Source organism: Cupressus sempervirens, chromosome 2 (genome assembly GCF_028749045.1).
Source record: "Cupressus sempervirens isolate cs-2001-9-10 chromosome 2, ASM2874904v1, whole genome shotgun sequence".
NCBI classification, from domain to species: Eukaryota; Viridiplantae; Streptophyta; class Pinopsida; order Cupressales; family Cupressaceae; genus Cupressus; species Cupressus sempervirens.
Genome location: NC_143119.1, coordinates 435,869,784 through 436,013,962, shown reverse-complemented (window position 1 = coordinate 436,013,962; position 144,179 = coordinate 435,869,784). Strand labels below are relative to the sequence as shown.

Genomic DNA, 144,179 nt, shown 5'->3' with positions numbered 1-144,179 from the left:
AACATTGTCAACAAGTCGTCATCAAAGAAAACACCAGGGATGTAATCAAATTTCCAATATCTAATTCCTATACATTACTCAATGGGGTAACATGTTTTCTCTCCAAGAACCATTCTTGAATAGCTCCAAACCACCAATAGATGTCTCAACATCTCTCAACCAATTTCCCTTATCATAGAAACCCTCATTAATCAACAATTTAGGGTTCTTGGGAACCAATTCTTTTCCTTTGACTGCCTCATTAGTAGAAAAGGGCAATTTTTCTAGAAAATTGTCATGCACAGTCCAATGTTGATAATCTATCTTCCCGAAAAAATCTCTTCGAGGAGGCATTTTATCGATTCAACAAATTACGAGACAAGAAATCTTTAGGCAATGACAATTCAGGTACTTACCCACCAATATTTTGACCTCAGCAAGACAATCTATTTGCAATAATTCACTATATACAAAACTGAAGATCCAAGCTTTGATTCACTATGCTTCAAATTTATTTTTCTTTGTGACTATTTTTGAAGTAAATTGCAGGCTTTATGCAGAGCTCCTTTGCATGAATTCGCTTTGATACACCATTAATGCTCCAACAATCAAACTGTGCATGTTATGCCATGAATTTGAAAATTGGTCGTTGATTTGGGTCGAATCTAATGGTCATGATTCAAACTTCACAATTTGCATGACCTTTTACCTAGTGGGATGCATGTCAAAATCTTGTATTCTCACTTTTTTCTAAAACTTGAGCACTTTCATTATGTGAGAATATGACCACCATCAATTTTTTTGTATCTTATGATCACAAAAGATCCTTGTTATTACATTCCCTTTGCACAACCTTGCATTCTCACTTTGCATAAAAACTTTGCATCTTCATTATGCAAAAATACAACACCTATTGATCGTCAAGCAACATATGGTTAAGATTTTTATCCATGACTGTATGCAAAATATGGTCCACATAGACACATGGAAAATCCTCACATTCTCACTTTAGGTAGACTTCGAGCATTTTGGTTTTGCGAGAATGCGACAGTTGTCGATCATATGAAGATCTAACGATTGGGAGAGCTCATTAATCTTTGTTATACTTAGTATTCATAGTGAATCAAAACACGCCACCTAGAAACCTACACTGACATCATCCTTTTGTAACTCATAACAAAATTTGGTCCCACAATTTCTATGTGTCAACACCTCAGATTTTTGCTTTGGCTAAACAGTATACATTTTGGCTTTGCAAAAATATGACTACCGCCAATCTTGATATGAATCTACAGTAGGGAAGATGCTCATTTTCAGACAATTTTGAATGTTGTATGGACCCACAAGGGCACTTGTCAACTTCTCACATTGTCACACCTTTTAAACTGCTTGCATTTTGAATCTACGAGAGCAACATCCATTGATCTTCCTTATGATTAATGATTGGGAAAAGTACATTTTGTTCCATGCTTTGAGGACCCATTAGGACATGTGGCAATCTATTGTATTTTCGTATTCCTTAAACCTTGAACACTTTCATCTTGTGACAATACAACAATCCTCAATCATTGCTTAAATCAATGATCAGGGAAGGAGATTTAGACTGATCTTGAAACCAATCTTGATGTGACAATTGGTATAATATAGTGGAATACTTTGCAGTAAAAAAAATCATGACCCCCACCAGGACACATGTCAACATGTTGCATTCTCACACTTCTTAAACACTAAGCACTTTGAATCTGTGAGGATGTGACATTCATTGATTTGGGAGATCAATGACTATCATAAAATTCATCAGAAGGGTTATAGATGACGAAAAAATAAAACACAGGCTAACCACAACACAACCTTGGGTTAAAACTAAGTTATGAGCTTGGGCAAAATAACAATTTTGTGAAAGATTATAGAAATAATCACATAATAAACCTTAGAACAAGAAATTTAAAAAGTTACTAGGGCCTTTTCCAAATCTCATGCCTTAATTCGAAAGGTGTGGTCAATTAAAAAAATTTTGAAGGAAGCTAGGGCACAAGAGACACTAGGGCATAACAATCAGGGATTTTCTAGGGCACGATTGATCAAGAGAATTGCAACCCTAGTTGCTTATATGGGATAAACTAAATTTTCACAATGAACATAAAGGATTTCAACTAAGTGAAAAACCAAGCCAACAATAAGAATAGTTCAAAATAAGTTCAAGTTTAAATAGGTTCAACATATACCCCAAGGTGATCAAATCAAAGGGTTATAATTTTCAACTATGTCTAGTTTTATAATCATACATATATGATTTCTACAACTCCAATATGTGCACCTAAACACAAGAAGAAAAAAAAGTAATTTTTTTTCTTCAAGGGGATTATCTTGATCAAGCCCCTGTAAAAGAATTAACTTTGTAAAGAAATAAGTAAATCATGTAAAACAAGATAAATGTAGGTATTTACCATGCTTGTCAAACCTTCATGAATGGATATAGATTCTCTATATCCAAAAATATGGATGAATGCTTGCTTGAATGTTGTGTTGTAGGATCAAGGATAACTTCACAAATTCAATGTATATACACTTGTCAAATCATAGGTCATGGATGTATATATGTTTGATAGCTTGGATGGAAAAGGAGATGAAAACATCTGAATGGATGTGAATCTTCTTGTTCAATTGGAAACTCCTCTACTAATCCATCATGGGAGAGAAATTTTCACAATCAATAGAAGATTTACACTTGAATGGATGGATAAGGCCTCAGGGATCTTGAATGGATGATAACTTTCAAATCTTGGAGTGAAATCCTTGCTTACTTGCTAGAAGTCACTCAAAAATTCTCAAATGCACCTTTGACTTGAGTGCTTAAGAGTTGATGAGTGCTTATGTGGATATGATGTGAAAATGAGGGGAAGAGGCCTCCTTCTATAGTAAGTTGTAATGCCCCAACAGGGAACCAAAAATAAATTAACCTAAAGTTTCACTAAGTATCAAAACAACAAGAGATAGCATAGAGGAAGCAACAACTCACGTACATACAAACAAACCATAAATAGGTTACATCTCTTAAGGGTCCCGTAAAGTTGAATAACATACATAAGTTTCATTAATACTAAATTTGATACAAAACAAAAGCCACATCATAGAATAACCTCAAGTATGAATCCAATGAAATAATATACAATTACATAAGATGTTACATGGCATAACCAGAATGCATAATCATCTATTGTACAAGTCACAAGATATGAAAAGCTCAAAGAATATACATCATGACTAAATACATCATCTCGTAAGATCTCCAAATAATCAAGTATAGTACATTTGAAAATAACCATCAAACATAAATACAAGATCAAAATGAAAGGAACAACTACACAAGTACATCCAGCAATGACATCCAGCTATTAAATCTCAATGGTATAAGAAACACTACCACCCAACCTCATGGAACTTAAATGGTCTACTTCCACTATGTTGAGGAGATAATCTCAAGTCCCATATAGATATCAATATAGAAGTTATAACCATCATCTAGGTCAAGGAAATCTTGATAGAAATCTATCTCAAAGGTACCAAGACACAAGTAACATGTAATCCCAAAGGCAACAAAGACACGTAGAAAATCTATTATGTAAGTGGGCAACTATCATCACATGAGTCAACTCTAAGGTTACCTTGGTAGCCTCTTTGGACTATGCCCCCCTAGTGACTCTATGCGACATTAGTATCCTTTTGTATTGACAAGACATACTAATGAGGCAAGGTCACAACCAAGCATATTTTCTACTCCCATCTTAGCCTATATTAGGACTCAAGGCATGGGTGAGGAAATCCATTAACTCTTTTTAATTCATTTCAAACCCATTCAATGAAATGTTATCACTTATTAAAACAACCTACAATGGGTTACCCAGGTACACTCTTTAGGGCTCTGACCTCCATTGCAAGCCACTTCCCAACATACATAAAGACAACCTACCCTAAGCTCAAAATAATAGAAAATCTCATAAGGCCACTATGACCACATCAACTCTATACAAGCAACTGGATTTCACAATATAACCATTGATTCATAACTCAAGGATCAAAACATAAGCCACAACATCTCATATAACATCATAAAATAGTAACTCTCAGGGCTTTGGTAAACATCCAAAACTAGTCAACATACTAAATCAAACCTAATCCCTAGTAAAATAAACTAGACATCACATCAAATAATTTAACAAGTGTTTTCATAGGTCATTTGTTTGAAAACATAAAAGTTTGATTTTCACAAATGGTTTCAAGTTTTTTTTTTTAAAGTGTCATATATGTTCAAGTTTTCAAGTTCACAAAAGTAATAAAATTTACTTAGTAAAGTAATCATTTTCATAAAAAATGAACCATTTCCCAAAATAACATTCTCAAAAATTAAAATTGAGAAGTTCCTCTAAATTAAAAAACTGAAAAAAAAAAATGTCTATTCAAATTTTAAAACAATATACTATTTAACAATGTCTTATCATTAATTAATTTAATATCTTCTATAGCAAATAGTGAGAGTGAAAATGAAGAGTAGAGTAGGCAATTACCGAGCAAAATTTTCAAATCATGCATCAAAAGGAAAACATTCATGCAATCATTAATGGATCACTAATATATTAGGAAACCCTAAAGAAGCTTTATCCTCCAACACATTTGCAAAAACAAATCCTCTGCTAAATCTCTATAACTCTGACAAAAGGAATCAGATATAGAGATCTATAAATTCCACTCTACCCCCACGTCTCAAACTACCATGCAATTTTTTGTTAGAAATCTTGAACCAATTTGAGGTCGTCAATGAGCAAAATGAGCAGAGTGGAAGAGGAGGAAAACTTGATTATACCATGGATGTGCAAAGCAGAAAGAAAGAAAGGGCTCACCTTCTGTGATCCTAGCCCCATGCCATCCAGAAGATCAAGTGTAATTTACAGAGCAACAATCCTAATGCCACCAATTCTTTGCCTAGGTGTACATTCCCCTACCCCATTATTTTCATCGTGGATAACTTGGATGCCCAAATTAGGTTTTTTAATCTCACCAAATACTCAAGCAACTTTAAGCATTATTTGAATCTACAAAAATTAGGGCTTCCACTCAATTATAATGTGGATCTCCCTCTCAAATCCCAATCTTGTCAGCAAAAACCCTTGGTTGTGTTTTGCCCCAGTGGTACCCCTGGATCCTACAGTCTGCCCCATCACTGAGCCTGTGTCGCTAACCCAAAAGGTGCCAAACATATTTCTTTCAGCTTTCCACCTCATAAGCACTCTTCCCACCAAAGTAATAAGACTATCTCCATTAGCAGCCAAGCAAGTGAAGAACGGTGGCGTGAGTGTCAAAAATTAGGCATTTTTGCTTATTGGAACGGTCCAAAATGCAATCTACTCAACCTCAGTAATTGGTTACAAGATTATTGCAAGAACCAGGTAAGTATTTCTCACCATTCTAGTAGATTGATATATTTGCATTGCAAAGATGAGTATGTTAAAAAGGATTTTCTTTACATCTCTAATTGTTTTTTAGAGGGTATGTTGTTAAATTTTTTGATTGGATTCCAGATTGTAGTGAGGAGAGGTTAGAATTTGGGATCCCAACCCAGTTTATCATTCAATCCCTACCTCTGGAACTCATGCATCTAGAAATTATCAAGAAAATAGGATCATCCCTGGGTGAATTAATAGGCTTGTAATCCTCCTTTGAGTTCTGTAACAACATCAAACTACTAATCTAATATAGAGTTAATAATTTAGAATTAGATCAAATTAACGTGTCAACTAACAGAGCATCATATAGACTAAACCTACATAAATATGAAGGCAAAATATCAGAAACCATTAGATTAGACAATGATAGGAAAATCACTTTCAAAACCCTTCAATTAACCACGGATCTCAAAAGTACTTTACCCATGGTTAACATCAGGAATCTAAAAGAGAATCAAAAGGTTTCTTCTCATAAGTAGGAATCATCTTAGGCTCAGCTGGTCACTCCAAAAAATAGGGATCATATCCAAGAACGGGGGACAGTTAGTACTAAAAAACCTACAAAAGGGCAATCATTGTCAAAACACAACCTCCCGACAAAAAGCAAGGAAAAGCAAAAGAAAGAAACAAAGAAAATGCAAAAGAATGATACACTCTATAGAAAACATATAAATAAAAGGAAAACCATAGCATCGGGAGCTAGTATAAGAGTAATGGATGTATCAGTTAATGGGGAGAACAAAGGTGTGATTTCCCATTCAAAACGACAGAAATCAAGCAAGAACCTAAGTACCAAGGATTGCAATTCAAAAGATAGAAATAACCAAGAAGAGAAAGTTGTCATGAAACTACATGATTCTACAACCCATGAAAGTAAAGGTAGGAAACCCTCAGAGGAAACCAAAAAGAATAAGAATAACAGTGCTCCAACCGAAGAGAAAGAATTTCTAGATAAATTGGAGACACATCAAATTAAGAAGCCATTGAATCCTGAAGCTAGCAGTATAGAAGAAACAAAAAATATTTGGCTATTTAGAGGGGTAGAACTAGAAAGTGAGATGGCCAATAAGACAAATGAGGTCCCAGGGTCTTCCCAGGCACAGACAATAAAATTGTTGGATACAATTGTTCAATTGAGTGTTGTCTTTGATGTTACACAAATGTCATATCAGTCATCAGATAGAGTCTACCGAGCTCGGTTGATCAACAAGACAAAAGACAAAATCTACTAAGCTCAAAAGGTTAGCGAAGAAGGTTTATAGTGTCTATCAAGCATTCTTAGGCTTTACCTTGTGCAGTAGTTGTTACCGAGCTTTCAAGGTTAGCAAAGGAAATTTAGTTGTTACCAAGCTCACTCGGTGATCAAAAGAAAATAAGTGTAGGAAACAGTTCTTACCGAGCTCTCATGGACAGTGAAGGAAATTTCGTTCTTATTGAGTTAACTTAGCAGCCAAAGGATTTTGCAGATTTTGTAGTGTTAACCAAGTTAAGATGGTTAACTCAGGAAATTGTTTTTGGAAGTAGTGCTTACCGAGCAGGGTCAGCCAATGTTGGATTTCATTTTTTTGTGAAATAAAGTTTATTTTTTTAATGTAATATTTGTAGCCAACTGATGTATGGTTTATTGGTAAATGTAACATGTGAATGAGTTGACTTGATAGTCTGAATGGTATATATAAGAGGTAAAGTTGTGAATTCCAATTGTGGTGATGAATTTGATGTGATATGAATGTGAAAGAGGACTGATTATTATGGAAGCAAATTTTGAAGAATGATCAGAGATCATTGAGGAGATTGAGGAGGATCTAATGGTGCAGAATAGAGATATGTAATCATAAAATTTAGTTGCATCTTATTCAGGTTAATTCATTGTTACTTTCTAATCATTGTAGCAGTGATTTCAAATCTCTTAACAGAGTTGGTTTAACAACCATTTTGTAAATCCTCTAACAAGGTGACAGTTTAGTTGAATTGTTCTAAAGACCTCTAGCAAGGCCACTCCTAACAGGGTGATTAAATCCTCTAATAGGGTCACACCTAATAGTGTGTACTGTAACCTTTAACAGGGTTGGCTCCTAACAAAGCTTACTTCAGAAGAGTGAAAATTGGTAGCTAGTTACTTAGTGGTTTTTCCCATATTGGGTTTCTACATTAAATCTGGTGTCTCTTGTGCTCATGTTGTTTACTTTTGCATGCATGCTAATAATTATGAATGCTAAAATTTAGTAACAAGTTAATCTACTGAGTTACAGCATTTTTGTGATGTGTTTATTGAGTGACAGTAGTAACTAGTTATTTAAGACATCTAAGGGATCAAGAATTATTTTTGTCGTAATTGATTCACCCCCCCTCTCAATTACTTCACTCATAATTCCAACAATTGGTATCAGAGCTTTTGGTGCTTATAGGAAAAGATTTCAAGGATCTAAGCTAAAGATCAGGATATCTTACAAGAGGTAAATTCCAAGACTTAACAGGGACAACTTCTCAGCATGGCAGGGATCGATGAGACTTCATCTGGCTTCTATTGGTGATTCAGGGCTGAAGTACCTTGATGAAAAATATGTAGAACCTATTGGTCCATTATCTGTCAATGATATTGCTAAAAAAAAGACTCACAACAACATGATGATAGATATTGCATCTGCTCAAAGTTATGAAGAATTTGATGACATCAAAGATTGCAAAACTGCTTTTGAAATGTGGAACAAACTGAAAGAAATCTATGGAGGTGATGATAATGTAAGAAGAGCCAAGGTAGAAAGTTTGAGAGGACAATTTGATCAGATGAGGATGAGAGGGGATGAAAACATAGCAAAATATGTTGAAAGAGCTAAAGCAAGCATTAGTGCAATCAAAGCATCTGGAGGAGATATCAAGGAAGAGACAGTTATAAGTAAAGTTCTTAGAACTCTACTTCCTATTTATGTAATCAGAGTCTCTACAATTCAAGAAAGAACATGTGAAGCAAATCATAAGATAAATCTAGAGGCCATAGTTGGAAGATTGACTGCATTCGAGCTAGACAACTATGATAATTATGTTCCAGCTGCCAAGAACATTTAATCAGCATTTGAAGCCAAGTTTTCACTCAAAGAAAAAGGCAAGAAGATAAAGGATCTTCAATCAAATAGTGATGAAGAATCAAAACAGAGTTCAGACAGTGATCTTGAGGTAGTTGAAGCTCTGCTAGCAAGGAAATATTCAAGAGGCAAAGGGAAATACAAAGGTAAGTTTCCTCTAATCTATTTTTCTTGTGAAGAAATTGGACATATTGCTGCTAGGTGCCAAAATAAGTAGAACAAGGATGAGAAGAAAGGTCACAACTGCAATAGCAAGAAAGACTTCAAATCATTCAAGGATAAAAGTAAGAAAACATATTTCATGGTTAAAGATTCTAATGATTTCGATGATGAAGAAGAAGATGAAATTGTTTACATTGTTGTAAAAGATGAGTCTGATAATGATGAAGAAATGGCACTCATTTCTCATGTGAGAAAAAATGATACATGGATTATAGATAGTGGTTGTTTTCATCACATGACTGGTGATAAAACTAAGTTTGAACATTTTGAAGACTATGATGGTGGCAGTGTAAGATTTGGTAACAATGAACCTTATTGTATAAAAGGAAAAGGAAGAATCTCACTGACCAAGGAACTTGTATGTGATAATGCATATTGGGTAGAAGGACTAAAGAACAATATGTTGAGTGTGGCACAACTACTCAATAATGGATTCAAAGTGGAATTCATGCATGGAAAAGCAAGATTGCTAGATGGTAAAGGTAAGTTGATTGGATCAGGCACTCAAACAAAAGGTAACTTGTTCTATCTTGAACTTGGTGAATGTTCATGTTTTATTGCTCAAGTTGAAGAAAGTTGGTTATGGCATAGGAGGTTATGTCATGTGAACTTTGATAACTTGGTAAAAATAAGCAAATTCAGGAAAGTAAGAGGCATTTCTAACATAAAGAAACCTGAGGTTGGTATATGCAAGAATTGTCAAATTGGCAAGATGGGAAAGACTAGCTTTAAAAGCAAGAACTATCAGTCTGAAGAAATTTTAGAAATTGTGCATATTGATTTGTGTGGACCTATTGGCATTGAAAGTTATACTGGTGAAAAAATCTTCATTCTTTTTGTTGATGATTACTCAAGAATGATGATCGTCATGTACCTAAGAGAGAAATCAGAAGCATTCAAAAAGTTCAAATGGTATTTGGCCGGAGTAGAAAAAGAAACAAGCAAAAGATTGAAATGTTTAAGGTCAAACAAAGGAGGTGAAATCATTTCACATGAGTTCAATAACTTTTGCATCGAAAGGGGAATCAAAAGATAGGTTTCAGCACCTGGAACTCTTGAACAAAAAGGAATAGCTGAAAGAAGGAACAAATCTATCATGGACTGTGCAAGAACCTTAATGATTGAAAAGAGCATTGCTATCAAATACTGGAAGGGAGCTATCAGCATTGCAGTTCATACCTTGAGCCGAGTACAGCTGAAAAAGGACTCGTTCAAAACTCCCTATGAGTTATGGTATGACTACAAACCCAATGTAAGTTACCTAAAAGTATTTGGAAGCAAATGTTACATTTTGAAATAATCTAGAAAAGGTAAATTTGATTTGAAGGGCGATGAAGGAATATTTTTGGGATATTCTTGCAAAAGTAAAACATATAGATGTTTGAATTTGTCTACTCACAAAGTCATAGAAAGTGCACATGTAAAAATTGATAAGTTTGCAGAAAGAACTGAAGAAGAAAGAAAAATGGAACTTGAAGACTACAAGAGATTTGTTTTCATTAAACCTAATACAGTTCCAGGCACACCAATAAATAAAAAATCTTCTACTCCAGAATCTTTTGTAACCGAGTTGCAGGAAGTTCAAACCAGCTAATGCCTATCGAGTTGCAAGGACCCAAGTTGCAAACAGAAGCTACTGAATCAATAGCTACCGAGCCCCAGCAACCAGAACCATAACTAGAAGTTGAAGCATAAAAGGATAACAATACAATTCATTCAAAAAGCAAGGAGACTATGCTAGCCAAGTATGTCAAGAAGCATCATACACCAAATTAGATCATTGGAGATAAATCTGAAGGAACAATGACAAGAAGTAAGTTGAAAGGCACTTGTTTACTTGCTGATTTTGAACTTAGAAATGTCAAAGATACATTAGAAAATGAATGTTGGATTGAAGCTATGAATGAAGAGATAGAACATATAGAGAAAAACAAAACATGGACTCTTGTACCTAGGTCTAAAGACAAAAATGTGATTGGAACTAAGTGGGTATTCAAAAACAAGTTAGATGAAGATGGTAAGGTGTCAAGGAACAAAGCTAGACTGGTATGCAAAGGATACTCTCAAGAAGAAGGTGTAGACTATGGAGAGACTTTTGCTCCTATTGCAAGATTGGAAGGTGTCAGAACCTTACTTGCATATGTTGTATACAAAGGATTCAAAGTTTATCAGATGGATGTCAAGTCAGCATTTCTCAATGGCATATTGGATGAAGAGGTTTACATTGAACAACATGAAGGTTTTGTTGATCCAGACAAGAAGGACATGGTCTGCAAATTGCATAAAGCATTGTATGGTCTGAAACAAGCCCCTAGAGCATGGTATGAAAGATTGCATAACTATCTTATTCAGATTGGTTTTCAAAGAACTAATGATAACAGTAGCTTGTACATAAAGGAAGGAGTAGATAATAAGATTTTTTTAACAGAGATATTTGTAGATGATACTTTGTTCACCGAAAATGATGATCTTTGCAAAAAAAATTCAGAACAAATGAACAAGGAATTTGAAATGTCAATGTTTGGAGAGATCAAATTCTTTGTTGGTCTTAAAATTCATTAGAGTAAGAATGGCATCTACATCACTCAATCTAAATACATCAAGGAGATACTGAAAAAGTTTGGTATGGAAGACTGCAAACTAGTTGAGACTCCTATGTGTACTAGATTGAAACTTACCAAGAATGATGAATCAAAGGAAGTGGATCAAACATTGTATAGATCTTTGATTGGAAAGTTGCAGTATGTAGTACATACAAAACTAGACATTGCCCTTGCAATAGGAATTGTAGCAAGATTCTCAGCAAAACCAAAAGAAAATCACATGATGGCAATCAAAAGAATCATGAGATACTTGAAAGGAATTGAAGATTGCGATTGTGGTATAAACCTAGAGGAAATATGGATTTAAAAGTATTCACTGATGTAGATTAGGTAGGGAACATTGATGATAGAAAGAGTACAAGTGGAGGAGCTTTCTTTCTTGGAAAGAGGTTGGTTTCTTGGACAAGTAAAAAGCATAACTGTACATCCCAGTCCATAGTAGAGGCTGAATATGTTGCAGCAGTAGTAAACTATTCAAACATTGTTTGGTTCAAACAATTATTGGAAGGTATGAAGCAAGAAATCAAAGAACTCATTGTTATGTTTTGTGACAATACCAGTGCAATTAACATATCCAAGAATTCAATGATGCATTCAAAAACTAAGCATATTGCTATAAAGTATCACTTTGTTAGAGAATTGGTGCAGGATAAGGAAATCAGATTGGAATATGTCCATACAAAGGAACAAATTGTTGAAATATTCACAAAACCTTTACCTAAGGATGCATTCTTGTATCTAAGAGGTAAGCTAGGGGTCATTACCCTATCAGAAGCTCATTAAAATACAGTTTTAGTGATGCATCAACGGAAACATAATTGAAGATCTATCAGTTGATGCAGCAAAGTGATGAAGATATTGCATATGAATCAGTACATAAGGTACATTTCTATTCATTTGGTTTATGTTGTCTTTGGCATGTGTTGTCAAAGAGGGAGAGTTTATTGTCATATCTTTTTGAAATTTGCAAGAAAATGAGAGTTTGTGTAAGAGGGAGAGATTATTATGAAAGAGGGAGATTATTGTATTTGAGAAGTTTTGTATAAGAGGGAGAAGTATTTTGTCAGAAAAGACTTATTTTCAAATTTCATTCTACTATGACATGTTGTGTTGCCATCAATGCCAAAGAGTGAGATTGTTGGATATAATTGTTCAATTGAGTGTTGTCTTTGATGTTACACAAATGTCACATCAGTCATCAGACAGAGTCTACCGAGCTCAATTGGTCAGCAAGACAAAAGACATAATCTACCAAGCTCAAAAGGTTTACAGTGTCTGTCGAGTGTTCTCAGGCTTTACCTTGTGCATCAGTTGTTACTGAGCTTTCAAGGTTAGCAAAGGAAATTTAGTTGTTACCGAGCTCACTCAGTCATTAAAAGAAAATAAGTGTAGGAAAAATTTCTTACCGAGCTCTCATGGATAGTGAAGGAAATTTAGTTCTTACCAAACTAACTCAGTAGCCAAAGGATTTTACAAATTTTGCAGTGTTAACCGAGTTAAGATGATTAACTCAGGAAATTGTTTCTGGAAGTAGTGCTTACCAAGTAGGGTCAGCCAATGTTGGATTTCATTGTTTTGTGAAATAAAGTTTATTTGTTTAATATAATATTTGTAGCCGACTAATGTATGGTTTATTGGTAAATGTAACATGTGAATGAGCCGACTTGATAGTCTAAATGGTATATATAAGAGGTCAAGTTGTGAATTCCAACTGTGGTGATGAATTTGATGTGATATGAATGTGAAGGAGGATTGATTATTATGGAAATGAATTTTGAGGAATGATTAGAGATCATTGAGGAGATCAAGGAGGATCTAATGGTGTAGAATAGAGATTCGTAATCAGCAAATTCAGTTGCATCTTATTCAGGTCAATTCATTGTTACTTTCTAATCATTGTAGCAGTGATTTGAAATCTCTTAATAGAGTTTGTTTAACAGCCATTTTGTAAATCCTCTAACAAGGTGATAGTTTAGTTGAATTGTTCTAAAGACCTCTAGTAAGGCCACTCCTAACAAGGTGATTAAATCCTCTAATAGGATCACACCTAACAATGTGTATTGTAACCTTTAACAGGGTTGGCTCATAACAGGGCAATTAAATCCTCTAATAGGGTCACACCTAACAGTGTGTATTGTAACCTTTAAGAGGGTTGGCTCCTAATAGGACTCACTTCAAAAGAGTGAAAATTGGTAGCTAGTTACTTGGTGGTTTTTCCCATATTGGGTTTTCACATTAAATCTGGTGTCTCTTGTGCTCATGTAATTTACTTTTGCATGCATGCTAATAATTATGAATGCTAAAATTCAGTAACAAGTTAATCTACCGAGTTACAACATTTTTGTGATGTGTTTACCAAGTGACAATAGTAACTAGTTATTTAAGAAATCTAAGGGATCAAGAATTATTTTTGTGGTAACTCATAATTCCAACAAAAACATGGAAACAACTTAGGAACCGTCAACAAAGAATCAATCAGCAGGTATTCTAAGTTTTGGCAAACACCACCAACTAAATCAACTCCAACTGATCTCCTTGGTAGCTATCACAAGGACAAGTGGAGTGCGCAACCTAGAATAGAAGGATCACTAACACATCTTTCAAGTATTTCCACATAGAGATTGGGCTAGAGAGAAGATCTAGATGAACTATATCTAGACAAATATGAAGTAGACAATCTAGAATCCTTAACTGAGGAATTAATTGAAGTCTTCAATTTTGAAAACATTGATAAGAGCAGTGAAGCATAAAAAGAGAGTTTGATCCAGAGAGTTTTAAAATTAGGAAGAGATAACTATACCTGTGAAGACCTCAAATGAGACCTTTTAAAGATAGAAGAAGATGACAAAAAGAGGAAACTTCACAGAAAAACAAGGCTCTACTAGAAATAATGCCAAAGAAGGATTTAGAGGATATCGAAATCATGAGGTTATCTGAGACAAGGGACAGAGTTATAAACGACCACCGAAGCATAGCAAAACAGATATTATAAGAGTTGGAAAGCAAAAACATGGATGACGAAGAAGGTAATCAATCTAAGATTGCAATAAGTGCATAGAAAAATATAGAATAGTTGGACATACTAATGAATCAGGAAGGAATTAAATCCCCTAATTATGGTAGGTTAAAATCTAAAAGAGGTAGAAAATCCTTCAAAGAACTTAGAGAACCAAATGGCTAGGCCCGAGAGTAGCAAAAGATCAGCCAGCTTAGGGAAGGGAAGGTCCTTCCCAAGGAATCATGAAGATTGCTATGTGGAATGTTAGGAGCTTAAACGCCCCTAGTAAAAAAAGACTACTAAAACAAAATCTAAAATTATTTGAATATGAGATCATTCTAATATAGGAAACTAAGTTAAATAAGGAAGAAGGAACTAAGCTAGAAAAGAGGAAAGGTAGCTGGAATATCAAACTACAGGAATCTAGAGGGGCGTTTGGTGGTTTAGGTTTCATCTAGAACCCTATAAAAGTTAGTTTAGAATTTTTAATCTCCAATACTAACTAGTTATGTTGCAGAGTCAAAAGTATTAAATTCAAACTTCAGTTTATTATGATAAGCATATATGATCCAACACATAATATTGATAAGAAATGCTTATGGGATGAAATCGTTGTATTTTTAATAGCCATAAGGATGATTTAATCCTTCTAGGAGGAGACTTTAGTACTATTTTACATATTGAGGAGAAAATTGGAGGTATTAAACAAGCCTCCCAAGCTTCTAAAGACTTTAAACAATGGTATGATCTCAATAAGCTAATTGACATCTCGATTAACAACAAAAACTTTACATGGAACAATAAAAGGAAGGACTTATGTTACATAGCAGAGAAATTAGATAGGTTTTTTCTCAAAGGTGAATTAAGCAAAATTAATATAGACATCCACTCTTCAATCTTGCCTATTGCTGGATCAAATCACCTTCTGGTCAGAATGGTTTTATCAAAACCTTCTAAACCAGTAAGAAATCCATTCAAGTGTGAAAATTTGTGGTTTTTAGATTCAAAATTCCTAGAACGCATAAAAGAGTGGTGGAGACAAGGAACTTTCAAAGGATCCAAAATATATATGTTTGTCTCAAAAATGAAAATGTTAAAAGAAAACATTCTAAAATGGAATAAAGAACACTTAAATAACATCTTTAAAGAAAAACTAGAAATCGAGGAGAAATTGAAGGAACAAAATCTGGATGTAATCATAAAGGGTACGAATAACAAGAGTTATCTGTTGGAAAAATAAATACTCACCCAACAAGAAAATATTTGGGCTAACGAAGAAGTTTAATGGAGACAAAAGTCCAAAGAAAAATGGCTAGATGAAGGAGATCGGAACACAAAGTTCTTTCACAACTCTACCCTTCATAATAAAGCCAATAGCAAAATAGTCAAAATCAAAGATCATATGGGCACTATCACTGAGGACCCAGTGAAAATATCCAAAATTTTAGTTAACCACTTTCAGAACATATTAAATAATTATGACTACTCCAACAAGATAGCCCAATCAAAAATGCTAGAAGTCATCCCTAGAGTAGTCGCATCAGATGACAATAAACAATTAAATAAACCAATCACTCTAGAGGAAGTTAAATTGGTTGTTTTTTATTTGAATCCTAAAAAATCCCTAGGTCCAAACGGTTTCCACACCTTTTTTTACCAAAAATGATGGGATATCTTGGGTGAAGACCTCTGGAAAGCTATTGAAGCTTCTAGAAATGGTGGTTCAATATTGTCTGAGATTAACCATATCTTTCTTACTCTAATACCCAAAAAAGAGGACCCTAACAATCGTAGGGATTTCAGACCAATAGCCTTATGCAACACTGTTTATAAAATATTTCCTAAAATTCTAGCAAATAGACTTAAATGTCTCCTTCCAAAAATTATTTCTAAAGAACAAACCAGTTTTGTTCTAGATAAATCAATCCTAGATGGTATTCTTATCATCCAAGAGACTATCCACTTAGCACTTAAGAATAAAAGGGCAAGCATGTTCATGAAACTAGATGTCCAAAAAGCATATGACATGGTGGATTGGAGGTTCCTTTGCAAATCCCTCGAAGCATTTTGGTTTTTCCCACCAATGGATCAACCTCATCTACCAGTGTATATCAACCACCAAGATCCCAGTTCTTGTAAACAATACCCCAAAGGGCTTCTTCAAGATATCAAGAGGGATTAGACAAGGATGAAGCCTTCGGGAGAGCTATCAATGAAGCTTATAACAAAGGGGCTATCATGAGTATCACCATCACAGATAACGTTCCTAATATTACTCACCAACAATTTACAAATGATACGATTCTGCCCAATGAAAGCTCTACTAAAGAGGTACTACTTAAAGTTGATCATTCGAATAAATATGGCAGCCTCAAGTCAGAAATTAAATGTAGTAAAATTTGAGATCTTCTTCATTAATACAAAACCAGAAATAGAAAAGTATCTGGGTATAGATCTAGAAAAGGTAAGCAAATCTAGTAAGGTCTAGCAAAATATCTTGGAGAGAATAGAATCTAGGTTAGGCGATTGGAAGGATAGATGGCTCTCAAAAGCGGGTAAAATTGTCAAAATCAAATTGGTATTGTCTTCCATCCCTTCTTATCCTTTATCATGTCTCCCGCTTCCCAAGTACATCAACAAGAAGCTTGAATCGTTTCTTAGAAACTTCTTTTGGGATAATGGTGAGGTCTCAAAAAGCATTCCACTTATAAGGTGGGATAACATTTGCAAACCGAAGGATTCTAGAGGTTTAGGTGTTAAGAATTTGCTTTGGCAAAACAAAGCATTTGGGGCCAAATTAATATGGCACCTCTTTGTAAATAGAAATAGTAAATGGGCCAAAATCATATATTGTAAGTATCTTAATCCTAGAGACCTATATTGATTATTTAGGATGAAGTCTCTTCTTAAAGGATCAGAGAGTTGGAATTTTATGGTTAAGAGTAGAGCCCTCATCAGTAAATTCCTCTTGTGGGATACAGGTAAAGGAGATGAAGCTTTATTTCTGGAAGACTCATGGGATGGGCTACCTCTTATAGACAACTTGGAGATCCTTGTAGAACTCAACGAAACGTTAAATACTCGATGGGGTCCCAAGGTCAATGACTATAAAACTAAGATCACAACAAATGGCACTGATAGTTGGGTATGGAAATCTATGGATGACCTAGACTTGAAATCCTCAACAAAAGAGAAATTTCAAGAGATCATCAAAAATAGGAAAATCAAGTAATCAGAGAGAGAAGATAGACTGATATGAGCTGCATCTAAAGATAGAAAGTATAGTGTTAAAAGCGGTTATAAAGCCCTCATCAACTCCCAAAAAGGGGTTGAAATGGAACTTCCATACAATCTGTGCTGGGACCTATCATGTCTGCCAAAGGCTAGGCTCATCCTATGGTTGGCATACCAAAACAAGATACAGTGGGTCGATTCTACAAATTGGGTTATGAGGGTCCCTCTAGATGTGTTTTATGTAAACAAAATAGCAAAGATGTCAATCACATCTTATATAGATGCCCAGTGGCTCAAACACATGTTGGGTTGGTATACACCTCTGCCAAATTCCTTAGTTGACCTTCTCAAAAGTTGGCCCATCAATATTTGTAGAGGTGTATACAGCAACATCTAGAATATCAGTCCATCCATCCTCTTGTGGGAGGTATGGAAAGAAAGAAACAGAAGAATATTTAGGGATCAGGAAATGTAGCTAGAGGAGATTGTCAAAAAGGTAGAAGCAAGTATAGTTGAAACACTAAACTCCCATCTTAGGAAGACCTAGAAAGAAGAAGGTTCATTCTTAAGTTGGGATGGCTTCATTAAGAAAAAATGGACTAACCTTATTAATCCTCCACTCACCTACAAAAAGAAGAATCAAGAGGCAAGAGAAAACTACAGACGGAATCCACCTCCTATCAGTTGGTCCAAATTTTGATGGGGCATCCAGAGGCAACTCGGGCTCAATAAGCATTGGTTGCATCATCAACAATGAGTTAGGCAATTGGGTTGCTAAAGGAGTCAAATCTATTGATCCAACCACTAACAACTTAGCTGAGCTCGAAGCTCTACAAGAGGGGCTTCAACTCTATCTAAAATTGGAACTTCCCAAAATCATCATTGAAGGAGACTCCCAGATTGTATTAAATACTATTAAGAAAAGAGTCATGCCCAACTACATTTTGAATTCAAAATTAGAAGAGGTTCTTAATATTTTGGATAGGTTTGAAGATACTCAGATCAATCGCATCTATCGGGAAGGTAATAAGAAGGTAGGCCTATTGGCGAATGAGGAGGCTAATGGAAAAACCTACTAGGTTATTAGAGATAGGTAATTTTATCTTAGTCTTGGTTTTCCTCTCCTCCCCTCATTTACAATATAGTCTCTAACTTCTAAAAGTATTGACGAGGTGGTTTCATCATTTATTTCTTAGGTTTATGTTCTTCTCATTCCCCCACTTATAGGGATCCATGTTTTATTTATTTGGTCATGTCTTTAGCCTTGTTTTCCTCTTTTTATACCCCTTGTATGATCCTTCTTTTTGCCTTGTTTTTATACCAGGTATATTCGTCAATCCCTCCTTGAACTCATGTCTAGTATGTTGTTTTTTTCTCATGATTTTTGGTTGTTTCCTCCCCATCGATTTTCATCATTATTTTGTCATTAGTTTCCCTCGTACCTCTGCCCAAGCTGGTGTCATCCTTAGATGATATCATGACGTCTAGGAATTTCTAGGTCCTTCTAGCCCTTTCTATCTATTCACTAGCTTTTGCTATCTTTCTTTGACATGGTGATTAATCTTAACTTTTAGATGGACACAAATATCAATCTCTTTCACATTTCAAAGGTGAAAACCATGGCTTTTCAAGGAAATGTTGAACCAAAGAGATGAAACAAAATTTTGAAGCCAGTCGAAGATATGACGAGGATAGCAATCAGCAGGGCCATCGGTGAAGGCGACATCAACTACGAATTTACTTGGCAAACCAATAGTGACATCATTGGGGCATTTATCAACTATTTGGCTAGAGCCAGGGTGGAATTGTGGGCCATGATCAGACTCTGTTGTAACATTTTCGACCTAGTCTAGCAAAAGGGGCTGGAAGAAGTAGTTAAAAGTATTGACAAAAAGCTTTGAATTCCCCTCCTAGAAAATTATATGGCTCTCACCCCGGGCAACCTTGACGTGGATGTAGTTTTTCGTCATCCCTTTAGTTATTCGCGAGAACTTGGCCTTCTACCAAGAGTGGCCAAGGATGGAAGCTAGCATATAGTTCCTCCTCCAGTGGAGAGGAATTGTAGAGGATGAGACTAAAGAATGGCATATTAACTACCTCAACATGTTTAAAGCCTACATTCATCTTGGGGTGACTCAAGACAATATAGAGGCTCTAAACTTTTGCACTCTGAACATGGAAAAGTCCAACAAGGATAAATTCAAGTTTGAGTTCCTGCCAAATCTCTAGCTAGAGAAGCCCAACGACATATCAAAAGTCATCATAGTCTATTGGAAGTAGGTGGGCTACTAGATGTTAAGATGGCATCTTATCCTCAGTTTTGTTCCCTATTAAGTTGGGTGTGGGTGTCCCCTATTTGTGTCCCTTGTTCTCAGCTTGGCGGTAGGTATGTTCTTTGTTTTCCTTTCACTATGTATTATGGGGCCCTCATTCAGTTCCCTTATTTTGCCTTCCATTTTGTATTCATTATATATAATATGGAAGATACATTGTGTTTGGTTTTAGTTCATTGTTTGGTTTCCCTCTTTGTATTAGGCTGTATTTTGGGTGTTCTTCTCATTTTGGTCCTTTCTAGATGTAATTATCATACTTAATAGATGAACATGGTTATTATATTTGGGCCTCTTTTTTTGAATTCTTCAGCTGTAATAGTCTTGGATGCTTGTGAGATTCCACACTCTCTTAAATTAATGAGGAATTTTTCTTAGTATTATAGAGATAAAAAGTCTAGTCTACAGAATCGTTTAGCTGAACCAAACAACTCACATCAGTAATTCCTCTCTCTGCATTGGGTTAAATAAAGTAGATTGGTGAGCTAGAAAGCAGAAGACATGATAATTTTTACAACGAGAAGACCACTATTGGTGGTAGTAATCAGGTCTACAATATTTATAAGATTCATAATAATTATGGATTTAGGTTATAAGGTCATAATTTAACAGTTAAATAAATTCAAAAATACAATCAAGTAACCCTATCAGTTAATCAATCCGACATAATTAGATTAGATTCTTTGGGCCTCGGTTAAGGCTCTCTGTATGGTTGCTTCTTTGTGATTCTAATTAGTATTCCTTTCAATCTCACTGCATATAATAAATGTGGAGGTTTTTCTTTTCATTTTTAATAGTATAGAAATAAAGAAATCAGTTTATAGTATCGTGTAGTTGAATCGAACGATGTGTTTCTATTATTTCCCTTTCTCCATTAGGTTAAATTAAGTAGACCAGTGTGATAGAAAATGTTGATTTTTAAGATGGGAAGACCATTGCTAGAGGCAGAAACCAGGCCCATGACCTTTATTAGATTCATAAGAATTTTGGAATTAGTTTACATTAACAAAACTCATAATTAAATAAACTCAAAATTTTCAATCAAGAAACCTTATCAATTTTATCAATCTCACATAAAATGATCAATATTCCATGGCTTTTAGTTGAGAATTAATTCAAGTCTTAAAAGGATTTCAATCACATTAGCATATATCAAATGAATGTCTAGATTATCTGTCAGAACTTAGAGTATTTCTTATCAAATGCAGACATGTACATATTTCTCTATTTAACAAGGTTACAATGCATGGAAATAGCTTATCAGGGATGTTCATATGATCTTGTCTTTTTGAATTCTAACCTTCTCCTTTGAGTAGTCTATTCATTTAGCAGATCAATTAGGCTCTGTGAGTTCCAAATAAATCAACGAAGAAGATATGCTTAGAAAATTTATTTCTTTGGCTAGAGGGAATCTCTTGGCACAGGAGAATAATTAGTTTGTACAATTCAGAACAGTCTTATGCAGATTAGGACTCATGTTTGATCAATTGTAATTATTATAAAGAGTATAAACTGGGGAATGCCCCTTTTATTTTGTAATAATAAAGGACTCGAGTCCCGGGCAAGAATGGAGGTTTTCTTCTCTATTCTTTCCTACTAGTGCCCACTTGAACAAAGGTACTTTGTTGTATTTATTTTATTAGTAATTCTATATATTCAAAGGTTTCAGCCATTTACCGATAAAAAAAAGAGTCTTATCATTAAGTACTATTATTAAAATTTTAATTTTAATTATTAAATTATTAATAAAATAATATATATTTATATATTACTTTAATAATAATAAGCAAATAATATAATAATTAATACTAATATTAATAATAATATTGACATAATAAAAATTTAATTTAATAATCACAAAATCCAATATGTGATATCATATCGCATTCCCCAAGATTGAGGAGGCTGCAAGCGACTTGACTGGTTTAGCAACTCGTTGTCTTAGCAACATCCGCTACTAATGTAACGTGTGTTTCTATTGCAGTCAGAGAGGGGGGGAGGTCATTTCCCCCTCTTCCCTTATTTTTTATAATTTAAAAAATATATATTTTAACAAAATAAAAAAAATCACCCTTTGCAATATATATATATATATATATAGACATAGACCTAGTATTCAACTGCTTCCAGCAAACCCCTTTTTTTTTTTTTTTTTTTAAAAACAAGAATGAATTTCTCAAATTGATTTCCAATCAATTACGGATCTACCTTCTCAAATAAACCCAAGCCCTATCAAAGTTGATAACCAAAGCATAATTTCTCAACATGAGGGTTTCAAATTTGATTTTATGATTAGAAACATTTCCATATTGAAAAACAATAACTACACAAATGACAGTTTCAACCAAATTCATTTCTAAATCAATATTCTCACACAAGCACAAAGAAGACAGAGGAAAGATTTAAAAAAACAATAACTATAGTGATAAATCCAAGCAACATTCCTACCTCAATCTAATGCTAACCAGAGGAACACTCAAAGATTGCGAGAATTCCTGTCTTCTCGAAAACCCTTTTCTCAAAATTTGCTCCTCCAAACCTATCTGTGGAGAAATGAGCTCCAATTTCTTAATAAAGAGCTTTCTCCCTTTAGGGTTTCAGTTTTACAATCACGCAAAATCTTTTCTTTATTATTTTAATTTTATGTACAAACCTTTTACATTTTAATTAAAATAAACTTTATATTAAGTTTATTTTCTCTCTCTTTTATTAAAACACAAGATGTCTTTAATAATATATTTATTAATTTAAATAATAATAATATTTAATGTTCTATAATTGAAATAGAATTACAATTTTTTCTAAGTCACCCAAAATTATAAAAAAATAGCAGTTTACATAGGATTCGATGGCCAGAGCCTGCAAATATCAAACAATATATATTTGAGCCCAATTTTGCATGGTTTAATTGGAACAAGGATTTATCCACCTTGTTTCACCTGCAACAATTAACTAGCGGAGAAGAGGAGGATCCAAATGCAAACTTAAAGCTAGGGTTTTTGGAAATGAGTTTAGCTTTTATTCTTAAACAACAGAGATGTAAGAGTAATTGATAAATCTCTAGAGACACAGACAAGAAAGTCCACAATTTTGTATATCGAGTCCAAAGAGCTGATGACAGGGTTGGTCATTGATAGAGAAAAGCACAACTTGAGCATAGATCAAATTTGAGCTCTGACTGCAATGGAAAAGTGAATGGAAAGGTTTGCAAAAATGGCAGTCAGAGCAGACTTAAAATCATGATGCCCCAGGGAAGCAAACAAGTATGGGAGATAATGCATCGACCCTCCGTTCCTCAAACTCACACATTTTGTAAATTTACGATATGTAGTGAAGACGACAAACCCCTTTTCGGCCCTAATTGAGCACAATGAGTTGGAGCATCCTAATATACCATTGGCAAATCACAAACATAATATCATTAATAAAAAAACCAAGTGCTACCATTCAAGAGATATCAACGAAATCAATAAAGAGGTTAGGGTTTCAACTAGAGGTAAAATACAAAGCAAATAATAAAGCCAGAGCTAAATTGGAAATGAATTAGGTCACTTCGCTCCAAGTCTCCCTAGCTCATAAAAAGGCAAGTAAGCTTCTATCAATTCCTCAAACCATTTAAATAGATGATTTCCCCAAATTAGTCTGCACTTATGTCTGGAAAGGCTTTCAACCTAATATCATCTACTCCACTTCAAGTTTAGACAAAAAAATTCTCTTTTTTAACCATATTAAATATGTAGACCGAGATAGATTACCCTTGTACTCTTAGCAGATAGGATTCCTACATGAACCCCCTATGATTTCCCTCAATACCCGTGAAGCACATCTCTAGAAGAAGGAGAAGTCAAACCTCAAACCACCTCATAACCTTCCTAACACATATACCCCACCTCACCACAGGAATATTATCCCCAAGCTTCTTAAACATTCCTCCCTTAAACCCCCCACAACTACTCACCCCAATATTAAACTTAAAAAAACAAAGGAATAGATCCTGATCATCAGCAATCAAGACAACAAAGATCGCTAGCAGAACTATCAGAATGTCAATGTTTTCACATATTGGAATGGGTGAAAACAAGAGATGATCAATCTCATTAGCTGGCTAAAGGAATTTTGTAAAAAATAGGTAAGTATATCTCACCATTCTTATAGATTAGCATATATACACTACAGTGATGAATATGTAAAAAAAAAAATTCCTCTGTCTCTGATTGTTATTCTAAAGGTTATGCTGTTAAATTCTTTGAATGGACTCCAAATTGTAAGGAAGAATAGTTAAACTTCCCCATACCAACTTGGATTTCTATTCAATCTCTACTTCTTGAACTTATGTATGTAGAGATTCTCAAGAAAATAGGTTTTTCAATTGGAAATTTGATAGAAATAGATGGTTCTTATAAATACTGCAATAATATTAAATTCTTGATCAACTCAGAAATTAAAAATCCGAAATTCAAACCTATTAAGTTAATAACAAACAGATCAATATATAACTTTAACTACTACAGATTTGAAGGTAAAATCTCTGAAACAATCATATTAAATAATGAGAGAAAGATTACATTTAAAACTTATCAGCCAACATTGGATCTTAAAGATACCTTCCCCGTGATGGATATATGAAATAAAAAGGAATATAAGGAGAAATTCTTAAATGAGAAAGACCTTTTGGAGCCTATTCAGGATACAACAAGAAAAATATATTTAGAATTGGAGGATGGTGAAATAAGAAAAGATAAAACAACATTTCTAACTTCAACTACAAAGATTAAAAACATTATCACATTAATCTCCAAGAAAGATCAAAACAAAGAAATAGAGATACTACAAGCTGCAAGGAAAAAAGAAACCCAAAGTAAAGAAAAGGAAAAGTTTCCAATATTAGATAATAGTAAAGAAATTACTCTGTTGTCAGAAATGAAAGAATGTAAAGGTACTAGTTCATAGATGAAAATTGCTCTTATCAGTGAAGATCAAAGTTCCAAAGAAATAAATAGAAGAGAAGAAGAGAAAACATAACATAACATTCCTAGCATAAGGATGTAGAGTGCAGTCAATAGCAGAAGAAGGCTAAACAAGAAACAAAAGAAAAGAAAAGAACTAAGCGGGAAAGAAAAACTGTCAGAGAAGGAATTCAAGTCTCAGGGCAAAAAGCTCTCCATAAATAACAATAGTACTCTTGAAGAAATAGAAAACACACTTCTTTTCTTTGATGAATCTCTAGAGTGAAGAAATGCTAAGTATATAAAGAAACTAATGGAAATTTCACAACAAAAGAAAGAAGAGTCTATGAAGGAGACCATAGAATCCAAAAGGGAGGCAATAAATATGTTCACCAAATTTTGGCAAACACCAACCTCAATACAAAACTCTCCTATTAATAATCTTAGTGAGTACAATGCAAGTGAGAAGGATCAAAGTAAGATGAAAGGAAATTTAACACAAGATTTTCATGATTTTCTAAATAACGACCCAACAAAGAATGAAGATTTGGAAATGCTAAATTAAGATGAGGTAGAGAAAGAGAACTTGGAACTATTAACTGATGAATTGATCCAAGTATTTAACTTTGATAGTATTGATAAAAGCAGTGACTTATAAAAAGAGGAATTAATGTAGTGAGTTCTAAAGCTAGGTAGAGATAACTGCACCGTTGATGATTCAAGAAGAGATATGTTAATCATTGAGGAAGAAGATAAGATAAGTAAAGCTATAGACAACTGAATCAAGAACAATAACAAGACAAGAAGATAGTACATATATGGACACAGTATGGAGAATATCAGATTTAGCAGATAATATACAAACAAAAGCTCAGACAATCCTTGCAGAAAAGATAATGAGAGAATTAGAAAAAGAGAAAAAAGTTGAGAGAGAAGGAAAACTATCTAATAGTGTGATAAATGCATAGGAGAAAATAGAGCAATTGGGTATTTTGATGAATCAAGAAGGGATAAATACCCCTAAATATGGTAGACTAAAAGCTAAAAGAGGAAGGAAGTCTCTTAAAGAACTTAGAGAAGTAGATGGGCAAACAAAAGAACATCAAAAGATCAATCAATCTCTCAAACCAAGGAAGGGGAAGAAACTTCCCAAGGCAGCATGAAGATTACTACCTAGAATAATGCTCCTAGCAAGAAACGCTTACTAAAGAAAAATTTAAAACAATTTGAATCTAAAATTATTATATGACAAGAACAAAACTAAGGAAGAAGGAATTAAGCTAGAAAAGAAATTAGGTAGTTGGAACATTAATCTACAAGAATCTAGAGGAGCTTCAGGGGGATTAGGTATGATTTGGAATCCTAGGAAAGTAACTCTAAATGTATTAAAATCAAATAATTTGTGGATGAGCAATAAAATTAAAAGTATAAAGACTAACATATAGTTAATTTTAATAAACATTTATGGACCTACCCATAACATAGATTAAAAAAAATTATGGGAAGAAATAAGTCTATTTATTAAAAATGATAGCAATGAACACATTCTAATAGGTGGAGATTTTACTTAGATGAAAAAATCGGAGGCATCCAACAAATCTACCAAGCATCTATGGACTTTAAAAAATGGATAGAGCTTAACAACCTATTTGATATTCCTATTACTAATGGTAAGTACACATGGAACAATAGAAGGAAAGATTTTTCATTTATCGCTAAGAAGCTAGACAAATTCTTTCTCAAAGGAGAACTAAGAGAATTAGCTTTAGATATACAATCCTCAATTCTACCTATAGCAAGATCATACCACTAACCTATTATAATTGAATTGATTGAACCTACAAAACCTTTCAGAAATCCTTTTAGATGTGAAAAAATGTGATTCCTAGACAAATTTTTTATGGAGCTTATTAAAGTATGGTGGACTCAAGGAAATTTTAAAGGTTCCAAAATGTACATATTTGTCTCTAAGATGAAAATGATTTAAGAAAATATACTTAAGTGGAATAAAGAACAATTCAACAATATATTTAAAGAAAAAATAGACAATGAAGAAAGCTTAAAAAAATTAAACATAGAAGTAATTAAAAAAGCAATGAATTATGAGAAATTTTCTCTGGAAAAAGAACTACTCGCCAAATAGGAAAACATTCTAGCAAAGGAAGAAGTCTTCTGGAGACAAAAATCAAGAGAAAAATGGCTAGAAGAAGGAGATTGAAATACAATTTTTTTCATAACAACGCTTTGTATAATAGAGCTAAAAGAAAAATTATAAAAATAAAAGACTTGACAAGTACTGACACTAAAAATCTAGACAGCATGGCAAAGATTTTTGTAGGTCATTTCAATAATTTATTAAATAATTTTGGTAGTTCGAATATGATAGCTCAATCAAAAATTTTAGAAGCTATCCCAAAAGTGGTTACTATAGAAGATAATAAAGTACTAATTACACCCATATCTCTAGAAGAAGTTAGGTCTGTGATATTCAATATGAACCCAGACAAATCTCTAGGTCTAGACAAATTCTAGGCTTTCTTCTACCAAAAATGTTGGGATATTATCGGAATTGATCTTTGGAAAGCCATTGAAGCATCAAGAAATGGTGGATCATTATTATCATAAAACAATAATAGCTTTCTTACCTTGATACCCAAAAAAGATGACCCTGAAAATCCAGGGGATTTTAGACCAATAGCTCTTTGCAACACCATTTATAAAATCATATCCAAAATTTTAGCTAACCGATTGAAACCAATTCTCCCTAAGCTCATATTGGAAGGACAAATGGGTTTTCTACAAGGAAGATAAATTCTAGATGGGATTATTATTATTCAAGAAATGTTGCATTTAGCCAATAAGAATAAAATGACAAGCATGGTCATGAAATTGGATATTTAGAAAGCATATGACATGGTTGATTGGAGGTTTCTATGCAAAACCTTAGAAGCCTTTAGATTCTCACACCAATGGATTAATCTTATCTATCAATACATCTCAATAACTAAAATATCAGTTCTTATTAATGGTACTCCCAAAGGCTTCTTTGACACATCAAAAGGTATAAGACAAGGAGATCCTCTATTACCTTTCCTATACATTATCATGGCAAAAGCCTTTGGTAGAGCAATAACCAAAGCTCAAATTGAAGGAAAAATCAAAGGAATTACTGTAACCAAAAATGTCTCTAATATTACTTACTAACAATATGCAGATGATACCATTCTACCAGGAGAAAGTACAATATAAGAGGCCCTAAACCTCAAGTCTATTATTCAACAGTACATGGAAGCATCAGGACAAAGAGTGAACGCTAAAAAAAAAGAATTTTTTTCATTAATACCAAACCTAAAATAGAAAAATAAATCTGTAATATTATGGGATATAAAAGAGGTACATTCCCACATAAATACTTAGGAATAGAGCTAGAAAAAGGTAGTAAAACAAACAAGGGATGACATAAAATCCTTGAAAGAATGAATAAAAATATAGAAGGTTGGAAAGATAAATGGCTCACAAAAGCTGGTAGTCACAAAGATCAAAGCAGTCTTATCTGCCCTCCCAACCTATCCTCTTTCTTACTTACCTCTAACTAAAACTATTAATAAGAAGCAAGAAGAAAAACTCAAAAGTTTCTTATGGAATGACATAGATGAATAGAAAAATTTGGCACTTATAAAATGGGAAAACATATGTAAACCAAAGAAATTAGGGGGTCTAGGTATCAAAAACTTAAGCTAGCAAAATGAAGCCTTAGGGGCCAAATTGACTTGGTGACTAATCCTAGAAAGAGATAAAAAATGGTCAATTTTTTTATATAACAAATAACTAAATGCAACCGACCCTTACTCCTTGTTTAGAATGAGGAACCTACCTAAAGGATCTGAAAGCTGGAATTTTATAGCAAAAAGCAGATCCCTGATTAGTAAATATCTCAATTGGGACATTGGTAAAGGTGGTAAAGCTCTCTTCTAGGAGGAGTCCTAGGATGGCCACACCCCAGTAGATAGCTTAGGTATCCCAATAATCCTTAAAGATCGATTAGTCAAACTTTGGGGGCTTAAGATCAACAATTATAAAATTAATCAAAGATATTCGTGGCAACATAAGTTGGGAATGGAAAAATTTGGATAATATTGACTTGGAACTAGTAGTAAAGGAGGTTTATGAAAATATCATTCATAAGAGAAAAATAAAGCAATTAGTGAGAAAAGAAAAACTTATATGGGCAACATCAAAAGATGGTAGATATAATGTAAAGAATGGAATATAGAATAATCACTCAATCACAAAGGTGGAAAGAAGTTAATCTTCCCCTTAAAATTTGTTGGGACTCTTCTTGCCTACCAAAAGCAAGCTTTTCTCTGTAGATTTCCTCCCCAAGAATGATTCTAACAGTTGATAGACTCAGAAAGATAGGCATTGAGGGCCCATCAAGATGTGTGTTATGTAAGCATGATAGTGAAGATATTGATCATCTCTTATATAATTGCTCATATACAAAATATTGCTAGGAATGACTTCGACAAATGTTGGGTTGGATCACTCCTCTACCAAAATATCTGTATGATCTTCTTAGGAGTTGGCCATCTAGATGATAGTAGTAGTAGTATCTATGACAAACTCTAGAATATTTGTCCATCTATCCTTATATCGGAAGTATGGAAAGAAATAAATAGAAGAATATTTCATGATCAAGACATGCTTATATTTGAGCTTACTAACAAAATTGAGGCTTGTATTGTTGAAACCTTTAGGAAAACCCCAAAAGAAGAAGGATCCTTCTCAAATTGGGATGGTCTAATGAAAAAGAGTTGGAAAAATCTAATTAATCCCCCGCTTTTGTATTAAAAAAAGAATCAAGAAATATGATGCATCATTAATAATGATTCTGGCAATTGGATTTCTAAAAGGGCCAAATCTATAGGCTCTGCCACAAACAACCTAGTAGAATTAGAAGCCCTCCAAGAAGGTCTCCAAATTTTCCTAAACCTAAGAATTACAAAACTTATTATTGAAGGAGTTTCACAGATTGTCCTAAATGCCATTAGAAAAAAAGGAGTCCCCAAACTGGGTTTTAAATTCTAAATTGGAAGAAGTTCTAAAACTTCTAGATCTCTTCAAAGAAATTCAAATTCAACATATTTTCCAGGAATGTAACAAAATAGAAGGTCAGTTAACAAATAAGAGAGCTGATGGTGAAAATATATTAATTTATAATAATAAGTAGACTGGTAGAGTGGATTGATCAAGTAGAGGACACTTCTGAGTAGGTTTTCCACCCTTCTTTCCCCTCTTCTCTTTTACCTCCTTGTTAATTCTTGGTAGTGATTAGGAAACTTATTAATGTTCAGCACACTAATGCTTAATAATGAGTATGGGATTAAAGGATTGTAAGAATCCCACCTACAGAAGAGTTATTAAACTAAATTAGGCCTGAATAATAATCATTTACTATAAGGTGTGTTATTAAGAGTTTTATGGATAATTGTCAATATAAACCCTTCTTTCTTTTCCCTTTCACATGATCCTAATTACTAACCCCTTGTTGGAAGTTCGCGGTTTCTTTTGATGCAGATTCTTGGAAGAGTAATTTTCCTTGACTGGGCTTTAAGCACATATGGGTGGAAACTGCCCTTGCAAGTTCTCAGTAGATCTTTCTCTGTTATAAATAGATTCAAAATTTTGTATAATTTGACAATTTAAGTTTTTATATTCACTAGGGAATTGCCCCTTTTAAATATATATATTATAGGACTATGGTCTTGGGCTAGATTAGAGGTTTTCTTTCTCCATTCTTTCCTACCAATGCTCGTTTGAATGGAGCAATCTGTAATTTCTTATTTATATAATATAAATACAAGGCTTTAGCCATTTACCAATAAAATAATAATAAAAAACTCCTAAATTAATTATTATTAAAGTAAATAAATATTATCATGCCAAATTAGAACTTTAATTAAATCTTTTAAATTTAATTCTTCCATTTAATTAATTTCTCAATTAATTAAATATAATTAAAATTTAATTTTTCTTTATAATTTTTTTGTTAAATTAAATTATTTAATACTCTTTTAATTTGATTTAATTATAACTGAAAATCATAATGGACCCACAAATCTAAATAAGAAAACCCATTTTATAGATAAAGTACTAGATCAAACTCAAGGGTCAAAATCTCAAATTCTCATCATTTGACAAATTCGGAAGTGTAAATAACTGAGACACTTGTCCTATTTTCTAGGACAATTGCCTTAGGGTTAGGATTTAGACTCAAGAAATATCTCCCATCTTTACCATTGAGATACTGTGATATGACACTCTCATCCTAACAATACAAGGAAGTCGATGCCTGGTACCTACAATCTGCATAATAGCCAAGCATGCACATATACATATAAATCTAAACTAAATAGGTAATGATGGGGAGTAGGGCATCGTATAGATCTCGACTAGTAGGTGACAATGATTCCCTCCCTTAACCACATAAAAAATGTCAAACATAAAGTAAAACATTCATGTACACCATAAACATGCAAGTATGAGGTAAATATCCATAGAAACTACATGTAAATAATCTATCTAACTATCACAATGAAATAACTGAAATCATTATATACAAGCATCATCATCAAAAGAATAATCACAAACACATGAAATAACCGAGTATCAAGTAGCTCATCAAATATATCAACTGAGCATGAAATAACATCTAATAAAATTAGGTAACCAAGTACCACTAATCATAAAACATAACCATAAAGCTGGCCCAAAAGAATTCAACAATATAACATGAAAAGTAAACTAGGGGTAAACACTACCTCTAAAATAATTTAGCAATATAACATGAAAAGTAAACTAGGGGTAGGCACTACAGAAGTTCAAATTCGCAAAGGCAAACTTTACTGGGCAGAAAAATGAAAAACCTTTGCATCAAGCTTCCCACCAAAATTCAACCCTCGATACTTGAGAAGTGTAAATTTTGGGGAGTGGTTGTGGGATTTGAGAAGTGTTGGATGATTGTGGGGAAAATAAGAAGACATGAAAGAAAATTAAGCATCAACGATTCCAAAATCTAGGAAATCACTAAAATGGGGCCTAATACATCCTAGAGCTTTGAAATAAATACGTGCTAACTTTTTAGGATTATATAGTAGGTATAATTTGTATTATTATTTAAAGTATTAATCAATCCAATCTTTTCTATAAATTAGAATGATCTCAAACATGATTGAAAAAGTTGTATTCATTAAATAAAGTTGATCTCAATAATATAATAATTGGCCCACAATTCTTAAATAAAACACAATGTCATCTATGAAATAGGACAATGTGTGAAAATAACATTTCACAAAAAAATTGTTGATCACATTACACATAGTATTCATAATTATTAGTCCCTACCTTTTAGGTAGGGAACTAATGTTATTTACCCCCCCCCCACCAATTTTTTTTTTTTTTTTCCGTCATGAGCATTGATCATATTGTAAAGTTTGAGAGACTAGATTTAAAAAATTCTAATTATCATTTGCCAATTTCGATTTTTCTCATTGGCTAGGATTATTTTAGTTGGGGTTTTAGTCATTTTCTCAAAAATTAATATTAGACAGAAAAAATAGGATGCTAAGTGGAGTTATTGTGAACTCTGTGCGAAATATTCACCACGCCATTAGCCGCTGGGAAATAATACACGCGCTCTCCGATTGTGAAATGCCTTGGCATAAGCATTCTACAATTGCTCTACTATGACCATGAACCATCACATTATAGCTGCTCATTAAATTTCTTTTGTTTGACGAATCAAATGCAAAGAGAGAAAATTTAATAATCGATGCATGCATCTATTCCATTTGATAGAAAAATTGAATACAAGATATTTGGGGCACTTTGAGTCCGATGAGTCTTCTCTCGACTTTTGCTAGGTGGTTTTATTTTAGAAATCTTATCTGCATTTGAAGATTTTAATAATATTTATAATTTTATTTATTTTTGAAATCATTTCTATAGTTAAGTTCTAATAGTTTCTAATGATATAATTATAGAAAATTATATTCTACATATAATCTAATTTATATTAAATTTATTAAAAATAAAGTTTTAATGATAAAATATTTAAAATATTCACATTTTAATGATTATTTAAAATATTATCATTCTAATGATTATTTCAATATACAATCTTTTAATAAATTTTTTTTTGTTCTATTCATTTTATTTTTTAATGACATGTAGATTTATGATAGTATTACTCACATATATTGTAATAAAAAAAGGTCTATTTTTTTTACGAGCAAAAATTTTTCATTTTTCACATTTACATTTTACTATATAATTCAATAGATCTAAATAAAAATGTAAATCTAACAAAAATCTTTGATCTTAAGTCCAAATTTTTCATGATAAACTAAATTAATTTACTAGTTTTTTTTCTTTATTGCCCTCTTATAGATGGTGAAAAATAATAAATATACAATCAACATTTAGAAATATTCAATATGAATTATGGATTATATAAAATATAAATAAATATATCTTATACTTTTTAAAATAGTAATTTTATTTTAAAATAGAATGAGACACATTACCATTCGTCTTAGTACTAGCGGCGAGGAACATTAAATAGTACATCCTCACCAAAGCAACTTAGCAAAGGATAAACATATTAATCTATAATACAAAGTGAAAGATATGCACTATTAATATATAATATAAGAAATAGTATCATATATAAGTTTATGTATCTTAAGATTAATAAATTTTATACGCATTAATTATTCAATATAATATTCATTTTTCAATAATGTGATGCAAGAGCATCTTGCATGGGAAAATTATTGAAAAAAAAAATTGGAGTAGAGAGAAAGTGACGAAAATTAGAGGAGAAATAATAAAAAAAAATAAAAAGGGGAAAAAAGGAGAAAAGAAAGAAAAAGGGGATTTCTATTTTCGAGGTGCATAGGTGGCATAATAGAAAAAATAAAAAATAAATGGTTGTCATTCCATTTATCGAGGTGTGTGGGAAGAATTCTAGAAAGTTATGAATATTGTAGAAGGTTATGGAAGTTGTAGAAGGTTGTGGATATTGTGTAGGTGGAATTCTAGAAGGTGGTGGATAAGTCATGCATTGGGTGGTAAGTGCCTATTTAAGCAAGGCATATAAGCATTTCTAATCAAGCTCGAGAAGGAGAAGCTTGAGAAGCTTGAGAAGGAGAAGCTCGAGGAGTAGAAGCTCGAGAAGGAGAAGCTCGAGAAGGAGTAGCTTGGGAAGTAGAAGCTGTGGAAGGTGAAACTTGGAAAGGTGAAAGCTTTGGAAGGAAAAAGCTTCAAGGTGTGAAATCTGGAAGGTGTGAAGGCTTCAAGGTGTGAAAGAGAAGAAGGAAGTGAAGAGTGAGTTTTCCTGAGTCTGTGGACAGAGCGCCGAATGTGAGGCAGTTTACAACAGGATTATGGTAGAGTTGTGAGTGTAGACAGAGCGCTGAATGTGAGGCAGTTTATGCTTGGATCTCAGATAAGGTTGGAGAAGAGCTAGTGACTGTGGTTTAGAAACAAGGAGGTTGCTTGGTGGCTTGCGAGCACAAGTTGAGATCTCAGAGGTTTCTACCAGAGTGTGGATCTGGACTAGCTTGGGTTTGGATTGGATCTTGAGAGATCTTGTAGAAATGTTATTGTAATTGCTAAGGATTTTCAAATTTAATAAAATTTCTTGGGAAGCATTTATTCTCTCTTTATCTTCATATTGTTGCATTCTTGGTTGTGAGTTGGTAAGGGTGGTGTGGCCCTTTGTCAGTGGTATCAGAGCGTACCTTCACCAAGTGGTATCAAAGCAGTACTTCATCATAATGCTGGTAAGTTTTCAATCTATATAAACTTGTTTAAATTATTCATGTATCGATAAAAGAGTGACTATGTTGTCGAGCTAATTTTAGTGAAGGATCTCAAAAGAGTCGAATGTTCATGCCTTTTAGCCCCAAAAGGCAGGGACTCAAGCTCTCTAAGAGCTCTTGTTATTATTAGTTTTGTCAAAGGTATGGTATTATTACTTTCATTTAATTCAAATTTTCAATTCAATTGACCAATCAACTCATAGGATTTAAAATATTAAAAGAAACTTCGAATGTTTATATCTTTTTTCTAATTTTAAATTATTTTATAAATCACAATTTTCATTCACTCTATTTGACCATTCTATTTTTGATAGGGAGAAAATTCAATTTTCTTCAACAAATATTTTCTAACAACTCTATCATGCATTAATAATGAATGCATTAATTACAACTTTATCTTTTCCACATTTGTGACAAGTTTATTAGATTTTCAAAAAAGTAATTTTCTTTGAACAAAAATGAATGTCTAATCATCAATATTAATTATCACAATTTGTTTTTCTTACCAAGTTTAAATATAGAGTTAAATATTTTATATTTCTTATTTTATATATATTTATTAGTTTTACATTGATGTTTATTTTTGCCAATTGTAAAATGCTATTTTTTATAGTCTACACTATGTTTTATTAGCTACTATTTTACAGTGTAATATTTTTTTAAATACCATTTTACAAATTGTCAAACTAATACTACCCCTCAAACTTACTAGATATTTTGATAGTTTGAATTAAGTAATCAACATTTTATTTTTTAAAATTAAATATTTCAACTTATAATTGAATGGGTAGAAACGAGTAGTCCATTCATATAATATGATTTCTATTGTTATTTATATATTTATTAAAATAATATAATTATTAATATTTTTAAAATTCCCTTCGACTTTTTCTATCATTCTACCTTTACTTATCCTTATAATAACATATCATTCTCTCTTTTAGCTCTTTCTTTCTATCCTTCCTTTCTATCTATAAATGTCCATTTTCTTTGTTTTCCAATTATTGGTAGGAACTTTGATGCATTGCGTCTTTTGTCTAATAAAGCAATTCTGATATTTAAAAAATGAGAAAAATATACATTAAAAATTGAGTCAAATTATTTTAATTCTAACATTGATTGTTTGATTTATGCCTACTAGAATAAAAACAATAGTTTCTCACCACTCGAATCGACTATAGCCTGTTACCCATCTTTGAGTAGGAATAAAGGACCAAAACTTAGTGTTCCCTCCAACTCCCTACCATTAGAATTAGAGGAATGGGGTGGAGGCTTGGGCTGAGAAATTATAGGTAGAATGCTAAGGGCCTGTTTGGTTGCAAGCATGGGAATTGAGTATTAGAATTGAAAATAAGAATGGGTATAGAAATGGAGAATGGGAATGGAAAATTTGTATTCCTGTCCTGTTTGGTTCGCCTAGAATTTGTTTGAGGATATGTTAATCCCTTGTTTGGTTATACAAAATCAGAATTGGAATGGGATTAAGTTAATATTTTTTTTCCCTCTAATTTTATTTGTTTTAGTTTTAATATTGTTTTCATTATTTTTTCAAAGAATGTATATTTATTTTTGTTTTATTTGTTGAGAATTCAAATTATTTCAACTATTTTTTAAATAAATAGATAACATCACCCATATATATAATCACAAATAAAATAGTATCCAAAGAATGTATATTTTTTTTTGTTTTATTCGTTGAGCATTTAGATTATTTCAACTATTTTTTAAATAAATAGATAACATCATCCATATATATAAAATCACAAATAAAATAGTATCCACAATCATAATTAAGTTGAAAACAACAAAAATGACATATCATTAATTTGTCTACCATCAGGTATACACAGTCATAATACACTTTACATCTCCAATTACATATCCAATATCTGTCTTTTAACCATATTTACAAATTTGGTCCCCAACCACCAATAACCAATACTGTGATTATAGCAATTAGAACACAAATAATACATCGTTGAAACATGAGTTCAACTTTTTCCATGGAAGCAATCTCCTTGACAGCAGTATCTCGAATGTTGCACAACTTGCAACCATTCCTTTCATCTTCTGTATAGTTAGATGCAGTTGACGTAGATGGGTCATCCTTGACCCACTGAAAGAAATTGCAACCATTACCCTCCTGCATTTCAAAAATACATAAGTGCTCGCCACAACAACTTAATACACAAAAAATACATATTAAAAAAATACTAACAACCTTTCGACTATTTGGACAACAAAAAAATTTATGCCCAGGATTACGCTCTGTGCGTGAGGTCCTCATTACTACAGTGCCAACGCCACAGTCACACAATGGCAAAGTATTCGAAGCCACGGGCCCTATATAAATAATTTAACAAATATAATGAGAGAAAATAAATAACAAACAAATTATAGAAAATATATTCTTACAGATCAATGTAAACATAACTCTAAAAAGTATGTTAAAAGCATACAACAACTGCAAGCAATGTATATCGCAACAAAGACAATCTGAATTGTTGGGTGCACCATATTATTTCATTTGTAATCATAGTGAACAATGATACAATGAAATAACAAGTACTAGCTAAATACAACAATGTGTACAACAACATCATGATTTATTTTATACATACAACAATGCATATAGCAACATCATGATTTATTATGTACATACAGTAGTGCATACAACGACACATTACAATTAGTGGAATACAACTATTGCAAGTAATCCACAAAACATAATTCATTATAACTATAAATATTATTCATATATTCTTGCTCAAGTAGAAAATAACCTCTATCTTGTAGTATGATTTGCACCAAACAACAGTCCATACAGCAATCCATACAGTAGTTCATACAATAGTAGATAATTATAAGTATAAATATTTTTCATATATTCTTGCTCAAGTAGAAAAAAATGTCTATCTAGCATATTTTGCACCAAACAGCAGTCCATACAGCAGTGCATACAACAGTACATACAACATTTATTCATTGGAAGTATAAATAATTATGTTGAACAAATTGAAGGTAAACAAAATGCATTCTTCATCCATTTCAAAAAAAATTGGAACCAAAAGAGTTGAAAATACTTTATATCCATCTGAGTGTGACAAAGATTGTATGTTCCAACATAGTCAAAAAAATAATAATAAGTTCATAAAGATTGTAATTTATCAAAAAACTCCTCCAAACTTATATCTAATGTATTCTTCCCTCTCCTCTATAGTCATCTCTAGGAATGCCCAGGCTTTTGTAGGTTCTGAAGAAAAGAAGTCATATGCAACAATCAAAGTCCCCCTACTAACTCCAGGCATAGCCTTGAGGCCAGCAAATGCACTTGATATATCATGCTTGACTTCCCTCTTATCAACATTGACATTATGAGACTTACTCATGCCCCGGTCAATATTCTGGATACTTTTACATATGATCTCCAAAGAGGAAGCCATGCTTGGCTTCTTCCTCTTTGACTTTCTTGCTGATGGCGGAGATGGATTTTGTCTAACAGATGTTGTGGAATTGTTTGAATGACGGATTTCTTCCTCAAATTGAGGAGTATCATCCATTTGCGTATCAAAACCCTCATCTTCGTCAAGATCAATAGCCTCTTCAAAGATATGTCCATACTGAACCTCTGGACCTGTTGCTGCTCCATTTCCATCAGCTATGTCATTGCCAAAAATGACTGCTAAGTCATTGAAATGGGTGAAGGGCTGCCTCTTGTAGACTCTTGCATTTTTGAAATCTTTTCTCTACATGGTGGAAAATTTTAGGAATTAGATGACTTTCATTTCAATTGATAATTAGAATACTTTACTTAAATAAAAATATTGTGAGAAGATTACCTTCAACAACTCTTCCCATACACTATCATCCGCATCCACACATTGAGTACTCTCATTCCATGCAAAACCGCTCATGTTTCGCAACTCTCTCATTATTCTATAACCTTGTTTCCATGTTTTGTACTTATTCTTAAAGTTATCCTTTCCAAGATTCATTTTCATTTCTTCATTGAACTTTCTTTGTATTGCAGTCCACGCTTCCTTTTTGAAGCCCCCTTCACCTTTTCTTCCTAACTGAATTTGCTCAAGGAGCAAATCTATCAATTTACGTTCCATATCTTTTGACCACACCACTTTGGCATTTTTAGCCGAAGTAGCAACTGTATTCGCATGTGCCTCCTCATCCATGCTTGTTAAGAGATTGGTAAATGGCATTTTCAGCTATCGATGGGTAGCTACAAAACTTGAAAATAATCGTCAGCATGTCATGAAGATATCATAGTTGCATGAACAACAATAACATTTATAGGAGCAGCAAAAACATATGGAATATGTTGATTTTTCTGAGTTACAAGGCATATCCATTTAACAAACATCAGTCACATCCATAGAAGCAAGACAATAAACAATAGATGGTTTTAATAAACATCAGTTCCATTACGAAAAAAGCTAGATTCTATGCTTGGACAACAGTATTTATTCATTAAAGAGTAGTTCACAAAGAGATAATGCATAAAAGTTGATGCTCTACACTACGAATCTCTACAAAAGCAAAACAACACAAGTTTTCATCAGAAGATTGAAGGAGACTGTCTCTCTCATAAATATGGAAGAGTAGTTCTGAAAATAATTCTCTTACAAGGATTAGCCCTACATAAATCCATTTTTGGAAAATATTCAAGCAAAAAGCTATGCTTTTTTTCATCTGGAAACACAAATAAAAGCCCTCTTGGAGCATTTTGGCAACTTATAACTCCTCTCAGCTGTAAGAGGTGTTATAATCTCCTTATTTCTGTCTGTTTGCATGTTTTGGAGTTTGAAACTTGCTGACCTGTTATAAGACATGTAACCTATAATGTTAATGCAGATTTAAATTGACTTGTTATAAGACATGTAAGCTATAATGTTAATGCAGATTTAGTGATTAGGACCCTTTTCTCTACCAGCTGATGCTCCCATTTCTCTATGATAGACACTTCTTAAAACTATTTTGCTGATCTTACAAAGATATGAATAGAAGGAAACAAACTCAACATAGATAACTATAAATCTATAACAAAGCTCTAAAACATAGCTATTGACTAAATGGAAAGACAAGAATTTAGCTTGTGATTAGGCCTGATATGAAAACTTTTGTACAAGTTGACCCAATTAAATTCTATTTGTTTGGACCCATTCCAATGTCTAGCTCCTGTATATTTCTATTTTATCCATGCTAAAAGTGTATATCAGAAACAACATCGATTATAAAGTTGTAAGCATATAAATCAAGATCTAAAACAACAACATAAAACAATCAAGGAAAATAAGATTGAATGGCCAGTCAAATGTAAAGGACAACTTTAAAAATGTCCTCTTGGAGCATTTCAATATATCCTTTCTTGACACATCTCCTGAAAGGATGCATATAGCAGACAGTTTGGAATAGTGAAGTGTAAAATGATCCTTGAAAATACAAAGTGCGATTCCTATTCACTACAAAGTGAAAATAAATGTTCATATTTTGTGGTACAACTAAGTTTGAGAGTTGTAATTATCCCACATCCTTTGGGCTATTTCATCTCTGAATCTTCCCCAATCATCTTTATCTCGTTGATTCATCCCATAAGTCTCAAGAATTGGCACATTTATCCCAACACGATCATCATCCTCTTCAACTTCCACTTCAACTGGAAGACCATCCTCCATCGTAATGAAGTTGTGTAGTATGCCACATGCCAAAACAATCTTTGTTTGGGTAGATATACTATAGGATGTTGCATGTTTCAGGATAGGAAAACGTTGCTTGAAAATATCAAATGTCCGCTCTATCACATTCCTAAGAGAGGAGTGTCGATGGTTGAATAACTCTTGAGGATTGCTGATCGGGTTTGCTCTGCAAAACTCTTTTAAGTGGTAACGTGTACACCGATAAGGAGCAAGAAATCCTGGTACATTTGGGTACCCGTCATCAACTAAATAGAATTTTCCTACACAAATAGAATTAAAGTTATACTCAAAGTAGAGCATTAAAGTTTTGATTTAGTTTAATCAAAATATAATCATATTAAATATGAATTAATATACCAGGGGGAACCACAAGTGGATCTTCTCTAGATAGAGCTGAAGCAAGCACCCGACTATCTGCAGCAGACCCTTCCCAACCAGCAAGAATGTATTGAAACTTGTGGTCAAACGAACATACACCCAAAACATTTTGTGACAAATTACCCTTTCTATCGCGATATTTTGCTTGCATGTCCACATCAATGGTAACCGACATATGAGTTCCATCAATTGCACCAATACAATCCTATAAAAATCAATATTACTATCAAATACAAATTATTATATGTAGTCTCTAGTAATGAAATACATGCCAATAGCATAGTTACCTTGAAATATGGATCAAAACGGTCCTTCCCAGCAATTTCTGTAGGAGTGGTCGCAACAGGGGGTAAAATATAATCATCATGAAGATCTATTATAGCCTTTAAGACCTTGTGGAAGTGTCGACTCACTGTCTCTCCTGAGTGACCAAAGTTATGACCAATCTTTCGATTCCTTAGATTGTGGCCAAGGGTGTGGAGGAACATCACTAGCTGTTCTTCCAGTGATATGTTTGTCGTATCTTGAATGCTCCCTTTTTGTCTTAGAATTTTGACCAAGCAAAAGAAGGCTACTCTACTCATACGTATTTGGTCGTGGCAATCTGTGTTAGTAGAATGGATAATGTGCTTATAAAAAGGACATGTAGCTCTTCTTCGCTTATTCCTATCTCTTCTAGCCTCTTGGGAAGATGCTACTATTAACACTGCAAGACTAGCAAGCAAAACAACGAGTGTGCGCATAACCTTGATCTTCCTAACTATGGCTCCTTAGACTTCTATATCATCAATAAGATCCATCGAATGACCTACAATGGAAACACATCGATCTATTAGGTCACATGAATCATATTATTGTTAAGAGCTATATAAACAATATATAAACACCAATACTTAAAACTACCGAAATGTTGTATAAAGGTACATAGACACATAGATGCATAGATCCATAGATATATAACAAGTACAAAGAACATAACAAGTATCCTAGATTGCAATTCTATGAGGAGAATGTTGCCCATTGTCATAAAGAGTTGGGAATACAGTGAATGCCCCACTTCATATGCATGCTTGTGCTCCTAATAAGAATGCCCCACTTCAAATGTTATCTAATGAACTATGTGGAAAAAAGTTCAAAGGTATTAATCAGAATAGCTCAAGTGAAAGTAAGGCATCACTAGCGTTCTAAACTATCCAATATGTATAGTCTTAATAGAAGAAAAAGAGTTCATTTTTTAACAGGTTTTATCTTTCAATAAACATTAGTGCTCTCATAGCTTCTAGTGTTATTATTTGGATCCAGCTGAATATTGGGTGGGGAGTAGGGTTTGGAATTGCTGCTGCGGCCATGGGAACAACAATCTATACTTTCTTAATAGGCACCCCTTTATATTGACATCAAAAACTAGGAGAAAGTCCCTTGATTCGAATAGCTCAGGTGATAGTTGCATTATTTAGAAAATGGTAGGAGAAGGTTCCAGATGAAAAATCTTTGTCATATGAAGTTCAAGACAAAGAATTGGTCATTCAAGGGAGCAAGAAACTTGCTCATACAGATACATTCTTGCAAGATTGCTAATTTTTCTCAATATCCTTTTGCTGTAAGATGTATATTGGAATATAAATTAACTGACACTAAATTTCTGCAGGGTCTTTGACAAAGCTGCAATAGAAACACCAAGTGATAAAAATCACTCTAGTCCCATCAATCCATGGCATCTTTGCACTGTGACCCAAGTTGAGTAGTTCAAGACAATTATTCACATTTTTCTAATTTGGGCAACTGGGATCATATTTTCTGTTGTCTAATAGGTGCAACTGGGGATGCTTACTTGCATCGTAGTCCCTGTTCCTAGGATGCATTCCATTTTGTAATTCAAAAATAGAAAGACATAAATGGCTCCCATGCCCATTACAAAATTTTATCCACTCTTGATGGAGTACACTAATCCATTTATAGTTCCATCTCAATTACCACAATCATTTTTTTACTTGCAGCTGTGATATTTAAGAGGAAGGAAAGAAGAGAGATCAAGCACACATATTTTTCTAACACATCTCTTACACAAATGAAATTCATGCTCTGAAGTTCAAAGCACATCTTGCTTGATGCGAAATAAGGAAATTCTTTCTCAAAATCTTCATGTGCCTCCAAAGGCATCTCAGGAAAGTTGGATACAATAGGTTGTTTTATTGGTTTGGATGCTTTCCAAACAATGTGCCATCTAGATCATTTTCTTATACACTCTTTTTAAAATTGTGTGCTTAACTTGGAAGCATCATAGTACCATATTCATAAGAGAATGATATTGATTGTTTAGTAGTATTCTTTAGTTGCTTAGTCCTACCGAGTAGCAAACTGGGCACTTTGTATGATCAGTGCCTTTATTATTTCTGATACTAAGCACCAAATATTTTTGTTACAGACTCTTTTTATGTCTTTTTGTAATATTGTTTTAAATATGATTGTGATAGGTTCAATAATTCAAGTTGGGTACATGCTTACATCTTATTTGTGGAATGTGTATTGAGATTAATCATTAAACTGTTCTTTTTTTATATCTGAAATAGAGATCAGTTTGATGAATATGAAGACTGTTGCAAGCCTAGCATATTTTTGTTGTTGTTGTCCTTGTTTAACTATGCACATATTTGGTCATTTTTTGAAGTATACTTTTGGGTGTTTGAATTGTACCATTTGAGATGCTTCTGTTTTCGTTGTCTGTTGAGGTAGGTAGTGTACTATGTTACTAGGCATTAGTTGAAGTTTTAGTATGCTCCCGATTTAAAATTTTAGTTAAAGAGATATCAGTCCCCACCTAACTAATTCTGAGCTTCATTTAACAGATATAGTAAATGGGCATGTGAAACAGTATAGAGTCGATTAAAGGGTATTGTCTTGTGTACTCCAGTGACGTCGTAATGGTGCTCGACAAGGGAAAACGAGGGGGAAGGTAGGTACAAAACATTGGATTTTGCACGTCTTCTAATTGCTTGATTGAAGAACAAGCAAACACATACAAGGATCCCAAATGACAGGACTGTTGTATTTTAATTCTTCCAATTGCGTGGGCAAAAAGGACTAGAACTAGCGTGTCAATTAGCCTTTCCCTCTATTCACATTCAATTTAATGCTTTCAACATGTACAAGTTTGGTTGGGCTTTCAATCATTTGCATAGTCTTCTTTTCCCCCTTTCTTGTAATAAAATTGGGTGAACGAATGAATGAAGCCACAGACCTGATTGGAGAATGTTTGAGAAGCCCAAAATTTTCAACTTGGAAAGATAATGGGGATGGTAAGTAACTCTTCCATAGCTTTCTTCAACACTCTGTTTTCAGTCTGCAGTATATGAAGCTATCTCCTCATAAGAGTAGCAAATGCCCGTGATATGAGCAAGCTCATTTGCTTCCTCCCTTATTACAGGCGACATCAGACTTTCCAAGGTAGGTTGCGAATTGACAAAAGGGCTTCCCTTTCTTGCACTTCTCATGTGTTCAACATTCTCAATACTAACCTTCTCTAAAAAGAGGCAAGGCAATTTAAGTGTTGAAAAGTCAGACTGACTGCCTACATCCCATCTGTTAAGCAAATCAAGAGGTAACTTGACCCTCATCTAACTTGAACAACAACATGCTTTCTCATGAGAAACCTGCTGTGTGCGGTCAGAGACAAACCCTCTAACAATTTTTTGCCGCCCATAGATTTCAGAGTTTCTCCAATCTGATACTTGTGGGACGATTCAGAGTGGTCTACAAAGGAGTTCTGATCAATGGAAAATAGGTGGCAGTGAAAAGCTAGACGTTTCATCCCAGCAAGGGGAAAGGGTATTTCTAAACAGTGATTACAAATAGGGATTACAAATTATACCCCTTTCAAACAAAGGAGCAGATTTGAATAGGAAATAGCGGACTTTTCTTCAGAGCTCATAGGTTCACAGGATTGTTGGCATGCCTCTATGTTGGGATGTTTGAGATTGTAGAAGGCCAATCCTCCACTCTTCCACTAAGTTGATTCTCACACTAGTCTTTATTTGTAGAGAAAAGAAGTCTAATAAACTTGCATTGGAAACAACACATATACAATCTGAAACAATTATAGGATAAATGGAAAGCAAAGACATTATATCATACCCTTTTTACAAACCTAGCACCATAAAACGCAAGATTGCAATCCATAAAACACAGACCATGCAAGAATCATAGACAAAAAAAAACCTAAAAACAATACTGATGAAAACGTTTTACACACCTTTGACAGAGCTGGCCGCAAAGTAGGAGGAAGAGCCTCTGAAGATGAAGACAAACGCACATAAAATCCAGCTAAACACCTCTGAAGATGAACAAATGCAAATGCAGAGGAAAGCCCACATAAACACCGAAACGGCGAGAGTTTTTAGTCGACGAAAAAAAATAACAAGTGGGAGTTTCCAACCACGGACCGGACCTGACAGATTATCAATTTTGGATAAGTTGAATTTGGAATGGAATGGACAAAAGCCAATTACAAGTATTTTTTTGAATGGACAAAAGCTCATTTTGGAGCTCAAACAGGAATACGTAACCCTATTCTCTATTCCTATTCCATGAACCAAACAAAGAAAACAAATTATATTCTAATTATCAATTCCTATTCTAGTTGTATTCTAGCAACCAAACGGGCCCTAAGCGCCTAAACTTGATTCCTACAAACGACCACGTTGTGTGTTCAACTAATAGAAAATTAATACTTCGTGCCAAAAAGACCCTACTCTACAACACACCCACGACACTATAGAACAAAAAGAAAGTTTATGTAAAAGGCTCTCCTTTGTACAATTAATCTCTAAAAATAACCGTATAAAAAAATTGAAAAAACAACATTAACACATTTCTAGATTCCTTTCCATGTGCATTCTTCTATTTAAGTCACATAATACAATCTCTTGGTGATGTGTGCGGAGAAGGGTCCACATCAAGGTGTTGCATAAAGCAGGGCCTTTCCGGTAAAGCTTACTTCAACAGTAGTGCACACAAAACAATTATCCGCAATGACGCGTATTCCACGAAGCTTCCTCCAATTTCTTTGTTTTGAATCACTTTCAAAGATAACAGAAGCGTGAGGCGTGCAATTAAGAATAACACCAATAAACGGGACAACAACACCAGGATGAGAAACTTTCTGGCCCCTGTGCAAGTAAGTACTAGTACGATTACGGACACAAACATCCCGTCAAATCTTTCAAATCCTAGTCAGACCTCTCTACTGATGTTCTCAATTTCTTCCTAAATAGGCGCCCCATCTATTAAAATCGTTCATTTCATTTCATTTCAGCGCATTTTAGATCGGTTCCATCTACCCCCCACGCCGACGCTACACCGCTTTCAGGTATTACTACAGTTGTTCAAAACCTCCATACATTATATCAAAAGTTTCAGTTTTAATGAAATTATTTTGTGCGTTTTAGTCTGACGTCTTCGTTCGGCCTTTGTGGACTATCGTCTCCTCAGATCTCCGACATTGGGATTTATCTCGTGCATCTTTGAGTTGCACACTGTTGATGGGCAAGTGCGAGATTGATGGCCGGCTGTGTTGGGAGTAAACGTGAAAAGGTAGCGGGGCTTCTGAAGTTTTATACTTGCGAAACACTTCTTTGGAGTTATTCTCACTTGGTATAACGCAAGTAAAAAATTATCCAGAAGATATTTGTACAATAAACTAGGATTTTCAATTCAATCTGTGAGTGACTTTAAGGACAGAAGGGCAGAATTTTAGCGGCTGTTCAGTTTTTGTTCTGGCACGACACTCCGTTTTCCCCGACTTTAGGGTTTGATTCCACAAGTTTTTAGCAGTCTTATCATTTTTGTTATGTGCTACAGCAATATTTCGTTAGCAAGAAACGGGTGGAAATACTTAGATTTGAACAGTAATAGAAACTCCTGGCAAGACCTTTTATTTGAAAGCATCAATTTTGAACGGTTCAATATTAACTGTGTAGACGGGCACTTTATAGGCTAACTCTGATTTCTCAATTTTGATTTCAAATTATCCACCTTAATTGGACACTGCTGATTTGGTACATATTATAGGGCACTGATTTAATCTGCAAAAAATGTAACATCATTTATAATAGAAAAAATAATAAGATCCGAGTTTTTCATGTCGACGTCAAATTAAGTTGAATCCAACTCTCCAGTTTAGTGGCCATTTTAACTTTGGGGAGGACAAAATATACTTTCAGAGCCATCAACATCATACTTCAAACTCAAATGTAGTTGTGCTGATTCTAGCTCTTCCTTGAAAAGAAATATATTCTTGACGAGCTTATTGAAATTATTATTAACAGTTGCAAGCATTTTTACTGTAACGGCACGCTAAAAAAAAATGGATGAAATAAATCATAGGAGAGACGCAAAACACAAATTTTTTTAATGTACCTTAGGCTCATTGAATAAGACATTATCTAACCACCTCTGTGAATTGGGATATTTGGTTGATTACCATGTGATTATTGTTGTGAAACTAGTACCATAGAGGGAAGTGGCATTTGTTTCATCGTCTAATGTTAATTATAGGCTGCATCTTTATTTAGAGGCAGTTAGTATGAGCTGGTTAGTATTTGACAACTGGTATGGATGTTTGGCAGTGTGTGTGCCGATAATTGGAATGGGATGCTTGATATTTTTTCCAAAGAAATGGATGTCACCAATTCAACACAGAGAAATTTAGTTCAGAATCATCAGATTGAGGTAAGACTTAGAATTTCTGTAAATTAACGAGGTGCAAAAAGTGAGAAATTATGTTCTAGGAGCTTTTGAATTTGTTCACTCAATGGATTTTCTTCTACGGTGTTAAATGCTCCGGGTGCTTAATTCGATAATTGATTTTGGTCAATAATTATTGAATTATTTATTGGTCATTCCTTCTTGTCTTTTGAATTAATTAGAATTGTTTGTATGACATTTGTAATAGCATCCAGTTTCAAGTTTTTTCTTTGTGGAAATGTTTTTTTGCTGGCAGTGAAATGTCTGTTTGATGTTACTAGTCATGCGTATTTTCTGTGTTGTTCATGCAGATGAGAATGGGATTGACACAGTATGAAAGTGAAAATGAACATGAGGATGAAATCCCTATCAACCTTTCAAATGCTGATAGCAAAGATCTTGAATCGAAATCAGCTATTAATACTAATAGACAGTTGGGGGATATTACAGAGATGTGGACAATTGAAAGACTCAAAAGTCGAATATGGAGGAGTATAAGTATTGTGATAATGCAAAACAAACTTAATTTGCTGCTTCCTTTTGGTCCTGCTGCAGCTATATTGGCTCATTCCTGGGAAGAGAAACGGGTAAGTGAGAACTGGAATTAGTCATTTGATATTTTGCTCGTTAATGGTCAAAACCTAAAACATAAGAAGAACTGCCATGGCTTTTATCCTCCAGATTTTTGAAATTTGTGATTGAATGAGGAATCTTTGGACAATGGTTTACAGCAGAAAAAACACTATTGCATATTCTCTTTAATGTTTTACAGCAAAAAAAAACAAAAAACTTTTGCATATTGATACACTTTCCAAATAAAAAGCATCGTTTTGTTGTGGTCCATGTAATAGAAAACATATGCAATCCAAGCATTTTGCCCCGTTGCCTGAATGTTATAAGCTGCCTGGTCTCTAATCTGAGTATAATATATGCTGCAGGGATGGGTTTTCTTCTTCAGTCTGTTAGGCATAACACCTTTGGCAGAGCGATTGGGTTTTGCAACAGAGTAAGAGACATACTCTTGAGAAGTGCTTTCACACTTTTATATGTCGTCGACATTAATGATTTCATTTGCTGATATGCTTGCCTTTGGTTCTCATGTGCAGGCAGCTTGCATTCTTTACCGGTCCCACAGGTAAAAGTCAATTATTTTATTGCTTGATGAATAGCTTAAGCAGTGTGTAGAATTTTTCTACATGTTTTTTTTTCCCAGTCGCATTCCCATACAATTTAATCAGTAGGCAATGGATATGTGCTACAAGCTTTGCTAGGCAAAGCTTTATCCTATTCAGTCAGTTATTGACTCATGCCTTGCATGCCCTATATGGGGACGTTTCTGAGACTTTGGGACTTGGAGGAAATGCCCCCCACAGACACTTCTGCCACCTCTGACAGGTAGGCCACTGCGTTGCTTGCTATGGCACATGCCACACATACGGATTGCAACCTTTAACTTTGTGAAAATTAATTTGCTTTTCACGGGGTACTCATGAAGATGTTACATTGTAGATTTTGCCTTGAAGGTAGTTCACCTCAATTTGAATATCATTGTGGTCCCCCCAAAGCGGTTCTGCCTCTGTCCCCAAATTTATGCCCATTTTGCACATCTCCCCACTTACTACCATCAGAACTACCATCAGAAAACTATGTAGAACAATGTTTTTTCTTTAATTTTATTTCGTGGCTTGCTTCTGGGAGTTAATCAAATTCATTGTTGGTTGATTTCTTTTAAATAATCAAAATAATAGAGAAGCAAATAATGATAAAGTATTTTAGAAATTGGATGTGGAAAGAATTTTTCTCTTGAAAACTCTTGAATCCTGTGAAAAATGAATATAACATTTACTTAAATAATAAGACAAAAGACTAATAATAAGGTTGGTCAAATTTATCATGGATATTCAGGTTGTTATCCATTGGGAATGATATCAATTGTCCAAACAGATATCTCTATAAAATATTTTGGGAATGATAACAACCTGAATAACTTTACATTTGAGCTACTATATTGGGCCAATGTTTTTGATATCATGGATTTGATCTTGGTTGAGTTAGTTAGACTCAAGAGACTAATACTTAAGAGCATATGATGAAGACTTTGAGATGTTTTGAGATCTATATGAGTTTTACATCATGAGATGATGTATGGGATATATGATAGATTTGAGATCTATTGAAGTTATGTTTTTGGTACCTCTACCAATTGTGAAGATAGAGAAGTTGAGGTCTTTTAGAGACTTGAGATTTATTGGTTGATCTTCTTCTTAAGTCCAAGAGGGTGTGTTAATGTTTGTGGTCTTTATGGAAAAGATCAACAATAAATAATTAAATATGCAAATGTAAGCCAAGAGTGGCTACATATTTAATGGCAATATAATAATAATATGAAATATATTACTTTATTATATGATAATTCAATTAAATGGGAAAGCTTAATTGACCCCATCTGAAGTGTCATGTCTTTTAGAAGACGCACCTTTTCATCTTATACATGTTATAATTGTTGGGTGGTGAATAAGAAACACACCAAAACATAATGTGCAAGTAATTATTCACCACTATTGCACTATACCTCTTCTCTGACCTAAAATCTGAAAACTTAACAATGCTCCTTTGCCCAATTATTTTCTGACAATGCTTCCACCCCTTTGACGTGCTCCTTACAAGGAAATTCTCCTCAATTAAATTATATAACAAGTTATTAATCATAAATAATCATAACGGGCCTTTTCAATTCCATGAATTCATGATAAATAATCAACTAGCATGTTATCTTCATATGAAATTATAACGACTAACCATCTTACCATTCCACAGGATTATAACAAATTTAACTGTCCACTGACTTCATGTGAACCTCAACGACTATATGAACATTTTAAATCAAGTCAAAAATTGGGATGTAACATGTTGCATCTGTCACTATTTCGACCACATTTTGTGGCCCAATCTCCTCAATAGTTGTTTGAAGGATGTCAAAGTGAAAATCAGCATTGTTTCACCTTGAATAATCAACCACTCTAAGAAAAATGGGCCCTTTGAGCATGTAACTATGATATTGATGAGTGGATATTTCCTAATGTTCGTCCATCCATTCATAATAATGTTGCATCTAGACTCCTCCCAACATGCCCTCATGGTCTCCATCAATGAATTGATGTTGGCATACTCTTCATTGAAGATTGTGGTCCTCAATTTGTGCTCACATGGTGGTACAAGTGATGGTCCTACCCCCTTCACCACTATCGACAACATCTTCTTATAATAAGGAGACAAAGCTACATGAAATGGGATATCATCAAGAAAAAAGAATCTACCAATGGAATCCTCTATTTGCTCTCTTAGGTGAAGATTAAAGTTTAAACAAATCAGCTATAGGGTTAATTTCAGTTTGCACTTTGTGTTTTCCCTTGCCTTGTTGTGATTGAGCCATAGCACTAAAGTGGATGAAGATTCTGAGGCTGCCCCTAATAATATTGTCACTCTGATGCGATCTAGGATTAGGAATATGTGGTTGCCCCTGTATTTTCTACTCGTGCATCTGAATACTTTGAATTTGTTGCCTACGAGACAAGGTCAGGCATTGCGATTCCCAAGCCGTTTGAAATACCCCGAAGTTCATTGAACTCTCACCTGAAATGCTGATCTTAGTTGTTCCTCTTTCCTTGTTTGAGGTTTAGTTGTTTTCTTTCGTCTTATTGGTTTTGTTGCTTTTGATGTTTGGTCTTTATTGCTTGTTCCTAATTTTATTTTGTTTTGACCTTGTTTCTATCAATCTCCCCCCACCCCTTTTATGGCTTATTTTGTTCTGACCTTGTTTCTATCAACCTCCCCCCACCTTTTATAGCTAAGTCTGCTATGCGCCATCATTCATGCTCTCTATCTTTCTTCATCCTGATGATGGATCACAGAGTGTGATCCGAAATGTTGATGCAAAAATAGTAACACAATTAAATCCATAAACATTCTTATGTATTGCTCGAAAAAATCACATGTTCCCACACCTTTTCGTGGCCAAAAGAGGAAGTGTGCATTAACTCTAGGGATGCTCCCAAACCATTTTGTACCACAAATGTTGCATTTCCATTTCCTTGTGCCACCACCTGATGACGTTGGGACTGCTATACTTGTTACAAACTGTCTGAGAGGAGATTTGGAATCTTAAGGACCCCTAGCCTGCTCTACCAGAAGTGTGGAGGGGCAATCACTAGCAGGTGGTGCACTACCAATGGAACTAGTTTTCCCTTGCGGATTTGATCCATGCTCACTCCCCTCATTGGTGTCATCATCATGCCTAGGTTCATAATTTGATTGACTTTTGGAGTTCATTTTGACACTTAATTTCCTAAAATGTTTTTTTTTGAAATATAGTTTCAGTCTATGCCCTATTGTAAAATGAAAAAATAAAACTCTAAATTTAACAAATTGAAATTTTAAATTGTAAAAGAAAATAAATGAATGTAGAAAATAAAACAACTAGAATCTAGAAATGAAATAACTAAAAGAAAATGAAACAACAAGAAATGTAAAACTAAAAACTAAGAACTTTAAAACAATGAATATTGATTCGAAAAAAAAAAAAAAAAAAAAATTCAGTTAGAAACCTTACCTTTTGCTTGAAAAATGTTTCTCCTATTCTTCTTGCTACTTGTCGCTCCTTTTTGGCTTGAAAATGTGAGCATAAATAAAGTTTGGAGGCCTTTTGAACGAATACAAGACAATAGATGGGCCCCACATACCCCTAGGGTTCAAAATAGAACCAAAGAATGTAGTAAAAATAGTGTTTTTTGTAAATTACTTTTTCATGCTGATGTGATGAATGCTTGAGGTGCGTTGGTGTTGTCCCTTCAACGTGCCAAGAATGCTGGAACGTCTCTGGGTTTCTTGCAGAAGGCTAAGTTTGTGGTGGGGCCATTGAGGAATTTTTGGGGGAAAGCGTCCATGAGGTTCACTGGTAGGATCACATGCAATATCATAGCATCTTGCAGAATATCATTCCTATAAAATGATTATTAAATACCTAAGGTACAGTATTCTTCATGCACTTAAAATGACACTGCCACCCATCATTTCTTTGGTTGGCATACATGGTAGTTGAACTTTTACTAACCACAATAGATGGTGGTGACCTCGATGTGTATGGAACATGTAGAGAAGACATGCAATCAATGAAGGCGGGGATAACTCTTGGTTTTGATGTCTCTCATTGTTATTATGTTTGGGACTTTCTTTGGCCACATATGTACTTGTTGGGTCTTCTAAAGGTAGTGACAATTTGAAATGGTGGTGATAAAGGGGATTGTGTTAGTGTAAGAGGTCATTGTGATAAAGGGAAGTGTATTAGTGAAGAGGTCATTGTGATAAAGGGAAGTGTATTAGTGAAGAGGTCATTGATTTTATTGAGAAAAGGGTCTAGAGGGAAATCAAGGGAGGAGGAGTTGTGAACAAGGTGATAGAGAATTTTTTGGAGTGTATGGAGAATGACAAATTTTACTTTGAATTGTGTAGTTTGGGTTTTGAGGATGTTGAGTCTAGGGAAGGATATTAATAGGTAGTTGAGAATTGGAATTTGAGAGGCAGTGGGATCATTGCTGGTGGAACAATGGTTGGTTATTGATAGAAGAAATTAGAAGAAATAGCAGAGACAACATGATCTTGGCTGATCCAAGCATTCACTCCAATTAATACAAAGGGGAAGAGCCTGGGTTATTGAATGTAAATGCCCCAAAAATGCATTTTGACAAGTTGGGAAGTCTCACACAAACATGAGTATTAACAAAAATCTCTATTAAGGTGTTGAATTTAGGGTGCCATGGCTTCATGAATTGTAGAATTTCTTGTAGGCTGAGGGCCTCATTGAAGTATTAGCACTTCAGTTATGATTTTAACAATGAATTAATCAAAAGAGAAATTGCTTTGATTGTACGTAGAAGCTTGCATCAATCACTCTTGAGCTGAAGGAAAAACATTTATATTTTATATATGGATGTATTACGTATATTGTCAAGTGTAAACATAATTCATGAATTATGAAATCCATGGAATCAAAACAATATCAAAACTAAAAGTACAGGTTAATGGCTTAGAGCGGCATACATCACTTGTGCGAACATCCATAGCTACATGACAAGCCTTATTTAGGAATTTGGAGATAGGTCCTCAATGATGATGTAGTCATGATATTTGCCTATTACTCGACAACCCCAACTTTTAAGGACTGTAGTTGTGCTCTAATCTTCTCCTATGGTGTGGGCACCACCTCTTCCTCTAGATCTATTTGCTCAACCCATGCATGGATGGTCTTCCTTGTCGAAGATGAGATCCTCAACCTCAGTAAACTAATCTGGGTGTGGAACAATCTCTACTAAAGTAATGGGAGATAATTTCGTTCTCAATATTTTTTTTGTGACAAATGTGAATGTTTAAATGATCATGAACAAGATCATTCAACCTTTGGATTGACATCACGTTGTGCTTTTTTGAGTGAATGTGCTCAAACATACTAGTATTTTGGTGCATTGCGTGGTTGGATGAAGATACCAATTGCAATCCTTAGAAGATTTGGTACCTTAGCACCATATCTTTTCTATACTTGTCCATCCTTGAGTTTCAAGTTCAACAGAAACATAGAAAAGGTGATATTCAAAAATTAATGTTTTGAGCTTAAATTATGCTCTTAATAGACTTGCATGGTTGCAATGTTGTTTAAGTAATCTTGCATATGTCTTGTGCAATTGTATCAATCTGTCTCAAATATTGTTTTTACTTCAAGTTGAGGATTGGGTACCGTCCATTCTATGATCATTTAGATCCCACACAAAACCTCTACTTGACCTTAAAATTTGGATGAAATCAGAATGCCAGATCTAGGAAATAGGCATCTGCATGTGTGGGTTTGTGAAGCTAAAACTGCCATTGTTGATCAATGATGATGTCCCGCACCGAACAATTCTTATCTTCAACCTTATCATAAATGGATATAATTGCCTTTATGGACCTACCCATTCCTTCATATATACAATCCATTGTGGGCTTCTCCTGATCAACATTGTGAAGGAGAACAACTTAAGGCTTTATGAACTACAATTATTATTAAACATTAATATAAATAAGTGTGAACAAAAATAACCTAACAGAATGGAAATACAAACAAAAATATAGTGGATATTATCAAATATGATTTAATTTCTAGTTTCTATTTCGTTGGGAGCTAGAAGCTATGCTCATGAAATTTCCAATGGGGTCTTAACATATGCTGATATAAACCACTTCTTGGTAAAAATCATGCGCTTTAAGCAGCCTCTGACTAAAGCAAAGATTGTAGCATGATAAAGTTTGTTGCAAAGTGGGTTGATCCAAAATGAGTTGACTCCTTCCTATATGCTCTGTTTGAGGGGCAAGCAGCTGGACATGTGCCCTAGTACATGGTGCAGGAGCACCTAACCCTCCATTCTCCATAGCATCTATTATTTTAACTCTACATGAGTTCTACTCAAGGGCATTTGTGCCTAAGAGACAAATGTAATAGGTAGTTATAGTTTCCTAATAAATTGAGCCTATTTGTTAGACCTAGTCCGCATTTGGTGCTTTATAAACCATGGGTTTTGACTATGGTCAAAGGGCACATTCTAGACCTAGCATAGGTTAGGAGTATTTAAAAGATTTTCTTATATGTTTTAGGACCCTAGGGCACAAGACAAAAGTCCTAGATGGGTTAGAATGCACAATTTGTAAAAATTGCCAAAAGTTGCATAATGCAAGAAAAGTGGCTTGATAACTTTTACACTCCCCAATGGTCACAACCTTTGAATATCGGTTGGGATGGTTGGGGAAAGTCTTCAAATAGCCCTTTCAAGCAGGTGGAAGACAGAGAATGCAATTTTGCCATTTGAGTCAATAAAAGATCCCATTTCTCCTTGTAAAATGCTGCATTTTCATAATGTACGGACTGGTACGGATTGGCACATGTGAATAACCGATTGTTTTGGAATTTGGAACATCATAGTAGAAGAATGTAATTGGTTTGAGGGTTTGAAGTGCTTTGTAACTAAAGTTATTTGAAGTTCTTTTTCGGGTGCACCAAAACCCTCCATTTAGTGACTAGTTTTAGGAATGATGCCCTAACTTGCATTCCCACTGTGGAAATTTCATGCCACTTGGTAAAATGCAAGTTAGGAGGTTGTACAATAAGGTCCCTAAAGGATGGGAGATGGAAAGCAAGGCTTCTAATATTGCTAGCAAGCCCTAGGCCAAACATCTCTATGTGTTTGGTGGAGGACAACAGGTGTTGAAGTGCTGCAGGCACTTGGGGGATGGATGTATTCAGTACTTCCTTCACAAACCCAAGCAACTTGGCCTAATAAGGGAAATTGCTGCATTTTTGGTAAGGGGGTCATTTGACCAGTCTGGAATTTGGAAGTTTGGAATCTTACACTTCTTCCAAAAGGGTATCCATATCTAGAGTTTGTTTTCTGGATGCTTTGGAGTAATTTCAAACTAAGACCTAATTACCTCGTTGATAGGGCTAATTGGGGCTCCTAGGCCTAAAAGGGAATTTTGCCATCCATGACGTTTGGGAATAAGATAGGCAGATCAACCCACTAGTTTGAGTTGGATAAGTATTTTGGAACCTTTCCACTCCTCTATAAACTTATAGGTTCCCATTCAAGGCATAAACCTAGTATTTGGAGATTTTGTGCTTAAGACCTAGTTGTGCTCTTTTGGGTTCCTAGGCTATGTTTTTGTGCAACTTTGTTTCAGAGGTCTAGAGCCCTCTCTTGACTCCATTTTGGGGTGTTTGAAGTAGTTCAAGGCCACAACACAGCATTGTTGCTTGTTTAAGGAAGAGCTCTGCAGTCAATACACCTGATGTCCAGGATTTTAATGAAACTCTCCTAGAAATTCCTACATCCTAGGGGTATGTTGAATGCATTCCCTCCACTATTCCCCTCCCAAGGAATGCACAACATGCCAAAATTGGTTGAATTTGTTTAGTGACTCATGTTTGGAATATCTTACAAAAATCTAAATAAATATCAACAATAATGACATTTAGAAAGGAACCCGCAAATGTAAGTCTGTTGAAAAACATATGTGTAACTGTATTATCTGCATTTTCATATGTAAATACTATGTGTTTATAAACATAAGCAAACACAATGCTATTCTATACTCATGTATATTGAAGACTTTACCCCTGCTTTAGGCAGTAGATATATTATTCTAACTCATATGCAACATTGAGTTTACGGTTGATTTTTTGTCGAATTTTAAAGTTTATTTTACAAGAAATTTTCCAGACACAGTCAAACATTGAAAATTTATGGCAGTAGTTGGTGAATATATGAAGGTATTGATGAGTCTATTTTAAAATCATAGAGAATAACTCCTTACCCCGAAGTCTATGCTTTCATTCTTACTTGGAATAATTGTCGAACTAAGTTGCCCTTGGAAACAATTACTTGAGTTCTCCAGAATCATTTTTAAAGGGTGGAATATGTTGAATATTGTTTTTTGTATTTATTTCCATTTCCATCCTCTGCTAAAGCCAGCTGCTACCAACTCTATTGCTTTTGATTTTCTTCTTGGTTGGGTTGAGCATCTTAAAATTTTAATTGAACCTATCTTATTGACATTTTACTATTTTGTAATATTTTTTGTATTGATTGATTACATTATGTGCGGCATAATTCCTGAATATTGACGTGACACGATTTTTTCTCTTTTGTAGTTGGAGGACTTCTGAACGCTACATTTGGAAATGCCACAGAGATGATCATTTCAATTTATGCTTTAAAAAATGGAATGATTCGAGTAGTGCAACAGTCATTACTTGGCTCTATTTTATCAAATATGTTGCTTGTGCTTGGATGTGCCTTCCTCATGGGTGGCATTGTTCATCATAAGAAAGAGCAAAGCTTTAACAAGGTGAACAGAAGGCTATTTTAAAATGCTCAAGTTTAGGAGCTTTGGAACAGTTTTTTTTTTCATGCAGTGGATAAGGGTGATTTACCATATATTCTTTCTACAGGCTGCTGCTGTTGTCAACTCAGGATTGCTATTGATGGCAGTGATGGGCCTACTTTTTCCAGCTGTGCTACACTTTACCCACACAGAACGGCATTTTGGACGATCTGAATTAGCTCTTTCTAGGTTTAGCAGCTGTATAATGCTTGTGGCATATGCATTTTATCTTGTATTCCAGCTGAAGAGTCATAGAAATCTTTATGATCCCATAGACGAGGTCAGTTGTTCATCTATTTTACATATACTTGCTGTAGTTCAATTCAATATCTGTTTAAGCCTGATTGCCTTCGGTTCTCCTATTTATAAAATGTGGAATCCCACACAACCTCATATGCAAAGTAAGGTATTAGTCTAGCATGAGAAAAGAACTCCTATATGCTACTACAGTAACTATCTTATATCACACCATTTTTAACTTTTTGTCTTTGTTGATTATTATCTCAAATAGCTATTTCGAGATAATAGAAGAGAATTGATTTGTCAATTTATGTGGCATTAATTATATTATGTAAATTCCCTTTTAATCTGCAGTGCTGTGTGAATGTTCTGGAGTATTTGTTAGCAGTTAGGTAGGAACTTGGAAGTTGATGTTCTATCAGCGATTAGGTTGTGATTGGTCTATCAACATAGTTTCTTTGAGTGAATTAGAATGGGAATGAGGAGGCAATGCAGTCAGTTATTTTAAGACTGTAGTGAACTGAAATTAAGGTAGATTTGTAACCAGGTAACTGTTTGAAACTGTTTTTATTTTAAGGGCTTATTAGTGACTTAACTGCCTATTTGATTAACTAGATTTGTCAATTAACTTTCCGTTTACTTCCAACTTTTAAGGGATGTCATGCACTGGGCAGGGGAGAAGGGACACATTAATTAATTTGAAAACAAAAATCATTTATTTTCTTTGGCTGGATTTTGTGTTTCAGCAGCTGTGGCTTGTAGACCAAACCCTCTAGGCACAAAGTTAGGCTTCTCAAGGATAAAAACCCTTAAGCAGCAGACCTGCATTTAGACTGACATTGGGAATACGAGTGTTGTCCAGTTCAGCATTTGGGTGTGTTCAGTATGCTGTAGTTTAAAAAACTTCAATCTGCATGTGTACTGTTTTGAAGAAATTTTAATAAAATACAAAAAGGTCTATTGAGTAGAGTAGTTTTGGGTTTGTAATGTGGTTGCAATTGTTTTTATGGGATATTTTCTGCATGCTATTAGTAGATGTTACCATAGTGATATCAGAACTAGCCTGGTAGCATGTGCATTATGTAGGAAATTTTAAGAATTCCTATGAAAGTAAAGGGGGGAGATCTTTTTCAAGACACAATAATGGTGATTTGGAGGAGCTAGGGTACTGGAACAAAGTTGTATCTTCAGAGTAGCATGCTAGATTTAAATCTAGCTAGAACATCATAATGAGATGAAATCTCAATTCCAAATAATAGACCAGCAAGTGCTCCCATTTCAAACCCTACAACGCACATGTTCTTGCAAAAACACAAATAAATTAAACCCTAGATAAAATCTACAGTGGAGACACACACAATGTTTGTGTGGTAACAAAGTAAAGCACTAGATTTCAAGGTACATGTTAATCACTTGGAGATACATGGCAAGAAGCCTCAGAATTGGAAATGCCAGCATAATAGCTAAAAAGACAACAAAGAGAAACAGAAGTAAACAAACTGAGTGACTTGTATTTGAGGTAGTAGCAGTGAATTCTCACACCAGGAAAGGAATTTTCTCTATAAACAGGATCATATGTCAGCATTTGCACTCTGCAATACTTGAAAGAGATATTTTTAGCGGTTTACAAAAGTCTAAGAAACATCATGTCAGATTTCAGACCTTGAGAAGATGGAGCAATTACCATGCAATTTTGGTATGAAGATGATAAATGATGATAATATGATGTAAAGAAAGATTGTGCTGTTTGACTACATATTGTTGAGTATGAGCTATGAGCCTGAGCAGTTTGTAGAGGATTTCTTGGAGTCATGTATCTCACGCATCAAGGGTGCTACCATTCATCAAGATATTGCAAAGATGCTAGTCATACCTTTTACAATAGTTGAGAAAGTAGCAGAGTTTTTGAGTCTCAACTATAAGTAGCAATTGGACTGACTTTACAATATTTAATTGGTAGGGTTAAGGGTGAATTTGTGGAAATGGCGTAGAGCTCCTTCTCTCAAGTCCAAGATAATTGCCCTTGTATAATGGTTTAGGATCTTGCTCCTGTTGTTCGGTTTTCACACCATCACTCCATCTTTTTGTGTGGTAGTAGTAGTTGCCTCAAGTAGCCTTTGTTTAGTGGCAGTGTTAGAATCTCAAGCCAGTGAGATAAGTCCTAGCAACTTTGGGATAAGTCGTGCTCTTTTGAGGGTCAAGTCCTAGGAACGGTTGAGTTAGAAAGGAGTGGAATCATTAACAAGATTTAACACTTATCGAAAGTTATAAAGCTTAGAAACTGATATGATAGTGGCAAGTTGATTTCAAATTCCCTTCATTGGGAAAAAATGAAAGCAAGGGTAGATGTAACCACTTGGAGAAGAAAGTTGAAATCAATCCGAGGGAAAATTTAAGCCCTTGTGCTGTTCTAATCATTTTGAGTCTTAAGAAGAATGTGAATTGAAGAATGTGCACAGATTCCAAAGCAATCAACAAAATAACTATCAGATATAGGCTCCTTTTGCTCAAAATTGATGATTTATTGGATTTCTTAAGTGGGGTAAATATTTTATTAAAATAGACATGAAAAGTGACTACCATCAGATTAGAATTGGAGAAGGCGATGAGTGGAAGACAACCTTTAAAACAAATGATAGACACTATGAATGACTAGTTATGCCATTTGGCTTAACTAATGCTCCAAGCATTTTCATGCAACCTATGAGTGATGTGCTTAAAGATTTCACAGGAAAGTTTGTCATAGTCTACTTGGATGACATCTTGGTACATAGTCAATCAAAGGTAGACCATCTTAGGGATTTAAGAATGGTATTAGACAAATTGCATTAAGAGAAGTTGCTAATCAATCTCAAGAAGTGTACTTTCTTGAAGACAAAATTGGTTTACCTGGGATTTCTCATCTTTGAAGAAGGACTAAAGATGGACAAGGATAAGATAAAGGCAGTGATTGAATGGCCTACACCTAAGAGTATCATTGAGATAAAAATTTTCATGGATTGTCTAGTTTCTATAGAAAATTCATAAGAAATTTATTGGGATCTGTGCACAATTAGTCGATACAATTAAGGGAGATAAAAGGACATTTCATTGGACTGAAGCTGTTGATAAGAGTTTCTAGATTATTCAGAAGAAGATTACAAAAGAATTTATCTCGTCTTTACCTAATATTACTAAGCCTTTTCAAGTTGAGTGTGATGCCAGTGGGACTGCTATAGGTGTTTTCTTGAGTCAAGATGGGGCATGTTTCAGTATTTGTGGTGGTTGACAGATTTTCTAAGATGGCTCATTTCATTCCATGTACAAAAACAAGTGATGCTACAAATATTGGCAATTTTTCTTCAAGGAGATAGACTACATGGACTTCGTAGGAGTATAGTCTCTGATCGAGACACTAAATTTGTAGGACACTTTTGGAGAACTCTATGAAAGAAATTGGGTACTAATTTACGTTTCAGCTCAGCTTACTATCCTCAGACTGATGGTCCAATAATTGTGGTCAACAAAAGCCTTAGAAACATCTAGCGAAGCTTAGCAAGTATGCATCCAAAAGAATGGGATTTGGTGCTGTCATGAGCTGAGCTTGCATATATTGATTCTCCTAATAGATACAGGTATGAGTCCCTTTTAGGTCATGTATGGTATGCACCTAGAAGTGTGTACAAGCTAAGGAATTTGGGTCAAATGGAGACAAAGAGTGCTGATGGCGAAGATTTTGCAAGAGCAATGCATGTTTGCATGAACAGGTGAAAAGGAAATTTGAGGGAAATACCATCAAGTACAATAAGGGAGCTGATATGAAAAGGAAATAAATCAATTTTGATGTTGGAGATCTGGTCCTAGCTCATCTCAGAAAAGAGGATATAATATCTAAGCTTCCTTATTGAATAGAGGATTTAATATTTGGTGTTTTATCTTGGAATACTAAGTGTCTTCATACTGCCCATTGAAGTGGTCACAAAACTCTCATCAACAGGCCAGTTGGAAGAATCTGCTGCAGGGAATGTACATCTGAAAGACCAACGATATTAGGAAATTCAACACTACATTGTTTGTGGGCAGGCAATTTTTGGAACAGCAGATCTGTTGTATCCTATTTAATTCACAACATTGTGGGAGTGCTTTGTCTGTAGTTAAGTAGGAAGCAAATGTTTTGTCAGTAGTTTCTTAGAGATCAGTTTATGAGCATAGGAGTGGCATTACTTCCAGTTAGTTAGGACTGATATGATGAGGGCAAGTGGTCATGGTGGGTTTGACATAAGTCATACGTGTAGCCAAGTAACTACTTGGAACTGCCTTGATTTGAGGATGTCATGCTTGTGATTGAGGCATGCTGGGAAAGGAGAGCTAGAGTTGTACTCTGCTGGGAAGAGAAGGGATATGTTCCAGAAATTTGGAAACATAAATCATTTGTTTTCATTGGTTGGACAACTTTCAGTAGCTGTAATTCAGAGATGAAATCCTTCAGGCAAAAATATTAGGTTTCCTGAGGATGGAAACACTTAAGCAGTAGATATGCATTCAGACCAACTCTGGGAATGCCAGAAGTGTCTAGTTATACATGTGAGTATGTTTAATAAGTTGTATAGTTTTATGAACTCTAAAATGCTTGTTGTGTACTATGTTGGAAAAATATTAAAAATGCAGAAACATTTGCTAATTAGAATAGAATTGGAGTTGTCTTCTGGTTGCATTTGTTCCTTTGGGTCAGTTTTTGTATATTATTAGTAAAGCCATCATGTATTGCATGATTTTTTATTTTTTGGGCTGCTTGACTTGTGTTATGAGAAAATAAATTCATTTTGGGACCAAATTTTTATTTATTGCTTTTTTGTGGAGGCGGGTCTATTCTATCGAGAAAATAAATTCATTTTGGGATCAATTTTTTTTTTCGCGTTTTTGTGGAGGCGGGTCTATTTTATAATAATATTATTAGTGTTTAATAGTTAGGGATGTTAATGGAAGCCATCTAATCAACCATCATCCAAACCAAATCCTTATACGCGCACTGTTTTCTCCATATATTGTCATGCTAAGAATCATTATTTACATTCATTGAATGAGTTTGAACATCAAATGTGTCAATGTAAAACAACATTCTCTCTAGCTAGCAAGATGATGAATATAATTGCTTCATATTGTATGTTATCAATTCTTATGTTGGCACAAATACAAGTTGCAGAAAATAAGTATAATTATGCCATAACCATTGAACAAACACTTAAGTAATGAAATTGGTATCAGATACGAGTACATGGGTATGGTGTTCCAGTGCACAGCCAAACACTATTAGGGGTTAGGTACACCATACAAAAAATATTAAAATTTCATAGCATATAAATATTTGTAGCTTAAAACAAGAATGATATTCAGAGTAGTACGTATCATGCATATGATAAACAAAACCAGCAAGCAAGCAAGAATGAAGTTAATCTCTTAAATAGCATGTTCATTCCTATAATAATAATAATGCATGAACTTTATATGGAATAAATAGTTATTATTATAGTAATTTATAGTACATATTGTTTTTTGTAAAATAAATAATAATTGTTAATACTAAATATTGTTTTTCATATAATACACATTAATTATAATATATTATATATCATTTATATTAGTATCCTTATTATAACCAATATTGACAATTTTAATTAATTATTTGGTATTGTTCCATATAAATATTTCCATCTTTTGTATAACTTGGATATATTAATTGTTCAATTATGTGGAGTGCCCAACATTTGTGTAGATTTACTAATTATCTAAGTCGATATCTTTCATATAACTTTAATATAAATCAAGAGCATATATAAATTGAGAGAATGTTGGGTTGTTGGCTATTGCCATGTGATAGAAAATTCTCCTCTTCATTCCCTATTTGTTTGAGTGACCAAAGAATGGTGAATAGGTTTAAAAAGCCCCTTCTACCATTGTAGTGCTGTTTTGACACTAAAATTGATGAAAAAAATAAAATGTAGTGTTATTGTCTTCTTGGAGGTCAAAATATTTTAGAAACCTCTTCACAATTCAGGCTTCATCTAGAATTTTGTAGAAATGACTTGGAATAGTTTGAGTGTCGAAATCTCTTGGGTTCAATGATAACCATCTCCAGGATTCTAGAGGGAAAATTGGTGCGCTACCTACACAAACCGATAAGCAATTTGACATGGATTCTGAGTTTGGATGTTTAATATGAGATACTGCGCTATTTTTTTGCCAATTTAACAACATGGCAAAATACAAAACAATATAAAAATTAGCTGTTTTATTACATATGTAGTGATAATTGCCTGACACAATAACACCCTGAGCTTGACATTGGACATGTTCTTTGTAGGACCAACAATAGTTAGTCAAGAAACAATCATTTGCCCAATTGTTCATGACTACGATTTGAGTCACAACATCTAAGCCAAACATAACCAACATTAAACCTGTGATATCCACCCATTCATAATAAAGTATATAATAATAGATCGATGTAAGTACATAATTAAATAATATATTAATTGCTTTATAATTAAGTAATATATTAAATGTTTCAATCAAATATGTACTGATCATTAAGCAAACAAGAATTCCTTACAATAGTTTTCAGTGCTTATACAAGTGTTGATCATACAGAGATAACGAATATAAGATATACAGACATGACCTTAAAAACCTCCGACTTGAGATGATGCGTCTGGAACAAAACATTTCAGAATACTTCGTTATGTGTCATCACAATTTACGATATTGTGTCTGCTCGAGTCTGGTAGAGAACAATTCTTGCATTGAATTCTTATCTAATTATCTCTAAAATAAATTCAGTGCTTACCGCTTCCAAGCACGCCTTTATAAATATGCATAAAACAACAAATATATGAGTCTCAAAACCAAAGAAAACCTTGAACCAAGAGATGTGTCTGCTCTTTTTAAATTCATAATTGTTCTTTTTTTAACAGATGTAAGCCTGAGAATCACCGTTCTTTCTCATAGTCGTATGTCTTGAAAATGACATTCGACAATCTTTGTGAAGAATGTACCACCATCTTCAGGAAAAGTATTTCTCAGAATTTTCGGATACATGAGGGACCGTATACACAGCACGTGCCATGTTCAATAATGGAAGCATCTGCTCTAATAACCACAGTCTGAAAATTGAGTACTGGTAAATGCTGAATGATTAGCCATGGATTCTAATCGATCTGTATCAGTCAAAGGATTTATCACTAGAGAGGGTCGAGTAGCATATATCTGATTATAAGATAGTGCGATGATTATATAATTACTTTAGGAGTGATAGTACTTATAAAAGAGTGGCGGATAATTGAAGAGGATTGATATTCCAAAATAACTAATAGACTGGCATTAGTATATTGTTTAGTTTCTTCACCGAAGGTTATGAACCCCACGAGACATGAGACATGTCTCATGTAAGGCGACTCTTTGATCATGAAAAAATGTATTTATAGTTATTCATATCAATCACTCAAGGCATTGAAGGAGAGTATATAATATATTGGAGGAAGAGCTCAGAAAGGAATATACAGACATATGGACTGAATTATGCTTATTGCTAGCAAATATCCAGTGACAGCAAGTTAGCGTGCTGTAACTTATTAATGAGTTAATACTGATCTATATCTACAGTCCATATTATATCTGAATTCCATTGGGAATACATGGCCAGCATATATGAGGATAAATAGCCGTCATATGATCTTATATAATAAAAAAAATAAAATAAAAAATAATAATAATCCGACAGACATATATATATATATATAATATGTGAAATCCATAATAGTAAGCGATCATATTATACAGTCGTGTGTTAATAATTTAATTATAATTACAAATATATGTATGTTTTGTTTTATAAATGAATATACGTATGCTCAAAACTTATTACTATCATGGCCTGAGAAGAAAGGAGCTAAAATGTTTCCAATGAGTTGCTTGTATAAATCTAAGCAATGGATCATGGGGCTTGTATAAATCTAGGTCTTGGATCTTTGTCCCAAGATAGGGTACCTTTGACAGAATCCATTGCGAAGTTGCTACCTAGGCAACCTGGATAACACCTACTCCTTTCTTCATTAAATTGTAGTAATAAGGTAGGTATGAATGATAATAATTTGTACAGATAACTTAAATCTAATAAGATGAATAACTAATTCTATCAAGGCACATTACAATCCAAACCCTAATTGAGAAATTTAGGATAAATTAAGTTATGTTCCAAAAGGGGACATTACAAAACTAGGATGCCATTAAACATGCAATTTATTAATGAAAAGATGTTGTGATTAGGGTTTACATTTATTAACCTTAATTAAGAACTTGCAACCCCCTCTAGAGGCATGGCTGCTCCAATTGATTTTGAACCTAAGGAAGTTGTCCCACTAGATTGCTATTGCTTCACTTGGGCCTGAAGAGTGTTGACAATGCTAGTGCTTTGATATAGAGGGTGCCTTGCTATAAATAGCGTAGTACTCTTCCCTTAAGGTTGTTTCTCTCTGTTTTTTATCTCATACCTGGTCAGATCAGCCTTCAATTCTGTTGACTCTTGCTCATATTTAACACTTCAATGACTTGGGTCTATGTGAGCCAAGTGTGCCACAAAATTTGCTCCTCAAAATAGATCGATCTCTCTTTTGGCTCATCATGCAAAGCCACAATATGAAAAGTCATTTGGCAGTTGGCATTAGTGTGACCTATCACCATGCATTTAGTACATAAAAGGTTCTTCCTTCTTTCTTGAGATCTTGTTTGAGTTCATATTTAGATTTATTGATCCTTCAGTTCATCATGCAAAGCCACATTATGCAATTGGTCTTTAGGAAATTGACATTAGTGTGTGACCCATCCTCTTGAATAGATACCCTATCAGTTGGCAACACCATGAAAACAGTGTTTGGGCAATTGGCATTAGTGTGACCTATCATTGTGCATTTAGGACACAAAGGGTTCTTGCCTTCTTTCTTGATATTTTCTCTGAGTCCATATATAGCATGTACTATATCTTATCTGAGCATGATGCTGTCATGTTTTCACTTTTAATATCCATGTGTCTATTGCACACAATTCTAAGGTGAGGGTGGTACTACCTTCCTACATTTGTCTTCCTCCACAATGAGGATATAATCCCTTTACTAAACCATCAATATTTAAAGCCATCATGTTTCTTTGCAGTATACTTTTTCTGTTACTTTATCTTTACTTGATTGATTATAATTTGTTGTTCTGGTTTTCTCAGCAGTATTTTGAGCCTTTTATTATTGGATTAAGCACTAACACGTTTTTTTTATTATTGGATTAAGCACTAACACGTTTTCCTTGACAAGTGTTAAGTTTTTTGTGGTAATTTCTTGGCAATTTCTGTCCAGTCTTCACTTTTGACTTGTGAGGGGGCATGCAGTTTTGGGATGTTAATTAAGCCCTCCCTTGGATCGGATTCAGCTTTGATCATGGTTGGGTTGGACCTAGGCATTCTCTTGATTTGCATTGCTACTACATTTTATAAGTACTTCCCTTGATGGAATATTATGATCGGTTGACTCTTGGAATTTTTTTATATCATTCCTATTGTTCAACCAGCCTGCTAGACTGTCTGATTCTTGGTCCACTCCTTAACCATCTTGTATCCTTCTACCACATTTGGTTTGTATGGCATTTGCTTCTTTTGTTGCAGTTTTGGTTATAAGATTGCTTATCTTCTTTCTGACAATACATTTTCTTGTAAAATTTATTGTCATTTTAGTCTGCAATCTTTTATATCATTCCTGTTGTTAAACCAGCCTGCTAGACTGTCTGATTCCTGGTCCACTCCTTAACCATCTTGTATCCTTCTACCACCTTTGGTTTGTATGGCATTTGCCTCTTTTGTTGCAGTTTTGGTTAGAAGATTGTTTATCTTTTAGAAGATTGTTTATCTTCTTTCTGACAATACATTTTCTTGTAAAATTTATTTTCATTTTAGTCTGCGATCATGTTTAATGTGGACATCTTGCACAATAATGTAGTGCACTGTGAGAAGTTTTGCTAAATTGTCCCATAGTTGATTGGCAATCTGATTTACACTGCTTAACGTGACAATTTATTAACAATGAACCAAGTTGCATACAGAATATTCAGTTTTTTAATGAGAACATAACATACTAAAGGCATAAAATATGTGATATACGCTATCTAAAGTGAGTGCCCCAGCCATCTTTTGGCTGGATACGAAGTACAAATGCTGTGATCACAACATCAATTAATGTTGAGATTGATTTTCATTCAGTTCTAAACAGATGCTCTTCAACAGATGTTGAGATGCTCTTCAACATGAATATCCCCTCTTTTCATTTATTTATAATTAAATTACCTGGTATATGAATAAATGTATTAGGTGAAGATGAATTTGAATACATGGGAATACATTGTTAAATCCAATACACTTGTTGAATGTTTCATATTGACGAGTACATATATCTTGATTATATTGTAATGCAAGGCTTAATTGGTGTCCTTATTCAATTTTTTTCAATTTTCATATATATCTAACAAAGTGAGGAATTTTTGGGCCCTAACACAGATTGCTTGCATGAAATGCAGACTGAGAGACCAAGTGAAGGTGTTTCAGATGTTGAGGAAGTTCCAGAAATAACTCATTGGGAAGCAATCGTGTGGCTTGCCATCTTGACTGCTTGGATTTCTTTCCTCTCAGGATATCTTGTCAATGCAATAGAGGTGGAAAACCTTTAACTGGACTTTATGTGACAAATACATGTTTTATTGTCTTATTTTGTAGTAGCAAAGGTTTTTAGTGATTACGATAAAAGAGTTCTAGTGTTAATGATGAGTACTGTAATATGTGTATTTTTAAATAATAAAATGATGATACGAAGAAATACTGTAGTTAGTGTATATATCGGCCCTGTCAAATATCAAGGGTATAAAGGGGCTTTCAAATTTCCATTCTGTGATTTTTATCCAGAAAACTTGATTCTGAAGGACATCATTTATGGTCTTCGCTTAGCTATTATTAGTTTTCTCTTCAAATGGTCACTGAGGTGTGTTGCTGCTTGTACAGTCATTCTCAAAATCATCACTTTATCCTAGATATTGACCGTATCAAATTAATACCAGCAATAGTTTCTATCTTGGATTCTTTTGTGCCAGATAACGCCAAGGGACCAATGCCCAAGCATCAGTTTTATTATTATCTTACAGACAGCTAAAATATTTATAAACATACACTTGTGTGGCGCCAACAAAAAGTTGTTTAAAAATCTATGAATCAAGTGCCTAACAATCTCACAGGGATGGAGAAGTTTATAATAGCTCCTTGATTCGCAATGTTAGAAGACAAAAGATCAATTTCCAAGAAAAAGGAAGAAAATTGGTTGGTGATTCAGTTTCTGACTCTTTGACTGCTTAGTTATATCTTTCCCACTTTACTAGTTGCAACTAACCTATGGTGAATGAAAATTTTCCATGGGGTAAATGTAGGTTAGCCACTTCTGCAGATCATTTAATATTGTTCTTTTGGTGGCCATCACTTTTGCATATGGATTCATAATGAGGTGCCTTTTGTATTGAAATGGCACTATTTTTCGAAAGCATATCTCAATATGCAATTAACTGTAACTTTTGATTCAATCTTCATATTCATCTTGCCCTTGATATAATGGTGTTTGCTAGGTTTGGTTGAACAAATATGTCTTATCTGCCAAGGAAGATTTTGATTTGCCCTACACCACCCTGTATCAGTGCATACCAAGTAGTCTTTCTAGAAACATCTCTGTTACATTGGTTTGATGGCAAACTCTTCCATTAGGCTTCTTGACGATACTTTGTGAGCTAGAATGACATGAGCATGACGATACTTAATCTAGTTTCTTGTATCATGCATGTGAGCTTGAGAAAGCTTCCAAAGGAAACTGAGCTTCTGAAATAAAATAACTAGATGCTGTATTCAAAATAGTTTAACAGAAGGTTTATTGTCTACTGCTGAGTTAGTTATTTGATTTTGTGAACATGCATGTGCACATTACACAAGCTGGGAGTTGGGACCTCTTATGTTAAATATCAGAACTCAAATAGGTTGAATGAGTCACAGTGGAAACCCAAACTTACTCACTGACACCGTTATGATCTGTTGCGTTTTTAGCCTGGATAGGAACTTCTGCACAAGCTCAGTGTGAACATGCTAGAAAGTGGTTTGAGCATTTGAGTTATTCTATTTTGCATTTCTCTTTAAGGATTAAAATTAGTGTTTTTTAAAGTTTCTTCACTTAGTCTAATCAAGTGTAGATTAATGACTTGGACTTCTCTTCCAACTCATATCTTGCAAGAGATAAGGATGCTTTTTGGAAGTAGCTGAATGACATAAAGATAGGAGCAAGATAGAAAAATCTAACATTGTAAATGTTTTGAAGGAATGAAAAACTGATTTTAAGGTGTAAGTGATCTGTGTGCTTTTATGCTTCTGCCTTTGGTTTCATTATTCAACACTTGTGTGATTGATGCCATCATAGAAGAATAGTAATGGACAGTAAACATCATGGCTCCAGTCATCTTGCTTGAAACTTTGCAATTAACAAATGAAAGGAAAAAATTTAAAATTATTAACTTCAAAAATGTAACTGCACCATAGGCTAATCTTACACCACTTAAATAAAATGTTCTGAGAGAAACTCAGAAAAACAATCCTCCATTGAAATAGAAAAACACAACACAATAATTCTTCGGGATAAACAATTCTCAAGTGTTGTATTTGGAGTCTTTTTTGGGTCTATTGGGAGTCATTCTCTTCTGTGATCTGATTTTTTTATTGAAACAGAGAATTCTTATTATTTGGGAAGAATTTGGCCCGAAGCAAATTGTAGGTTAGCTGCACAAGAAAGCGAAGAACAAAAGTATATGAAAATCATATTGTAATGTGTATAATCTTAATAAGGGACTAATGCAATAAAACCAGTAAAAGATGCTGAAGGGTTATCCTCCTCTAGCAGTTAGATCGTTTAAGATCATTCTGTTCAAATTTGTCAGAAACAATCTTTGTACTTGGTCACCAGTGTTTCTATATTCCGGAGTGTGTTTTCGGGTCTTATATAAGTTTCAGCCCATGAACCAGGTCGATTAGTTTCCTTTATCTCTTTATGGTCCAAGTGTTTAAAAACAGTCCGAAGGCGCCAATCAACTCTTCATAAATAGTGTAACTGAAAAAGGTCTACTTAAAAGATGCTTTTGATAAGGTTGATTTTAAATTCTGTAAGAGCTTTTCACAACTAGGACATTAAACAGAGTTGTTTGAACTTCAGAACTTTTTAAATTATCAAATATGAAGTATTGCTCAGTTTGAGTAACGGAAATGTTGATTTCTGAAGTAATGTTAGAAGGCAATTCTCCTCCTTGTTTTGAATAAATGATCTTGTTAAAGCTAACAAGGAAAATAATGTCAGTGGGTTGCAATTTTGTTTTATATTTTGACATTTTTGATGAAATTAAAGAGCATAGCTTTGTAGCTCATTTAGTATCACAGAAGCTACCTATTTCTGATTTCTATGCTTTACAGGGGGCTTCAGAGTCATGGAACATGCCAGTTGCTTTCATAAGTGTTATCCTTCTACCCCTAGTTGGCAATGCTGCAGAACATGCTAGTGCTATCATGTTTGCAATGAAAGATAAGCTGGTAAGCTGGAATTTTTATTCATATGCTTGTTTATCTATTTTTTGTTTTCCTCTTTATTAGCTTTTTGTAATATTGCTATTCTTGATGGTTATTTCAGGACATTTCATTAGGGGTTGCTATTGGGTCTTCAACACAAATATCAATGTTTGTGGTATACTGCTTAAACTATTCTAAAGGCTCTTTCCCTATGTGGTGTCACTTTTGCAAGATTCGGATCAGTTACATTGCAGTTTCATCTAATATTCTTAATATTAGAAATATGAAATTTGATTTTTATCTGCAGTTAATTTTTTTGGCTTTGCAAGGTGCTCAGAAAGAAACAGCATTATGATTAGAATAATGAGCAAGATTAGTTGACATGAAGTGTACTGTATATAGAAAAAAATTGTATATTTGCATTGCATGACTGCTATATCAGTCACATGTTTTGTTATGAAATTACAACATATTTAAAGGGGCCTGATATGTTTTACTTTTGGAGGTTAGATAGTGGATAAGATGTGTGCGTGAATTGATCTGATATATTATTTTGGTAGTGTTTATAACTTTATTGTTTTGGTAAACTGGCATCATTAAGAAAAGCAATATGTATCTAAATTATTTTAATGTGGATAAATGACCAAAGTAGGTCATTGTGAGTTGAAACTATATTCAAGAAGAATAAAAATAACCCCAGGATTTGGAAAACAACTACAAAACAGTAAATATTGTAAAAATAACTTGATGCAGCACAGAGAGGGTAAACTTGTACAACATAAATCAAGAACGAGTACGAATATAAATGCATAGAGAAAGCCTAAAAAAATGAGTTGACGAAGATGTGAAAATGGACAGAATGTTGAAAATAAACTTTTCTTAGAGCATAGAAGAAAACTGAGGACAGCACTGCTCACTGACATGATAGGTCTCATACAAGGTTTCATAATGCCATTAGGAAAAAATCTGGTGGACATGTTCCTAGAACCTTTTGTAATACCCAAGACTGACAAACCTAAAAAACCCACTATTGTGTTGTGGCACAAATGATTCAAACTTATATCAATATGAGCTACATGTTCCTCTAAGTTGGGTACTATATTTTCACGTGAACAAAAGAAAATGAGAGTAGAGGTTTGAAAATAAAGAGTTACATGCCAAAAAATAATGTCATATGCTTTTCACTGGCATTGGTATAGCTAACATGGCTAAGGGTGGCACAAGAATTGGACATTTCCAATTAAAATAGCTTATATCAATGGTGAGGCGCCAATGAGCTGAAATTGGTCATGGTTTGTGTAACCTACAAGGGAGAGCCAGTCATTGGTTTAACTGTGCCGAGTTTACATATAAGATATTTAAATTGGTATAAATAATTGGAGGAGAGTAGGTAATGACAAGAAAAGATACTTGCAATGGTGATTAACTGTTTCCTCGTTGTTGTAAGGAATTGTATCCAACTTCTGTCAGATTAAGAAACTTGTTTGCAGAGCTGACATGGAGAACTACCTGCCTTGTGTCTTAAGTTTTTTGGTTTTCAGCAAGGCAAGAAGTAGTTTTCTTTTGACAATTCTTGCAAGTTTGAACATCAAATAAAGCATCCAAGGGAAATCAGGGGCTAAATTATGCAACAGTAGCCTTAGGATGATCACCTCCAAATGCAATGGTTTATTCAGCTGATGGTGGCCTATACTTACAAGAGGATGAAATCAAGTTGTGCTGGGAGATTGAGGTGATATACATTAGATCTGACTGCTTGGAGAATGGTTTAAGCCCATATCTGACAGGTGTCAACATATAATGTTGCTTGATATAAGACCTCTTCATTTCCATGTGAAGTCAAGTCCTGGTAGAAAATTCACAAGTTGAAATTTTTGAATCCATGTAATTCATGTACTATAGTTTATTGGATCCTTAAGGATCTCAACAATGCTACCTGTTGGTTCTCAAAACTGCAGATTGGAATCCTATGAGTCTTGCCAACTCGATGTTGGGATATCCAACTGGTTATGGCCAACTTGACGGAACTGAAGAATGTAATCCAAATTCCCTGCGTTTCTGGGTTTGCAAGGCCAAGGCGGGTGTACTTGATCCTGAACAAATCACTCAACTACAAGAAACTTATAGCAGATCAATTAGAATTTGAATGCAATGAAAAGTTTCCCAAATGGAAAGAATTGAAGAAAACTTTAAACTTGCATGAAAATGCAAAATTGCTTAATTATAAATTGAAAACAAAAGTGAATGATTATATGAATATGATAGTGTTTAAAATAAAAATAATAATAATGGATTAATGCAACAAATGAATATATCAATTCCTCAAAGGAAGGGTATGAAATAATTGCCAGTGCATGAATTATGAATCAAGAGTAATATAAAGACCAGTGCTTAATTAAATGGGCAAACAAAGTCAATATTATAAGTTGAAATGTACAACTTTATAAAGCTCAATGTACTTAAACTATAAACAGATTAATAATCTAGAGGCGACAGATCAATTATACGAACACAATTTTAAACTAGTCTAGAATGCATTTTAACTTAATGGTTGGGAGAGAAATTAGACATAAATACCGAAACAATTAAATATTTCACAATATCTATGTTTTTTAAAATGCAATAATGATCCAATCCACTTGTCTGAATATTAAAATATTTATAGAAATTAATAAAAATATTTATAAAAGACAACTTAATAATAATTTAAAACTCTAAATTTTTTATGCAAATAAGTAAAATAAATATGCTACTGGCTATGCCGTAATTAAAATTGCAATGAAGACGATGATCCATCCAATGCAATTAGATTCCAAAATAGCATAGAAAAATTGTACTCAATGGTCCATACCCACGAGCTTTGTTCAAAAATTCATTCCTTTGCCAATGAAAGAATATAATATATCAAATGCGTTCAATATGCACCAAAATTTGGGAGTAATATGAATTGTGTTCTAAGTATTGTTTTACATCTCATATTTATAACAAGCAAAGAGATGCTAGTCCTTTCTCAAAACAACACGCCCCTTCGTAACAAGTAACTGAATACTTCTTGTACAATGTGAGCCTTAATATGACTTGTAATATAAGTCGAAATTATTTTAAGAAATCAAAACTAATATTTTTGAAGCCATCTCGCATGACATAGATAGTGCTTAAAACATATTGTCTTCAAATTCCTTTCTGAGTTATATGGATTAACGGAGGCTAGTCCAATCATTATGCTGTCAAGAAACGCTCAACTCACACTTCACAGTCTCAATTCTCCTAGTCTGTAGGTAATCTTTCGACTCGGGATGTTAACCATCATCGAGCATTAAATATTGAGAAATTAAACAAATTATCTCTGCATATATAGACTTCATCTCCCAACGTGTATCCTGCCCTCAAGAAACAGTCGTATTGTTCTTGAAGTCTCCATACTCCAGAATCGCATGGGCTCTTCATCATGAGCATGGAAAGGGTTCTCAGCAACATGAGAGGGCTCCTTTGTGTATTGATACGCTTTTCTCATAACACGGCAAATGGAAATCCTCTTGAGCATCTGCAACAAACACAAAAGAGCAGTTAGTATCGCTCTATTGAACCAAAATGAAAGACTTGGCCTGCGTTTGTATCTTGGCATCGAATCCCTGATCTGTGTTATAACAATTTGGTTGTCGTTAACATTGCTGCTGACTGTGTGATCACTGTTGACTTGTCTTTTCCGTTTCTTCAGTGTGAAAAACTTCAATGGCATCAATCTCCTCAGTTTTGGACTGCACAATCCGTTGCTTTTATTTCAATATATGAAGAAGCATTAACTCACACTTGGTATTTGAAAGCCATTATAATCTCCATAGCTTGAACCAGAACAAAGATGGAACAAAAACAGGTCCACAAAGTAAAGGAACCAGATGAAAAGTAGTTTGAACATCTCTATTTCTGAAGATTCTATTGTCATGGTTGAGTCAGAGGAATGAGCATCGTCTGGGCATCTCCACAAAGTGCCAATACACAGTTGAATGTTGACTGTAGAAATTGCCTTCCATCTTTAGTTATGCACTCTGCAAGAGCCATTAACTCTGATTCTCAACTTTGACTCCCCATTGCAGTGATCATCTCTTGAACCTTTCACACAGCCCATCTAATCAAGATCCTTGATTGATATCTTCTTGGAGCAAAGGAAAACACTTCAAAGACCACATCTAACCCTTCATGAGCATCAAAAATTGGTTGGGCTTTTGGAAACTGGTATAATCTTTTTTTTGCATCAATTGTTAATGTGGATCACGTGAGGAGATCTATTATCTGTATATAATGCACCACTTAAACCACTTTTTACTAAATATCTGATAACTCTGTCTGATCTATGTCATGCCCTCCATCATAGCCTTTAGAAGGGTATTCACGTGCAAGATGAGAAATGATCTAAAGAGGATCATTTCAAGATTCTCATCTTCTTTGCATGCTGCACAAACAATGCTCTCTTACTGTAACTGTCTGCTCTCACAATTTCTGCTATATTTGCATGGGTAGAACCATGCTCTGCTTGATACTCATTGTTTCTCTTTTTCAAATCATGTTCTTATTAAATTAGCTGCTGTTCATTATCGTTAACCACTTCCTCTTTCTTGCTTATTGTATTAGTCTCTTTTAAGATAGCATTGTATACTTAACCATTACGTAGGTAGATAACTTAGACTTTCATAGTTGACACTCAGTCACTGTTTGTCTTCCTCGTGCCTTCATCAAGCTGTAACTATATAATCAATTAATGGCATCATTCCTCAACAATTGGTTGGTGTTAATGACATTCTCAATGAATCAATCTTCATAGAGTGCTATAAACATGAGTAACCTTGACATTAATGATAATTTTGCACTCAAAGTCTCCAATATTATTCCTTAAATGGAGGCCCTAATTTTTTAAAATTTGGGCTCCATCATTACCTTCGCTACGTATTGAATAATTAGTAATTACTGTATTGCAAAATTTAGCTCGAGACACCGAACATTCAGGTTCCACGTTTGTCGCTCTTGTTCAATTGCAAATATCTTTCAAACCTAAGTTGCTGGTTTTGATATTGGTTTGGATCTGGGTTTTAGGGTTTCGGCTGAATTCCTTTTGGGGTTTGGTTCAGTTTTTACTTGGAAAAAAAACAGTTTAAAATCACACACATATTTATCAGGCGAACTTTAAAATTCAAAGGATACTTAAGTATGTTGATGTTTAGCGTCAGGAGAAGTAAATTTGAATCTTCTATGATGCTATTATTACATTTAAGAGATATAATCAATTTGTGTTCTGACTCTGATATCTGTCATATATCACAAAGAAGTATTCATGCACCATTGTCTGATATACATGACAGAGGCATATATATACGTACATGTATTCATACTTATGTATGCATACATGTACATATACATACACCCCTGTTATATATATATATATATATATATATATATATATATATATATATATATAAATTGTGATAGTAAATTTGCATTATGATCGACCGACTTAAGTGGTCGAACTTTATTATTATTCATGATAGACCTTGCTGTCGGGTTTCACCTTATTCACAATGGATATCACCATCGGGTTTCACATTACCTGTAACAAAGATTAAATGCCGGGCTTCTTGTTATCCCCAACTGATGGTATTGTCGGGGTGTTAACCCGCGTCCAGTATTCCTTCTTACATTGGGTCTCCAACCCGTGTTTTGATGCTATCGTGATTATACTCAATGTTATCGGTAAACAAAACATGAACAGTTTTGTGTTAAGTTAAACATGCCTCCGAAGAGGTGTCCCTACGTGGCCCTTGGGCCACCTAGAGGCATGACTCTTTGGAGTCATGACTGTTCATCGTATATATAAGTGAGATCATTCAAACTGCAGTGAACATATAACAACAAAATATATACAAGTACCTGCAAAGATATATTTATATCATAATATCATTGCTATTATCATTCAATATTTGTTTTACAGTGATCCAGTATAAGCATTCAGTGCTGAGGCAGGAAGAGTTCAAGAACCCGCTACAAATACAGAGAAGATAAGTAAAGTTATTCTGCTTATTTGATTCTGAATTTATAAGACACATATTTGTAATTGTTTATCTATTTGAGATCCTCTACTTTTAACGTGGTATCAGAGCTGCACTGATAAGAAAACCATTGCAAATATTAAATTCTAAGTCTAATTTAAAAGGAAAATAATTTTTTTAAAAGGCATTAAGATGGTGAACCATGTAAGAATTGAAGATAGATTAGATAGAGTTTCAAATTTCTCATCTTGGAAAACCACCTTTTTAATAATTCTAAGAGAAATAGAATTGGAAAATCACATTGAAACTAATTTACCTATGCCTGAAAATGAATCTGAGAAAGCAACATGGAAAAGGCACAATAATAAGGCAATGAAAATAATTATAGATTCAGTTAAAGATCATATACTTCTTTCTATAGCAAATCTCAAAATTGCATTTGATATGTTCTCTACAATTCAAAGTACATTTGAAATTAATAATACAAGTAGATTGCTCACTTTGAAACAAGATGTACTTTACATAAAAATGAAAAATGGATAATCCATTACATCTTACTTCTTTAGAATTATTGAATTAAAGGATCAACTGGCTACTATGCAAAATCAAATAGATGATAAGGAATTAAGTATGATTGCCCTTAGAGGACTTCCACTATCATGGGAAACTTTCATAAGAGGTTTAAGCTCTCGTCTTGAACTTCCAAAATTTGATCAACTAAAGAATGAATGCACTTAAGAGGAGTCCAGATTAGCATCCGGAGGTTTAATTTCAAATCAAGATAATGACATCCAAGCTTTGTATTCCAAATAAAATAAGGAAAAAAAGTTCAAACATAATAAGAAGGAAAACAATAAAAATCATAAATCTCACAAACATAGAGATTGGTCCAAAGTAAGATGCTTTAAATGCGATAAGCTTGGTTATTCCTACTATGTGTGTCTTGAAAAACAAAAAATTCAAGCAGCGTTGGCAGAAGTTAAAGAAGAAAATAATGAGAAAACAAACAAAGAGAATTATGCATTTATAGTAGCTCTCTCAAGTGAGTTAAGCTCTAATCACAACACCTGGATCATAGACAGTGGAGCTTCTCGTCATATTTCTGGATTTAAAGACAAGTTTGAGACTCTCAAATCATGAATCAGAAGAAGTTATTGTTGGAGACAACTCCTCTCATCCAATTAAAGGCATTGGTACTTGTTCTATTCAGCTGAATTCTGATATCACTCTTCAAGTAAAGAATGTCCTTTATGTGCCAGGGATCAAAAGAAAGCTTGTCTTCATCTCTGGACTTGCTGATCAAGGGTACCACATTGTATTTCAAGGAGATAAAGTTCTATCTTGGACTAAGAACTCATTTATCAAGAAAGCCATAACCATAGGGGTTAGGGATGGAAGCCTTTATAAACTATGTAATTATCAAAACCCAAAGTTAAACTTAACTCTTAGTAAAGATAAAACAAACTCCATTGAAATTTGGCATAGAAGATTAGGTCACTTTAATTTTCGAGCCTTAGCATCTATAAGTAAAATTGTAAAAGGTCTTCCAAATCTTAAATCAGATCACTCAAGTATCTGTAAAGGGTGTGCCTTAGGGAAAAACACTAAACGCTCATTTCCCAATAATGTTCATAAATCTAAAAACATACTTGAGTTGATCCATACAGATATTTGTGGTCCTATGTCAGTGCCCTCTCTAAATGGATGTCAATTCTCTGTAATTTTCATTGATGACTACTCTAGGAGAAGTTGGATTTATTTTCTAAAACAAAAGGAGTCTTCTGAAGTCTTATCCAAGTTTAAAGAGTTTAAAACCCTAGTTGAAAATCAATCAGGACATAATATCAAAACCCTTAGGTTTGATAATGGGGGTGAATTCACTTTTGATATTTTTAAAAACTCTTGTATTTTTGTTGGAATTAAGAGGGAGTATTCTGTACTTTATAATCCTCAACAGAATGGAATAGCTGAAAGAAAAAATAGATCCATTGTTGAGTCAGCCAGGGCCATGCTACATGATCAAAACCTTTATTACTCTTTTTGGGCTGAAGCTTCCAATACAATTGTCTACATTCAAAATCGCTGTCCTCACTCTATATTGGAAAACACTACTTCTAAAGAAGCATTAACCGGAGTTAAACCAGATTTAAGTCATCTAAGAATATTCGGATGTCCAGTCTACATTCACATCCCAAAAGAAAAGAGAACCAAATTAGAGCCTTCTGGGAAAAAGGGGATTTTCATTAGTTATAGTGAAACTTCAAAAGGGTATAGAATCTACATTCCTGGACAAAGAACAATTGAGATTAATAGAGATGTCATATTTGAAAAAGACACTACCTTCAAAATTTCTAGTAATAGTGATGAATCCATTTCAGAAGAAGATCAAGCTACTGAAATTGAGAGGGAGGAAAATTCTGACATCTCTTCTATGTCAAATCATACTGAATCTGAAAACATCAACCATACCAATAAGAAGAGACCTCTTTGGGCCAGAAAGATGTTAGCTGAAAATCAAGTTGAACCAGATGATGTAATTCAGGAAAGCAAAAGAACTAGAAATCAATCTTGTTATGTTGCTCTGTTATCTGAACTCATTAAATCTGAATTTAACAATGTTAAGGAAGCACTCTCACATCAATCTTGGAAGGAAGCGATGATTGAGGAATATAATTCAATATTGAAAAATAATGTTTGGGACATTGTACCAAGACCTAAAAACAAATTTGTTGTTTCTTTAAATGGTTGTTCAAGATTAAACATGCTGCAAATGGAAGTATTGAAAAATACAAGGCAAGGTTCGTAGCCCAAGGTTTCTCTCAAAAGGAAGGCATCGATTATGATGAGACTTTTGCCCCTGTTGCCAGATATACTTTAGTCATAACAATCCTAGCTATAGCTGCATCTAAAGGATGGAAAGTACATCAAATGGATGTCAAAATAGCGTTTCTCAATGGAAAGATTGAAGAAGAAGTTTATGTTGAACAACCAGAAGGGTTTAGTATCTTTGATCGCCAGACTCGTGTTTGTAAATTGAAGAAGGCACTTTATGGTCTTAAACAAGCTCCTAGAGCCTGATATGAAAGAATAGATAATTATTTATTAAAATTAGGATTTGCCAAGAATGAAGCCTATCCTAATCTATACTTCAAAACAAAAGGTGATGATATAGTTATCTTTGTATTATATGTTGACGATTTACTAATCATAGGTGATGAACACATGATAGAAAAATGTAAACAAGATCTCTCTGCTGAATTTGAAATGAAGGATCTAGGGTTACTTCACTATTTTTTGGGATTAGAAATTTGGCAGCTAGACAACTATATTATACTAAATCAAGGAAAATACACGATTGACATATTAACCAAGTTTGGTATGATGGAATGCAAACCAGCTGCTACACCTATGGAGATAAACTTACACAAACTAAAAGATGATATGAATGAATTTGAAGATGTGGATCCTACTTATTAGAGATAGATTATTGGATCCTTAATGTCCTTGGTTAATACTCGTCCTGACATTTGTTATGCAACTCATAGTTTGAGTCAGTTCATGTGCACACCTAAGAAGATACATTTGCAGGCAGCTAAATACATAATGAGGTATCTAAAAGGTACTATTGGAAAGGGAATCAAATATGATAAAGTTAATCTTGAGCTATCTGGATACTCAGATTCTGATTGGGTTGGAAGTTCTATTGAGCACAAGAGTACTTTAGGATACTGTTTCAATCTTGGATCTGGTATGATCTCTTGGACTAGTCGGAAACAAACTTTTGTGGCCTTGAGTTCTACCGAAGCCGAGTACATTGCATCTTCCCTATGTGCCAGAGAAGCGGTATGGCTCCGGAGGTTGCTCTCTGATCTCTTCAAAAGACCGTTGAAGCCCATCGTGATTTATTGTGATAATCAAAGTTGTATCAAGCTTTCTTCTAATCCCGTGTTTCACAATCGTTCTAAACATATTAAAATTCCATTCCATTACATCAGAGATATGGTTAATGGAGGAATTATACAATTGGAATATATATGTACAAATGATCAAACAGCTGATATTCTTACGAAATCTCTTGCTAAAATGAAATTAAAATATTTCAAGGAAAGACTTGGTATGATTATTTGTAATGGAAATTTTTTGAAATAAAAGAATTGATTATTTGTTTCTTCTATTTTATATGTAATGAAAAGTGACGGTCTTTCATGGACATATTTCAGTAATCTAGAATTATTTACAAGGTGACGATCTTGTAAATAGTAGAGATTATTTTTTGGGCTTCTCTAGACATTGCTTAAGTGCAAGTAGAGATTATTTTTGGGCTTCTCTAGACATTGCTTAAGTGCAAGTAGAGATTATTCTTGGCCTACCTCTAGACATTGCTTAAGTGCAAGTAGAGGTTGTGTGTGTTATCTCTAGACATTGCTTAAGTGCAAGTAGAGATTAGTTACTGTTCATGCAATATTGCTTATTAAGATGACTCTGACTAATGTTTTTCTTCTCTCTTGCTAAAGAGGGAGTGTTGATGTTTAGCGTTAGGAGAAGTAAATTTGAATCTTCTATGATGCTATTATTACATTTCAGAGATATAAGCAATTTGTGTTCTGACTCTGATATTTGTCATATATCACAAAGAAGTATTCATGCACGACTATCTGATATACATGACAGAGGCATATTTATACGTACATGTATTCATACTTATGTATGCATACATGTACATATACATACACCCCTGTTATATATATATATATATATATATATATATATATATTGTGACAGTAAATTTGCATTATGATCGACCAACTTAAGTGGTCGAACTTTATTATTATTCATGACAGACCTTGCTGTCGGGTTTCACCTTATTCACAACAGATATAACCGTTGGGTTTCACATTACCCGTAACAAAGATTAAACGTCGAGCTTCTGGTTATCTCCGACTGATGTTATTGTTAGGGTGTTAACCCGCGTCCAGTATTCCTTCTTACACCGGGTCTCCAACCCGTGTTTTGATGCTATAGTGATTATACTCAATGTTATCGGTAAACAAAACATGAATAGTTTTGTGTTAAGTTAAACATGCCTTCAAAGAGGCATGTCCCTACGTGGCCCTTGGGCCACATAGAGGCATGACTCTTCGCAGTCATGATTGTTCATTGTATATATAAGTGAGATCATTCAAACTGCAGTGAACATATAACAACAAAATATATACAAGTACCCGCAGAGATATATTTATATTATAATATCATTGCTATTATCATTCAATATTTGTCTTATAGTGATCCAGTGTAAGCATTTAGTGTTGAGGAAGGAAGAGTTCAAGAACCTGCTACAAATACAGAGAAGATAAGTAAAGTTATTTTGCTTATTTGATTCTGAATTTATAAGACACATATTTGTAATTGTTTATCTATCAGAGATCCTCTACTTTTAACAAAGTATATGGTTGTTTTGTTATTGACACGATGCTACATGATATTCTAATCTTAATTCATGCTTCTAGGTTGCACGTATGTACATTCATACGGATGCACATTCATAATTTGAATACTATTACATACAAACTTAAAGTTCAATAGTAAAATAATAATATCAAGTTGAGCAATTAGTTTAACTTTTCTTCATCAAAAAGATTTTCTAAACCATCAACATCACCATCTTTGACATTAGATGATTTAGGAACATTAGATGAACCACAAGCATTGCTAGTGCCACTTGGTGTTAAAAAGTGTGGTGTCTTTTAGATTCCTCAAAAGCAATTTGCTAGGGAGTGGAGGCATAGAAGTAAATATGCTCTAGCTCTATAAACGACAGTTTCAACTCCCCTTCCTTCTAGTCATGTTGATTGTGTAGGAGGAGACACAAGTGGGAGTGTGTATATATTAAGTTCTCTGCCCATTTTGAGTGCAATTTATTGTACTTTATTGAGTGGAAGGAGGAAGGTGCTCCAACTCCTCTCAGATGTAGATGAACTAGTAACCTATCAAGACAAAGCAAACAATTAGAGTCATGCATAATAAAAAATAAACTAAAATAATTGTAAATGAAATTTTAAAAACTCAAAAACAAGTATAAATTATACTTGTGAAAAAAATTTGATTGCAAGGGAATGCAATGGTTGAAAGAATTGGCCATGGAAGTTGCACCAGGTATTCTTTATGAACCTAACACGAAGAGTCTTAATACTTTGATCATCTAGGAGTAAAAAGTCATTGAACACACTAGTGGCTATATCTTGCAATTCATCTTTAGAGAAGAGTTTGTGGAATGCTTCCTTGCAACCTTCAACTACTTAAATTTCTCTAAATGGCTGAAGCCTTCTTGGCATAGGTTGAATTTGACTATTGATTACATTTTGGAGACAATTAAAAAGAAGAAGATGAAATGGAGTGGTCATTTTGTTCCATCTTTCTTCAACTTACATGCACTTGTTTGAACATAATCTTTTCAAGCATTGCATTGATGCCATCGTATCTCTCTCTCCAATTCAAGGTGTGTGCATTTCAATACAACGAAGAATATTTTTAATGGGTTCAGTAAAACTAAGGATATACTCCACATGATCCCACCACTAGTCTTCAGATATATTTTGCTTTTCCCTCACAATCCTGGACTTTGAAAAGCATTGCCCTTTACTTTGATCAAGGGATTATTTTTGAATCTTTCCACCTATTGAAAACAGTGGAAACACCTGTCTTAATTTCCAACCACCTCCAACTCTTTTAACAAAGGTGCCACACACCTCATAATTTGGGCCCTTGTGCCCTTTTGGAATTTCTTAAATTTTATTATCATCTCTTTCCAATATGGTAAGTGAACAATGTTGAAAGCCAACCCATTTGCATAAATGCAGTTTCGCGATTTTCATTTTGAAATGCAGTTTTCAAAGGTCCCTGAGATCTTTTAACTATAGGGGGTTGTTTACTTTGAAGAAGATGAGTGGCCAAAACACCGGGTGGCTTTCTACCACAATATGAGGATTGAATAGAAGCTGCATTCCCTTTGCTCGTTCTTGAAGTAAGGGGTGACTTGATTCATGGCCTTCCTGTTCATCTGCTTCTTGCTCGATAATATATCTTATCATTGTCAAATGGCATGGATAAACTATTCTTTTCTTGCGAAAGTTATGGTGCCTTATCCAATTGTTCCACAGAAATGGGCTTTCACTCGAAAACATGGACTAAAATATCATTTTCACATGCATTGCATTTTCAAATATACCCCCACCACTTGGAATCAATTGTATCATTTGAACATATTTACACAAAGGAGAATTTGGAAATGTTTTGGAAGTAGGTTGAGTTGTAAAACATTTAAAAAAATTGTTGAACACAAAAATCAGATATAGAAACCATAGCTCTTTTGAATGTTTGAAACATTCATAGAAGAATGGAAAAATAAGCCAAGTAAATAATTTGTTCATGTTTGTAAAACAAAACTCAAGGAATAAAATTGAAAAGGACAAGATTAATGTTTGGAAAAATATCCTTGTGTGATCTTCTTGGTAGCCAATGAAGAGTTGCAAATATGTAGGAATGTCAAAGCAATTGTTGATGAAGCTTCAAAGATCAATTTTCAACTTTCTTTGTTGATCCAATAAGGAAAAATCTATGCTCAACTTCTTCGAATGATATTTGTCGTATTGCAAAAGAAATGATAAAACATGAAGTTGTTTTGGTATTTCAAGTGCATTAGAGGCCACTTTCAAATTCAAATTAAAAAATCTTGTCGTTGGGTGTTGAGGTTTATGTTGGCTTTGAACAAGTTTGTTCTTGGCGAACTCGATTCCTAATACAAGTACCCTGATGGGTCCTGATGGAGCCTAAATTTTAGGCCTCCATGTGTACATTCACTTTTCACTTATATAGTTTTTTATTTCTCATCAAGACCTTGTAGTTAATGGTGATGAAGAACAAGTAATCCATCTTTGAGAGACATATTGGGGAACTTTCAGATTTGAAGGGATTTGTTACAACAAATAAAAGATTTATGAAGGAGACGCTTAAACCAATAATCTGAGAACTCAAACAGCGTGGATGACACTCTTATTAGATTTATATCAAAACTTTTGTCAGAGTCCCTGTCATAGACTACTTTTCTTGTAGATATATGACCCTGCAATTGGTATATATATGGCAAAAACATCACAGAGCACATGATACCCATCTATCCACAGCATGTTGAAAGTAGCAGACAGTGGTTGCTATGTTATTCAAGCAGCAAACTAATCTAAAGTCACAATATCTACTCAAGGACATGAAAGTCATTGTCATTGAAATGTATATGCATCCAGCAAGTAAACAGGAGATTATATTGCATAATGAATAAATTCTGATAGCGAAAATAATACCTAAGAAAAGATAAAACTGAAGTGTCATTGATGCAGCAAATATGTTCCAGGGCTATCGCATAAAGAAGACAACATAAATACGGATAAATCAGAAGGTGACTGCTGGCTTATAAGTATTTGAATATGTCGTTGGGAGTCTTTGTTAAAGATTATATAAAAGACGTCAGCAGCTGCAATAAGCATACAGCCACGATATGAAGAAAACACCGTTTCTCATTGATGCGTTTTAATAAAGGGTCAATATGATATATCAAACCCATAATGGTCATGGCTGAATACAAGGCATCAACAATGGAATCCACTCTGGCAAAGAGCAAGGAATCATCAATCAAGATATTTGCAGTGTTTTCCTAGTCAGATATCTTCAACAGTTTAGATACATGAATGAGAAAGGGGAGAAATGACTGTTCCAAGTAATTGACGACACTATGCATAAATTGGATGCGATTTACTATTATCCAAAAATCATAATGATTGAATTATCATCTGCGATAAATCATGGCATAGAGATCATTGGGATGATTAATAGGCAACAAGTTTTGAAGCATCAATAGCCTATCTCAATCACGCCAACGTATTGAAGGGAAAACAAGTCATTTGACATCTACGACTTGCGGCAGAATAAATATACTCATCACAAGACTAGGTAAAGTAAAATAAGCATCCGATGCGATTCAGGAATTGTGGCCATCTAATCCTTTCACCGACAATTATTAACAAATGAGAAGATATTCGTGAATATGGAACATGGGAAGATCATTCACAAAGAACATTTGAAAATGATGTCTATTATCTGGATGTATATGGATTATTGTCGATAAATGCAAATAATATTAATTAATAAGGTTCTACTATTAATTGGACGAATTAAAGTGTAATTTTTTAAGGAAAGGAATAAATTATGTTTCAAGAAAAGATGTGACTTTTCATTATGAAAAGTAACATTGCTTTATAAAGATATATAAGGTGAAAGAATTAAAAGAGGAGACATATCGAAACATTTTATATTCTCTCACGAGAAAGTATTTCATATTTTTTTATTGTATGGAGGAATAAGGGGCTCATTATGACTTTGTAATACAAATTCTATTATTTTATTTTAATAATAAAATAAAATGCTTTTTTTGTTTATTATTAAAGGCGTGGAGATTTAAACTGCAGGCGAATCGTCCTTTGTAATTATTTTTTGGAATTCTGTCTACGATTTAAATATTGGATAAGTGGACAAAGTCATTGAGCATTTAAATTTGATCATCACAGATACTATGAAATATTTAATTGTTTCCGTATTTGTGTCCAGTTTGTCTCCCAGAGGAGTTAAAATTCAATCTAGACTAATTTAAAGATTGCGTAATAATTGATGTGTCGCATCTTGATTATTTAAGTGTTGGCAGTAAAGTGTGTAAAACATTACGAAGTTGTATGTGAAAATTCACTAAGGTTGACTCTATTGCCCAGATGAGTAGAGGCACTGGTCTTTTAATTATTGAAGTCAGAAAATCTATAATTTCCTTCCCGCAAGCATCAAATTAATTATTATTCAATTATACAAAACATCCAACCATTATTCCTCATCCAGTTTCATTTTGATTGAGTTCGAGGACTTTGCTAGCTGGAGAACTCTCAAGGTTTAAATTCGCTTTAGAAAAGCTTTGAACCAAGTAAATAGGTTCGAGGAGGTCTACCCACCTAGGTGTATTGGAGCCTGAAGTGTAGGGAAATTGAGTAAAATTCCCGTTCATTGGCCATAACTGATTGAGAAGTCCTATCGGAGAAGTGGCAGGGTCTTGGATTTCCAATCTGTGGTTTTGGGAACCAATAGGTCCTACATATTTATTGGTCCAATATGTTTTGTGAACTTGATCCAAATTTGGCTTGGTACGTGGTGAACTTGGCTACCTAGTTTCAAGACATGATGCGAGTTCTTCAAGTGGGTAAATCCCTTGAGTAGCATTTCAACACCTTCAAGTGGCAGAAAATGGAGCTCACATGATGAAGTCAAGCCTAGAGGATTTGTTTAGCAGAAAGGGAAAGGGTGGTTGAATTTATCTCATACTCATATACAATGAATTCACAAATGTCCAAGCATTTATTTTATTATGATAAGATTGCTTTGTCATGGGGGATGACCTCACAATGTAAGTCATGAGCCTTGTTGATTGGGTGATCACAAGCACAGAGCCCACGATGATCATTTGACAAGAAGAAATGACAAGAAAGAAGGGGAGGACTCGGTGCACCCACAATAAGAACACTTGGGCAAGAGGAGGGATGGATATGTTGACTCAATGATGCTGACAGGGTTGGCAGGGTGAAGGTTTTTGTTATGAAGGGTACAGAGAACTGCTAAGAAAGGCGGAGTACAATGAGGATAACCATGGCCTTAGGAACATAAACATAACAACATGATCCAAACCATCTCAACAAAAAGAGACACATGCTCCATATGAACATACTATAACATGTCAAAACTCTTTACGCGTATCAAGAGTATACCGTGGCTTAATAATGAAAACCATTCTAATACCAAGGATAACATGTCAGATGAAAGCATAAACTACACCTCTACCAAGATAACTGTACGAGTCCTCAAGATGCAACCATCTGCACATGCCATGAAGAACCAACTCCACACACTATGAATATAACCATCATTAGCAAGTGCACCATGCAAATGTCAGACACTTCTGCAACAACAGGATCTAAGACATCCTCCAACATTTGCAAACACTCAATAAATATATTAATGCCAACAACTCCCACTCAACTGTGGTACTCATGACATCATAAACTCCATCTCCTGCATGAAAATCCTACATAACCAAAATATTATAATCAAGTGAAATCAAGATCTTCAAACCAAGAAGATACAAACCAAAGCAGTAACCAATCCTGCATTGCCACCTCATCACTGTCATAAGCTTTCACTAAATCCTATATCCAAGGTATCCATGACATCATGATGAAAAACCAACCTCTAATCATGAGAATCAATTAAGGTGTCACCATCGAAGAACTCAAAGTGCACATCATGAGCTCCTCAAAAGAAACCAAATGACCATAATCCTCAACCAAGAATATATATACTTCCATAACCAAATCAAGAATTTGAGACAAATAATCATCAACAAAGTACCTGCATATCCAATCATGTCATGTCGAAATCCATGGCACTATGATCACATCCATGAACCGAGCATCTAACTCTTTAAGTGTCCAACATGTCAGCATAAAATAGTCAACCATAGTCCACTGCGATTGTATTTGGTAACATCTCATCTCTTCTACATGAAGACAAATCAGCAAATCATGTGACTAAGGGCAAAGACAACCCATGTCCAAGCCATAAATGCACTCTGTAAGCATAAAGCGCTTACAACATTGCACAACTTGTAGAGCCTACAAGTCATCACACATCCAAACCAAACACTGATAACTATATCATCATGAGACCAGTTTGAAATATAAGATGAGTATACAATGACATCAAATCTCAAATCTCCAAAACATACAATGTCATAAACTCACAATGTTACCATAGTAATATATATCATAAACCGTTCAAATCAATATAGTACCAAATAAACCATGCTAAACTTGCACCAATTTCGAACCAATATGTAGAGCTTTCCAAGAGCTTTTCGTTGACTATTCAAAGTCAAAAATCTGACTTTGTTTGCCTAAGTTATCCCCAAATTTGTGTTCATAATGAACATCTAACTTTCGAGCTCTTAAAACCTAATAAATTGTCAAAATCATAGACTCAAACATACACCAAGTTGTAGTGCTTTGAAATAGCTTTCCAACAACTGTAAGAAGTCCAAAATTTGATATCATGAGTGAAAGTTATGGCCGTTTTACCAAAACAACCTTTTTACCACTTTCAAAGCAAATTTTTGTTTTGGTGATGAAAATTCCGATAGTATTATATTTGACGACTGTCACGGCCTGAAACTAACATCCTTCGCATTTTTGTCTCAGAATGGCCAAATTAGGGCAAATTATATATCGAAGTTTATGGAAAAACCGAACCGGATCTAGTGGTGGGGTATAGTTTTGCCCAAGAGGTAATTTTTGCAAGCTCCTCCCGAAAACCCTCATTTAATTGAAACACCCATAAAACCCTTTTGACCAACAATTTCATATGCCCAAAATCTGCTAACATCCCATCATAATAGCAAACTCAAAACTCTTAGATCTGCAATAAACAACCTACAAAACCCATTTATCTTGCTCTTTCTTTCATTCTTTCATGCATTACCATGGATTTAATCTAGGGTTACAACAACAAAACCATATCTCTGATATCACTTGTAAAGAAACTTGCAATCAAAAATATTACCATTTCCACATGACCCATAATAAATCTGAAATAAATAAGCACTTAAAATCCACATGCAAGAGAATATACGACATACCCACAAAAAATATGACACAAGGTTTACCCTGGAAACCCCTCATTGAGGATAAAATACCCAGCCTCTAAAAGCATCCGTCACTGTGTATTATTCAACAAAAAGATCTTTGTAATACAACCATGGAAACCTTCAAAGCCATAGGCACAACCATGCAATCTATGTGAATAAGCATGAATCCACACATCCCATGCCATGCTTTCAACCTTCACAAATGTTTCCTTGGTAACCTGTCTTGCCTTGATTTGCTTGACTTTCCTTTTTGCCTTTGCCTTTACAACTACCCTTGTGGTTGCTTATATAGTAGCAATCTCTCACAAAAACCACCAAGTTGTATTACATAAGCCATGTGCTACCTGACCCATTGCCCCCACATTTAATATTGGAATTCTTTTCCCCAATATTAAATAATTACATCTAATATTATTACATTGTTGCAATACAACTCATCAAGGATATTCCATGAGAATCTCTACTTGTTGTACGTCCATCTCGACGCTTCTAGGTGCGACATTACATAATAAAATAAAATATTACAATATAAACAATATTATGCAATGTGTGTAACACGCATAATCTCAACACAATGTGGATAAGTGGACATAATTTTGAAAGTTACATGAATTGCTTCAAAGAAGCATTGGTTACTAAATTTCCTCTCAAAACTCGATTCCAATCACAAGCCTTCCTGCACTAGATATTTATGCCCACTATTGCTGATCTCATCATTTCCTCACTCCTTGCACGCTCTTTTCATTCTAATAAACAAGCAAATGTTCAAAATCCGCTATGTGCTGAAATTAGTTATAATCCTTATTTACAGTAGACAAAAAAATCTAACGAGACATATGATAGAGAATTTATGTATGTGGGAACTGTTGTGACCGAGTGTCACCCAATGCTCACATCGGGGAACCCATCTCTGCGCTGTTCATGTGCTTTCTGTTATGTCAGCTTGTGGTTCAGGTTTCAAACCCCTTGGTTTCCCAATGATGCATTTGGAGGAGAGTGAAATAGTTTTGTGTATGTGAATCTAAGACTAGCTGCAACCATTAGTCGAGCTGAAAACATATCATCCAAATTATGGTACCTTGTGGTGATGGGAAGGAGACACAATATGACTTTGTATTGCATAGGGAGCCTTGTGAGTTGACCCAAGCCTTTGTCACTAAAATGAAGGAGATACACGGCCCCTACAGAGGCGTGAGAGAAGGTTTTTTGATTGAGATATTGGTAGTATTTCCAAGAAAATGATAGGTGGAAGGAAACCCATATCAAATCATTGCACAAGCCTTGATGAATAGAACAAAACTTATGGGAAAAGACCCATTCATATCCACCGTGGAGCCAATGGAATGTAGAGTGCACGTCAACGTTGTCCATGGAAAGAGGTGGTCAACGAATTCCATGACCTCACCAAATGTGCACTCTCCAAAGTTTGTGGAGTGCAGTTCTATCTATGATGAGGAAATCCTCCAACGCATAGAAATTCCATGACCCCTTCTAAGATGCGGTTTCCTACTTTTGTGGAGCGAGATTTTCATATTGTGGTGGATTGATTCTCTGACGGATGAAATCCATGGGACCTCTTAAACTGCGCTTTCTACCTTCTTGTAGCATGTTTTTGCCATGATCAAGGAAATTGCCTCCCTTGGAAATAATCCCTGACCCCATACAAATTGCGCTCACCGCAAATGACAGAGCACATTTTCATATGCGTTGGGGATAGCATCCAAGACAAATAAAATTCTTTAACCTCTTCAAAAAATAAAAGTGTGAAAATCGCAAAATCCGAATGGAAAAATTGGAAAATTAAAAGATTTGGGAAATTTTCGAAAAAATCCGAGTGTTGCGTAGAAAATAATTTCCAAAAAAATTGTAGAATTGCCATGGAAAAGGTCAGGAAAATTTCAAAATCTAGGAAAATTTGAAAAAATTGCGAAAACTTGGAAAACATTAAAATCCAAGCCATCCTAAAAATTCCGAAGGGCAAGAAATTGTGAATCCAAATGAGAAAAGTGTTGGAAAAGGTAAAAATTCAGAAATTTGGAAAATCAAAAAATGCTTAAGGATGAAAATCCAAAATCATGCAAAGAATCTCAATAGTGTGAAAATCATGAAAAGTCAAATTTTAAAGGAAATTTGGAAAATAAATCCCAAAATTGAAGAATTTGTAAAAAAATCCATCGAAATCGAAAAAGGCAAAAAGTTGAAAAATTCCTCAAGGATGAAAAAATTGGAATTTTAAAACGTTTTTTTCAAAAGGGATTGTTGTGCAAATGTTTTTGAATTTACATAAGATAAATTAAATATTAATTTTATTGATATTTGATTTAATTATTTTGAAAAATAATCCAAACAAAATAAAGTATTGGAAGAAATTGAAAGGAAATTTGATTTTTTGTATTAAATCATGAAAGTTGATTAAATATTGATTTTAATTAATATTTAATTAATTAATTCTCAAAAAAAAAAAAAAAACTGGATAAATGAGGACTTGGCTTCATCTTGGAGCTAAAAGCATCAAATTGGAAACTTTTTAGGAAAAACAAGGAGAAAAGCGACAAGTGGCACAAAGAAACTGTAATCTTGGTGGCTAAGTAAAGCAGCTGCCTAATATTATCCTTCAACTTTAAAGGCAGCTTTTGTGAAAGATGGCTTATATAAGAAACTCATTCATTCATTCCTTCTCACACAGAAATTTGAAGAGCAAATTGAGAGAAAGAGCAAAATCACGAGGGTTTGGAAGGAAGATTTTTATAGAAATTTTTGAGATCGTTGAGGAGAGATGTAGTCAATATAATGTGAATCAAATCACAAATCCGTAAAATGTAATATGAAATTTGCTAATATTATAATGTGTTTTGTAATATCTCAAGCACTATCTTATGTAGAATTTGAAAAATCACAGAGCTGCCATCTCCCACCTGAAAATTGATTTAAATGACAGTGTGTTTGTTTGAATGTTGGAGAACTATAGTAGTGTTCTGTTGTAAGAAAAGATAGATGCTAGTTGCAACAAACAATTAGCAATCAAAGACAAACAAAAAATTTGACACAATTTTTTTCTTGGAAACTGAAAGGTGGGGGATTTTTTTGGAAGAGACAAATGCTCGACTTTCCTAGTGTGGGAAAATCAGCTGGAAGAGACAAATGGTCAACTTTCTTAGTGAAGTTATGGCCAAAAATCTTAATATAAAGAACATGAATAACACGATTACCATATCATGTAATTTTTTTTTTACCTCTATTGGCACTTTATGTTAGGCGATACCTTTGTTGAACAATCAATAGCTCATTATAACAACACTCATCTCCCATTTGTCAAATTGTTCTCTTACATGCCTAGAGTGTCTTCGTTTTGTGCATTGAAGGATCCCCAACTTTCATAAATTAAGGAGAGATACTTGTTCTTCCATTATGTAGCCTGTAGAATTCTTGAGTTGATACCACTGCTTCAAGAAGTTTTGTGCACTTTTCTCAACTTTTGTGTTTTGAAATCACTACTAAGTTACAAGTTTTTTTGTCAATACTTAGTATCCATAAATGCTGGTTGCAAAACTAATCTGCTTCAACTGGTAGTTTCACAATGGAATCCTGTATGAACTTATTCCTGTTTAAGTGATGAAACTTTCTTTATTGATATCCCTATGCATGTAGGCCATGTCCATATTCAATACATGTTTAACTTCATAACTTGCTAGGCAGAGGATAATTTTTTCTCTGGCAATGTAGTTTAATTACACAATTTGAGCTTCTTGCTTGATTGAAATGATGCATCTTGTATAAGAAAATAAAGAGAAAAAATTGGTACCTGTAAAACCAAAGGGTTACACTTTTTTTGGTCAGCCTCAATTACAATTTACTATGCATGTTTGGATTTGTCTATAAGCTTTGTGTTTGCAAGAAAGGAAGAATGGACACCTCTTCCATGAAAATAGAAGGTTTGCACTTTTATTAGAACACTCATTTAGCTTCTACCTTTTCACTTGCAGAGATGGTTTCGATGTGATAAAATTACAATGAGAATTGTTTACATTTCTTCATACTAGCAAAAGCTGTGTTTTTTGTTATGGGCTTGCATTTCAAGTTTCAATAATATTTGTATTTTTCAAATTGTCATTTAATTAGTATTACTTAGGAAGAAAACTACATACAACTAATTTTTCTTAAAATAGAAGATTAACGGCGTAAAAATATGTACTAGAAAAATATTTTGGTTCATTTTTTCAGTTACTGTTATATATTACTCTATTTATTCAACATATTTGGATGCAGATTCCTTTTTGTGTGGTTATTGGGTGGATTATGGGAGAGCGAATGGATTTGAACTTTCAACTTTTTGAGACTGCTTCACTATTTATTACAGTCCTTGTGGTAGCATTTATGCTTCAGGTTTGCCTTGACCTAATTAAATAGGTTTTGTGTAATTTTTCAATACTTCTGTTCAAATATTAAATATTGTTGTGCTTCCTTATTTGCAAATATTGAGATACTTTTGGCTTCATTTTGAAACATTCACTTTCCTTTTTTATTTTGACAGAGCATAATATGTTAGCTAATATTATCCTGCTTTGCATGAAATTGAAACAGATATTGTTCTTCATAACTTTGACCCAACCTTGTAACAGGCAGCCTTGTATAATTTTGTTGTTGTTTACGAATCAAAACTTTCAGATTGCATTCAATATAGGAAACTATACATAAAACGTGGTTCTTTGCAACATACCATGGATATTAAAGGCTGGTACCATAAACTCATTCAGATTTTATATAATCTGTTCCAATCATTACAAATTAGCTAAGTTGCAGATTCAGGTGCAGATACAGATACAGATGCGAGAATCCAGTGCACGGTGTTAACAAATTGTAGCTTCGGTCGGATTATTCCTATCGATTAAATCAAATCCATAAGTGGCCTATCAGCCTTGTGCATTTGATTACTAGCCTCCTTCTGTGTACTGCTATGATTATGGTTATCAATCATGTATATACATTTGATATTGCATATGTACATTATTAAATATACTAATATGCTTGATTGGGTTTGATGTAACAATTATTAATCATGCTGTTGATATCAATTATTATATCAATTAGTTAGTGATTGGTCATGAGACATGTCCCTATGAGAGACACTTCTCCACACTATTATATTTATAATGATTGATCCAAGTATCTTGTAAGTACAGAAATCCATAAGTGCAAAGCAAAGATACAACAGTCCACTATAACATATCTCAGCAACATTAAAATCTGATAACAAGTAGCTGTAAGGTGATTGTAAAATTATCTTGTCGCTGGAAGGATCAAACATACTGATGTGTCTTGTTGCTGAAAGAATTTATGCGAATTAAATATTGAAATTGAGCCTCTGCTGTAGTGTGATTTACAGACTTGATCTAGAACATTTTGCCAACAATGAATGCATCAAAAACTTGGGTGGGATCAAATCTGTGTGGCATCAAAGAGCATGTTAAGCTTGGCAAATTTAGTATTTTTCATGCTGTGGCTGTATTTCCTGTCTTTCATCACAGAAATATTTATGTATTATCAGCACTAAGGATATAATACCTTGGGAGATAGACACGACTCTACACCAGAAGACCACGTGGAGACAGACATGGCCCTACACCAGCATACAACTGTCGAATTAGATATTTCTTGGGGGAACGCACACATAAATTACACGAGCAATATATTTTCTATGATTTCGTAATCAGTACGTGATCGGACCTTCTACATCTATCCTGAACATATCGTATATTGGTCTTCTACATCTACGTCTGTCCACAATGTTTATCTTTTCTTAACTGAGTCTAACTGTCTAGTCTGTTAGCAAACTTCTCATTTTGTTGTTGATGGAAAGAAGTTTATATATATGCTAACATCAATGGTAAGAAAGGTAATGTGGTGTATAATATTTACTCTGGGAAGTGTTTGAGAGAAGTGTATATGAAACGAGATTGTTCAACGCAGAATGACTCGTGTATGAAAAAGAAATTCAAGTGTGAAGTGTTGTGAGAACCACCTTCCATTAGAATAAAATATCTTATTTATGAAGTCAGTTTGCAGAGAATGCTAAGACGATTACACTATGTATATAAATGGAGCATGCTGTGTGAAAAGGTGTGAAGGATTGAAGAGAAGAAATCTGAAAAAAAAAGTTAAAATCACCTTACAGCTACTTGACTAATATGCAGAGCATTGAGGAGACATTTTTACATTGTCATGGTAATAACAGATGTTGATATCTCTGTAGGGCTTGAATAAAAACTAAGGAAATATATTTGTGAGGCATTCCATTGAGATATGGCAAACACGCTGGATGTATGTGCCATAAATGTTTAAGACTGGCACGTGATATAAAATCTGCCTTGTAATATTCTATCAAATGGAGGTTTGGTAGTATTTGGCTTTGTTGTCAGTGTCACTACACAGGGAAGTGGAAGTCAGTTGAAATAAATTCTATTAATGGTTGCCATAAATTCTGGAATTAGGTGGGAACTCTAGAATTTGTTTCCAGCATATCTGGAGATAGATTGACTTGGAAACATTCGAGCCTTCTTTCATATTGCAGTTTAGTCTTTCTCAGGGCATATGTATATCTACTAACCGGATATTGTATTGGGTTGTTTCAAGCATTCACAACAAGGCCAAATCGTTTTTGAAGATTTGAAACAAATTATCTCTTGCAAGTGGATTCAGCATCAAGTTAATTAGTACACAGAGATTGGGCAGTCTTTCATGTAGCCACTCATATATTGAATAATCTTCAGCAGGACCTGTTTGTGCTGTTCTAGAGATACTCTGAGATTCATGACTAATTTTGATACTCTGTGGATTCTTATTCCTTATATTACTTTCCATCTACTGAGTGCTATATTGTGTACGGAGTTGAACATGGACTTTTTTGTCTGAGCTCAGAATAGAAGTAAATTAACATTTCTGTTGTTGTTCAGTCCATCTTTGGAGGATACCAGATTGCAATCTGCAGCCTACAGCAATGTTGAGAAATTATGTGCAAGTCAAACTGCGAGTTGGGAAGTGCTGAGATTTATAACAGAGATATATTAAGCTCGAACATTAACAAGTCTATGTGGTAGAAAACAAATATTTGGGAAATTGACATTTCTAACATCCGGCATATGAAGTGAATATATTTGTCAGCACTTTGAAGGGTAGGCAGAGCTGTTTTGAGACCAAGACCTATGCTTGATATCAGTGTTTATCTGGAGGAAGGCTTATACTCGAAGAAGGAAGCAGATTACATAAAGACAGATGTTGATGAGCGCTTGTTCCACAATAGTGAGATATGTGTTCTCCCTTGTACAATTTTCATATTTTGCAGTTAATCTCTTATTTGTATCTGTGTATGTATTATAAAAGTCATTTGCCTTTCTATGCTCTTGTTCTTTGCCTTGGTCTCTGGGGATGTTCTTGTAGGAAAATTAAATGTTGTCGAGGCATTTATGTAGGTCATTGTAGCATTTGGGATTATTATGCAAAAGGGCTCACCTAGTGAGGAGCAGACTGCGAGGGGCCTTTGTTATAAATCTCAGGATGGTCATTGATATTAAGACAACAGGTCCAAAGTGGTCTTGAATCTAGCACTTTTAGCTGTATGTGGGTCATGCCGAATTATGAGAGTCTCTTGGAGAAAGATTCTTCCATGATAGGGATCATGTGAGAAGGGTATGCTTTCATGACAAAGGGAGTAGCTAGAGGATCTGCTTTTTCTGAGGATCTTGGTCATATTGCTCAAGAGGGGGTAGACCATGTCGAGATGGCTTCACTAGCGATCCATTAGAGGACTAGCTCCATTTGTGTAGGCTAGAAGGCCTTTATGCAGATATATAGGTCTTAATATTCCTAGATAGATGGATACTTGTTGGATCAAGGAGGATTCAAGGAAAAGGCTTGATGCAGGCCAAAGAATAAAGACACGACTTGCTGCCATGAAGTAAGGTTGATTACAGATTTAGATGGAGTTTGACAAGTTCATTAGAGGCAACCTTGAACCAAGTTACCGATGCTAGTTCTGATACAAATGTGGATGCAGCTGCGGGGTGCTGATGCGTGGATACGCCAGATGTTTTTGGTTGGGATTTTGGATGTGTTTGGGTGCATCCATATATTAATGTATTATATATATATTTATACTATAATTTATGTATGCAAAGGAATGCAAGAAATATACAAATAAATCATCATTCCATAGCATGATACTTCACCATTGATAGTACAAATTGAAATAAAAGTAATACTAATAACTTAATAACATGTTTTTTAAAGTCATTTAAGTGATTGGGCATTGAAAAAGTCTGGATGCTCTCTAGTTGCTGTTTGGATTCTCTCTGGATGCTTTGAAATGCATCTTGCGCACATTTGCAGGCATTGGACAAGCTTCTTGTGAGCACCAATGCAACATTAAAACGCATCCACACATCCGATAGCACTAGAACCAGCATCTGGTGATTTCCTGGACGCATTGGTATCTAGGCCTTGAACGAGGAGGTCAAAATCTTGATAATTTCTTATTGAGTTCTTCCTTGTGAGAGAGAAGTGTGAAATGAAAGCCCTTATTCCACACTTTGATATGATTCATGGTGGATGACGTGTGCGAGTCCACAAATTCATTGGTTGAATGATTAATGGGCCCTTGTGAACATCATTAAGAGGTGACGATCTCTCAATGATGAACACTTGTACATATTACCATCATCGTGAGGTGACAATCTCACAATAATGGTGGACATCACAGTGAGATGATATCTATGAAAATCTACTATGATTGATATCATGATACTTGATATCTTGTGGACATGTCATGATAGTTGATCTCTCTTAAGTAATGTTAAATGAGTGGTGGATATCACGAGAATTGATATTTATGGATAGCCACAATAAGTTATATTATTGAGATATTTCATGGTGGACATTATGTGACGTAATATCCATGGATAAGCCATGAGCAAATATCTTCTCTGGTAGTTATCATGAGAAGTGTACATACCAGAAAATATATGAGTGTGGTGAATATCATATGATTGATATTCATGAATACACCTTACTCTTGATGTTATTGTGAGGCAACATCTATTATGGTGGATGTCATTTGATATTTGTGGAGATACCATAATTTCAAATATAATATTAAGGTGATATTCTTCTCCACAATACATTAGCATATTGTATTGTTTATCTGGATAGAAATTATCCTCCCTAGCTAAGAGGGAGTGTTAATGAATTGTAGCTTCGGTTGGATTATTCCTATCGAGGAAATCAAATGCATAAGTGGCCTATCGGGCTTGAGCATTTGATCACTACCCTCCTTCTATATACTACTATGATTATGGTTATCAATCATGTATATATATATATATATATGTACATTATTAAATATACATATATAATAATTATTAATCATGCTATTGATATCAATTAATATATTGATTAGTTAGTGATCGGTTATGAGACATGGGGCATCTCTCCACACTATTATATTTATAATGATTGATCCAAGTATCTTGTAAGTACATAAATCAATAAGTGTAAAGAAAAGATACAACAGTCCACTAAAACATATCATAGCAACATTAAAATCTGATAACATATAAATCTGTTCAACCTTAACTCGTGAATGCGTGAATTTCTTTGGGGGGATGTGGATGCCTTTGGACGCGTGTATATATAGAAATATTAAAATATATGCAATAATTAATATTGTAAAATATTTATAACTCTAAACAATTATTATTACAATCAATTTGACAAATTTTTTTTATTAAAATTTATAGTTTAATCATAGCTTAATAAATATTAATAAATAAATAAATTACAATATAAATTTTATTATAATATTAATCATACACTTAATATATATTAAATAAGTACAATAAACTATATTAAAAAACATGTTCATCATATTAATATTTAAATATACAATAAACCATTGTCGCCTTCTCTCGTTTTGATCTATTCATTGCAGCCCAGGACTACATTCTTGTCTTGTCATGTGTGTTCATATATTGGATGTGGATGAATAGGGGTGAACATTGTTTGGGCCACGAGCCATAGTGAGTTGCACTTCGTGGGATCAACCAATTGTTGATACCGGTGACACCCAACCACATGACGTATGCTGGTTGGTATTGGGAGGACATTAAGTCCCTGAAGTGCTACCCCACTTGCCTATATATGGGTCCAAGCATTTTGTTCTCTGCTCTATCTTATTAGTGGGAAAGGAGTCTATCTATCCGCCTAGTTTAGGTGGAATTTCCCTGATGCAATCCATAATCGAACTTTGAGGAGTCTGACGACTCAACAACCTGCATAAATAAATTCTTTTCCATGTTTTATGGGACTACATGTTCAAATATTCAACAACTTTAGATGCAATGCATTTGGGAGGCATCCACAACGCTTCTGTGCCTGCTTATGCTTCTACTACTTTCCTAGGCACATCGGTTTCCTAGCAAATTAGATTAAAATTGTTGGGTGGATATTTTGCAATCGATAGTTTGGACGAATTAAGTCGCACAATAGGTAGACTAGGCGTATGAGACAAATCTCTCCTACCTTAAAGGGAAGGCTCCCCCTTCTTACTGTTTCTTGGATCAACTCAAGGTAAGCAAGAAGTTGAGAGATTTTGTAATTGGGTGTTACCAATATTCTTTCCTCTTATCTTTCAGGAAAGAATCCACTTACCCGTGGAATGAGTAATGGGCAAGATGAAATCTCTAACTATACCTCTATCCTAAGTTACCGATTCAGAAGTGGATACAAGATGCAGGGAATTTTTTTTTCTGGAAGCAGATGCAGGAGGAAGTGTGTGAGTATACACACACACACACACACACAATATGCAAAGAAATGCAAGAAATATACAAAAACAAATCGTTTGATAGTGCGACTATGATACTTCACCCTTTATCAAAATTCATATCAATATGTACTTGTTCAACATTAGAGTTTAGCCGTAGACAATAAATTATAAGTTCCATTAGGTCATGTTCAAGATTCCAATAAAATAAAAGCTTAGTTCAAGGTTGAAGATTCAATCAACTAATATCTTAGTTACCGATTCGGGCACGTGAATCGGATCCGTGGATTTGTGATTTTTTTTTTTCCTGATTAGGATTCGTGGAGGATTCGTGAATATATATATATATATATATATATATATATATATATATATATATATATATATATTACTGATCTTGCCCAAGCCCCAACTAGTAACAGATATATATATTTATTTATTTGTTTCTCTCATTTATTAGTATATATAATGCATAAAAAGGTCATTTTAGCACTAGAAAGCAAAAAAAAATATTTAAAAAAGTCATATTAAATAACTTAGACTCACTTAAACCTGTCGATCCTTGAGGATTCACACTGGATCCTTGAGGATTCGTGCTTGGATTCGTGCAGATTCGGGCAGGATCCTTGTTGACGAATCCACTGTGTAAAACAAGGATCCTGCCCGGATCTGCACGAATCCAGGCACGAATCCGGATCCGGATCGGACCCGAATCCGGATCCGGCCTCTAGGGCACGAATCTAGTAACTAAGACTAATATGCATCATAGTCTGAATCATAAGGATCTGCAAGAAAATCCACATTCTCATCATTATCTTCAACTGCTGAAAGATCATTTGAACCAAAAAGGGTTCCACTTATGCTAGATGGACTATGCGCCACACTATCATCATCATCATCTCCGAGTGTAGTAAGATCATGAATTGTTGCATCCAAATCTGCACACTCAGGGGCTACATCCCAAAGCTTTTGTCCCTTCCTTGTAATGATCATTCTTACGTGACAAAAGATGCAAGTTGGTGTGGACAAAGACCAAGTACGCAACTTTCTTGGAGCCCAACTAGTTGCCCTTCATTGAATGGATAAAGGAGTATGTACTCCAATTTCTATTAGAAATAGAAGAAGTAGCATCCTAGATAGTGGTCACAAAACATACAAATGAAAAGCAAATTAATTTTAGAGAATGCATTAAACACTAAATTCTAGAATGCAAATGGTAAACATAAAACAAAACAAAAATTAAAACTTACTTGTGATAGAATCTTGATGGCAAGAGGTTGAAGATACATGAAAGGTTGACCATACATGTACTACCATGTGATAGTTCCCATTCTATTTTGGCCCTTTACTGCAAATGGAGAATGCTTTAATCCCAAAGCAAACAAACTAAATTCTAGCCTCACTTTTTCATGCATTACTTCCATTAGGAAGACTCTTGTAAGAGCTTTGTGGCACCCCTCATCAACCTACTCATTGCAAATTGATCATTCTTACTTGACAAAAGATGCAAGTTGGTGTGGACAAAGACCAAGCCTGCAACTTTCTTGAAGCCCAACTAGTTGCGCTTCACTGAATGGATAAAGGAGTATGTACTCCAATTGCTTTTAGCAACATAGGAAGTAGCAACCTAGATAGTGGTCACTAAACATACAAATGAAAAGCAAATTAATTTTAGAGAATATGTTACACATTAAATTCTAGAATGCAAATGGTAAACATAAAACGAAACAAAAATTAAAACTTACTTGTGATAGAACCTTGATGGCAAGAGGTTGAAGATGCACGAAAGGTTGACCATACATGTACCACCATATGTACCACCATGTGATAGTTCCCAATCTATTTTGGCCCTTTATTGCAAATGGAGAACGCTTTAATCCCGAAGCAAACAAACTAAATTCTAGCCTCACTTTTTCATGCATTTCGTCCAGTAGGAAGACTCTTGTAAGAACTTTGTGGCACCCCTCAACAACCTCCTCATCGCAAATGGTGCACCTCTAACCGGCATACCAAGTACCTCCTCACTATAGTACCTAAGAGATAAGGCATATGCAAGGATGTGCAATAGGGTTGGCATTTTCTCCCAGCGAAGGTGGATGATTGCTTCCACTTGATTGAATAAGGCTTTGTTTTATGTGGGGTCACTCTCACGTGCTTTTATAGAATGTTTTACCTTCTAGACCATGGTGTCCATGTCATCAAACAAATCCCCCAAGCAAGGTGTATCTGTATTAGAAAAGTGGAGCATAGTCATGATGGGCTCGGTGAAATCCATGACTCTTTGGGCTTTTTTTTGAATTTGAGGACTTCCATATGCCCCATCGATTAGAGATGACATGACCATTTGGCTCAATGCATCTTTTACCTTGAGGAGCCGTCTCATAACAATTGTATTAGATGCAAAACGGGTCTCAACAACCTAAAAGCAAGTTAACAATATGTCAATTGATAATAAAATTGTAAATTATAACTAAATTATAAATCCATGAAACATTGAAACTTAGTAATTCCAAAAAATTAATTTACTCTTAGCAACTCCAATTTGGAGTGTGTTATAAACATGAATTGTGACATGTGGTGCTTTGTCACAAACATTTGTATCTCCTCCCTGTCTTGGTATATTTTCTTCACCTAATCTATTTGAGCGCCAATGTTTTGCATGACCAAGTTAAGGGAGCGTATGGTGCATGGGGTCCAAAAAATGTGGTCGTATTGTCTCTCAACCAAAGCAACCACACCCTTGCAATTTTTGGCATTGTTTGTGACCACCTGTATCACATTCTCACTACCCACCATCTTGATGGCCTCAATGAGAATTCTAGAAATGAATTTGGAATCATTCACTTCCCCCTCACAATCAACAACCTTCAAAGTCATTGCCCGTTTGGGGGAGTCTACAATCACATTAATCAGTGCCCTGTTTTTTGTACCGTTCCAACCATTTGATACAATAGTTAGACCCGAAGTTTTCCAAGATTTTTTGATTGGTTGAAGGTCTTTCTCTATATGTGTCTTCACTTGTTGCAATAGAGTCATACACACCTTTTCATACCCAGGGCTTGTGAAATTAGTTGGTGATTCTTTGATTTTTGCCACCATTTCCTTCCAATATGGTGATCTCATAAAGTTGAAAGGGAGTCCATTCGCATAGAGGCAACATGCAATAGCTTCATCGACACAGTTTCTTGCCTCCATTATAAATATGGTGTACAAAGGGCCTCTTTTGCAGGTTGAAATTCCCACTTCTTCCTCATCCTATTGTTACAGGTACTTGCAAGAATGGGTGTTGGGAGGATACAATTGGTTCAGTGGGTGCATGCATCTTGCTCTTAGAATGGAGCTTGATAGTAGTTTTTTTTGATCTTTTGACCAATGCATCAGCAACTTCTGGTTTTCTTACAAATGAAACTCTTTCTGCACTAGTCATCCCAATACCATTTTTGCCTCTGCACATTCCAAATCCTTTTCCAGTAGGGCCCATAAAATGAAGCTTCACTCGGGAATATGTGCTATTGAAAGGTTTTCCTTTGTTACTTTGACAATAATTGCACTTCCAATAGTAGGAGCCACCTCTTGAAACCTGTGATATCCTTGTTGTATGTCTCCACAAAGGAGATCCTATATTAGTTTCAAAATTATTTGTCCCATGCCCTCCTTGGCCTCCCATTGAACTTTGACTAGCACTACCCTAGCGTTCACTCTTGCCTAGTTTTTTGCAACCTATTATATAAAAAATAAATAAATTTTAATTAGGTCCTAACAACTATGAACATCATGCACACAGTTGCAAACAAGTGAAAAAAACTACTAAAATAGATAACCAAACTTGCTTCTTGATATCTTAAAAAAAAGAAATTTGAAAAAAAAAGCTTGAAAAATATCTTCAACAACTTGAAAAAATTCATCAAAAACTCAAAAAAATTCATTTAAATGCTCAAGAATGGGATTGATTACTTACCTTAAATGCTTTAAACTCCTTTGAGGAAGCTATCTCTTGCCCTTTGATCAATCCTCTTTGAAAATGCTAAACTTACCTTCACAATGCAAATTGGAGACCAAATGAGAAGTAGGCTATAGCTGTAAACAAAGTTCCAAAATGAGCTGTGAATGCTTCAACATTGACCTTTAGGGTCTTTTTAGGGTTTCAATGCGAAAAATGACCTAAAAAGGTCAATTAAGCACATGCAAATTAGACAACTTAAGGTTATTTTTTGGTTTTTAAATGTGTTTCTGGGTGTTGGGTCCGCGTGTGCCTCTGAATGTGTTCGGAAACCTGTGGCAGGCTTCTGGGAAGCCTCCATAGGGCTTTCAGACACATCCAACATCCGTCTGGATTAACATCCACTTCTAGCCCTATTCTAGACAAGTGGTATCCTAGCTTCTATTTAATAGCTGGAAACGGTGATATTGATAAACCAGCACCAACTAAAAGATTGATTGAAAGCATACCGGTTTGGCTCTAAGTCTTGTTTTAATCTATTCTATAAGAATAACCTCTAGTATTGGGGCGCAAAGACTTTCAGATGTAGGGAATTCTAACTATTTTTGGTGAATTTGAGATGCCAATACAAGTTACAGTCAAAGCTTTGGCCCCGATTGCCTCTTAATTTGCTATGCTTTATTATAAACACACAATGATAGCATGAATCAAAGATAATAGACACAAATTACAGTCAAAGCTTCCAATTTGCACTATCACAGTTGCTCTGAATCAAAGTTTCAGCTCCAATTGTTTCTTTCTTAGTTACCGGATTCGTGCCCTAGAGGCCGGATCCGGATTCGGGTCCGATCCGGATCCGGATTCGTGCTTGGATTCGTGTAGATCCAGGCAGGATCCTTGTTTTACACAGTGGATTCGTCAGGATTCGTGGCCCACGAATCCTGACGAATCCACTGTGTAAAACAAGGATCCTGCCCGGATCTGCATGAATCCAAGCACGAATCCTCAAGGATCTAGCGTGAATCCTCAAGGATCGACAAGTTTAAGTGAGTCTAAGTTATTTAATATGACTTTTTTAAATATATTTTTTTGCTTTCTAGTGCTAAAATGACCTTTTTATGCACTATATATACTAATAAATGAGAGAAATAAATATATATATATATATATATATATATATATATATATATATATATATATATATATATATATATATATATATATATATATATATCTGTTACTAGTTGGGGCTTGGGCAAGATCAGTAATATATATATATATATATATTCACGAATCCTCCACGAATCCTAATCGGGAAAAAAAAAAAATCACGAATCCACGGATCCGATTCACGTACCCGAATCGGATTCGTATCTTGAATCGGTAACTAAGAGAAACGTATTCACTTTTGTTCAAAGTAGTACTACACAATCAAAGTTATGCTTGCACAATTTTATCAGAGCTTTCTTGCATATAATAAAAGATGGATTCTACAATGAGGGGGGCACTTCTTATATAGGAAAAGAAGTGAGAGAAAGTAGGAAAAAGTGGGAGCATTTCAACCAATTTGACCCGATAAAATCAGGTGAGAAGAATTATTGTAGTACATATCGTAAGGACATGTAATCGAATTACATGTAATTGAATCACATACAATTCCTCTTTTTACAACTACAAAGATGAAATCCTAATAACTAGAAAGAAAAATGGTGAAGAAAGTTGAATCAAACCTTGAGATTATCAAGGAAAGTCTTATATTTGGCAATACAATCATGGACCATAGGAAGATTTGGAATCTTCAACATCTTTGAAATGGCTTCAATTCTGACTGCATTTCCATGTGCTGATTTTACATCTTTATAATTCTCTGCAAGAGAATCCTACAAGTGCTTTGCCACAAACTTGTAACCAATTCATTGTATGTGATCCAAAATCTTTAGAATCAAAATCAGCATTGACTCTGTCCTTGTAATCTGAAGTCATTTTCTCTTCAATGTATAGGTTATCATCTTCAGTAAGGAGCTTGCATTTCATTTGCCTTGATTTCTCATGAGTTCCATTTCTATTGCTTGACAACCTTCTAGGGCTCCTTGTAACTTTGCTAAAAGATTTTCCTTCACATGTGCTTTGTGACCCATAAGTCCATATTCAGGGATGAAAATATGTTGTACGTGATTAGGATATCCAAATCACTCCTTTCCATTTGATTCTAGGTACCCAGATCTTCTTTCAGGGTATTGGTGTCTTGATTGGAAGAACTGATCATCTCATGGAGTCTTTCTTCAACACCTCTGATAGGTTCAAGGACGTTGATTACATTTTGATTGACCGAACTCTTTTTGAAATAATCTCTTTGAACAAGGCCTTTGTTGCCTCGGCTCTCTGATTCACCTAGGCTGTTTGTGACGTGATGACCACGGGGTGCGAAGATTGTTGGTGAATGATCTCGTGAAGACGAGCATTCTCCTGCTTAAGGTGATTTTTCATTTCCGAGAGCTCGTGATTTTTCATTTCCGAGAGCTCGTGATTTTTCATTTCCCAAATCTTGTGATTTTTCATTTTCTAGAGCATCTCGGGAAACATATAAACACCTCAACCGTGATTGTTTACCAAAGCACCTCATTGGATGTAAACACATGGGCTGGAAATGCATATATTTGTGAGATTTAGTGCAAACCGCACTCTTGAGAAGCCATTACATGTAACACCCAACATGTGGCTGAAGATATATGCCTTTGAGATGTAAATGTATGGGATGTTTTAGCATATAAGATGTAAATCGCACCCTTGGGACATCAATGCATATTTAAAATGGCACGGCAATAACTTGTTTTAGCGTAAATTGCACCCTTTGAGGCTAAACACCTGAAACAGATATAGGAAAAATGAGTTTGTAGTGCAAATCGCACTCTAGAAGGGTATTTGATGTGATGCCTTGGCTGTAAATGCATTTTGTCATGCAAATCAGACTCTCAGGGTGTAAGTGCATGTTTTATTTTTTGTATTTTTTGTGGTTTTTCATTTGTCTAAGTCAAACATGCCTCCAAGTGCAAATCGCACCCTAGTGATGCAACGACATTTTATTTTTGCCTCCAAGTGCAAATCGCACTCTCTAGGTGTCATTGCATGTTTTAAAATATGCTTTGACTTTCATGAATTTGGGTCTTCTAAGCCAAAATCACACTCTAGAGATGCATTTGCATATTTTGATAGTTGCAAGAGAAAAAATTACATTCTCTAGATGCAATTGCATTTAACATATTTGAAAAAAGACATGTTATTGAGTTGGACAACTTAAAACTTTCTATTAGCACGTCTTATTGATTACTGAGTAAATATCACTTTAAATTGGTCAAATAGAATATTTACGCTATGTAGTTTACATATTGTGTAAATATTTATTTAAAAAGCAACATTTACTCATATGTTTTAAATAAAACATTTACTAAATCTCAACATTAAATTAGACTATATAGTGCACTATAGTCACTTAAGTGCAAAATCAAAAAGCAACTCAACATGAAATTTTAATATAAAATGCACTGTAGTCACTTAAATCACTTAAGTGATAAATCAAAAGTGATAAAGTAAGTTAAAAACATAACATAAAGTCATTTTAAGTTTAATTTTTCAAAATGTGCAACTCAACATTAAAATATAACATCAATATTTTAAATATGCGATTGAGCTTGGAGAGTCCACTTTTTGGGCATTTAAATGGTCATATATTTTGACTAATAAGTCCGATCGAGCCTTAAGATATACTGAATCGAAGAGAAAACCGAAAGCAAGAGATTGAATGTAACAAAAAGATTAAAGCAAACTAAAAAAACCCTCGAGGACTTTGAAGGCTTCAAAAATCAAGCATAGGCTTAATAATGAAAAACAAAAAATACCTGACGAAAGCCTTCAATAAAAGGATTCACTATGTGACTTGGGAATGATTGGTTGATCAATCTTAACCAACTAAATAGTGAATTATCTTAGAGAATGTGGAATTTAGTTGAAAAAGTTTCGTACCGTTACCTTCATTTTTAAAATGGAGGACAACAAAAGATAACACCGCAGACCTGGTAATGTCTGTATTACATGATAATGAATGCTCAGGACTGGTATAATGTTCAATGCAAGGCTCAAATTAGCATTGAGAATGAGTATGAGTCATGACAACCCTCCAAAACCTTGAATGCCCTAAGTCTGCTTCAGATCTTCACCAGCAGTATTGATGCCCAAAAGAAGGTAACATCAACCCTCCAAAATGTAGATTAAAAACCCCAGGAGTTGCCACTGACTGTGACAGCAATGGATGTCTTTCAAGATGCGGATGTAGTCACTTTAGGCCCTCAAACGCAAGGCCCAGCAGTCTCATGTAAATTACTTGTAGTAACACAGCTATAAGAGGAGTTATCGCCAGGTTGGAAGATGTATGACCGGTACAAATACATATGCAGCTACAACTCTAATATGGTATGGCTAGCATAAACCAATGAAAGGCAATGCCTTCTCCTTCTCATTCCTTTATTCTTGAATCATCTTCAAACTGTTTTCAAACAAGCTGATGAAATTCGAACCATTCAACCAGCAAATAAGAAATCTTGAGTTATGTTGACTTACCTGAATGCAAGCACCAATCTTAGACCATGTCTTTCAACAATGTAGAGATTGTTTCCCATGAGAAATTTTGTCCTCATAAACCTGTAAAGATGATCTCTTGAAATAAATCATAAGGTCCTACTTCAATTCAGCATACCTGAAATAAGCACTCCATAGGCTTTTTATTACAATTTCAGGAGAGCCCACACACCTCACCAACCAATGTGGTATAAATGGAAATACTCGTTTTTATAATATTTAAGTCTCCAAGTATTTCTAATAAAGGGGAACTTTAAATATATAAATGAGTTTCACTTTTACTTGAGCCCTCTAATCAATAAAGTTAAATATTTTAATTTAACTTTATACCTTTATTATTAGATAAATTAATAATAATAATAGTAAACTATTATTCAAAGTCTAGTTGGTAGTAACAAATACCATTGACATGATATTATCCACAAACCACTGATGATACTGATCTGGTCCAACTGACTTATTATAAATAGTATCTCAAAACCACATCAAAACACCTCAAAATTGCATGCAACTGAAATTGCCTAGGCCAGATACCCCCAAGATCCCTAAAATGTCCTAGTTAGTCTACGGGACCATGGAGAAATAGCATAGTTACACCGTCCTAGGGGATGTCGCGACAAGTTTCCGGGCATAGGGGGGACAAAGGGGCCTTAATGTGGGGATGACATTGGGGGAGGGGAGCAGGGGAGGGGATGCATATAATATATACTATACATGTGGTACTTAAAATGCTAATAATGAAAAGATGTATAACAATATAAGACATAGAGATGTAAAATACTAATTTACTAAAATTTAAATACTAAAACATTGCATTGAACACTGAACATGAAAGTGGAACATTGAACATTGAACAATAAATATCAAAATTTTAAATACTCAATTTGGTAAATGGAAGGGTGCTAACTTCTATTATATAAATATTAAATAATAATAGTTACAAATATCAAAAGTATGAGTATCTCATCAAAAACATGATTACATTAGGCATCATAATATGATAATCAACACGACCAATAGATTTTACATATTTATTTTTTTAACAAACTTTAGTATCATGCTCATCACTTATTATTATATGTTTGATGTTTTGAACCAATGATGAATGAACATTGGACATATGAATCTAACACACACACACGCATGCACACACGTACACGCGCGCGCACGCACAGGCAGGCAGGCAGGCATGCACACACATATGGTAGTGCAACCTGCCCATTTTTTTTGCAGAATCCACAACCCCGAAACTGAGTCAGAACTAGGATCGACTACTTTGACCTAAACTAAGATATGGGTACTTATTTGAAAATGAATTACCTCATCTGTTAGTTTATGTGGCCAAGTTTACTAGGTAGAAGTGTGCAGGGATCATAGTATATATATTGGAACTATCTTGTGCAGTTCACTTGAGTGTCAGATTTTAAGTGTGTTATTGTGGAATATGTAGGAAAGGAAAAAAAAATAATAGATGGATTGTGAATAATATATGCATATAAATGATATGAAGGCTTAGAACATTGTGAATTTCATGATTAAAAATTTTGCTTATTGATGCAAAGTGCACCCCAAGCTATATATGATATAAATAATTAAAGGTAAGGAAAAGGTGGTCTCTTATGTTACAGACAGGTCAACTACTCACATGGTGTATGGAGACAGTCTCGTGGAAGGCCAGAATAATTTTTTTCTTCTACTGAATATGTTCAAATTTTGGCGCTTCTAATTTCAATCTCATGTAAAAACTATGGAGACAAAACTTGTTGATGCACTTGTAAAAACTCTCAAACATAACCTCATTTCTGTCATAAATAGTCATAAGCAACCTTGTGATTGTTTAAAATGGCCATGGAAGATTATAAAAGTTGAGAATAGTAGCTGCGATAGAGATAGGGTTACCTGATTTTTGCTGTGGTTCCAATTTCAGTCGTCTGTGGTGACTATTTTTTCTGCAGTCTTCTTTTGTTCTGTTCGGGCTTCTCATATTATAGATGGCTTCTCCTATGTCTGTTTGTGCCTTTGCATTTTGTTCAATTTTGGACCTGTTCATATTCATATCCCGGTTCGTGCCTCTCATATTCTTCGTGGATTGCTTTCCTTCTTTCCAGAGGTGTCAATGTGGATGTTTAGTGATGAAGTGGCACTTCAATTATACACCTCAGCATCAATGGCAGAGTTTTTTGATTCTTTTTGTTACGGAAAGCGTCAAGATTATTTTCCACCGCTGAAGCTTTATTCTCGATGATGTTTCATGTCTATTGACGGAGGTTATAATCAAGATTATTGTTTTATCATTTCCAGACAGTATGCAAAGAGTTTTGGTCTTTCTGGGAGTTATCAAATTGCGATGGTTAGCAAGATTTATTGTTAGTCTGTTTTCAGTGTGGCTGGTTCATGCACTAAAAGATATATACACTTTCTGTAGCAGAAAATTTGGTGATGGTGGAATTACATATATTCTATTCAATATAGAATGCAGTTTGGAATGATATCTTGCAGTTTAATCTGAGGTCATTGTGGAGAAGCTTTAATCCGTGATTATTTCAGCATATATTTTGCTATTCCAGTGTTCATTTTTCGTCAGCTTTAGAAAACATTGTTTGATTACATTATTATTGATGTTACTTTTCATGTATCAAGCATAAAGTTCTGATCATTATATGAACATTTGAGTCTTGAAGAAATTCTTATCAAGAGCAGTATATTGTAAATTGAATTGATGACTTCAATAAAGCTTAATTTTTGGTGGGCTGGGTTTGCCTCGCTGAGGAGGGTTTTTCCCAGGATAATCATTTTCTTTTTTGTGTGTTTCTCTTTCATGTAGCTTTATCTACCTTATTTCTGGTTCAAATTTAACAATAAATGCCTCTAATTTTTGTTTAAAAATGTTTTTTGCCGTGTTAGAAAATTCCAATAAGATGTTCCATTTTAAGTAGCATCCTTGTAAAATGTGTCTAGCTAGAAGATGTTCATTCTTTTTCGATTCCTCCTTCAATGAATAAAAACATAGTGGTTAAGAGGAAGATACCAAGTGCATTGTGGTGTATAGGAGGGGTGGGGGCGTTGTGTACGGTTCATCCTTTATGAAGATATCTAAACCTAAAAGTAAGCTTACTGCCAAGCTAGAATCATCATTGGTAATACTAACGACATGATATTTATGCAAGCATTTAACAAGAGGATTGTTCTCTATTCTTACACAATTTTGTATAAAGATATACAAACTTAATCCCTTGATGTATGAGGTATACAAACCAGAGCACTTCTGACATATAAGTCTTAACAGGCTACAGAACAATCAAAGGGGAGGAAGTTGCATGAGGAGGGTGTGTAGAAACTGAACATTAAAACAGTAAAAAGCATGTGATCACTTGCATAATGTTTTTCTATTGGTTTTCATTTTGAATGTTCAATTCAAAATATCATTTTCTCTTCTCTCTTCCCTATTTTTTTGGATGATACCTTGAAGAGCTGACAATTCAACAAAATAAATAATTAATGGATGAAAGATTATTAATTTTTATGTATCATCTTCTAAGAACAAATGTTTTAGCATTTCATTTTTTTGATACAAATATTTACATGTTACTCTCCCATTGTAAGAGAATTCTTCTGCTGTGTAGAAAATTTTGTGTAGTCTTTCTTCAATATATTATGTCTTATGTTTTTTCATAAAAAATTGATGGAGGAATCTACAATTATTTATTAAAACTTTAGGAAACAGTTAAAATGATCTACCGTGGCATTTCAAATTTGAATATTGTGTTGAATTGTTAAGTTCTATTAAATTTTGTAGAAGGCAATTGTTCATGAGAGATTAAGTATTAATTTATTTCATTTTGTTCTTCAGGAAGGCACATCAAATTATTTCAAAGGGCTGATGCTTGTTTTATGCTACTTGATAGTTGCTGCAAGCTTCTTTGTACATGTTGATCTTGAAGATGGTTAGTATTTAATTATCTCCTTGGACTAGTTTCTTCTACTGCTTATTGAGAACATCTTCTGCTTGTGCGTTTGAATTCCGTCCTTAAGCTAGACAGTTTTGATTTGCATTCTTTTAATTTCAGTTTTCTCTTTCTTAAGCCATAAAAAAGTCACAGTTTTTGGAGTACATTTCGTGTCATGGTAATGGTTTATGATGCAGTATATTTGGTTTTTATTACAAGAGATGGTCAGTACGGTGGCATTTCAAGCTGATCCTCACCTTGTAGTTTGATACATGTGTACAGAAACAATTATGCAAGATTTTTCTTATCACGAGCAAAACCTTGGTAGTGACTGAAGCCACAACTTCCACAAGCTCCATTTGAAGACTAACTCCACCATGTATTGTAACGTTCCTGTTGCAAACATCAATCTCTTGGGTGATCAAAAGATTGCTAGGATGCTTGTGAGACCGTAATGAAAGAACCAAGGAAGAAGAAAAAGAAGAAACAAGGAATACAAAGACAGTATATTAATGACTGCAAATGGCCAAAGGTTCATGATAATTACTAACAACAATAACATGTGCAAGCCAAAACAATATTATCAATCTTATAGGAGATGAAAAGTTACAAGCGAAGATCATGAAAAGAATCATCAAGGATTGGGTGAATTTAAAGAGGGTGATATGTTAATGATAAATAAATGAAAATGACTGAATGAATAATGCAAACACAAAAAGCCTACATAAAAGTGTTAGAGAAGAATGTCTGCATTAGAACTATAAAGTTGATTACACACATGATTAACTGAAATTGAAAAGTTAGTGGGCTCATATAGGCCTAAACTATGACAAAATTACAAATTCTGAAAAAATGATCAAAGCCATGTTTTTTAGGTCAAATAAACGTGAGAACCAAACAAAAATTAATTGCTAGCTAATCTTAAACAAGAAAAGAATTAGCCACGTTAGGTCTAACAGCCTACCAATCAGGAGTAAAAGTACTGTGTTTTTTAGCTTTTAACAGAAGATAACAATAATGGCACTGAACGTTTAAGTAAATCTATTTTACGTCTATTCATAAGCACTCAAGAATCATTATCATTCCTTCCAAGAATGGGAGGATTAGATTCCAGTGTTCTCAAAAGTGAAAGAAAAAACCGAAAAATCTATTTCTAAGAATCCATTGATGTTGATTCAGAAGTGGACCTTAGTTGGCAAAAAGTTATTTTATGTTATCAAATCCCGTGTCTTCTTGAGAACTTGACCATCATCCAGCAAAAGCTGAAAAGGGAACATTTGTAGAGTGGTTGATGAGAAACTAAAATTTAAATGTCATCTCATAACAATGTTTGAGTAGATTGACATTGATGGCATTTTGGATGTCTAGTTGTGTCAAGTGATCAAGATGAATATTTATATGGACTCTTTTTCAAGAATAGTATAAGATCCATATTGAAGAGGTTTCACCTTATTGTATGCTTTGTCATGCAATGAATATTTTTCCAAAAAACAACCAAACTTCAAACCTAACTTGAAAAGTAACAAGGGACATGATAATGTTCCAAGCACTGTTTTTCCTTTTCACCAATCTTTTGAAGAATGTGAACAACTTTAGATGGAAGGGACTAGTAATGTTAAATGGAGGAGTTGGCCTTTTCATTCTCTTTCTAATTGTGCTTGGAAGTTGGGAAAAGCAAAGATAAGGATAGCTCAGAGGGAGACAAACATAGGAAACCAACATTGACCTAAATAAGCAAGTGAGATTTGGAAGAGTGGATTGCTTGATTATATGTATATTTAATGTTGATTAGGCTTAGACCCCTATAGGTTAGAGAGGAGCTATGGTGGCCTATTTAGAGACTTTGCAGAAGGGTGCAATTAAAAACTTTGGTTTGATCATTTTACTGTAGATGATAGGCTTAGGAAAGTTTAGAAACTACCAACACGAAATGCCAAAAAATGCTCTACAAGAGATGAACTATGATTGGAAACACTGTTGGTAGATAAACCAAAGGATCATTAAATAGGTTTAAAGAATAATTTGTGCAAGTAACTTGCAGAGTTAGCCAACTTGTTTAGTCAATTCACAACCATAGAAGCACAATTGTGACTATGGGTAACCATTGGAAAACCACTCATTATTTTTGACTTGAGTACATCCTTATGCACCAACACTATGAACACAATCAACGAGCACAACATAGTGCTCACAAATACTAATGCAACATTAATTGAACAGATCCAACACACAACACACACAATTGTGTAAAATTGGCATCCTCACACATATATTGATACAACCAAGACCATATGAGTTTGACACTTTGCATTATTCTGTCCATCTCTACAATACAACATATGTGCTGAACACTTGTTAGCATCTATGTGGGGACTTGTTGGCCGTCTACCTATACTATTGTATATAAATATCATAGTTACATTGCCTTGGAGTACAGGACTACAAAATGGAGGGACAAGTTTTTAGTACATGGGGATAGAGGGGTCTTAATTTGGGGATGTCAGGGGACAATGGGGGGTTGTATATACTATACATATGGTACTTAATATGCTAGTTATGAAAAGATGTATTGCAATTTAAGATATAACGATGTAAAAGAGTAAATACTTGAACATTGCATTGAATTGGAATATCGAACATTGAACATAAATAGTCAAATCAACAAATAGTGAAAGTGGGACATCGCCCCATCCTCGGCAGAGGTGGCAGAATTTGGTGTTGTTTTTTTGAGGACCATTGCAAATGTAATAGCATTGCCATAATGTCTAGTATATGTTTTTCAAATGCAACATCCTCTTATATATATATATATATTAGAGATATTATATATATATAATTAATTATAAGAATCTGATTATGTTAATGAACTATATGATGAGTAAAGAATAGACATGTCCAGGGACATGTCTGTTCATTAACATACTCACATTCTTATAATTATATATATATATTCAGAGAAAAGCTACAAAACATCAACACTCCCTCTTAGCTAGGGAGGATAAACACATGACCATATATTTCCTCAATGTAATATTCAACTTTTTGTTATCACATTTGACATTAAGATTATTGGTCTTCCAGAATATCAATACATGATATTCACCAAATACTCAAATAAGGTTTGATATCACATCTGATACTATGAGTACTGGTCTCTTAGAATATTGACATTCGATATCCACCAAGTACTCAAGAAGGTTTTGATATCACATCTGATATCATGAGTATTGATCTCCCAAAATACATGATATTCACCAATTACTAAAAAATGTTTGATATCACATATGATATCATGAGAATTGGTCTCCCAGAATATCAATGATATTCACCAAATACTCTTTGAGTAATGACCTTCCAGAATGTTTAGATGCACGATGTTCACCAAGTACTGTGAGTAATGGCCTTCCAAAACATCAAGTTGTATGATATTCATCAAGTACTTTGTGAGTAATGGCCTTCAAAACATCAAGCTGCATGACACTCACCAAGTACTTTGTGTAAATGGCCTCCCAGAACATCAATTTGCATAACATTCACCATGTTCTAAAAAAATGTTTATAAGGTATGTGCACACACATTCTCATAATGCTTACCATATAAACATCCACCATGCAAAGTATAATCTATTATCATTTGCATAGACAACGTAAGATATCCATCATAATAAAAAATTAAGTTATTGTAAGATCATCACCTTTCAATAACTTAATGCAAATACAAGTGACGTCATTTGGAAGTCATCACTTCCTCATGATGTACACAGGGGGTAGGCCTATTAAAATCACAGTCACGAGGTATATTCATGAATCACAGTCCTCTTGACTGCTACAATTTATTGATCGTTGGAGAATCCATCACAACATGGTTTACTCCCTTTGAATCAATATGATCAAGACCATCGAAGGTTGACCGAAGCATATCCTCCATCTGCTACTTCAAACAGATGTGTCTGACTTCCTCTAAACATCAATCTTTTGAGCTCCTTATCCTTCAAGAAGTGTCAAACTCCCTCTGAGTCTGAAATCAATCTCCCTTTTCTTGGTTGGCAGTCGGTCCCTAGTTCTTAAGACCTGTATTTAACTCCTTTAAATATTAATGTTTCTCTTGCACGTCATTCCTTACATAAGTCTCTCCTTTCAATGCATTGTGTGGACCTTTAATTATCAATCATCTTAATAGTATTATAACTGTGGATCGTAACTGTATGTATACGAACCCATTGACTTGGTCATCCTAACCTTACTTGGCAATATATTAATTGACATATATATGTTTGCAGTCCATCTGATGTATATCATAAATTTGAGGGGCATTATAATTGCTGAGGAATGGAGAATACCAAGATGCATTTACCGAATATGACCTCAGTTGATTTCAATACTTCTCTCTGCATATCTTCTATCCATTGAGAGCATTCGATGATCCCTCCATTCTGATTGTTGATATTTTTTTTTTCTGTGGTTTTCCACTGGTATGTAATGATTCTGCAATCTTATTATCTTTGAATATAATTGCTATTCAAACCCCAATCACTAGTGAATATTTATTGTTTTGTTTTATCATTGTCTATGTTTTATTAAATATGTTACCACTTTGGTTGCTGCTCAATTCTGATTAAAATTGCTTTCTTCATGCAAGTCTCTTGTCACTGATTTTGCTGTGAGACTTGATTGTTCAAACTGATTTAACTGGTTTGAAAGGATAAAATTTGGTACTTCCAAAAAGACAATTCGAATGTATATATCCTAACTAGACGGATATTGTGTCATGCAATCAATGTATATACGACGGAGTGTTTCAATCTTCAAGTCTCCTCCAGACTGCCAAGAATCCTCCAACTTGATTGTTCTTTAGATTAATCTCATCCTATTTGATCTTCGTTATGCAGTTCTAATGATTTTTTCTGAAGAATAGGATATTTGAGCAATTTGTTGTGCACGTTATTATTTATTTGTCACTGGTGATCATTGACTTGGGACCATATATATTTCCTCCTCCTATCATCGTGTTGATATCCTTTTGTATCCACACCTGATCCACTTGCAGTTAAGACTTCCCTATTTAGTGGTTGTTGTTTCTTCTATTTATAACATATTCGTTGCTTAATGATTCATATTGCTGGACTGTCAACCATATGAGTCTACCTCTCTAGATGGGTTCCTTAGATGATGGTTCTTGGTCATTCTTTTGTTGAGCCAAATGTTAAATGTGCAGAGTTGACTATTCTCCATGGAGTCCTCTTTTTGATCACCGAGTGTAATATAATATTTTATTTTATTCGGTTATACCAAATCATCACTTTAGATTGAGTTTGTAAGCTTCTCTATGCTATCTACATGATAAATGTAGTTGTCATTTCAAATGTTTAGTGTGCATATCTGCTGTAATTTCTATCATTGCTGCGTTGGATTATGTGTTAATACTGTCCATTTCTATTCCTTATCTAACAGTACTTAGATCTACCTTCAAGTTATTTAGGCTTTATAGAAGGAACTTGGCTCTGATACCATGTTGTTTTTCTGAGGACTTGCAAATATAATAGCACTGCCATAATGTCTGGTGTATGTTTTTCAAATGTGCAACATCCTCTTATATATATATATATATATATATATATATAAAGAATAGACATGAAGGGACATGTCTGTTCATTAACATAATCACATTCTTATACACACACACACACACACACACACACATAAACACTATAGATTTTCCAAGAGAAGCTACAAAACATCAACCTCTGGTGGCGCCGCTGGGGAGGGAGGACGAAGTCCCCAAGTCCCTAGTGCATCCCTGCCTCCGAGACGTGGGGTAAAAAGGGGGGGATGTGTCTCCGTTTTACTATGATAAATACCTATTTGTACATCCTATTTAATTAGAAAAGGGACAGAGATTCTCGTTTAAACCTTCGATACATTTCCTTTGTTCTCTCTGAATAGAAGTGGCATATTTGCTGAAAGCCATCTGCACCTTTAATTTATCTTTAGTTTGCATGTTTGTTTTCTATTATGCATTCTATGATCTTTTTGCATTGCTAGCTAATGTGAAAGATTTCCCTTTGATTCAATTGGGAATCAGATCACTCGTGTCAAAGCTGAAGTTCTTTCATATTAGGACAAACTCAAGCACAACATCTAAGGGTTCGTAATGCACTTGGTTTAGTTTGTGAAAATTTAGACTAGCATAAAAGGAAAATGGTTGATGAACACAAACTAGAGGCCTTATATACAGTCAAGAAATGTTGAGCTTTGCCTTGGGAACAAAATGCCAATAACTCTTCAGATAATTCCATGACTTCATAAATTGACTTGGATGTGCACCAGAAAATGTTGCACAGCTGGTGCAACACTGCAACCCCTTTAGTGTTCAATTCAATCTGGACATTTTTACATTTGAAGGTGAAATTAGTATCTTAGCATCGGAGATGTCTATTTGATTGCTTGAAGGAGAGTTCAAAAAATCGGCGATATATCGCTTGACTCGCAATATATCGCAAAAAAAGAAGCTCAGGATATAATCGCGGAATATTTCGGCAACGGTTTTAAATCAAATATCACTGCGACATTTCCCATAAATCTTGCCAATAAAGTCAAAAAATCGTCAAAAAAATTGTTGACGAAGTCTTAAGAATCACATTTAGGGTTTTAATAAATATTTTAGTGGCGGTTTGTCTTCATATCATCGTTGATTATTTCTGCAGAGACTTCATTTGTGTCACGTGTCTTCATTCAGTAGCGCGTCATCTTCATTTAGTGACCAACTGTATAGAGACTGTAACTGTGACTTCTCCCAATCTCCTGACCCAACCAATTTACAAAATTAATTAATTTGTTTAGTCTAAATATGTTTTAATGTAAATGTTTCATATACCTTGTATTTTGTAATTTATAATATATTAATATATAGTAATAGAAATGTAATTGTATATTGTATTAATGTAAATGTATTTCCTAATATAGTTTAGGAAACTTAGGAATTTACAGTTAAATGTAAATATATTCTAATAAGATTGTAGCATAAAGTTGGGAATATATTTTAGAAATCTGAGTAAAATATGTAAATATTAATCGTGGTTCTTATGTAAATGTGCTTAAAAACTTGTTTGTAAAATAAAATATATTTATCAATATATTTACTAATATATTTTAGTATCTTTGCAAATTATAGAAATTGTAGATGTAGTTATGTATGGAAGTTATATGTAAATGTATTTACTAATTCAGTATTTTAATACTTTTGTATAATACTAATTTTGTTTAATACAAAATAAATTAGTTATCATTAGTATTTTGATTCATCAAATAAATTTTATGTAACTGAGAAAAGTATTTACTAATTATATGTAAATGGAATACAAATGAAAAACAAACTGATTTATTTAAGATAAAATAAATTATGAATAATGAATTTAACTCAAAACATTGATTAATATTATGATGGAAATCACAAATTAGTATATATTCTATAAATTTGGTGTTATATGTTTGTGGTTTCTAAGAATATTTTTAGAAATTATATATTTTCAAATGTTCGATAAAAGTGCCTATCTGTTGGAGATTTTTTTGCCAAGTTTTTGGTGATTTCGTGTTTTTCAAAAAAATTGGGTTGGCCGAGTTATTGCCGAGAACGAGCTTTTCAACTATGGCTTGAAGCATGGTTCTTTCTACGTTGAGAAGATCTTCTTTGCAACATTGATTATGACCATTTTAGTGTTTCACAAGTGGCAATTAGTGCAATGTGATAGGTAAACCTACTAATTTGAGCCTCGGTCTCCTTTGTTAGTTCTCTATAGGAGGAATTTTACCCTCACAAACATTATAAGGAAAAATGCATGAAGTTCTAGCAGTTCACAATTGAGAGGAGCAACTGATACACTAACTCACTAGGTTGTATTGTGGCTACTCGCACTTTTGGATGAGAATGTTCTCGAGTGATACAAGTACTCAAATACATAAATAGTTGATTACCTTAAATATATGCTTTAAATGGAATTTGACTTTAGACATCTTGGTAAAGCTTTTTGTAGTGCATCCAATATTGAAGCCAAGGTGAAGCCTAAGCTTTCTCCTTGTAAGAGAAAGCTTTTGTAAGAGAGTAGGTACAGGCCTACTGTGTAAAGGCAACATCCTCTTGGGAAAAAGTGGTTGTGAAACTCGACAGTAACCACACAAAGCCCTAACTTGTCTCCGTCATCATCATTACGAAGGGACAAGGTCAGGAAGCTGCAACAAGATTATTGTCCCTGCTTCATGTCGAAACCTTCTGTTGTTCCGAGTAAGATTTTTCCATTATTTTGAACTTCCATTTTCAACTGCCTTTAGAATGCACAGTTATCTTGAAAAAATGATACTGACCTTTTTTGCACATCTGTGGTGCTAATTTGGAAACCATGCATAATTTTTGTGACTAACCAGTTCATTAAAAATCCAAGCATTTGAAGTATTTAACATCAGATTATTTCATATCATTAAAGCTGCACATGCAACATTGTTATATTTTAAGGAAGAGATGTATCCTTTGCTTCCAGGGAACATTATGAGTACCTTGGGCATTTGATGCTTACCACTTCATTAAAATTTGATGCAGGGAATGACTAAATGGTTGCTTCAGAATGCTATGGAAAGCCTCAGAACTGAGTTTGATTCGTCAGATTGTGGAAGAGGTCTTTGACACATGTTAGTATATGCAGCGGTTGCATTTTCAGGATTTTATGATTAGCACTGCATTGGATTTCTGGATGGCAAGTTGCAGATTGCTTAAGGAATCATGATTATTTTCTGCTGAAAACAAAGCACCCAGTAAAAATATCTTGGGTTTTGGCATTTAAACAAAATAAATGCAACTGTGTGGTAGAGGTTGCTAGCTAGCTTGTGATAACCATTCCCTTAGCACATATTGTATGTCATGGTTGTGGTGGTGAAAAAGTATTTTCCCTACATTATGAATATGCTAGCTGACAACAGGAGGTTTGGCAAAGTTGTAAAATTTCTTGTAAAGAATCAGGATGAAGTGAAATGCATCTAAAAATGATTTTGCTGCCCTCAATTGAAGCATGGGATGGCTAATGGAAATGTGTATTGACAGGCATATTGACATGCCTGCTTCTACAATTTAGTTGGTCTTGCAAGGAATTGTTTTGAGGAATATATTTTGTAGCATTTTTTATGGGCTATATTTATGCAATGATGTATGCAGTGTGGACTTATGATAGAGTGGTTTACATTCTTATGAACGGATAGTTTTTTTTTAATTCTTTACAATTTTTGTGGAGTGAAAGGGGACTGTATTTTGATCTGTTTAGTCCAGTGCTTATGTTTCTCATATATTTCTAATTGCTCGTGATATAATTTTCTTTTGTCCTTACAAAGTATTCATTTAAACTAGGTCTATGTTGAAGACATGATAAGTACAGAAGACAAAAATGCACTCTGTCCATTTGATGAAACTGCTGAGCATTATATAAACATCTTGATAATTTTGAAGGTTCTCTTTGATAGATTGGCCCGTGAAAGAATGGTATTGATGCAAGAAATGGGAACATACACTGTTTCCTTTAAGTACAGGAATCTAGTAAACTGTTGTACTATTCAAATTAAATCAGAAAGGAAAGTTGTAAGTTATTCAATAAATGTTCTGAATGCCCAAAATTTACAAGCTTTGTTCTTAGGTAGGAAAAATGGTGAAAAACAATAATTGGGTAATAATTGAGAAGTTGCAACATCATCTCTTACAAAACCATTGATTAGTTTAATTGAACTTCTGGTACCACAAATTCGTTTCTTGTCATTCATAACCTTCCAAGGATATGTATGATAACATTTCATGCTTTAGATATGCAGATTAAATTTTCATATACAATGCTTTATCAACCGTATACCTCATTGTGAGGTCTGAAAGGCAATTTTCAACCGAGCAGTTTCATAATACCAAATTTCTTTGCTATTGATATGAGTATTTGATAGCTTGCAGGGAGAAATCCCTACTCTAAACCTGTACATCAAAAGAACATGGCTGACTTACAATATGGTATGCCATGTTCCCATCATAAATAAATAACTTATTAAAACCATTGTTTATGGGCTGATTAATTTAGCATATTTCGGACTCATTTTTATTTTAATTGTCAGTGCCTTCTGTCGACACTTAATTTATCCCTCGACGAGGTATTTATCTTTGTGAGGTTGAGATGTTTAGGTATGTGATTTGGATTTTTTTTTTGTAATGTGAATTCTTATTTTAGAGTTCTACTTATTTTGCCATTTCGGAAGTGAAAGATCTTTCTTTGTTGGCTCTTGTGGTTTCGGTGAGATTTGACCTTCACCCTATTATGTTTTGTACTACTTTGCTCGGATTTGGCAATTCAGAGCAACACCATTATTTGGAACTATAATCTTACTTGGTTACCAATTGATGATCTTGGCAAACTTAGTACACTGTTCTTTTTTTTGAAGTTCCCATGGACACCCTCATTTGCCACCACACGATCCTTTTAGCAATCTGTACAAACTTTATATTCACTAAAAGACAAAATTTCCCTTGACGGGGTATTTATGTTCGTGAGGTTGAGTTGTTTAGGTATGCGATTTGGATTATTTCTTTATATAACAAATTTTTTTATTTGAAGTTCTTATCTTGCCATTTCAGAAGTGAAAGATCTTTTCTAGTTGATGCTTGTGGTTTTGGTGGAATTCAATTTTCACTATTATGTTTTGTAATGCTTTGCTTAGATTTGGCGAGTTGGAGCAACACCATTATTTGCACCTATAATCTAATTTGGTTACCAATTGATGATCTTGGCACACCCAATACATTGTTCATTTACCACTGTATGACCCTTCCACCATTTTGTACAAACTTTAGACACTATACGACACCCTTGCATTGATATTGTACATATAATGCAAATTTTCTGACCTTCGGATAGAAAACACCTCTAGACAGAAATAATTGTTGGACAGTGAATCACCTTTGGACATAAACAATTTTAAATAGACATAACATTCAAACAAAGATCACGTTCAAACAGAGATTACCTTTGGAACATTACAGTGGTATCATAGCCAGTGATCTTCCTAGCTTGTGGAAGGTGGGAAGTGAATGAAAGGATATAGTCGGATACGAAGGAGATCCCATTTAGTGGACAAAATGAAAGATCCCAAGAACTCACTATTGTTGAAATCATGGTATTATTGAGAGAGCTTTTAAGGAATTAGATACAAATGAAAGAAACTCTGTAGAAACTAGCTGAAAGTAAAATATGTGGAAAACAAAATGCTCACATTGACAATCTAGTTTATAGAAAGGCAAGCTCTCATTAGGCGCGTTCTTAACCTCCCATGCCAATCTTCCCTCCACAGAGAGAGGTGTCGCATGAAGGAAGGATGCCAACCTTTGAGGAAGTTCAAGAACAACTAAAAGAAGATTGGAATAATGCAAATTTGGAAGGGGACATATCATACAAAGATTACGCGGAATTGAGGATGCAATATTTTGGGAGCAAAAGTAGAGGATAGTTTAACGATGATCTCAGAAGGAAGTTGAGTAAAGTGAACTTGTCCCCATTTAATGGATCTAGATCCATATCTGCCCAAGCATGGGTGATGAAGGTTGACACCTACTTCTAGCTCACCTCGATGCAAAAAGAGGAACCAATTAAATTTGCAACACTCCACTTAGAGGGAGTGGCACATGAATGATGACATCATGACACCATTACACCGAGACATGGCCAAGTAAATGCTTATGCAAAATCCACTAAAATGTTGATATATTGGTTTGATAGCAAAGATATGAGACTTAATTTTAAATAGCTAGTGTAGTTTAAGGCAAACACATCCTGAAATTCCAAAACCTCTCTTTTGGTTACAAACATTTTTGGAAGGGAACAATAGTACTATTCATGGACGAGTTGATAGAACCATTGAGGGGTTGGGTTAAGAGTTTCAATCCTACCACCCTCTCAAAGGTTATAAAAAAGGTGCAAAGTATGACATCATTATCAATTTCTTCCTCTCGAGGTTACTCCAACTCCAAACTGTTCCAAGGGACAAAGATAACAAACTTCTACCAAAGAAGACTTCATTGGATGAAGCTACGAAACATGAACTCTGAAGGCATAAATTATGATTCCCCTGTAAGGAGTTGGGGGAATGTGGGAACATACGCCTTGATAAATGGCAAATACACTACATCAAAGTCGTATATGAGGATGAGGATGAACAAGAAGATCTATCCATAGAGGGTGGTCTCTCCCAGGAGGACTCCAAGATGGTAAGCCTAAACCATATAGAGAAGATCATTGCATTAGTACGACGTGGAAGAACCATTGCCCTAGCTGGGAGTTTGATACGTATGGTATTCCAGGTAGGGGAACCCTTCAGGGATAGAGGGTCATTGTGATATTGGATAGCGTAGCCACTCTAAACTTTATAAACTCATCATTGGTTGGGCACACACATGAGGCACACACAAAGGCACACACATGATTCCAAGTCAAGGTTGTTGGAGGAACACTCTTATCTTGCACACACCTTGTTCTCCAATAGAGTATCTGTCATGTCCCCTTTTCAAATAATTAAAAAATAATAATCTTTGTTAAGGCAGGCGGGCCCAAGGAAGTGAAGTTTCGGAAAAAGGGGGTTAATCTTTGGAAACTGTTGGACTAATAAATAAAAATTATTATTAAAATATGTTTCATTAACCTCTCTTGGACGTGAGTTACAGTTATGCCCTTTTTTAAGGGGTTTGGAGGCATTTTGGGCTCATCCCAGAACTTGATTTTGCTGATTTCTTTGTTATTCTTCAGAGGCTGCCAAACCTGTGGAGAAGGAGACCCAAGAACGGGAGTTTGTAGGTTTTCAGGAAGGCTAAAGACGGGAGTTTGAAGCCATTCCATGTGCATGCTCATACAGAGTTTGCCTTTGTGCTGAACAGTGTAGATTTGTGGGTTTTTGGGTGTGTTTTTTGCATGAGTTTGGTGTTTTCAGTTGAGCATTTCATATCAGTTTTGGTTGCTGATGTATTTCAGACTTTAAGCTGTTAAAATAGAGTTGAATATATGTATTGGGACGTGATTAAATTTCTGAGATAGTTTATTAGTGTTTTTGTGGTGTTTCCGGGCATTTTTGTGTTAATTTCGGGAGCCTGGTGAGCATAGTTTTTGTCCTACATTTGTGAGCTGCTGTGTAAAGGCTATATAGATCTGGAAATGTCATTTTTTAGGTTTTTATGCTGCTGAAATTTCTGTAAAAATGTCCATTTTCAGATTTATTAATAATAGGTGAAGTTGTGAAGCTTTTGGCACCATTTCTGACATACCCGATTTGAGGTTTCTTGAGAAATTTGGAGGATCTTTGTGATATTAGTTGTTTGATCTTAAAGATCTGATTAAAGGTTGGAAATATCATACAAAAATCAGAAAAGAGACATTTCAGTGGTATCAGAGCCATGATCTTGCCAGCCTGAGGGTTTGTAGAAGCTTGCATGTCAGTTTTGACAACTACCCAGATCTTGCATGTTATAATTTGGTGGTTGCATGTTGCTTCTAATTAGTTGCATGTCAAAATCTATGGTTGCATGCTACTTCTAATCATTTTCATGTTAGTTCTTGGTGAATTTGGTGGTTGTAGAAGTTTTCATGTCAGTTTTGACAACTACCTAGATCTTGCATGTTAGTTTTGACAACTACCCAGATCTTGCATGTTATAATTTGGTAGTTGCATGTTGCTTCTAATCAGTTGCATGTCAAAATCTATGGTTGCATGCTACTTCTAATCATTTGCATGTTAGTTCTTGGTGAATTTGGTGGTTGTAGAAGTTTGCATGTCAGTTTTGACAACTACCCAGATCTTGCATGTCAGTTTTGACAGCTACCCAGATCTTGCATGTCAGTTTTGACAACTACTCAGATTTTGCATGTCAGTTTTGACAACTACCCATATCTTGCATGTCATAATTTGGTGGTTGCATGTTGCTTCTAATTAGTTGCATGTCAAAATCTATGGTTGCATGCTACTTCTAATCATTTGCATGTTAGTTCTTGGTGTTTGAAGAAGTTATATCCTATTGGGGTTACACTCTACTTTATATAGAATGGACAGGTATAGTACAGAGTCTCAGAGGACACGATCTTGGACAATTGATATCCAGAGTCAAAATAGTAGAAAGGATGGTTATTTAGACATTCGAGATAAACTTATGAAAATAAGCCATGACATGTCTAAACAGTTGGTTGAGCACTACCGTATAATGAATGACATGTTGTCTGACCTAGCTAAGGTGGATAAGTTAACTGGATTTCTATTTGGTAGATTTTCTCACAGGACAGATGACATAATTCCCAAGAACTTGCATGAGGAGTTTGAGAAACTAGCTGATAGCCAAGTAGAGGTCTCAGATTCTACTTTGCCATAGGAGGTGGTGGGAAAGGATATTACACAGATTGATAGTAACGGTCAACTTGATACTCAAATTGAGACAATTGTTTACAGGTCGTCAAAGGGTGATGCCACAGGGATTCAGGATGGTATAGTTACAACAGGCAGTGACTATAGTGTAGTGGGTTCAGATGATGATTATGAGGATGTTGTTGTGCAGGATGGTGAGATACCTGGTAGAGATGAGCAGACATTGAGCATTCATGACTTTGCTAAGAAAGAGTACCAGGCACAGTTAGATGCTTCATCACATGAGGTTGAGGTAGGTAGTACTTCACATGATTTATCCCGCCAGCTGAAGGTGAGTGAAGATAGTATTTTGACTTCATTATCTCATCATGATAGGGATGTGGAGTTAGTTGGTATTGGTCATATTACTCAAGTGAGGATTTTGCTTGAGTTACCAGCTGATTCTAGTTTACACATATGGACTCAAGATTGTTATATTGGCATTTGGGATTCAGTTGACAGGAGATCTTTAACACTTTTTGGTAGCAGTGTTTGTTTGGGTGCTATCATGGATTTGATTAGCAGATTGCACGGTGTTGTCTTTTCTTGTGCTAGCAGCTTGTTCGATGTTGGTATTAGTTTTTATACACCGGTGTTGGGCTTTGTTCATATATCCAGTCGACCATACTTGCTGGAATGTGTTGATGATCTTTCATATTTGGCAGTGTGTATAGATGAGTCCCAAGATCATATTGGCATTGATGACATCCAGGAGGATGCAGTGGGCAATTTTGAAGACTTAGTTTGTTTGGGTACAGAGGAGTTGGACAGCAGTGCTACAGTTTTTGATACTCCGTATGTTGATATGAGCTTTAAAGTTGATTCATAGGACATGGATGGTAATACTCTAGAGACTAGTAACTTTGAGGATACTCCTTTAGACAGTGCATTAGAGGAGGTTTGTAGGAGACAGTCAAGCCAGTGCCATCATGTGTCTAATCAGTTGAGAGTTAGTGACCGAGACATTGCTATCACTTGCCAGCATTTCGATGCTACTCGTCAGTTGTTAGAAGTTTATGGATGGGGTTCTCCTACTAGTGATGAGAAGGAAGGCGGTTATCTTTCCTTAACAGAGATCCACTCTTTATGGGAGGCTATTCGAATTTTGAGACAAAATTATATGCAGTTGGTAGCCGACAGAGATTATCTTATGGAGCGGGGCAGTACAGCATATGATGCATTGTTGGCCAAGGAAGATGAGGTGAGTGAGCTTACTGAGCAACTTGAGGTGACTTCTAAGATTCTTGAGAGTACACAGTTGGCTTTCAAGGAGTCACAGTTTCATTTGGCTAAGGTGACCATGGAGTTAGAGCGACTACAGTCTTTACCTGATTCTATACAGTCACAAGCTATGGTGTTTGGTGATCCGAGGATGTCCATGGCCGAGATTGTCAGAGACAATGGAGATGGGGATGCATCCATCCTTGATACTAACATTGGCATATTAGGTTCATTCCCACTAGAGTCAGGTTCAGTTGAGTTGGGTGTTGTAGCAGATTGTTGTATGCCTGACATGGTGGTGGCCTCTAGTACTGATGACACGAAGACTAGAGATGTATCAAAGATCATGTGTGATGTTGGTGAGTCAGCAGTTAGCATCGTTCCTGCTAGTAATACTACTCCCTTGGTGATATCTTCGGAGGTAGTAGTCAGTTCCAACATGGTTAATGATCAATTGCAGTTAGTTTCATCTAGATTACAGTCTGAGCCACTTACTGAGATTGGCGAATTCTATCAGCATTACACTATGAGGTACGCTCATCGATTTACTTTTGATGACCATGTTGATGAGATGATGATACAGAGATGTACTTTGGTTCCTAGTGCTTATCATCAGTTATGGGACAGTTTGATGCCTCAAGATGAGAGTTGTGATGGGCATGACATGGTGATAGGTTTTGCAGTTGACAACTTGATAATATGTGACTTAGAGCAGGATTTTGGGAGTGATGCTTCAATGGGTGTTGTTATTGATTCTACTCCTTTGGCTATGACATCTCTTGACTTAGCTAGTGATCAGTCACAGTGGGTTGTATCACTTGTTCATGGTGAGCTATTGACTGAGGTTGGTTTTTTTAATCAACATTATATTCCAGGGTATGTACATCAGTTAGCATTTGATCCTTGTTTTGAGGAGTTGATGGCAGACAAATTTGGTTTGGATTCCATTTCTTACTCTTTATCTTGTAATGTCTTTTCATCATCAGCAGTGCATGGGAGTTATGGTTATGAGATAGTGGCCGGTGATTTGCAGAGTTGTGTTGACTGCAGGAGTTGTATAGTGTGTGGAGTCTCCATACTTGGTACAGTTTCATTCGAGAGCATTCACCATTGTTGCAGAGTTGGATTGTACATTCCGTATAGGCCAGTGGGATGCGTTGATGGTATTTACCATGTTGGTAGTTTGATTTGTCCACTTTACTTGGGTTCTGATGTTCTAAGAGTTTGTGTCTCATGGGTCTTTGACTGTGGTAGTGGTGATTTTGGAGTTTGGTTGAGCTATAATTGTCATTTTGATTATGGATTCCTCTTGGTCATATTGCAGGAGCCTGTGTTAATTGGTAGTAGTATAGTTCATGACTACATTTGGGATCTAGGTGGATTGATTGGTTTATTGTTCAGCCATTGCTTGAGGACAAGCAATGTTTGGGAGGGGAGGACTTGTCATGTCCCCTTTTCAAATAATTAAAAAATAATAATCTTTGCTAAAGCAGGCAGACCCAAGAAAGTGAAGTTTCGGAAAAAGGGGGTTAATCTTTGGAAACTGTTGGACTAATAAATAAAAATTATTATTAAAATATGTTTCATTAACCTCTCTTGGACGTGAGTTACAGTTATGCCCTCTTTTAAGGGGTTTGGAGGCATTTTGGGCTCATCCCAGAACTTGATTTTGCTGATTTCTTTGTTATTCTTCAGAGGCTGCCAAACCTGTGGAGAAGGAGACCCAAGAACGGGAGTTTGTAGGTTTCCAGGGAGACCCAAGAATGGGAGTTTGCAGGTTTCCAGGAAGGCTAAGGACGGGAGTTTGAAGCCATTCCATGTGCATGCTCATACAGAGTTTGCCTTTGTGCTGAACAGTGTAGATTTGTGGGTTTTTGGGTGTGTTTTTTGCATGAGTTTGGTGTTTTCAGTTGAGCATTTCATATCAGTTTTGGTTGCTGCTGTATTTCAGACTTTAAGCTGTTAAAATAGAGCTGAATATATGTATTGGGACGTGATTAAACTTCTGAGATAGTTTATTAGTGTTTTTGTGGTGTTTCCGGGCATTTTTGTGTTAATTTCGGGAGCCCGATGAGCATAGTTTTTGTCCTACATTTGTGAGCTGCTGTGTAAAGGCTATATAGATTTGAAAATGTCATTTTTTAGGTTTTTATGCTACTGAAATTTTTGTAAAAATGTCCATTTTCAAATTTATTAATAATAGGTGAAGCTGTGAAGCTTTTGGCACCATTTCTGGCATACCCGATTTGGGGTTTCTTGAGAAATTTGGAGGATCTTTGTGATATTAGTTGTTTGATCTTAAAGATCTGATTAAAGGTTGGAAATATCATACAAAAATCAGAAAAGGGACATTTCAGTATCACCACAACTAATTACACAACAAGAGATGATTTCTTTATAGTAGACTTGGATGATATGAAGATCATTCTAGGCATAGAGTACATGGAGTCACTTGATGAATACACACCTAGCTTCAAACAAATGGACTTCACTTTTGTGGTCGATAGATAGAAGGTCATTTTTAGAGGGATCACTAATGAGGGACCAAAGGAAGTTTCCGTACAACAAATTGAGGCCATTTTTCAGCATGATGACATTGCTTGGGCTGCATATTGCGTTGTTTGGGTAGATCCAATAAAAAATCAAGGGGCGCACTATAAAGGTGAGGAGTTGCAAGCCATTTTGAATACACATGATAAAGTTTTTGCAGAGATTCCTCCCAAACATGGTTTTGAGCATATCGTTGAATTGGAAGCCGATGCCAAATCAGTTATTACTATGCCATATCGCCATCCCAGAAAGTTCAAAGATGAGATTAAGAAGATTCAATAACTACTAGAGAAGGGATGGGTTTGTCTCGACTCTAGCCCTTTTGCATCCTCAATTATGTTGGTGAAAAAGAAGGGTGGGATGTTACATGTGTGTGGACTATGTGTTAAACACAGAGACAATAAACAATTGATACCCTATCCACAAGATTGATGAATTGCTTGATGAGTTGCATGGTGTGGTTTATTTTTTAAAAATAGATCTCTGCTTCGGATACCATCAGATCCGCATGCGAGAGGAAGACATGGAAAATATGATTTTTTGTTAACACTACAAACAATATGAGTTCCTCGTCATGCCCTTTGGACTAATGAATGCACTAGCCACATTTCAGTCTTGCATGAATCACATCTTCAACAAACAATTGCATGAGTTCTTGTCAGTATTATTTCATGACATTCTTATTTATAATAAAACATGGTAAGAACATTTAAAGCACCTAGATGCAGTCCTCAAAATCATGGAAGCACAATCATTATCCATCCAATAATCAAAGTGCGAATTCGAGATGACGAAGATACTATACCTAGGTAATGTTGTCATTAAATATGGAGTGCATGTCCACCAAGAGTAGATTTAGGCTATCCTTGATTGGCCTCCACCAAAGTCACTCTTAGAATTGTGAGGTTTCTTTGGGTTGTGTAGTTACTACATGAGGTTTGTAAAAGGTTTCTCCCAACTCACTGCACCAATAACAAACTTGACTAAGAAGGACTCTTTCTAGGGGAATGAGAAGACGCAACACATTTTTGATAAATCAAAAGATGCCATGAGTACTTGCCCGATTCTTGATTTATTTGATTTCACTCAACTTTTCATTCTAGAGTGTGATGCTTACAGAGAGGGCATTGGCGTTGTGCTAATGCAAGAAAGGCAACCTATAGCTTATAAGAGTTGGAAGCTTACACAAGGTGAACACTTATATTCCACCTATGACAAAGAGATGTTGGCCATCGTACACACCCTGACCAAGTTTCAACAATATATGGTAGGAGCCAAGTTCTTTGTTTGTACCGATCATAATAGCTTGAGATATTTTTTTGGAGCAATGAGATCTGAATGAGAGGAAACAAAAATGGGCAAGTAAGATTTAGGGTCATGATTTTGAAATTGAATATGTGAAGGGAAAGAATAATGTCGTAGTAGACACTTTGTCAAGAAAACCTCCAATCTGTTCGTTATCTCAGATTTTAGTAGATTAGAAGGCACACTTCTTGGTGGAATACTTCAAAAAATATATTTGCATGTAAGCTAATAGATGATAACATTCAAGATGAGTGATATAAGGTGGTTGATGACATCATCTACTATTAGAATCGGATATACTTAGTGCCTGAATCCAAATTGAAGCATATAATCTTGAAGAAAATGCATGCTTTACCATTGGTCAGACACCTTGGATTTCTGAAGACGTATAGACACCTTAGGGAGAGGTTTTCATGGAAAATACTTAAAGATGATGTCTTGCAGTACGTGCAGGAATGTGCAACATGCTAGCAAACTACATTCAAACACACCTTACTTGCTGAATTATTACAACCCTTGCCAATATCAGAACAAAAGATGGACAACATCTCTATGAACTTCATCACTGGAATTCCAAAGGTAAATGGAAGGGATTGTATCTTTTTGGTAGTTGATCATTTGACAAAATACACACACTTCTTTGCCATCCCCACATATCTCCAGGTGACACAAGTTGCTGACTTGGTCTTTAGAGAAGTTTTTCACCTGCACAGGCTACCTTGAAACATTATTAGTGATAGGGATGGTCAAATTCTTAGTATCTTCTAAACATAATTATTTCGGTTGGCAGGAACAAAATTATCGCCAAGTGTTAGCTACCACCTCAAGGTCGATAGACAAACACAGATTGTGAACAAATGGTTGGAAGGCTACTTCTGAAACTATGTTTCAACACAATGGGCATGGGGCAAATGACTACATTTCGGGGAATACTGTTACAATACAATGTATCACATGTTGATTACGATGACACCCTTCCAAGCACTCTACGGGCATGTGCCTCTTTCATTTGTGGACATGATTTTGGGTGACAACTGTGCACCTAGGGAAAAAGACTAGCTACAGAAGGGATAGAGCATTATGAGATTCTTGAAGGAAAATTTATGAAGGGCACATAATCAACGAAAGAGCTATATGTCGACAGACATTGAATCGTGAGAAGTTTTGAGGTGGGCAATTTGGTCTAATCTTAGATTCCAGTCGTACAAACAATCATCATTGAAGGCAAAGGGAAAGGAAAAAACAAGGTCACACTATTATGGTTGTTATCGTGTAACTCGCTGCATAGGTGAAGTATCTATGAACTTGAACTCCCAGAGGGAAGTCACATCTACAACGTCTTTCATGTATCTTGCCTGAAGAAAGTTATGGGATAGAACATTACAGTAACCCACAAATCTTCCACCTCTCATTGAAAAAGGGAAACTTGTATTGGTGCCGATCGAAATCATTGATGTATGGGAGAAGATACTGCAAAACCATATTATCAAGGAATACTTGGTAAGTTGGAAGCACTTGCTGCTTGGTGATACCACTTTGGAAGGTGAACACATTCTTCAACATTTGGTGTAATGTTTGCTTGAGGACACACAAACTTTTTCATGAGAGGACTATAATGTTCTCGTCATAAAATAAATTATTAAAACCTTTGTTTATGAGCCAATTGGTTTAGCATATCTCAGACCCATTTTTATTTTAATTGTTTCTCTAGGAGTTTGTTGTGCCTTCTGTCGGCACTTAGTTTCTCCCTTAACGAGCTATTTATGTTTGTGAGTTTGAGTTGTTTAGGTATGTAATTTGGATTTTTTTTTGTACTACAAATTCCTATTGGAGTTCTACTTATCTCGCCATTCTGGAAGTAAAAGATCTTCCCTAGTTGTTTTTTGTTGTTTCAGTGGGCTTGAACCCTCACCCTATTTTGTTTTGTAATACTTCTCTCGGATATGGAAAATCCAATTACTAGCATTATTTGCAATTATAATCTTATTTGGTTACCTATTGATGATCTTGGCACACTAAGTGCATTCATTTTTTTGAAGCTCACACAAACACCCTCATTGGCCACCGTATGACCCTTCTAGCAACCTGTACAAACTTCATATTCAGCGTACAAAACCCTTGCATTGATACCAGATAGACAATATAAACTACCTCACCTTTGGATAGAAATCACCTCCAGATAGAAAACAACTCTGGACAGAAAACACCTTCGGACAGAAATCACCTCTGGATAGAAAACACCTCCATAAATCACTTCCAAACAAAAACACTTTTGAAGAAACACTTCTGGACATAAATCACCTCCAAACAAATATCATCTTAGGAAAAAGATCACCTCCAGACATAGATCACCTTTAGAACATTACATTCTAGGTTAAAATGTCAAAATATTTGGGTACAAAAAGTTGATACAAATAAAATTCTCTGTGCAATTTTATATCGAGCGCATGAGAGAGATGAATGGACATGCACTTAAAAGGTTGATAACAATTTGTGTGTGCTCTTTGAGCATTATTATTTTAATTATCTCAACTCCTTTATTTAGGTGTACATAATATATACATGCATAGAGATGTACATATGAGGATGTTGGCATACTAATTACATGTTTATGCATGTTTTCACACTACCATGTATACACGTGTGGTGTGCACAAATACATAAATGTGTATTGAGTGTATATAGTTCATATGCACATCTTTGTGCATTTATATAGACCACCTAATAATTGTTAATCATGGTTTTTAGTAATATTCTATATTTTTGGAATTGAGCTATATGACCCTATACATGTAGAACTATGAGTCGGAGGAATATGGTTATATGTTTGAGGAAGCTTTTACTATCATGACAACCTCTAACGCTCTTATAATTTTCATAATACGTTGCTTTCACATGTAGCAAATTATTTCTTGTTATGTGTATTAGAATGTGAGGTTGGTGGTTGTCATTGATGTCAACACCTATTCTCAGCCTCTGTATCTTATAAGGAAGGAATCATTAATTAAAATTAACAAAGTTGATGATACTTAAGAGTTTCTATTGATCTAGGAACACAATAAATAGATAAAGAAAATAAATTAGTACTCAAAAGTAAGTATAATAATTCAATCACATCTTACATAATATTCATCAAGGTACATTATTTTCTACTAATACAACTAAAATGACACCAATTAATACAATATCACCTTATTTCATGAATTGGTAAGGTAAGCACATAAATTTACCTCAAGAATACATCGACCATTGTGTTCCTAGATCAATAGAAACTCTTAATTATCATCAACTTTATTAATTATAATTAATGATTCCTTCCTTATAAGATACATTGATACTGTTGGCTTATGAATTAACAGTTTTTGAATAACCCAGTGATAAGACCACATACACCTAGGGGCAGCTAATTACAATGTTCAATATACTTATTCAAACACTAGGGCCAACTATACGGCTATTTGCTCTCCTTCTTTAGGCTCTGCAAGACCTAGGCGAGTGGACCTCATATTCTTTATATGGTACTAGTGTTAAAACATATAATTGAATTTATATAACAGATAAAACCCCTGAATCTTCTATGCTTATGCAAACATTCATGGACATGAAATAGCTAATAACAGTGCAAATGAATCTGATAAACTAAGTGAGGGAAACTTCTTTTTAACTCTTACACTAAAAGGGAAAATATATTCGATTAAAGATTGATATCAACAAAAATTGAATATGCAACAACAAAAACATATTGATCTTACAACTGATCAGTGCCTTATCTATTGAGCGATTCCACAACTTACAAACACACATCCCTGGAAATCATTGAGACATATCATGTATTAGGATCCCAGATCTATATTATCACCTTGTGAATCAGACATTAATGTTCATGAAAATTCTCATACTTATGCAATATCCTTTTCATGAAACTTGCAACCTTGTCAAGGTAAGTAAGCATTTACTTGGCTCTTTGTTCCAATAGCAAAATCTAATAAGACATACTACTTTAAGGGGCTACAAACGGGTTTAAACTCTTTATTCCTAAACCACAAAACATTGCAGATAATGTTAGAAATAGGAATCCTTGAGAGGGGAGGGGGGGGGGGGGGGGGGGTGTGAATTAGTACTTTACAAACCTTAGTCGCTAGCTGAACATTATTTATTAGTTTGAACCATACATAAGAAAGTAATAAAGTAATGCTAAACAATAATAGCAATCATGCACATAGATAACTCATAACACCACATTTTGTTAACCAGGGAAACCCTAGCCAAGGGAAAACCCCAGTGGGGATGATACCCACTAGATAATATATTGATATATAAGTTCCTTGTTAGAGGATGGACTTTGTTATGAGTTAATGAGAAAATTTAGTATAGAGAGTCCTTGTTAGGAGACTTTGAATCCCTGTTAGGAGATTCCAACCCTGTTAGGAGTTGTAGTATAGTAGACGCAAGATGAGTCCATTGCCCAAACATGTACTTCCAATTACAAGAAGAGCTCACTGCCCAAACAAGTAATCAGTCTTCAAGTATATAGGTTCTTCCTCAATTTGATCTTGGATCACAAAATATCTTCTCAAAACTTTACATATATCTCTTTACAGAAAGTTCGCATATCACAATTACACACTTGATACACATTTGAATTCACACGATGACCTTTGCATAAATACAATGCCTTTTCACAAATTTATGCTAGGTAGGCTAAGATCATAATATACTTTTCCAACTTAGAGTAAACATCTAGGATGTCGACCCTAATTGGTCGAGTAATTATTTTAATTCCTCTATCCTGTTTCACTGGTAAAACATGAATATCTCTTTTCTATACCATTTGTACTGACTTCCAAAGTTATACACATCATCATCAACATGTATACTATCTCCATCTAACTTCGCTAGTCATAATATGATGTTAGTAACACGTTACATACAAAACAATACACTATTGTAAACCAAATTCATACTTGGACAATTTTCTGACTACTAGAAGTTAAGTATCTTTATTTTTTAGGTTTCCTATAAGCATGTACATCATGTGTTGCCATAAAAGACAACAATTACATATCTTTATTAGCCACTTCTCAACAATACATTAATCATCTATTACAACTTGTCCATCTTACATATGCTCCCCCTTACAATATGATTTCATACCTTACAATTTTGTCTTCTCCCCTTTACCTTATTTACGATTTTCTTATGCATCTTCTCCCTTTTTGACATCAATGACAAAGATCAGAATGTCAAAAATTGTCAAAACTACTGTCAAAAACTCTATAAACATCTGCCTTAAACTGATAGTATCTTCATGCAATCATCAAAACTTTCCTTAAGACTGTTCTTACCTTTTGTCCATGTATCCTTGGTTGATTCAACAGAGGTGGGAATTGCACATAGGGCATATGATGCAATCTCAACTTCATTAAGATCAAAACATAAAAAAAGTTAGAATAAGTGTCCTTGGCTTTGACACATTCCTCCAACTATTTCTCTACAATACATATTTTCAAAGGAATAGATTCTTTGAAATCCAATTTAAAAAAAATAAATTGTTCCTTCCGAAGTTCCAATTTCCTAATATCACAATGAATACTGGCCACTTGTCCTTCAAAGTCATCAACTTTGCTAGAAGGATGCCGTGTTTTGCTAGATAGAGCCTCTAGGTCACTTAGCTTACCTTCAATTTGACTATCAAGATCCTTTGTCAAATTGTGAGATAAGGTAAGATGTACAACACCTTTTCGTCCTATTGACATTTCTGAAGTTCCTTGAAACAAGCATCAAGACTTATCAATTCATTCTTGATGTTCTGACAAATAGTGCCAAACAAGTTAGCGTCATATGAAATTTGTGCCTTAGATTCTGCAACATTCAAAAAATTTGTAAATTCCTCATCAAAAGATTTTAGCATTGCTCGTGGCCTCTGTTTAGGATCTACCTTTGTATGTTGGACTGCCAGAGTACTATGCGATTTGTTAGTAACCTCCATCAAGGTTCTCTGTAGGCTCTTTACTTTTTAATTTTTCTCAATCAATTTTGTCAGAGATGAGATCAAGTTAGTTTGATCATCATCATTAGTTGTTAGGCTAGCAAGAGAAAGTGGAGTAGATGAACTAGATGGTTTAGTTTCATCTTCTCTTTGCTTCTTTTCAATTGCCTCTTTGACTCTTCTCTCTTCTTTTTCTTTTCTTTCTTTTTCTCCCTTTCCTTTCTCCTCTATTCTTTTCTTCGTATCTTCTTGTACTTTCCTCATCTTTTCTTCCTCAACTCTTGTCTTCATTTCTTCTTCAAGCAATTTCTACTTGGCTTCTTCTATTTTCCTCTTTTCTTCCTCTAAAAGCCTTTTCTCCTCTTCAATTTGTTTTAAATAGTTCTTCAATATCTTTGGTATGAGATTCAGTATGTTCCAAACTCTCAAATGGGTAAGTATCAACAATGTTAATGGTAACATTGGTCTCATCAATCTGCATTATGTCACCACTTATTAACACTTCCAAGGTTCTGGGTGCTAGTGAAGGTGCTGCTTTGGATTCTGTCATCATCTGACTTATGGCTACCGTTGTTTCACTTCTTATTTTGTCCTTCTCAGCTGCCATAAAAAGAAATGGTCTTACTTTGTTTCTTAAGTAAGGTGCCAAATTATTCAACAATCTCTTGACTTTTCTTCATCATCAATCTTGCGTATGGTTCTTAACGTGGACTTTCGAAGTTCTAAGTCCTCTTCTTGAGCTAGTGCCTTCTTTACAATGAGTCTATCATAGATCTTCCGATTTACCACACCTTCAATATCCTTAAGTTTCAAATTATTAGATATGATATATCTCATAGTAGAAATATCAATCTGATCTTTTTCAATATCATTATACAAGCCATAAAATTTGTTCATCTGAACAAAGTTGCCTTCATTAGCAATGACTAAATTAATCTTCTCTAGCTACGGCTTCCAGGGTTGCTGAGCTTTACCTATTGATTGTTTAAAAGTAGTAACCTTCTCAGCCAATTTAGCTTCTTGTTCTTCACTAGATTCAACAATTGTCAACAATATCTTTTGTCTCTTTCTTGGTCTAGTGGCTTGTTGCTTGACCCTTTTTGTCTTGGTGGTCACAACTTCCACTAATCTTTCTAATTTCCTCTTTGGCTTACTTGGCTGTACATTTGACACTGCAACATATGGAATGCTTTGTTCCGAAGATGTCTCTGCAATAAATACTGACAAAGGTTGCACATATGTTATACCTTGCTTCATAGTCTATCTGATTGCCTATGATTCACTTCCTCTAATAAAGCTTTCTTCATTATTGTTTCTATCTTCTTGTAAGATGCTTTCTCTAAAGATGCTTGATGAGTTGTTGGGTAATCTCATCATAGGTTCCAAATCTGTAATCTACTTGGTCCTTACAGTTCAACAATAAATCAATGTATCCAATTGCTATATGATTGTTAGTTTAGTTTTTTATTTCCTAATAGGTTATTTATTTTTTCCTATATTACTAGGTTTTTCCTACACTTTTAATAATCTCGCTTAGGTTAATAAAGAATATCTTATTAGGTGAGTGGTTATAATGTGTCACCTTCCTACATGTGAGCATCCATTAGCTATCTTGGGAAGATGCTTTGCTATCTTTAGTCTAATAGATGGTTGTTCTTCATTGGTCGGTGTTGCCACCTCCTCCCTCTTCCTAGTCTATATAAGCATGCTACTTGGCTTGTATTTGTAATCTCTTTTTTTTGCACCCTCTTAATGCTATTTTGCTTCTAGCATTTGCATTACTCTATTGGAGACTAACTCAATGTTGCTATTTTGATTTTGTATCATTTGCATTCATAGTTTAGATATCTATTCTTTGCACTAGTTTTTTGGGTTATTAATCTTTTCAGATTCTAATATGCTATCAAAGCCATTCTATGTGCAAGAGTAGATTTTAGATCTTATTGTAGTTTTTTGAAAAACCTAGTATGCGCTTCTCTCACATCTTCAAATGATCTTGAGAATTAGAAAAGTTTGACAAAAATGTTTTTAATCTCTAGGGTTTACACATGTGTTTTATGAAATCTAGGTGATTGCAACATTTTTGGTTATACTGGCAACATTTCTGGTTGTTCCAACATGTCTAGGAGGCTTGAGAAAGTTAGATTTGACTTTCATTTCACCAAGATCAGAGATTGTCATACAAGTTGCAAAACTAGGGTTTAAATCGCAAATTTGACAACCAACTTTCATATTTGATGTTTTCAATCAATATTGTAGATTCCAGCATGTCATTTATTGACTTAGGTAATTGATTCAATCTTTTCATGATGTCTTTTGGTTGCTAGGGTTGTTTATTGGTTGTTGTGGTAGTTTTTTGTTGCTAAAGTGTCTGATTTACACTATAGCTACATCTTCTATACATTAGCAACAAAAATGCCTTTTGGATTTTGTTCGCAACCCCAAAAACCATTTGGGTATATTTTAGTTTTTACATGCAATCTGTATATTTTTTATAATCAAGTAAAGATTAGGTGGATATAGAAATGGGTCTTGACAAGTCATGCCTAATGAGGTACCCATGTACATAAAAGTCCCCCAAAAGAGAGAGAAAAGAGACTCCCCAAAAAGTCAGGACTCCGAGTGAGAGGAAGAGGCCCCCCCAAAAGATGAAGCATCTCGCACCCTCAAAAAATCTCACGAATGAAGGAACTTGCTCTCATTGAAGGGTTTGGTGAAGATATCAACAACCTATTGGTAAGTCAGACAATAGCGAAGGTCAATGACACGACCATGGATGAGCTCTTAGATGTAGTGCATGTGGATCTCTATGTGTTTGGTCCATTGATGATAGACTGGATTCTGTGAGATTTGAATGACACTCTGGTTGTCCCAAAATATGACTGATGGTCATTTGATCTGGATACCAAACTCAATGAGAAGATGTTGAAGCCAAATGGCCTTAGTGGCGGCATTTACAGCCCCCCAATACTCAACCTCAGTAGAAGATAGACCAATAGTAGACTATTTTTTTTCTTGACCAACAAACATGACCTGAACCAAGTGAGAACCTGTAACTTGAAGTAGACTTGCGATCCTGAGAATCACCCGCCCAATTTGAATTTGTGTAGCCCACCAAATCAAGCTCAATACTTGTTGCATAGTGAATATGATAATTGTGAGAACCTTGAATGTAGTGAAGGATCTTCTTGGCTACTTTCCAATGCAACTCATGAGGCTCTTGCATGAATTGAAAGACCATGCCTATAGCATATGAGATGTCGGGTCTTGTATGAGTTAGACAAATGAGACTCCCAACAAGTTGGTGATATAAGGTGCCATCAATAAGTGGAGAAGAGCACTAAGCCTCAAATTTGACTCCAGAAAGGAAGGGAGTCAGAGCAGACTTACAATCATCCATATAAAACCTCGAGAGTAAATCTAGAGCATACTTGGACTGTGTGATGGTGATCCCAGAAGGAGACCAAGAGATCTCAATCCTGAGAAAGTAATGCAACAAACCCAAGTCAATCATCAAGAAACTGTCCTGAAGGGCAACTTTGACAGCCTTAGTGGTGGGTGAAGAACTTCCCGTGATCAACAAGTCATCAACATACAAAACCAAAAATAAGAGTGAATCACACTGTTGTAGAATGTAGACATTAGGATTAGAATGGTACTGAGTGAACCCAACTAATAGAAGGAAGGAGTCCATCTTGGCATACCAGGCCTGAGGAGCCTGTTTGAGGCCATAGAGAGGCTTTCGAAGATGACACACAAGTGAAGAATCCTAAAGGAAGCCTGTGGTTGCTCCATGTAGAACTCCTCATGAAGATCACTGTGAAGAAAAGCACTCTTCACATCCATCTGATGTACTTCCCAGCGATTAGCTACAACACTGGAAAAAACAAGTCAATGGAATTCATTCAAGCAACTAGTGCAAAAGTCTTAGAGTAGTCAATCCCAGGAACCTGGAAGAATCCTTTAGTGACCAAGTGAGCCTTATGCTTGTCAACCGACCCATCTGCTACAAATTTTGTCCAATAGATCCACTTACATCGAACAAGTTTTCTTCCCTTAGGAAGAGGGACAAGATCCTAAGTGTTGTTCCTCTTTAAGGAACTATACTCTTCCTGCATAGCTATATCTAACTCAGGAATACTAGAAGCCTCATGAAAGGATTGTGGATATGATGTAGTAGCAATGAAGACATGTGATGTGCCCTGGAATTGTGAATGAGTCTGCTTGGTCTCTAATGGATTCCCAACCCAATCACCTGCAGACTGCAAGGTTTGTCTAGCCCAAAGTGGACTGGGAGATGGAGAATCTAGAGTGGAATCATCAACATTTGAATGATGATCAGGAGAGGAAGTAGGTAAGTCCTCTGAATCACTCTTTGCATTGGAAGTGGAGGTAGAAGATTGCTCAGGTGAATCTAACTCATCAAAAGATTTGTCATGTATTCCAAGTGACTCTAATGTCAAAGTAGGAGTTGGAGAAGTGATAGAAAGTGGGCTTGAAGATTGCTCCTTAAACTAAACACTCCTCTCAATGAAAAACTCATCTGTAGTAGGGTCGAGCAATTGATAACCCATCACACCATTAGGATAACCTACAAATATGCAAGGTTTGCTTTGCAGATCCAAGGCCTTTCATTTCTCTGTAGGAATGTGGGCCCATGCAGGAGAGCCAAAAACTCGAAAGTGTTTAACTGATGGTTTCTGACTGCTCCAAGCTTCAAAAAGAGCAACTCCCTTCAAGGCTCGGTGAGGAACATGGGTCTAGATATAATAAGCACAGTTAATGGCCTTTTCCCAATAGTGTGGTGCAAGAGATCTAGAGTAAATCATACAATTTTCCATTTCCTTCAAGAATCTATTCTTCCATTTTGCAACACCATTTTGTTGAGGATTGTATGGAATTGAATGCTACAAATCAATCCCTTTTGAAGTGCAAAATCTTTCAAACCGATGGTTGATGTACTCACCACCATTGTTTGTGCACAAAAATTGATGGCTTTCTAGGATTACTTCTCTACAAAAGTTTTGAAATCCTAAAAATGATCAAATACCTCTGACTTCT

At 34.7% G+C, this 144,179-nt stretch overlaps 1 protein-coding gene across 15 annotated transcripts; it reads left to right on the top strand.

Moving 5' to 3' along the window:
* The first annotated feature begins 45,794 nt into the window (after window positions 1-45,794).
* Window positions 45,795-123,344, top strand: LOC149572950 (vacuolar cation/proton exchanger 3-like). Of its 15 annotated transcripts, none has more exons than XM_089814072.1 (16): window positions 45,858-46,039; window positions 46,178-46,231; window positions 46,354-46,455; window positions 47,490-47,592; window positions 47,919-48,194; window positions 48,546-48,613; window positions 48,714-48,742; window positions 48,949-49,002; window positions 57,338-57,534; window positions 57,638-57,850; window positions 68,398-68,532; window positions 71,363-71,479; window positions 71,577-71,630; window positions 94,541-94,657; window positions 113,510-113,603; window positions 122,196-122,819. In XM_089814072.1, the coding sequence occupies exons 4-16, from the start codon at window positions 47,515-47,517 to the stop codon at window positions 122,204-122,206; spliced, it is 1,443 nt and encodes a 480-aa protein (XP_089670198.1). In that variant the 5' UTR covers window positions 45,858-46,039; window positions 46,178-46,231; window positions 46,354-46,455; window positions 47,490-47,514; the 3' UTR covers window positions 122,207-122,819. The 15 variants fall into 15 exon arrangements, with proteins under 15 accessions (XP_089670204.1, XP_089670199.1, XP_089670206.1 ...); XM_089814067.1 differs by lacking the exon at window positions 122,196-122,819 and adding an exon at window positions 113,889-113,956 and having other exon boundaries at window positions 45,956-46,039; XM_089814078.1 differs by lacking the exon at window positions 48,949-49,002 and having other exon boundaries at window positions 45,795-46,039.
* The last annotated feature ends 20,835 nt before the right edge of the window (window positions 123,345-144,179 follow it).

Coding starts and splice junctions, on each gene's coding strand:
- LOC149572950 (XM_089814068.1), top strand. CDS start 47,515: ATGCTTGATATTTTTTCCAAAGAAATGGATGTCACCAATTCAACACAG. Junction 71,480..71,576: donor TTGCAATGAAAGATAAGCTG/GTAAGCTGGAAT, acceptor TGGTTATTTCAG/GACATTTCATTAGGGGTTGC. Junction 113,604..113,888: donor ACATGTTGATCTTGAAGATG/GTTAGTATTTAA, acceptor ACATGTGTACAG/AAACAATTATGCAAGATTTT.